This window comes from Perognathus longimembris, chromosome 6 (genome assembly GCF_023159225.1).
Source record: "Perognathus longimembris pacificus isolate PPM17 chromosome 6, ASM2315922v1, whole genome shotgun sequence".
NCBI classification, from domain to species: domain Eukaryota; kingdom Metazoa; phylum Chordata; class Mammalia; order Rodentia; family Heteromyidae; genus Perognathus; species Perognathus longimembris.
Genome location: NC_063166.1, coordinates 82,962,449 through 83,104,551, shown reverse-complemented (window position 1 = coordinate 83,104,551; position 142,103 = coordinate 82,962,449). Strand labels below are relative to the sequence as shown.

The 142,103-nt window shown below is 53.8% G+C and overlaps 2 protein-coding genes and 1 long non-coding RNA gene across 3 annotated transcripts; 1 reads left to right on the top strand and 2 right to left on the bottom strand.

Moving 5' to 3' along the window:
* Window positions 1-71,773: 71,773 nt before the first annotated feature.
* On the bottom strand, window positions 71,774-85,796 carry LOC125353766 (protein TsetseEP-like). The gene is made up of 5 exons (XM_048349421.1): window positions 85,745-85,796; window positions 80,248-80,362; window positions 77,587-77,653; window positions 77,175-77,252; window positions 71,774-72,253 (listed from the first exon to the last, which is right to left on the bottom strand). The coding sequence occupies exons 1-5, from the start codon at window positions 85,794-85,796 to the stop codon at window positions 71,774-71,776; spliced, it is 792 nt and encodes a 263-aa protein (XP_048205378.1).
* A 1,922-nt stretch (window positions 85,797-87,718) lies between these two features.
* On the bottom strand, window positions 87,719-134,745 carry Vapb (VAMP associated protein B and C). The gene is made up of 6 exons (XM_048349661.1): window positions 134,589-134,745; window positions 108,610-108,762; window positions 98,358-98,461; window positions 93,196-93,276; window positions 91,276-91,452; window positions 87,719-88,974 (listed from the first exon to the last, which is right to left on the bottom strand). Exons 1-6 carry the CDS (start codon window positions 134,644-134,646, stop codon window positions 88,819-88,821), a joined length of 729 nt encoding a protein of 242 aa, XP_048205618.1. The 5' UTR covers window positions 134,647-134,745; the 3' UTR covers window positions 87,719-88,818.
* Window positions 109,857-132,758, top strand: LOC125353919. Its single transcript, XR_007211376.1, has 3 exons — window positions 109,857-109,867; window positions 118,209-118,213; window positions 132,133-132,758. It is a non-coding gene; the product is annotated as an uncharacterized LOC125353919 (long non-coding RNA).
* Window positions 134,746-142,103: the final 7,358 nt, after the last annotated feature.

The window sequence follows — 142,103 nt, the reverse complement described above, 5'->3', positions numbered from 1 at the left end:
CAGTGAGACGGGGCATGCCCCCCCTGCACCTGAGCAAAGGCAAGCTTGGAAAACACTGGGGACTATTCATGTAACCTACTGTACATAGCTCTATACCTGGATCCACTCACCCATTCACTCGTTCATTCATTTTCACATTCCTTCACTACCACGTCATCCTAATTCTGAGGTCGTTTTTCACCTTGCAGCATGTTTAAAACCAGTATGTCTTATAACACATGACATCCAATGGCATATGGCAAAGCCATAAATGAAGGTCCATACAACAAATCCCACCTGCCAGTTTATAAAGTATGCTCAGAACATAGCCGTGCCGGGTCACCCATGACCCAGGTGTGAAGACACACGAGAGACTGCGACAGGCAGTGAGGCCCACGAAGCACAGGGACCTACTGGCCGGCCACTTACCCCCCCCGCCCCCGGGGCTTATGCAGATCTGCCATGGGGCGGGTGGGGAGGGCTAGGCCCTGTGTGGCGGCTCTCAGGGATGGCCAGACCTGGAGCCTCTCATGAGCTCTCTACCCTCTGACAAGCTCCTCCCTAGCACATGGGGACCTGTGGCAACGGAAGGAGACCCCCAAGAAGCGCTCAGCGGGGCGCCGGGCACCAGAGCACCCCATCGGGCGGGCAGTGGCAGTCCGGCCTTGCCGGGGTGACCAGTACTCGCGCAGTCCCGGTGCGGGGGCTGGGGGAAGAACCACAGACTAGGCCAGCCCCCGGACCCAAAGGAGCGAAGAGGAAACCGGGGCACAGAGAGGACGCCGGGGTCGGGGAGTGCTGCGGTCCCGGAGGAGGCCCGGCGGGCAAGGCCCCTGGGCGCCCCAGGAATGCGCGGTGACGGAGCCCGCCTGCGGGGCCACCCCAGAGAGACACGATCGATCGTGAGGGTCCTCCCGGGCCTGGGAGACTCGATGGACCGGCCGATCCATTCCCGGGAGCTACATGGAAACGAGACCTGGGGTCCGCTCTCCCAAGGCCCCGCCCACACGAGAGCACGCGCGTACCTAGACCCCGCCCACACGAGAGCATGTATTGCCTAAGCCCCGCCCACGCGAGCGCACTGCGCGCCTAGGCCCCGCCCACATGAGTGCACTGCGTACCTAGGCCCCGCCCACTCGAGAGCACTGCGTGCCTGGCCCCGCCCACACGAGAGCACTACGTGCCTAGGTCCACCCGTGTGGGAGCACATGCGTTCCTAGGCCCTGCTCCCGTGGGAGCACAGCATGCCTAGGCCCCGCCCACAAAAGAGAACTGCGTACCTATGCACTGCCCACATGAGAGCGTGCGTACCTAGGCCCCGCCCACACAAGAGCACGGTGTGTCTGGCCCCGCCCACACAAGAGCACTACGTGCCTAGGCCCGCCCACGTGGGAGCACATGCGCGCCTAGGCCCCGCCCGCGTGGGAGCACATGTGTTCCTAGGCCCCGCCCACATGAGAGCACTGCGTGCCTGGCCCCGCCCACACGAGAACACTGCGTGTCTAGGCCCCGCCCACACGAGAGCATGTATGTGCCTAGGCCCCGCCCACGCAAGAGCACTGCGTACCTAGTCCCGCCCACATGAGAGCACGTGCGTACCTAGGCCCCGCCCACACGGGAGCGTGTATGTGCCTAGGCCCCGCCCCCACGAGAGCACGGCGTGCCTGGCCCCCGCCCCCACGAGAGCACCACGTGCCTAGGCCTGCCCGCGTGGGAGCACATGCGTGCCTAGGCCCCGCCCACACGAAGGCACGTGCGTACCTAGGCCCCGCCCACGGGTGAGCTCTTGCACATGAACCCTGCCCCGCCCACGTGCGCCGGCCAGGTCTCCACCCTCTAGGAAGGTCACAGGCCACAGGCCCACGTGCCGCTGGCGTGGTCGCCTGTGCGTGGAAACACAGGAGGGGTTCTGTTCTGCTTACCTCGGAACCCACACAGTGCTTCGGACACAGTAACCACAAAACGCATCTATGGTAGGTGGGTGGGTGGGTGGGAGGATGGATGGATGGTGGGAGGAAGGGACCAGTGTTGGGATGATGGATGAGTGGATGGATGAACAGATGTACAGATGGATGGATGGACTCATGGGGGTGGGGTTAGTAAGGATTTCTTCAAGCCCTCCAGGTGTGGCAAAGCAGCCCCGCCCCCCACAGTCATCAAAGGTTAAATGGGAAGTCGGGGGCACACAGAACAGGGGCAAAGTAGGAGAAGGGGGCAGTGATGAACATTTTTTGACATGACTGAAGGAGAAAACACAATATCAAAACTCCTGGCAGAACACTGTGTTACTATTTTTATCACCACCAAGCTGACAGGGAGCTGTAGTTCACCACATGACCGTGCTCCCATCCACCATCTCCAGAGAAGATTGTATTGCATATCACTAGCCTGGAAAAAGAGTTAAAATTCTAAATTTGAAATATGATTTCCGTTGCATGCACTCTGCTTTTGCATCATTATAAAGTCAAAGAATCACAAGTAGAACATATTAAATAAGTCGGAGCTTCTCTGGGGAATACACTGACTCTGAGCACAGATGTGATTTTCTGCAGGACGAGTCCGCGCGGGGATGGGCGGTTGGTTGAAAGGCACGCGTAGCCTGCACACCAGTGCCGGGGCTGCTTAGGGGTCGTTCCGGGGAAATAGCCGTGGCTAAAGCGGGAGCAAATGAGTGTGACTGTCCCGATAAAACTTTCTTTATAAAGACAGGCCAGGCTAACCTCTACCCTCAGATAGAAAACAAATGGGAGGGGTTTTTTGTTGTTTAATTTTTTTTTTTTTCTGGGCCTGGGACTTGAGCTCAGGGCCTGGGTGCTGTCCCTGAGCCCCTTTGTGCTCAAGGTTAGCGCTCTACCACTTGAGCCACGGCGCCACTTCTGGCATTTTCTAAGTACTTTATTGGAGGTAAGAGTCTCATGGACTGTTCTGCTTGGGCTGGCTTTGAACCATGATCCTCAGATCTCCGCCTCCTGAGTAGCGAGGATGACAGGTGTGAGCCACCGGCTCCTGGCTAGGAATGGTCTCTGGGTACACATTCTACCCCCCAACACCAGTTCTGAGATTTGTATAGGTTCAAGGGTTAGACATGTACCGTTATAGTAACCCACGTGGGGCCCCCCTCCCCCAGGGCTTCTTTGAGGGAGCCCGTAACCTCACCAACTGCCGTGCCCGTGGACAGGAGCTCCCCGATCTTCTAGGCAAAGCCCAGAGCGCTTAGCATGTGGGTGAAGAGAAGGGGCAGGTGGCGTTCGGAGCCGGCTTTTCTCGGAGCTGCTGGCCGGCCGCCATCTGGGGCTGCGCTTCTCCAAGGAAAACCTTGACTCGGGGGGGAAAGTGGGCTTTTCCGTGAAAACGAGGCTCGGATGTGTTCTTTCAACGTGTACGTTGTTGGCCAACGCCAGTGCTGAGGGTGTAGGAATCTTCTAGAAGGTGGGGTCGAGGGCTGGTGAGGCCCTCCTTACCCATCCTCGGGTCTCTCTGCCCCCTCTCCCGGTGGCTTCCAAAGCCGTCATTCATAGAGAGCAGAAAGGAACCCAGAAGAGAGAGACTTTGCTTCTTCTCCGAACAGCGGCCACATCTATAACAGAATGGTAACTGTACAATGTCCTGGTGTGTCTGAGCTGACATGTCCACTTTGGGGTGTTTGTAACTACCATAAATCAAGGGGGCCACCGTGCCAGGGCAGCAACCACACGTATACATCCAAGGAAAATGTATAAAATACAGAAAACACTCACCCGGCATCCACATTCCATTCCCGGCTAGAACACGGAAAATAAAGCAGCCCTTGTGCAAACACAGGGGCCTGGAAATGAGCTTGCCGGGCGGGGGATAGGAGCGCCGGGCCCGCCTTGCTAGTTCCCAGTAACGACCCCCCGCGTAAGAAGACCGCCAAGCCGCTAAGAACAAACCCGCCGCCCCCGGCTCCGCAGGGCCTCCCGTCCCGGCCTTGCTCATGACAATCCACTGGTGATAAAGCTGATTTCTAGTCTGCGTTGACCCATGCTGGTGTCCGGATTTGTCATTTTCCCATTCATGACTTCTACCCCATTTACATTATCTAAAGAAAAATAAAGATTTGCTGTCCCTGAGCCGTAAAATTCTATGGATTTACAAACTGCTCGATTTCTGCCCTCAGTGATTTTCCTCGGGCTTAAACTACTTTTATACCTTGGCCAGTGGCTTGTAAAATACACATCAAAATGAATTCTAGCTACATAAACATCTGGTCATTAAAAGTCTCCGGGTCTTTGGTTGGAAGCGGTGACTGTGTAATTCTCTGGGTAGCTTGCTTTGCGCACAGCCACCTTCTGCTTCACCGCCAAGGGAGAGCAATGAATCCTAAAAGCATAGGATTGGGGTTGGTTTGTTTTTGTTTTAAGTGTGTGCAAAACTCTGTGGAGCCATCTTTCTATTCTCCAGCCATTCCGAGCAGAAGGAACAGGTGTGGGTAATAAAAATCATCCCCCAAATTTAAAATGTATGCTAGGCACCAGTGGCTCACGCCTGTAACCCTAGTTACTCAAGAGGCTGAGATCTGGGGATCAGGGTTCAAAGCCAGCCAGGGCAGGAAAGTCTGTGAGACTCTTATCTCCAGTGAACCACCCAAAAGCTGGACGTGGAGCTATGGCTCAGGTGGTAGAACACCAGACTTCAGTGAAAAAGCTCAGGGACAGCACCCGGGTCCTGAGGTCAAGCCCCAGTACCGGCACAACTGATTAAATGAACTACCACCAAGGGTTAACCACATCTGGGGGGATTTTGAGGCTGTTTTTCTTTTCCCAAGGGTAGAGGGATGTTTTCTTTTCTTTTTTTTCCCTCCAGCGTTGGAGGAAAATGTTCAGGTCATTTCCCCAAAACTGCTTGAGATGGTTTTGAGGGGTTTGTCTTTTAAAAAATCAACGAAACAGAACAAAACCATTCTGCTTTCTGGTTTGTTTGGTGTGGTGTTTTTTGGTTTTTTTTTTGAGTTCGATTTTTTGTTTCTTTGTTCATCATCGGTAACACAGATAGACTTTGAATTTTCCACAGCGTGGATTTAGGAGTCAAGTGTATGGGGGACAGAAAATGCATTTCCCCTTTGCTATCCTGAAAAGGATTTTTTAAGTGTTGTTGTTGTTGTTGTGTGTGTGTGTGTGTTTTTTTAAGCCTGCAAACACACAGGGAAGAGAAGAGCTTTTGCAAAGAGCTGGCGAGAACAAAGGAGGAGTTGGGGAGGCGGGGGGGGGGGGGGGGGCCTGGGTTTCCTTTCCCTGAACCTTCATTCCAGAAGAAAAAATAAATCTTCCAGCTCATGGCTGAGAATTCCAGGAGAGAAACGCAGAAGTACAAATACTTGGCCACATCTGGCTTCTTTCTCGGTGTTCCGCACACCAGGTGTGGTTGGAGGAGAATGTTTTCCAGGCTCCTCGGGTGGGGGCTTGGCGGGGGTGGGGGGCAGGGGCGCCTCTCAAGGACGGCGGAGGGCGCGGGCAGGCGCCCCCCCCCCCCCAGATCCCAGAGGCCTCCCTCGCGGCCGTGACCGGAGTGAAGAACACGCCACTTCTACACGGAGCAGCCAGGGCCTTGGACTGCGGAATTCCAGATGTTGGTATTTGTATTATTGGATCATAATTACATTTCGGAAAAATTACTGCCAAAAAAAAAAAAAAAGATGACTGCTCCCTGGAAGTTAGATTTACTGGCCCTTCTTTGTCCTTTGTCTGCCCCTTCCCGTGGCCTCTTCTCTCAGCGCCCCCCTCTCCGTGATTTATGGTTCCGGGGACCCCAGAAGGGGCCGCCCTGCCTCTCTCTAGTGGGTGTGTGGTTCACGGGGACGGGAGCCGGTTAGGAGTTGAGGGGAACTTCCACGAAGTGAATCAAGAGCTGACCATGCCGGTCAGCGTGGGGAGCGTGGACGGCCTCCTGGAAAGGCAATTTCAGCACACATCCCCCGCCCCCTCCTGCACCCCAGAAGAAATCTGTGTTCTCAGCACATGGGACGTGCGGATGGATCCTCGTTCCAGATGGGAGCCTGGACATTCATTCGCACACAATGACCCCGTTTAAGACCTCCGCGGGGGCTCGGGGACCCCGAGTGAAAGCCAACGGGTCTGCTCCAACCGCCCCCCCTAACGGCCACGAGCAGCGCGTGGGGCGTGTGGAGGAGACGGGGGCACACCTGCCCCGTTTACGCAGCCTTGGAGGAGGGAAGCTTGTCCCGCCAGCATGGCCCCGGTCCCTGGAGGATGGCGTCCGGAATGAAGGGGCCCCGGCCCCCGCTGGGCCATCTCGGTTCCGCTAGAAGCACTGAGCAGGGCACGCCTCGTGGGGACGGGCTGAGCGCGGGACCCACAGCCACGACGCCGCAGAAAGAAGGGAAGAGAGCCAAGCGCAACCATAATGGAGACACAGGGACAGGAAGACGGCACCCAGCAGGATCGAGGGTGACAATAACACGGGAATAGAAAGACACGCGTGTGCGAGCCCCGTGGCCTGCACTTCCTCCCGTCCGGGACAGTTTACGAGTGGCCAGCAGCCAGGGGGTGGCCAGCGTCTGGAGCAAGGGGGTCACGGCCGGCACTTGCGGGGGGGTGGGGGTGGCTTCGAACACCAGACACTGTGGGCCGAGGAAGAAGCTGAGTCCTGTGGACATTATAGAACACATAACCCAGAACGGCCTCCTGGTCCCAAGTCCGACAAACCGCCATCTTCTCAGCCCCGTGACCAGTGGGAGAGGCCCAGTGGGGCTGTAGAGGGTAAGAGAGGAGTTCACCGGGAACCACAGTGAAGGGGCGTGATGGCGCCCAGGCTCAGGCTCAGAGAGCCCAGTTGCCTCAACGGAGGGATGCACGCTGAGAGAGCGCTTGTTGCCAAAAGGGGAAGGGAACGTTCCAGGCCAGGGGGCTGTCCTCTCCAGACCCACAGGCCAGCCCTGAGTGCCACCCTGAGAGGGGCCCTGGGGCCATCTGAGGAGGGGTGGGGGGGAGTGGGGGGCGGGGTGGGCATCTGAAGGGGGCGGGGGTGCCTCTGCGGTGTGGACAGCTAGGAGCCCTCCTCCGCCGTCCGCAGGGGCTGGGGACTCGCCCAAGGTCACCACGTGCGGGCGGCGGGAACCTGCAGCCCCGGCTGGTCCCTCGCGAGCAGAATCCTATAAAAAAGAAGAAAGTGGCTCTGGGGGTTTGAACAAAGAAGCCAGGCCATAAATCTCCTCCCGGAACAGCTGCAGCTAGCTTCCTAAAATGCAAATTGGATGTTGAGGCGGCTCGCGATGCCCTTCAGAGCCGCCCAGCGCCCTCCGGAAAGGCGCCCCCCACCCCCACCCCACCCCCCCCGGCACTCCAGGGCCGGCTGTCCCGGCCCCAGACCGCGGGCTCATGGCCAGCCCTGCACCCCCCCCCAGGCCTCCTGCACCCCCCCCAGGCCTCCTGGGAGTCCTCTGTCTGTCTCTCTCCCTGTCTGTCTGTCTCTGCCTCCCTCCCTCCCTCCCTCCCTCCCTCCCTCTCTCTTCGTTGACCCCTGCTGAGCAGGCAGGACTCGGGGCTTCCCCTGGAGAGTCGAACCCTAGGCTGCTGCACCAGCACAGGGGAGCGGAGGGAGGGAGGGAGGGAGGGAGGGAGGGAGGGAGGGAGGGAGGGAGGGAGGGAGGGGAGGGGTTAGGAAGGGATCCTTCCAGGAGAAAAACCGAGAGCCTTCTCCCCTCGGGGGGGCACAGGGCGGTGACCCCCAAGGCAGGAGGAGGCAGGGGACTCAGCCCGGGGCTGTGGAGGGGGAGGGCGCGGTCCAAGGTGGCTGAGCGGCAAGCGGGCGGCCGGATCCGGGGCTCCGGGGCCCCTCACCGGCCTCCTCCATACTCGGGGTGCACGGCCAGGTGGGTGGGCCCAGACGTCGCAGGCGCGCCGCGATTGGCCGGTTCACCCATCCATCCCTGCTGGGCAGCCTACCGCCCTCCCGCACCCCCGTCATTCTCTCCACCCGCCCCCGGGGGCGGGCACTGGGGAAACTGAGGCCAGAGCTGGCTGGACCCAGGGTAGTTGGAAGGCTTTCCTACACACCGGCGCCCACCGGTTCCACGTGGGAGGAAAGGAGAAGCAGCTGGGTGCAGACTGCTGGTTCACCCTTGTCTGGGTGCCACTGGGCCTTGGCATAGGTCGTAGCTCATGTCCCCACCCAGACAGAGTCCAGGAATGGGCGGAAGGACACGAGGTGTGTCTCGGCTCTAGAAAGGTCCACACCGTCACCACCGGCCCTGCCACGCCGCCGCGTCGCAGCGGGGCCCGGAAGCCTGAGCACCCTCTGTCAGAGAGTGTGGAACCGCGACGGGGACCCAAAGCGTCACCCCGAAACCACCAAACGCACGTGGGCCGGTCTCCCCTGGAGAGCCTGGCTGGAGAGAAGCGGCCTGTTAAGATCATAAATCTGCAAAGAGAGCTGCCAAACAGGGAGGGGGAGCCCCCCCCCCCGGGCCCCTTCAACAGCAAAGCCAGCTGGTGCACAGACCAGGCACCAGGCCAGAGATCCCCGGTCCATGACACCAGGGCCCGGGCAGCCACGGCGGGGCAGGGCGGGGGGCTGCTGTGTCATCCCCTTGACGTGGGGGGCTTTGGAGAATGCGGGGGCCAGGCCGAGGGTGAGCGGGGACGGCAGGGCGGGGAGCAGAGGGGCCAGAGAGGAGACCCCAGGCCTCAGAGGGCCCCGATCCCCGAGAACACAGAGGCCCCCAAGAGTACCTGGCCCTGCCTGAGGCCCAGCCCTCCTCTGTCCCTGCCACAGGCACTGGGGGGGGGGGGAGGGCGGGGGGGGGGGGGGGGCATGGCTTCCCACCGAGCAGCCTCTGCGGGGTGTCCCCCCATGTGTGCACTTCAGCTCCCCTGGGAGGCTCCCTTGAGTGTGTCCTGCTGGGCTTGTGGCCTTGCTAAGAGAGACTCAGAGCTGGCTGCCCCCCTCCGGGAACCGCACCCCCCCTCCTCGTTCCTGTCATCTGTGTGCGGCCTGGCGCTGACTTTGGGGCTCTTGGTCCGTGCTGGTGGCTTTGTTTAAGAACATACTGGAAGTGGGCACCAGTGGCTCACGCCTGTAAGCTTAGCCAGTCAGGAGGCTGAGGTCTGAGGTTGGCAGTTCACAGCCAGCCAGGGCAGGAAGGGGCTGTTAGACGCTTCTCTCCAACCGACCAGAAAGACGCCAAAAATGGAGGTGTGGCTCACGTGGTAGAGCCAGCTAACAAGTGCACGCGTCCCTGAGTTCAAGCACCAGGACAGGCAGAAAGAGAAAAAGGAAAAGAAAGGAAAAACCACACCGCAGCCCGGACTCCTTGGGTGATGCCGAAGCTGGGCTTCCGGGGAAGTCGCGGTGACCATCTCCGCGCCGCGCGCGCGATGCAGAACCGCGTGACAACGGCATAAAGAAAAGACGCCGGGGCCGAGCGCGGCGTGGGCTCCCCACCCCTCGGGAGGCCGGGGTTGGAGGATCACAGTTCAGAGCGCAGCCTGGCACCGAGTCCTTGGCCACAGCGGCAGAAGCGCGGCGCGGTGGTGTCCGCCTGTCATGGCGGCGGTGCAGAAACAGGAGGCTCGCGGTCCAGGTCAGCTGCCCCACCAGACAGACGGCAGGGGCCCCTCGCGCACAGTTGACTTAGGGCGCAGTTTCCAGCCCGGGGGGGACCGCGGAGGTTCTCTCCCTCCGTGGGTTTGCGTCCACACCCCCGAGGCCCGCTTCTGCTCCGTCCCGTGCCGAGCCCGGCGTGCCCCGAGACGGCGCGGTCCACACTGCCTGCCCTAAGGATCCGTCGTGTGCTTCCCGCTTGTTGAATTGATCACAGACGTACGTAACCGCCAGCCGGGGCTGTTCCTCCGTGCGCGGTGGGGGAGGGGGGGTGACGCGCTGTCACAGCCAGCCGCGGGCTGGGCCCTCCCCCCTCCACCCTCATCTGCCCTCAAACAACCCAAGCCAGGACAGGAAGGGACACGGAAGACCGCCATCTTTCCCAAGGCCACGCAGCAGCCAGAGGCAAAGCCGGCTGGGACCGGCTCTTGGGGGGTACCCAATGGCTGAGTACCCTCTTCCCACCCTTGAGTAGCCCCCCACCCCCACTATGTGTCTCCCTACTGGCCCGGGTGTGATCTCATTCCAAACCAAGGGGAGCAAGAGGCACTGTAGTTCGCTGAGATACTACAACACTGCCCCCCCAACCCACCCATGTGGGGTTACGACTCCTCCCTCCATTTGCAGAGGGGAGCCGTAACGGACTTGGGAAAGCCAAAGAGGCCTGGAAGCTGGCCGGCTCCTAAGGTGGGTAAGCTTCAGGCATGGCTGGATCCAGGAGAGCAAAGTGGTGCCTCCTCTCCCCCGCTGCTTCCCTTTGTCCTCGTTCCCGCTGCCTCCTGCTCCCAGTTTGCTCCACTAACACGAAGAAACCCCAGGCCTGGGTCCCCTACCTTCTGTAGCCACTCAAGCCCCCCGTGCGTGGCCATTCCTCACCCCGACCCTCGCCCACGGCCGGCCCGTCTACAGAGCCCACGGCCGCGTCCTCCGCGGCCCCCCGGGGTTCTGCCCTCTGCCCTCCCCCGGGCGCTCTGTGGCTCGGTTGCCCCGGGGTGGCACCAGCCCCCCCCCTTCCAAGAGCGAGCGTGCAGAGCGAGCGGGATCGCTTGCCCGCTGCCGCAGCCCGCCTGCCTTCCCCCGCAAGGAGAGTGACATGAACCCTTGCCCGCGGCCCAGGGCCTTGTGCCGCGGGCCCGGTCAGCCTTGGGTACGTTTCAACACCGCAGTGACCGTTCTGACTCCAAGATGGTGCCAACTCCATCCGCCCCGGGGCCTTTGCACTGGCTGCCCTTCCACGAACCCTTCCTCCCTCGTGTCTCAGCTCAAATGCCGCGTTCCTGCAGCGCGCCCCCGGCCGTCCCGTCGAAACACCGTGGCTCCCGGAAGCTACGTGTGCGTGCCTGGCCCCCATGGTTTCTCTTGAGTTTGGGTCACGGCCTGTAGTTGTCTGGTCGGTGATTGAGTGGCTTAGTGTCTAGCTTGCTTGATTGATTAGAATGGCGCTCCAGGGTCTGGGTGCCTGGCTACCTAGCCACGCCCGGTACCACAAGCTAAGCAGGCTCCTACCACACAACCTGCAACTACGTTGTGCTTTCACCCCAAGCTATGGAAACTCTCATCTTCCCCAGGTACGTCTAAGGATCTCAAAAACTCCCTTGCTCCAGGGTAGAATGTTCTGGAAACCTCAGCATCTGGGAGCCCCGGTGAAAAGTACATGACACTAGCTAGGAGTCTACTCGACCCCCAGTGCAGCTGAAGATTCCCGGTCTGCAGGCGCTGTGATTACAAATACATCCCAGCCTTTGACTGTAAATGGAGCTGTCTCCGACGCCAGCGCCAAAGGAAAGGCATTCAGCGGGAGAATTAGGCCTCGTTAGCGACGTTCTTCCCTGTAATGAGACAGCGGGGCAGCGGCTCTTTATCCTGCCTCAGTCACCGCAGCCAAGCCCGCCCGAGGAAGGAGGAGGCGGCAGGATGGCTCCCGTAGCGAACCTCAGCCCCGTCCCCAGCTCTCCAAGCCCAAGCCTTCCCCTCGGGAGGAAATGCTACCCGCTCCAAAAGGGCCCTGGGGTCCCTCTGAGCTTTCTTTCTAAGCTTCTAGAACCGTCGCTCCGACATTGAGGTGTCTCATGACACCATTAGCTCCCTAGCGACATTGCCAAAGGTCTACCAAAGTCCTAGTACTGTGCCCAAGGCTGAGATTCTCCGTGGATGGATGGATGGATGGATGGATGGATGGATGGACGGACGGACAGGGCTGGCTGGCTGTTTGAGTGGATGGATGGATACATGGATAGATGGGTGGGCGGGTGGGTAGATGTGAGGGTGGATGGAAGGATAGGTTGATGATGGGTACGTGAGTAGATGTATGGGTGGTGGGATGTGGGTTGATCACTAATTGGATGAATGGACAAATGGCTGAACTCGGGGTTGGATGGACAGTCGGGTAAAGGAATAGCTGGTTGTTACTGTTACTTTTTTTGTCTTGTCTTTGTGTTGGTCCCAGGGCTTGAACTCAAAGCCTGGGTACTCTCTCTGAGCCTCTCTTGCTCTAGGATAGCACTCTGCCGCTTCAGCCACAGCTTCCCTTCCAGCTCTTTGGTAGTTTTTATTGGAGGTAAGAGTCTTAATGGACTTTCTGCTTGGGCTGGTTTCAAACCACGATTCTCAGATCTCGGCCTTCTGAGCAGCTAGGATGGCAGGTGTGAGCCCCTAGCACTGCAGGTTTTTAAAGGCTTGGGTTTCTTTCCAGGGTGACAGGGTTCTTCACCGGGTATTAAGCGACAGATAAAATCACTGCATCCCAAACTGAGTTCCTCAGAATCCTCAGCCTGTATGGATAACTGAGAAGAAGGCCCTGGGGCTGCGCCCGGGCTGGGGGGTGGGGGGTGGGGGGAGGAGGGGGAGGGGAAGGAGGCGCTGGCTGTCTCTGCCCAGCCTTTCACGACCCAGGTCTGAGTCATCCCACTTTGTCTTCCTTTTGTTCCCGGGGCGAGCGTGCTGCTGGGCGGGGCCGGCGCTGATGAAATGCGGCTCTCCTCCTCGGAACAGGAGGTCCTGAGGAAGCCCATCATTTCTCCCCAAGAAACCATCTCGCGTTTCAAAGCACAGCCTCTCCAGCCTCTTCAGCGGCTTCGGAGTACAAAATCCCACGATGCCAAACTTAGACACCGAGAGCGAAGCCTGCCTGTCTGCGCGCCCCCCTTCCACGTAGCGGGGGAGGCCGAGTGGGGGTGGGGGCTGGCTCTGCCCGCTGCTGCCCTCCCTCCTCAGAGCCCCTCCTGCCCCCTCCCTGTTCCTGCAGCCCCCGGGGCTCCCAGACGCCCCACCCCCTGCCGGCCTTCTAGCCGGGACCCCCCTTTCCAGCCCTTCCTTCCCCCCTGCGGTGTGCCTCCGTCTGGAGTTGGTGGCTCTGCCCGCCGCGTCCCCCCTTGCTGGTGACACCCGGCCCTGTCTACACTCCTGAATACTGTCCTCCCCCACCCTTAAAACAGGGTCTGGGGCCTGCGACGGTGGCCTTTCCAGGTGTGCTGGGGCCTGCGACAGTGGCCTTTCCAGGTGTGCTGGGGAGCTGTGTTTCCAAGATGGCGCCACCACCTCCTTCCAAAACCCCACAGGCGGTCACAGTCGCACACCGTACAGTCACCTTGCCGCGTGGTCACACTCGTACAGTTGTCGCACGGTCACCTAGCACCCCTTTCCTCTCCAGGCTCCTCGTGGGCTGTCCCTCTGTCCCTCTGTCCCTTCTCTTTCCCTACACGTGGCCCACTATGAAGCTGAGGGAGCAGAACTGCCATTCTGGAAGGATTCTCACTTGCTCCTGGAAGAGACAAAGCTCACGAAGCCAGGCTAGAGAGGGGTGCCCGGCTCCAAGACACCCGCCTCCCAGAAGGGACGCCTCCGACGCCAGAAGGAGAGAGGCCACGCCACGTGGTCTCCGCCTGGGGCCTCCCAGCCCCCCGCACGGCATGGTCCCAGCGGGCCGTGGTGACCTCCCGCTGCAGGACCCCGATCTGTAATTAGGGCCCCCTGGCAGGCCCCAGGAGACCCAACAGAGCCCTCCAGTGCTTCAGCCTGTCCCTGACCCCACGACAGCAAAGACTTTCCCGCATGTGGCCTCGGGCTTCGCTCCTCAGAGCAGCCCTTTTTAGCTTCGGAAGGGTGGGGTAGTGGGAAGTGCGGAGAGTTGAGCATCAAGGAGCAGCCAGGCGCTGGTGACTCACGCCTGTAAACCCAGCCACTCACGAGGCTGGCGCCTGAGGCTCGAGGTTCAGAGCCAGCCTACGCAGGAAACTACGGGACTCTGACACCCAAGAAACCCACCAGAAAAGCCAGAAGTAGAGCCATGGCTCAAGGGGTAGAGGGGTAGATTGCTAGTCTTATGCAAAAGCTCATGAACAACCACCTGGGCCCTGAGTTCAAACCCCAGGACTGGCACACAAAAGAAAAAAAAAAGCACAAAAGACCTTCAAAGTAACTCCCGGGTCCCTGAGCCCAGCAAGGGCTGCCCGGGACAAGGCTTCTTGCTGGCTCCCTCCCAGGGCGGGGGCAGTGGGATGCTCTTCCTAGCCTTCCTCCGTTCCCCCGTAGTTGTCCACCACACCCAGCTCCTCTTCACGTTCCCCGGCTGCCTAGACCCCCGCCCCAGCTCCGAGCCTAACACGCGCAGTGTCTATTCCCAGAGCAAATCTTCACCTTCCTCACACTCCAGGGCTCCTACACAGCCGCCCAAACCCATCCTCCCCCTACCCCATCTGAGAGGCCTCTCCTGGCTGTCCCTCGGAGCCCGGTGCCTTTCTCCCTCCTGTAGCCCAGATTATGTGGCCAGATCAATTGCACAATGCCGCAGACCCCCCCCCCCCCAGCCAACCAATGTATGGGGCCCGATTCACATGGGTCACCACTTCACACTGCCTTTGTTCCGCCCGTGAGGCCTGGCATGGCCTCCTCCAGCCAAGGCCGGGCTGGAGTTGCAGGCTGGCCACGTTGGCGACGCTCCCTCTGTAAAACGTCCTGCAACGGCAAACCCGCAGGCAGCCCTACCTGGGGGCAAAGAAAGGCTTCCCTGTCCCCCCGCTAGCCACAGGGCCTTGCTGGCCACAGCTGTGGGGGTCTCTTGGCTCCTGGAGCCCAAGGAAGCTGGGGGTTGGAGGCAAATGTTCTCAGCACATTGCTTCTTGACCCCAGAGACACTGGGCAGTTTGCTTTTCTCTCCGGGCCTCAGTGTCCTCACCTGGTAAGTGGGGTTCAGGGTTCTCTGCAGATTTAAGCAAGTGGCGTCACTGTCACTAAGACAACAACGCAACCTGGTGCTCTACCTGGGGACCGTGGTCCCCAAGCAGAGAGTGAAGCCATCTTGTTCTGCGGGACGAAGGGGGTGACCGCCCGTCATTGGCACCGCAGGAAGGATTCAAGAGCTACGGCGGCGCTGGCCCTTCCCGGGGGATTGACACCGCTCAGCCCCCCTAAGAACCCCATTGCAGGGACCACAAGGGTCCCAGAGCCCACGAGCCCCTGCCCCAAAGGGGCAGCCCCCCCTCTCCCCCAGCAGCATGAACACCGGGGGAAGCAGCCACACGGAAGGCCAGGCAGCCCTGCACCCCATCCCGAGGGACCTCAGTCCCAGCACAGGCAAGCCCCTGGGGGAGAGGTCTCCTGGGGCTAGTCGGGGGCGGGGGGAGGAGGAGATAGCTAAAGCACATGGTGGCACACATTGTAATCCTAGCACCGGAGAGGCTGAGCCAAAAGGATGGCGAGTTCAAGGCCATCCTGAGCGACATCGCAAGAGCTCGTCTTTGAGAACAACAACAACAACAAAAACTATGGGGCTTCTCTTTGAAAAGATAAAAGTGTTCTAAGGTGGACGGTGGCGGTCTCTGGACATCTGAGCGGAAGAAGACCAAGCAAGGTCTGCAATTCAGTGGACACGGGGCGGAGAGGGAGGGAGGGAGGGAGGGGGGGAGGGAGGCCGGAGTGGAATGAAGCCTCGGAGGCTGCTGTTCGGCCTTCCCGCCTGCCGCTGGGCCCCGTGCTGTTCCCTGCACCGGGCTCAAGGAGCTGTGGGGTCTCGGTTCTTGGGGACACCTGGGGGTGACACCCCCACTTCCTCTCTCCTCCACCCCTCACCCCACGGCCACCGTACCGGCCCTCTCCACAAGTGTGGGCCAGCGATCATCGTCTTCCTGACCACGCCACGAGTCTGGGGCTGTTTGTGCCGCAGCCGGATGGTACTTTCTGGAAGCCCCCACCCCCACACACCCCTCCACAGCCCTGCACAGTCCTGTGTGGAGAAGCAGTTCCTGCCCACCCCGCCTGCATGGGCATCTCACAGACTTCATTAAAACAACTACCCAAACCCAGCTCCAACCCAACTCAGTGTTCACACCCACGGCGGCGTGCTTAGGCCTAATGGCCAGGAAGGGCTCCGCCACGCTTCCACGGGAGAAGCATGGATTCGAGGTGCCCCCCACCCCCCGGCTTTCTTCAACCAGCAAGTAGGCTGTTCAGGCGGGAGGCTGCTGCAAATGTCAAGACAGACCCAGTATAGGTGCTTTGTTGTTGTACACAGATGCCCTTGACACTCCTGGGTTCAAGGTCAGGGGCTGGTGCCCTCCTCCACCAGTCCCATCCGCGGCCCTCGGAGGGACTTTTTGCCTCCTCTTCATGGTCCACAGCCAACTATTCACCCATCGTTTCTCAGACTGCACCAAAGCCATGACGGGGGTGGGGGGGGGGGGGGTGGGGGGTGGGGAGACGCCCTCTGCTCACCGTGCCCGTCCCCATCAGACCATTTGCATCACCGCAGCCTTAGGGGGTCTGTTTAGCTTTGGCTTGTCTATTCGTTTTTGTGCGGGTCCTAGGGTTTGAACTCAGGGCCCGGGCTCTGTCTCTGAACTGTTCTGTTCAAGGCGAGCACTCTACCACACGAGCCCACTCCCAGCTTTGTGGGAATTTAGAGCAGCTAAGAGTGTCACACACACAGTCTTGTCCTGCACAGGCTGGCTTCGAACTAGGATCCTCAGAGCTCAGCTTGCAGAGTAGCTTCCAGGTCTACAGTCATGAGCCACCAGCACCTGTTCCCCCCCCGCCCCCCCCCCCCACAGCTTTTCAGAAGCTCAGACACAGCAAGAGGCGGAGACCCAGAGCAAGCTTGGCACCTCCGTATGGTGGGGGGGGGGGGGCGGGCGGGTGAAGAGGCGAACATTTCCCAGCCTCCATTCCTTCCTCTCCAGGATGGCGGGCGAGGGGTGAGGTGGGGGGCTACCCACCCCCAAGCTTGGCTCAGCAGCCGCGTGAAAAGGCTCACGATAATTAATGTGTTTCCAAGTTAGCACATGAATATTGAGTATCTTTTCAACTCTTTTTTTTTTCAATCATTATTTAATAATTTGCAATTCACTTTCAAATTTGTGAAGAGGGTAGATCTCAGGGTAAGTGTTCTTACCACAATAAAAAAAAAAATACATTTTTAAAACATAGAACTCACTTGCTCAAGTTGGAAGCTATTTCTTGGGAGCCTTCTGTTGATCCGATCCTCTCTCTCATCTGTCTCCTACAGCTCCTGGGTTTGAATACATGCATATCCATTTAATAAATAGTCCCAGGGACCTACTGTGGTTCCAAACCCTGCCAGAAAAGGGGAAATTCAAATGAGCGGGAAGCAGACCGTGCCTGGGGCCTGGCATCTCCTTGAGGAGAAAAAAGACACAAACGCCGGCAATGAGCCCTGGATCGGGTGGAGGACAGGAATCCCGTCCGGCTGCGGGTCCTGAGGGGGAGAGGCTGGGGCCCGGCAGAAGGAGGGAATGCCTAGGCCACAGAGCCAGCCGCCCCTGAGGACAGATGCACCGCGAGGGAAATGCCCACACAAGTCCAGGGGATGGGCCTTGGCCCCCAAGAAACAGACAAAACTGGAGTTGGAGTTCTGGGGCCCCCACGGCCTGCAAACCATGAGCAAGTTGTTCACAGGGAAGAGTAGGCAGGGGAAGAGCTCGCCTGGTGACCATTCCCACATTCCTTGCTCACTTTTCCTTCCTTCCTTCCTTCCTTCCTGCCTGCCTTCCTTCTTTCCTTTCTTCCTTCCTTCCCTCCCTCCCTCCCTCCTTCCCCTTCCCTCCCTCCCTCCCTCCTTCCCCCTTCCCTCCCTCCCTCCCTCCCTTCCTTTCTTCCTTCCTTCCTTCCTTCCTTCCTTCCCTCCCTCCCTCCCTCCCTCCCTCCCTCCCTCCCTTCCCTCCCTTCCCTCCCTCCCTCCCTCCCTCCCTCCCTCCCTCCCTCCCTTCCTTCCTTCTCTTCCTCCCTCCCTCCCTCCCTTCCTCCCTTCTTGTTTTGGTGGTAGCATAGGGTTTGAACTCAGGGCATCACTGAGTGACCACTGTACTGCTCAGTCATGCCTCTAGTTATTTTTTTTTGCGCTGGTTATTTTCATTTTTAGATAAAAATGCTTGAATATGCACCTGGGCCTCCATCCCCCTATCTCTGTTTCCCACAAAGCCAGCACGACAGGGGCCCACCACTGTGTGTAACTACTGGTAAAGATGAGGTCTCACTGTCTTGTACCCACATGTTGAATTGAAAACCCTACAACTAAAGAGAATGAAAACTTACTTGATTATTTTTTTTAAAGAGATCTCATGAACCTTCTGGTCAGACTGGGCTCAAACGGCCATCCTCCCTCCCTCAGCCCCCCCGACGGCTAGGATACAGGTGTAAGCCACAGAGCTCGGCTGACTTTGCCCTTTTGAAGGTGGCTTGCAGTGGTCTTGACCTCTCTCTCTCTCCAGGGAGCTCTCCCCTCTTCCTGGGTGGCCTCGCGCCTTCCGGTCACCTGGAGGACTCGCAGTGCCTCTCCCGGAGCCGCTTCCTCGGAAAGAGCGGCCTCTGGACGTCCGTGTTTGTGGGGAAAACCACTCACTACTTAAAAAATGAAAACCCTCGGCCTTGGGGCTGAAATAAAACTGTTGCCTCTGCCAGTGGCCTCAAAGCAGAGATTGGAGACCGGCCCTCCGTCTTAAAAGCACCATGCGGACGGCATGGATGGGGGTCCCCTCATTTCTGCAGAATTCATCGTAGCCTCAGTCCTCCAACCCGGTTAGAACAACAGGACTCACCAGAGGCACGCTATGTACTAAGGATGATAAAGTGGATGAAAATAGCTTATTTCCGTCCCTAAATTCACTAACACAGAGCAGTTAGCCAGGGCAGGCCATGGGTAATGGAGCTCGGTTGTCTGAGAATTAATTCCTGCGTGGTTCTGCCAGGCGCTAATGCATTTTTCAGCGAGGAGGAGCATGGAGATTTTCTGGGTGCCAGCGTGGATTGGTTAATCAGGGTATTTACAGCGTCTCGGCGGGGTGAGGGGCCAGCTGGAGCATCCTCCGGGGTTAATGGACGTTTTGGAAGAACTGGGAAGGAACACGGGGTTGGCAGGGGAAGCTCGAGCTGTTCATTTCTACCCAGGGGGGCCGGGGGGGGGGGGAGCTCAGCAAACCTGCTTGTCTGAGGATTTCTGAATTAAAGATGCATCTGCTTTCTGATGAGCCAAGTTCAGCCCTTTTGGTGAAACTTCTCAGACGGTTTTATGCCCTGGCTGCATCCACATTTATTCTGCAATCTGTCCTCCGTGGGAGAGGTTGATGTCAGAGCGGAATCGATCCAGCGGCTTAGTGTGAAGGCGGTTTATCGATAGCTGGCTGAGATAGTATACAAATTTGGCTTATCGTTTTAATGTATTGGCCATACCTCACGGTAAGGTATGCATTATGATAAAAATAGACGCACCGTGCTTCCCGCAGCCTCGCGCCCCTTTCCTTGTTGACACCCAGCACTCCTGCGAAATGATTAATAAGATGTTTCGTGTAAGTACCAAGTAATCCAGACAGCAAGCGGGAGTGGCGGCACCCGGATGCAGGAAAGCTTGAAATTAACACACAGCCATAGAAAGAAGAAGATTAATTTCATTTTCCTTTCTTCTTCTCTTATGCTTTCTTTTTTTTTTTTTAAATGTCTTTCCCAAAGCAAAAGGGAGATTAATTAATCCGGGAGCGTTCTTTTGCTTGGCAATTGTGTATCGTGTGTGACTACTTAATAGAAACGGGAGCCGTGGCGAGCAGCGACACGGGAGGGAAAGTCCCCAGAGAGGCCACCGGGCTTTCATTCATTCACCACCTCACTTCTTCATCCATCCATCCCCTCGACATTTCCTGACAAGGCCCCACGGAGCCAGGCTGAGGGGGCCTCCGTGCCCCTCCGCATCCTTAGGGGGGCGGGGGGCGGGGGCGGGGGCGGGGGCGGGGGCGTGCTGCACCTGGTCAGGTTTTTTTTTTTTTTTTCCAGATGATCTGGAACCAAAATGAAATTCAGTTCAATTCAGTAAATATTTACTGATCCGCAGCGCCATATGCCCGCCACCAGCCTGCCCGCGCGGGGAATTCCAAGAGGGGGCGCGAAGAGGTGACTGCCATCGCGGGCCCCGCCTCTAATTGGGGAGACGAGACACAGACACACAAAACACGGCAATTATGGTAATGGCGCACATTGAAATCCCTCTCCGGTTGAACCCCGTTTTCACAGCGCGCTCTCCCACATGGGTGGAGGCTCCGGGCCACCCGGGGAGGGGGACGGGGTGGAGACGGTAAGCTTCATTTTGCACATGGAGAAGCGAGGCTCACCGCTGTGGAGATTTTCACCTGGCCGGGCACCGGCGGGAGCCACGGACGCACGGTCGGGGGTGGGTTTCGTCGGCGGGGCCGCGGGCATCGGAACCGGCAGGTGCGGGCTCACGCCCGTCGGCCTAGCTATTCCAGATGCTGAGAGCTGAGGATCACGGTTCAAAGCCAGCCCCAGGAAGAAAGTCCACGAGACCCTCATCTCCAATTAAGGTTGCAGAAGCACAGGCGGCGGGCTTAGCAGTCTCCAGGGAGCCCCATCCTGTGGGCCGGGGGGGCTCGGGTGGGCTTTGCCCTCAAGGGCCCTGGCAGCAGGGTTAAGGGGGGCCCTGCTCCTGTCCCCGTGACACCGACGGCCCCTCCGTCCCGTGGGCTGCAGAGCGGCCCTTCCCGGCTCAGCCCGCCGATGCCGGCTTCCCTCCCCCCCCCCCCGCCTCCCGTTCTAAGCGAAGAGGATGGATGAAATCATTCCTGCTCAGGCCCATTAAGCACATGGATCGATGACAAGAAATAAAGTTGAGATTTTTCAAAAATCTTCGCAGCAGATGGCCCCCGGAGACCAATTGCAGGCTCAAATATGACAAGATTTCTAATTAAATATAATTAAATAAGCATTAAGAGGGAAGCCAACGTGCTTTTCCATATCACACTACCATGTGCTGGCTCACCAAACCAACAATGTCACCCCACCCCAACCCCCGGAGAGAGCCCGCCACCCGAACCCCCAGGGCCAAGGCAGGGAGACTGAGGAACAGGGGGGCTCGGAAGGTGGCTGGGGTATGAAGGAACGCGGGGTCAAAGGCCACGCTAGCGGAGAAGAGTGGACTCCCTTTGGGCCTGCGCATCCACCAGGCCCTGCCCGCCGCACTCCGTGTGACCTTGAACCAGTGGCTCTGCCTCTCTGTGCTTCCTTTCCTTCCTCTAGACCAGGGTCCTCTCACGCAAACCCGAGGCAAGCCGTACCGGCCAATCCAATGCGCGCACAGAAATGCTTTGGAAGTTAAAAGCAAAGTACAAAGTAGAAAGAATATGATTTTCACCCCGGGTGCCAGTGGCTCACACCCGGCATCCCAGCTAACTCCGAAGCTGAGCCCTGACAGGATCGTCATTTGAAACCGTCCCCGACAGGAACGTCCGTGACACGCTTGCCTCTAATAAACCACAGCAGCAGCCTAGAGTGAAAAAGCTAAGCCAGAGGGTGAGGCCCTGAGTTCAAGCCCTAACGCTGGCACCAGATGTGGGTGGGGGAGAGGGGGGAGGGGGGGAGGCCCTGAGTTCAAGCCGTAGTGCTAGCACCAAAGATGTGTGCATGAGTGATAACTTAATGATAATAGTTTGTGGAGTCCAATAGGTACAAAGTGTCCTCATTCCAAAATGCATTCGAGATGGAAACGTCCGTCGCACTGGTGACACGCTTGGGTGTGAGTGTTTGTCTCAGCGCTCAGTGTGCGCCCCCAAACCACGCGTCGTCCTTTGTGCAGCCGGAAGCCGCCTTCGCATCAGGCTGGTGTGGAGGCCGCGAGCCAGGCCTCGGACCAGAATCTAAAATAAACAGGAGGCGTGGGCCCCGCAGATCCCCGCGCAAGCGTGAGCGGCAATTGTGAGCACGCAGGTCACCCAGAGAGCAGTATGATCCACGGCTCCTGGGGTGAAAGCGTTCACTTGCCAGTGCTTTCCACAGAAGCCCCCTGAACAGAGCGGTGGGGGAGGGGGGCGGGGCGGGGCGGGGGGGGGGCGGTGGTGAGGACTCCTTCCTGTCTGGATAGAGCTCTGGGAACAAAGGCCAGCTCCCCAAGCCTGCCCATAAAGCAATCGGTGGATCTCAAGATTAAAATCCAGCCGCCGCCAAGTTCTGTTATAAACGGCCCTGCTCCAGCTGGGGCCCGGAAGCAGGCAGATGCAGGCTTCTCCCCGGGGTATTCACGGATGGAGACCCCGCCTCCTTCCCGCATCCGAAGCCTTTAAATCAGCCGTGATTTCCCGCCTGACACCGGAGTTACGGTGGGGTTTACGGCCCCTCTGTAGAGCGCTCTAAATTTTGTGGCCGCAGCTTGTTCTCACCCAGCAATCCAAATAAAAATAGTGCTATTGATCACCCAGGCATCAATAACGTCAGCCCTACAGCTAGTCCTGCACATTTTTAATTGTCTTGTCCCATTTTATATCTTTAACTATTACCATGAGTGTCCGGGAGCTGGCGACCTCAGGTGGGAAGGAGATGTTGTCAGAAAGCGCAGGGAGAGGCACTCTGGCCCTTTTCGGGAGAAAAACAGGAAATAAAATGCTCCTTGATCCCATTTAGGGCTCCATTTTATAACTGGTCGGAAAATGCCACCCAATTACGCCTAATGTCTCATTGTTTTCCTGACCGTTTTGCATCTCGGCAATTACGCTTCGTTTGCTCTAACAGAGGAAAGGAACGGTGCCCAGCTGTAAGCCGATCTGAAAGCCGCCTTCCAATAAATTAATCAAGAAATAAGGAGGGAGCGCCGCGTTTGATGTTCACAAATCGCACATGTGGGTCTCCAGATGTTTGGGCTTCATTTTTTTTTTTTTTTGCCGCCGTAAAAACTAAGAAAGAGGGAGCTGGGAGCGACTCCAACTGCCAGGCAAACCCTCCCAAGCAGACAAGAGACTTCACGGAAGCCTCTGGAATCCTCCTCACACCTCCATGCCGCCAAAAACACAGAGCCAGGGCGTTCCCGGGGGAGCCTTCCAGGGCCTTTGCAACCACGGCTGGTGCAGAAGGAAATGATCGGCTCCGAAATTCGACGAGAAAGCCACAGAATCAAAATTAATAAACGCTTCGTTAAACGCCCGCCGCGCTCGGCAGCCCAGCCCCCTCGCCACGCTGCGGGTGCAGCGATCACGGTGCAGGAGTCATAAAAACTCCATCACGTTCCAGAAAACAGGTGCGAGCATTCCGGCAGATACCTGCTCGCGGTGGGTCCAATCACAGGTGACTGTGACTATGATGAATTACCCACGGCCAGACAATTTAAGAAGCAAAAATCATTAAAATCCTTTCAAATATCTTTACTACAAATAAATTAGAGTTCAAGGAAGGCGTGGGTGTGTTTTAATTTGCTGCCTATGTTGGCGAATGAGGCTGTCAATAAAAGCCTGTTTGGCTCTAACAAGGTACACAAAATAAAGTTGAAGTTTGCATCCTGCCCATGTCCCCTCCCCCCGTCCCCCCCTCCTCCCCAGGCTGTGGAGACCCCATTCGCTCACTAGAAAACCCAGGTAGCCTTCCCCACCTGCCAGGATCTGCGGGCCGTAGCCCACCTCCAGCCCGTGAAAGGAACCACACTGAGCCCTTGCTATTCCAGGCACGCTCCGGAGGTCAGGGGCTCCGGCTCACCCCGTGGCAAGATGAACTCCCGTCTCCGCCGTCCCCCTGCCTGCCTGCCCACGACGCCGAGGGTGCAAGCTGGTAATTACATGCTCGCTTAGGCAGTGACACTTGCAAGCAACACTGGAGAGCTGATTAACCACCGGCCTGCGGATGCAATTCAAAGGGGCACCTGGAAGGCAGGCCGCAACGACGCCTGGCACGGTCACCCTGGTGGACCATGGACTTCTCGAGTCACAAGGGGAGCTCCATCTGTGCTGGCCCCGCCCGCGGGTGCACGGCTCCCTATGGCTCCTGGGGTGATTTGATCCCCCGCCCCCCCCCACTCCACCCTCAGGCAGTAGGACAATGAAGAACAGGGTGCGACTTGGTTGTCACCCTTAGGGGGAGAAATGGCTGCTACCTGCCTAGAGGGGGAGGCCAGGGATCGTGGCCAGCCATCCCGGCTAACTGACGTCCCCACCGCGGGTGAACCCACTCCAGACAGCAGCACAGGCCCTGCCCCGGAGAGCCCGCCGCCTGCGGGAGGGGCGGAGAACTCAAGTCAAAGGACCTCACGAGCCCCGGGAAACCATCGACCAAGGGGCCTCGGGAGGGAGGGAAGAAAGGCCGCAGGTCCCCGGGGTGGGGGGGTGTGGGGAATCCACGAGGGGATGGACTTGGGAGCTGCCAGAACTGGCCCTGGTGTTGAGGGGAGTCGGATCTCAGGAGGGACTGGCTAGACACCGCCAGGGTCCCCACAACAGCCCGGGCAGCATCCTTGTGACCGAGGCGCTGGGTGCCGACCGGGGAAGCTTTCAGATTATTCTCTCAGATAAAATGACACCAGACAAGATTAATCGTAGCCTGAAATTGAAAGGGGAGGAGCCCATCCCATCCTGGCCATCTAATTGCCATGGTGACTGCCTGCCTTGCTTTTGCACACGGGGGCTGGCGGGGGCAGCGGGGTGGGGGGGGAGTGTTCAAAGTGGCCCTCACGCCATCCTCGCCCGTTGCCAGACTATGACAGCTTCTTGGATTTATGAATTAAGTGATGACCTTATAGGTACTGGTTTGGAACTTCGTGATGGATAGAAATTGTGATAATAAGCTCTGCTCATTAGAGATAATTTGGAGGCCCGTCCACTGAATTGCTTTGTGCTGGTGAAGAACAAACATGCTACAAAACAATGACGAATTCCTGTCTCTCCACCAGCAGAGAAGACATTACCTCGACACTCAGCAGACGAAATGAGCCCCTGGTCCTCAGGGGTGGTAGGGGTGAGGGTGGGACCCAGAGCCACCCCACCCCCTCAACGTCGTCAGCACCGAGAGAGAGATAAACCCTTCCTCCACCTGATAAATGACGGTTTGGAGACTCCCTGCATCAGTGCTCAGGCCTGAGCGCGCGAGGGGACGGGGAGGGCGGAGAGAGCCAGGCAGCCGCGGAGAAGGGGGGGCCGACCCGAGGCGCGGCCCGAGTCCTCCACCCCCTCCTCATCCCAAGCACCTGCCTCACCCATGGGACACCGGGAGGCTTGGAAGCGAAGCTCCCGGGCGTGAGGAAGCCAAGACGGGTCAGCTCCTGAGGGATAAAGCCCCGCGCTGACAGTCCATGCCACGAGCCTGGTCCGGGTGGACTCGGCGGGCAGGGACTGGACAGCCCGGAGGGTGGGGGGTCTGTGGAGAGGATGGAGCACTCAGCCGGGTGCTGGGGGCTCACGGCTGTCATCCCAGCCACTCGGGAGATTGAGGTCTGAGGATCATGGTGCAAAACCGTCCTAGGCAGGAAACTCTGTGAGACTTATATCTCCAATTCACCACCAAAAAGCCAAAAGTGAAGCTGTGGTCCAAGGGCTAGAGCTCCAGCCTTGAGGGGAACAGCTGTGAGACAGCGCCCAGGCCCCGAGTTCAAGCCCCAGGGCTACAAAAAAAAAAAAATGGAACCCAACCCAGAGAAGTGGGGTCAGCAGCTGAGTCAGCTGGTGGGTTCATTGCCCGGAATCCCTTCATTCTTTTCCAGTCATAGAAGAAGAAGACCCCTTCGTCTAAGGAGTTGGCTGTAGGCCGAGGACTAGGAAAAGAATTCCTGAGCTGGCCCCCTCCCCCTCCCTAGCCTGTGCCCGTGGGGAGAAAGGAATGGTTCAGGTCCCAGACAGGAGAAAGGCCAACACTTCAGGACTTCACTACAGGACTCCCAATGGCACACAATTCCAAATGTACGAATGGTTTAATTCTGGAAATTTCCATATCATACGGCAGCTCACAGTTGACCATAGGTAATCGGAATGGAGGCCGACAAAGGAAGACAGCTCCACTGTAGCACAGACAACAGCGCGAGGGAAGGCGGAAGTGGTTCTTCTCAGGTCCTGCAAGAAAAGGCCTAGCGAATCAAAGAGGTATCGCTCGCCATGTTTGTAGAATATGGTCATATGGATGTACACGTTAGTGGGCCAAAAAACACCACAAGGAAATCTTAATTTTAGGAATAATCATGTTGTTAAGAATGCTATTGGTAAAAAAAAAATGCTATTGGTATTTTGAAATATAGGCATATAGTCAAGTCAGCAATTATTTGAAGTATTGTCAGCTTAGGAGAAAGATGCAAATATAAAGTCAAAACCACATCATTCTCCTAAATGTGAAATGGAAGTATTTGTATCAAGCTCACACAGCTTTCCCTGCTCGATCCTCGGGGTGGCTTAGAAGCCAGCACTGGCCAGTCTAGGTCCTCCGCTCACAAACACCACCACCGCGGCCGTCCCTAAACACAGAATCCCACCTGAAGAACCGGGACTCGGCGAGGAGTGCTCAACACATCTGGAACCCAGCGCTCAGGAGGCTGAGGTAGGAAGACCAAGAGTCCCAGGCCGGCCTCGGCTTCCTCGTGAGACCCTGTCTCACGACAAACGAGCGAGCACCCAAGAGGAATCGTGGCTCGTTGGAGAAGCATCAGGTTCCAAATCTAGCGCTCAAAACCTATGAAGTTAGCCTGGAACTCCCTGTCACACGGAAGGCACGGGAGGAAGCCATCGGCACTGCGGGGGCCAGCCGACGAGGCCCAAAGGGCACAAACACCATCTGGAGGGGCTCCCACTGGCCGGTTTGCACCCCAGCACCATCACAGCAACGGATTCGAACACATCCGCTATGTCAAGCGTGACGACTTCACCGTCTGTCCCCCTCAGAGGTCACTGGGCACCTAACTCACTATTCTGAAGTCTAGTCCGGAAAGAGAAAGACCTCACTAGCACCCTGCCTCTCCTCTGCCAGCTCTCGAAAGATCACCAAGTTGCAACCTGCTCCTCCGTGGGAAAATCCCCACTAGAGAGTGCAGCAGGAAGAACGGCACCCTGAGATGCCCATTTTGCAATTCCGGAGATACAACGGTCTGGGCCCTGAGCGCCCTGAGCTGACAAAGCCATGACATCGGAAGCCGCCGAGGCGCCGGGCCGCCGACGGGTCAGGCTGACGTCGCGCAAGGCGCCCGGCCGAGCTTAGCCTCGGAGACAGATAACCAGCTACCACGCGCGTCACGGCACCACGCTGGAGGATGACGGCCAGGAAGAAACCAGATGTGGATCTCGTCGCACTTACCGGTCCGAGGAAGAGCCAGCGACGGGTCTGCAGAACCTCGGGAACAGAGAAGCGTGCCCGGTGTGACACCATGTGTGTACCGAGGGGGCATTAGAAATCCCCAAAGACAAGCCGGAGGCTCTCGCTCAAAGCCAGCCTGGCGGGAAAGTCTGTGAGACTCTTCTCTCCAATTAACCACCCAAAAGCTGGACGTGGAGTGTGGCCCAAGTAGCAGAGGCTAGCCTTGCGTATAAGAAGCTGAGGGATACCACCCAGACCCTGGGTGCAAGCCCTCAGAACAGCAACAAACATTGCGTTTAAAAAAGATCTCCAAAGATGAATCCATCTGGGGTCACCTGAGGCCCTTCCGTGGCCTTCATTCAGCTCCAGTGCCGACGCGGGGGACCCGGCACGGGCGTCAGTGCCTTGCAAACACCCATGGCCAGGCGACGCCAGACAGATGACCCCCAACCACTTTGGGGGGGGGGGCCGGGCTTCAAGAGCAAAACAGAAGATGCATTCTTACCCAGTTCCAGGCCTTTGGCCTGCCAGCCCGACAAGCCTACTGTGTAGATTTCAGACTTCCTGAGCAAACCCCACAGTCCTGGGCGGAATTCCCTCTAAATCAACCTCTTAGCACGTAGGTCCAGTGAGTATGTTCCTCCTCTACAGCTCTTACCAAGGCGCCCTCTAAACGTATTCAGGGGAAACTGAGGCAGGAGCAGGTTTCTGTAGCAGGCAGGCTCAAGGTCAGTATGCTGGAGCTGAGACTCACCCCATATCACTCAATACCTCTTACCCACCCATCCCTGTTTCTCTACAGAGAGAGGAAAAGGCACTATCCTCCACAGCTAAAGTCGGGTGGGAAACTCCTGCCCCAGTTGGCTCTGGGTTGAGGTGGGTCAAGATTCACAAAGCATGGCTTCACTTTCCATTCCTCCCGCGATGATGGATGGAGCCTTTGGAGCCGCTGGCAGAAGGTCTCACCCGGAGGACGGGAGGAAGATTTGTGATCACATTTAGATGAAGGATCTCCTCCTGGCTCCCACGAGTGTTTAAGTTGACTCGCTTCAAAGCCAGATCAAAGAACAGGCTGGAAGGATTGTTCCTCCGATTTGTATAAATCAGCCGGACCCGCCGTGGCGTCCACAGGACTGGCGCCCCTCCGCTTGGAGGGAACTTGCGAGGGGAACGCGTCCGCGAGCCAGGACTCCACGTCGCTCCCTGGAAAGGAAACGGGGCGGGGAGCCGATGGCTCGCGGCCCGCCCCGCCCCGCCGTGGCCCTGTGGGAAGCTGTGGATGAGGAGGCCCCGGGTCCCGTCTCTCAGATCCTTCAGCCTTTCAGAGCCAGCGCGGGCGAACGCTCCTAACACCGTGCCCTGCGTGTCCGTAGAGCTTCGAAACTGCCACCGATCGGGTCTTGTTCGAACTCCATAGAATAATCATAATGCAGGATGACCAGGGCGGCAGCCACGATGCCACCATCTTGCTGCCGAGACTTGGGGCAGTCAAACGGGGGGACTTCGTCCCAGGTCCCCCAGACACTCGGCTGACAGCGGGGAGACCAGGCTGAGGATTGTGTGGAGCCTCTGCCCCCTCCTCCCTCGGAGCCGGCCTGCTCCTGGTCCTGCCTGGCTGTCCCTGAGGTCTAGCTTCCCAGGCACTTGTCTTCTTTAAATATTTCCTCATCTCCACCTCTTCTTTTGTCTTAGGACATGTTTCAGATGTGCGGGGAAAATGGCAGAATTGCATCAGTGAGCTTCACACAAGAGAGCACATGAATATATTCTCTCTCTCTCTCTCTCTCTCTCTCTCTCTCTCTCTCTCTCTCTCTCTCTCTCTCTCTCTCTCTCTGAGGCCAGGAGGAGAGAATCACACAGGAAAAAAAAAAAAAAGCAAAACCACTCATTTCTCATCTGTGTGCATCTGGGCCGCTTCCTACCCTGCAAAGGTCTTCAGATCTGCATAAATAAATCACCTCCATTTATTGAACCTCTAAATCAGCCGCGGGCTTTCAGAGAGGAGTGCTTCCACCCTCGGAGCCAGTCACGTGGGGTCTCGGTGGCGCGGGCGGGAAGCAGAGGCTCAGAGAGGTCAGCGCTCCCTCCAAGGTCACACAGAAAGAGCCGGAGATGGACGGCTGATTCCAGAGCCTCCCCCAGCTCAGCGCCCCCTGAAATCACACCTCACCCCTCCCCTGCCCGCCCGCCCGCCCGCCCGCCCGCCCGCCCGCCCGAGAGGGAGCTGCCCAGGGCTAAACGCTTTCTGGGGTTTGCTCGGCTCCGTGTCCTCAGCTTACCGAAGGACGTGCCTTGTGTTGGGTAGATTTTATGTGTTGTGTGTGTGCTAGTCCTGGGGCTTGAACTCGGGGCCTGGACACTGTCCCTGAGCTTTGTCCACTCGAGACTAGCATTCTACCACGTGAGCCACAGCTCGTCTTCCAGCGCTGTTGCTGTTCAGTTGGAGAGGAGAATCCCACAGGCTTTCCTACCTGGGCTGGTTTCAAGCCGGGATCCTCACATCTCAGCCTCCTGAGGAGCTGGGCTGACAAGGTGTGAACCCTGTGCCCAGCTTGGGAAAAAAAAACAATTGTGAATTCTTTTCAAAGGGGCTGGGAATGGGGCCTGGTGGTAAAGGGCTCGCCTCGCATACATGAAGCCCTGGGTTCGATTCCCCAGCACCACATATATATATAGAAAAAGCCAGAAGTGGCGCTGTGGCTCAAGAGGTAGAGCGCTAGCCTTGAGCAAAAAGAAGCCAGGGACAGTGCTCAGGCCCTGAGTTCAAGCCCCAGGACTGGCAACAAAAACAAAACAAACCTGGCTCCCGGGAAGATGCCACTGAAACCCTGCAGCAAGCAACGCAGCCGCGGTCAGCAAGTCTCCCTAGGCGGAGGGGGGCGGAGCCAGGGCTCAGGAGGAATTCAGTCCATGGCTCACCTGGGGCTTTCTGGGAAGTCAGGGAGGGCAGGGGTGAGTCCCCAGGGAGCACTACCCCCCCACCCCCCACCCCAGGCCAGAGTCCCACTGGTCAGGAAAGGCGATGGCAGGAGTCCCATGGGGCCCAGCGCAGATCCCTGAAGCCACCTGAAGGATGGGCACAGCCCCTGCCTGGCCCAGCGCGGGAGCTAGAAGGTTCCACCGGGCTCAATAGGGGCGAGCACCCCCACACCCCACATGGGTGACAACTGGGGTGCCCCAGGGCAAGAGGAGATGCATTCTCCAACAAAGTGCAGCAGAGGCTTTGAGCTGAAGCTAGCTGAGCTAGCTGAAGCGGCTCGGCCTGCGCCGCCCAACCCCACCCAGGCTCTTCCAGGGGTCCACCGGGCCCCCCAACTCGGGGGCTCCGGACGGGGCTCCCAGACACCAGCGCACACCGCAGCCCCATGGCCTTACACAAGTGGGACTCGGGGCGGAAGCCCAGGCAGAAGGTCGGGGCTGGCGGGGACAGACCCAACCGTCCTTCCACACGCCAGGAAGAATCCGCGAGCTTGAAGCAGATCTGTGAAACGGACTCACGTGGAAAGTCCCGGAGGAACGGGGTTTAGAAGAGAAGACAGAAGCAGAGCATCCGGGAGTAGAACCAAGGGCCTCACGGGCGCAGAAGTGGGGCCCGAGAAGAACAAGAGAGAAGGATTTGATATAGCCTTAAAGCCAAGCGTCTGACTGGGCTAAACACTTAGGTCACCCTTGTCGTCAGAGGTCCATCAAGCCAGAGGACAGTGGAACACGACATCCGAAATGCACTGAAGGAGAAACCTCTCAGCCCAAACCTCCACGCGCTCCGGAGGCCCAGCCCGGCCCACCGGCTGCTTTCACAAGGAAGGCCTTGTTGTTCGGTTTGGGTTTGAGATAGCGTCTCCCAAGGTAGCTCAGGCCCGCCTAGAAGCTTCTACCCAGCCTGGGCTGGCCTCCACCTCCCCAGACTCCTCCCCGGTTACAGGGACGCACCACCACATCGGATTCGACAAACGTTTTCTTGCCCCGAAGCCACCCAAGTTACTTCGTGTATTGTTCACGCCTGCCTCCACCCTCAAGGATTATTACACTCAACAACCCCCCCCCCCCAAATTCGACGTGACAGGTAAAATGGAGCCGTTCCGAAGCTTCCGGTGCTCGCTTGGAAGACGCGGCTTGACTCACCTGCACCTATGAGGAAATCAAATCTGTAAGGAAAACTTTCAGAACACCCCAGGCCCAGGTGGCTTCACGGTGGAGTTCTACAGAATAGTTAAGAAAGAATACCCATTTCCCACATTTCCTCCCAGAATACAATAAAGGAGGAAAACCTTCCCAATTCATCCCGAGACCAGCATAATTCTGACAACATGATAGTGTGATTGGAGATACAGAGACCAAGAGCCTTCACAAATATAGACAACATTCTGCTTATGTTTTTGATTTTTGAGGGTTTTTTTCTTGGTAGGCCCTGGTGCTTGAACTCAGGGCCAAGGCGCTGTCCCTGAGCTTCTTTTTGCTCAAGGCTGGCACTCTACCACTTGAGCCATAGCGCCACTTCTGGCTTTTTCTGAATAGCTCACTGGAGATAAGAGTCTCACAGATTTTTTTCCTGCCTGGGCTGGCTTCATACCACCATCCTGAGATCTCAGCCTCCTGAGTAGCTAGGACTACAGACATGAGCCACTGGTACCCAGCTTAGACAGCATTCTTAACAAACTGCAGACAAATGAAACCCAACAACACAGGAGAAGAGGGATTCCACCACAGGCAGTGGGGGGCTAACCCAAGAATGCAAGGCTAGTCCAACAGCAACCAATATAATTCACCGGATCAGCAGACTAACAACAACAACAACAAAATCACACTCACAAGTAGCTCAAAGAAAACACTTTATAAACATGTATGCCTTCTTGACAAAAAAAACTCTCAGAAAACGAGCCAGAGAAGTGGCACTGTGCCTCAAAGTGGTAGAGCACTAGCCTTGCATGCAAAAGCTCAGGGATGGGCCCTGAGTTCAAGCCCACGACTGACAGGGAAAAAAAAAGTATATTTCTTTCTTATACTAAATGGGGAAAAACTAAAACCGTTTCCCCTAAAATCAGGAACAAGGTAAGGATGCCCACTCTCTCCGCTCCTCTTCAATATAATTCTAGAGGGGCTGGGAATATGGCCTAGTGGCAAGAGCGCTTGCCTTCTACACATGAAGTTCGATTCCCCAGCACCACATATATGGAAAAGGGCCAGAAGCGGTGCTGTGGCTCAGGTGGCAGAGTGCTAGCCTTGAGCAAGAAGAAGCCAGGGACAGTGCTCAGGCCCTGAGTCCAAGGCCCAGGACTGGCCAAAAAAAAAAAAATATATATATATATATATATATATACACATATATATATTTCTAGAATTCTTAGGCAGAGTAATAAGGCAAAGGGGACATTTAAAAAATCCACATAGGCAAAAAAAAAAAAAAAGAATACTCTAAGACCAGTTAAGCTTTGAAAAAAAAAAAAAAGTAAGAAAGAAACCCACATAGGGAAAGAAGAAACTAAATGATTTCTATTTGCAGATGATATAATCTTATATCTAAAAGACCAAAAATCTCCACCCCCAAACTCCTAGAGCTGATCCACCACTTCGACAAGGTAATAGGATACAAAACTAACCCACAAAAATCAGAAGCATTTCTGTATGCCAACAATGTACAAGCAGAAAGGAAAATCATGAAACAACCCCATTTTCAATAGCCTCAAAAATATGCAATACCTAGGAATTAACCTCACCAAAGATGTAAGCAATCTTTATAGTAAAAACTATAAAAATCTAAAGACAGCAATCAAAGACCTTCCAGCTTCATGGATAGATGGAATCAATATTGTGAAAATGGCCATACTGCTAAAAATGATATACAAATTCAATGCAATCCCCATCAAAATCCCAATGACATTCTTTATGATAGAGAAAAACAATCCAAAAATGTATAGGAACAACAAAAGACCTAGAATATCTAAAGCAATTCTAGGCAAAAAAAAAAAGAAAGAAAGAAAGAAAGAAAAAGGAATACAAGCAGTATCAAAATACCAGATTTCGAACTCTACTACAGAGCCATAATAACAAAAAAAAAAATTGGTGTTAGCACAATAGTAGACCCAAAGATCAATGGAACAGATTAGAAGACCCAGAAATAAAACCACATACTTACAGTCAGCTGATATTCGACAAAGAAGCCAAAGACACACAGTGAACAAAACATAGCCTCTTCAACAACTGATGTTGGAAAAACTGGGCAGCCATATGCAGAAAATTAAAAGTGGATTCCTGGTTGTCACCATGCACCAACATCAACTCAAAGTGGATCAATGACCTCAACGTCAGCCTGGAAACTCTGAAACCACTGCAAGAGAAAGTAAGAGAAACATTAGCATTTATAGGTACAGGCAGGAACTTCCTGAATAGGGTCCCAGAGGCACAACAGATAGGAGAGAGACTCAACAAGTGGGACTACATTAAAATAAATGTTTCTGCACAGCTAAGGACATAGTTACTAAACTAGAAGGGCAGCCAAAAATTGGGAAAAGATCTTTACCAATAATACAGCAAAGGGCCTTATATCCAATATATACAAGGAGCTCAAGAACTTAACCCCTCCCAAAGCTAATAAGCCAATCACTAAATGGGCAAGGGCGCTAAGGGGAGACCTCTCAGAAGACGAGGCAAGAATGGCAAAGAAACACGCGAGGAAATGCTCAACATCCCTGGCCATAAAGGGAATGCAAATCAAAACAACCCATCTCTCTCCGGTTAGAGTGGCCAACATTTTGGATTCTAACAACAAATGCTAGTAGGAATGTGGGGGGGAAAAGGAACTCTGCTGCGCTGCTGGTGAGAATGTAAACTAGTACCACCACTCTAGAAAGCAGTCTGGAGGTTCCTCAAGAAACTAAACACAGACATACCCTACAACCCAGTCATACCACCCCTCAGCATCTACTCGGAACATCACGAGCCAGGATATGATAAGGACACCTGTATGTTCATGTGTGTTGCCACGCTGTTCACAATAAGGCAAGATACCAAAAGAATCCAGATGTCCCACAATAGATGAGTGGATCCAACAAATGGGGTACATCAGGGAGCTCCTCCCAAACCTCATAAACCAATCACTAACCGGGCAAGGGAGCTAAAGAGAGACTTCTCAGAAGAAGAAAGAAAAATGGCAAGGAAACACATGAGGAAATGTTCAGCACCCCTGGCAGTAAAGGAAGTGCAAATGAAAGCACCCTGAGATACCGCCTTACCCCAGTCAGAATGGCCTAGACTCTGAACTCAGGCAACAACAAACGCTGGAGGGGATGTGGAGAAAGAGGAACCCTATTGCATTGCTGGTGGGAGTGTAAACTAGTACAACCACTCTGGAAAGCAGTCTGGAGGGTCCTCAAAAACCTCAACATAGACATACCCTATGACCCAACCATATTGCTCCTAGGCATCTATCCTGAGCAACTGGATCCAGGATACAGCAAGGACACCTACACCTCCATGTTCATCGCTGCACTGTTCACAATAGTCAAGATATGGAAACGACCCAGAGACCCCACTACAGATGAATGGATCCAAAAAAATATGGTACCCATAATGCAATGGAATTCTACATAGCTATTATAAATTATAAAATAATCGCATTCACAGGGAAATGGACCAGACTAGAACAAATCATGTTGAGTGAGACAAGCCAAGAACAGAGAGACAAAGGATGCATGGTCTCCCTGATATGCGGGTGTTAGAATCAAATTGCAAAGAGACATGGCAAAGCAAACAAGACCCAAGACACCAATTCAATTCACAGTGAGACCTAAAAAGGACATAGTGGAAGAAAAGCACCAAATAGTAAGACCCACACGCTACTTAATATGTACTTAAAATAATATCCAGACTGAAAAGAACTCCAAAGATAAGGAAACAAAAGACCGCTTCCTAATTAGTCTTGTAGTATTTAGGGGACTATATTCTTTACCTCACATATGGTGTCTACACGGGCACATCTGAGGGAAGATGGGAGGAGGACGCAGAAGGAGTAGAAAGTGGGTGGAAAAAAATACAGTAGCGCGGGCCCAACCGCTGCAATGGACACTGATGAAAGTGAACTAAGCAGCAAGGGCAGCAGGGAGAGGGAAGAAATAAGAAAAGAGGGAACGATTACACTAAGCAAAAGGAAAGAAACGTACACATCACCCGACCTGGAAGAAATTGTTTTATTGTTAATGTTCATAGAGCTCATAAGCTTTGTAGATTAGAAGATGTCCATCATTGGGAAAGTAAAAAGAAAAAAAATGATGAAAGCAGGGAGGGGGTGAGCTAAAGGGGAGGGAAGGTGGAAGAAAAATGAGGAAGGGGGTAACAAGTAAAACGAGGAATGTACTCACTACCCTAAGTATGTAACTGTAACCCCTCTGTGCATCAGCTTGACAATTAAAAAAACAACCAAAACTGTGGTATCTGTACACAATCTATACACAGCCATTAGAAAGAACAAAACAATGTCATCTGCAGGGAAATAGACGGAGCTAGAACAAACTATGTTGAGTGAGGTAAGCCGAGCTCAGACAGATAAACGGCACACGTTCTCACTGGCACGCAGAAGTAAGATCGACAAGGCGCTGGGAGTGACAATTACACAGAACGCCAGCTTCTCACATGCCACGAGCCCCAAAGAGGAGAGGCTCAGAAGAGAATCCCGAGCGCCTCTTCAGAGGTATGTAAAGCCATCGACATACCCAAATGAACTCCCGAGAGACGGGAACAAAGCACTTGCTTCTTCATTCTTTTCCTTACTCTGGTGAGTCCTCTACCTTATCTACCATGCGCTCACTTGCACCTCTGTGGGAGGGCGGGGGAGGGCACGGAAGCCGAGGAGGAAGGATGAAGAAGTGCAGCCTTGGGCACGGATGAGCGTGAACCGGGCAATCGTGGGTGGCGATGGGAGGGAGGGACTGGGAGAGAACGAGGGAACCGATGACGCTACTTGAAGGGAAATGCACTTCCTGCCCAACATACATCAAGGTAAGCCTGCTGTCTATCACCTCTAAAACAACAAAGTAAATTAGGAAAAGGAAACCAAGCCGAGTGGCTCCTGTCTGTCAGCCATGCTGTCATCCTGGGAGGCGGATAAACAGGAGGAATACGGCTCCAGGTTGCATGGGAAGAAAAGTCTGTGAAACTCCATCTCAAGGAGGAATCTTGGTGTATGTGCTATACACCAGTTTGGCCATAATGGGGAGCATAAAATAAGCAGATTGTGGTTCTGGTACAAACACTCGGAGCACTGAGTTCAAATCCTAGCACTGTCCCAAAAAAAGAAAAAGCACCTCTCAGAAGACAAGCACTAGAAGAGAAGATGCACAACCTGATAAAGGCCTGCAGCCCAAACCCAGAGCTGCCCTTCAATCTCTGGAGGAAAGACCTAGTGCTTGCCCCTAAATCCAGAACCAGGCAGGAGGGGCTTTACTGCCCTGCTATTTGCCACTGCACTGGTCAATTAAGGCAAGAGGGGGGGAAAGCATTCAGACTAGAAATTAAAAAAAATAATAAATGCCTGTATGCAAACATGACATGATTATCTACATTTACATTCCAAGGAATCTGTTAAAAAGCTATTGGAACTAGAGAGTAAGCCTAGCAAGGTCACAGAAATTAATTTTACTTCCTCATATTGACAACAAACGGTTAGAAATTGAATTGCTTTGCAGTAAAGCTTCTGAAATACTCGGGTAGGAATCTTGCAGCCGACCGGCAAGTTCAGGATACTAAGAGCCAAAATGATCAAGAAATCAAAGACCTAAAAAACTGGAGAGATGCTTCCTTTCATACATCAAAAGCAACATTGTGAAGAGTTCGACTCTTCCAAACTGATTTCCAAGGTCAACCAAAGTCAGCACAATTGCAATCTCCTCCCAGGGAGGACTTTCTTAAACGTTATTATCTTTACGTAGTTGTACAAAGGAGTTGCCATTTAACAAAGCGATTTGTAGATACAATCTATCTTGCTCAATGTCTCCCCCTACAACATTCTCACCCACCCCTCCCCTAAGGCCCCACTCCTTCATTCATCCCAATTTGATAGGATTTACATTGGATTCTGGATGGCATCCCCCTCTCCTCTTCATTTGTCCATCTTCCCCCTTACCCCCCACCCCTGCTTTCCAGCACTCCCTTCCTGGTATTGTGTCCTGCTGAACTCTGACTTCGCCTTTCTAAGGAATTACACTATCTGAGTTCTCCAGGAGGATGTTTTGTATAAATCAACAAGCTGATTTGAAAAGTGATAGGAAAACGCAAAGGAAGACCAACCATAACGAGTCTGAAAAAGAGCAGTCAAATTAGAACCAAAGAATCGGTTTCAAGGAATAGAATGGCGCTACATGATTTCCAGGCTTGCTAACATGGTAAGATAACTAAAGACAATGTGATTTTGGATAAAGAACAAACATAGGGCCGATGGAATAGAATAGAATCCATGTAGAAAATCAATCCCTCACAAAGCAGCCAGGGCTGCTTACACCGAGGAAGGATTTCTTTCCAAAGGATGGTGCTAGAATAATTAGGTATCCATAAAAAAAAAAAAAACAACTAACCTCAATCTGTATCTTTCTACCATATCCAAAACTTAGCTCAAAATAGATCACAGTCTGAAAGAAAACCTAAGACTATAAACCTTCCAGAGGAAACAGAAGAAAATCTTAGTGACTTTGGATCATGCAAGTATTTATTAGATATGGCCCCAAAGGTATAATCCACACAAAAAAAACTGGTAAGTTATGCTTCTTCAAAATGAACAATTTATGATCTCCAAGGGACTCCATTAAGGAAATCAATAAGCAAGCTCCCAGCTGGGAGAAAGAATTAATAACATAGCAGTTGAAGAACTTGTATCCAGAATATGGAAAGAACACTCAAAGGTTAACCTTTGGAAAAACAAGCAAAGCAGATACAAAATGGGCAAGAGGTTTGAACACACACCCCACCAAAGAAAACACAGGTTGAATAGGGACTGTAAATACTCCCGAGAGAAGTGGCTATACATCACTAGTCATTAGGGAAATACAAATTAAATACACCCTGTGGTAGCCTTCCATGCCCATGAGACTAGTGGACACCCCACCACCCCCCAAACGCCTGCCAGTACTGGTTGAGGACAGGAACAGCCATGACGACAGCTCGGCGGTGTCGCATACAGTTCTGTGGACTTTCGTCATCTAATGCAGCCATCTCAGGCATAAGTGCTTACCCTACAGAGGTGAAGCCATTTTCCTACAGAGCCCGAATTGCCCTCACTCCTGACCACCATCTAGAAACAACCCTAACCCCCCCACCACTACAAGAGTGAACCACACTCAACACTGATGGGTGTCAGGCTCCCGGCAGGGAGAAAGGAGCAGACACGAAGCGAGACACGGTGTTGTTCTAGGTATGGGGTCTGTTGCAGAAGGGGAGGGGTAGGCCCAGAACACAGCTCACTCTGTCAGGGACGAGAGCGCGGAGCTGGTCGCGCGCAAGGGGACGGTGCCGAGTCCTGACCCCTTGCTGTTCTTCCGTCACACGCTCCACGCTTCATCAAGACTCATAGAGCTCTCGATTAAAAAGGTTAACGTGGCTGTATGCAGATGATACCTGAAAGGAAGACAGAGGCCGGGGAGAGAGAACGCAAAGCAGTCTCTCTGGGCAAGCGCGAGACACACACCCTTTGTGAGGGGTGTGGACACAAAGACAGGAAACCATCTGCCCACACGTGCGTGGTTCTGGGAGGAAAGCCTGCCTTCAGACATTCCTGGGGGGCCTCATCCCGCCCCCCCGCGACTGCCTGGAGGCTTACCCCTGACCCCGCCTTGCAGGCAAATGCTGCTGAAAAGCCAAGCAATTCACTCCTGAGTGTGCAATCCTTTCCTGCACCGTAATTGTAGGCCCACTGTAATTGATGAAAAGATGGGAGTTCACACTCAAGAGACCCTACCTGGTGGGGTCAGCAGCCCCCTCCCCCACCCACCCCCTCCCCCCTCCAGGGGGCTCCAGGGAGGGAGAGACGGAGGGCACGCTGGGTAGCATGGTGTGGATGGGGCTAGGACTCCTGGTACCCCACTCCCCACCTCTTCAGCCCTGGGCACCAGAGCCCCCCAGGGCTCCTCCACTGGGCACCAGAGCCCCCCAGGGCTCCTCCACTGGGCACCAGAGCCCCCCAGGGCTCCTCCACGGGGCACCAGAGCCCCCCAGGGCTCCTCCACGGGGCACCAGAGCCCCCCAGGGCTCCTCCACTGGGCACCAGAGCCCCCCAGGGCTCCTCCACGGGGCACCAGAGCCCCCCAGGGCTCCTCCACTGGGCACCAGAGCCCCCCAGGGCTCCTCCACGGGGCACCAGAGCCCCCCAGGGCTCCTCCACTGGGCACCAGAGCCCCCCAGGGCTCCTTCACGGGGCACCAGAGCCCCCCAGGGCTCCCCACTGGGCACCAGAGCCCCCCAGGGCTCCCCACTGGGCACCAGAGCCCCCCAGGGCTCCTCCACTGGGCACCAGAGACCCCCCCCAGGGCTCTTCCACGGGCACCAGAGCCTCCCAGGGCACCAGAGCCCCCCAGGGCTTCTCCACTGGCACCAGAGCCCCCCAGGGCTCCTCCACTGGGCACCAGAGCCTCCCAGGGCACCAGAGCCCCCCAGGGCTCCTCCACTGGGCACCAGAGCCCCTCAGGGATCCCCCACTGGGCACCAGAGCCCCCCAGGGCTCCTCCACTGGGCACCAGAGCCCCTCAGGGATCCCCCACTGGGCACCAGAGCCCCCAGGGCTCCTCCACGGGGCACCAGTGCCACGCAAGGCTCCTTCCGCAGACCCCGACTGCACTCACACGCGCATTTACGCAGCATCGTCATCTGAGCCTGCCTAGTGCGGTCCAACACGCATACATCTGCACACCCAAATGCCGCGGAACGGGTGCCACCCCCGGCTCAGGCCCCGGCCCGCCGTTCCACAGGGAACAGCAGGGCAGTGACTGGCTCCGTCCACACGAGGCGCAGGACCACCGGCTCTATGTCCTCGTGTCCCTTCCCACCCTTACTTTTCTTTCTGTTGGCAGCTCTGGGGAGTGAACTCAGGACCTTGCACTTGCTAGACAGGTTCTCTACCACGGGTGTCATGGCCCCAGTCCTTGGGCTTGTAGCATGTTTCAGATAGCTCGTGTCTTACACCATGATCTTCCTACCTCCACCTCCTAGAAGCTGGGATTACGGGTGTGTACACCGTGCCTGGCCCTCTTGCATTCTTGTAAAGAGCGGAATTGAAACCTCTCCCGTACTCTACCTCCCCGCAACCCATCCTGCCCTCGAGTCTCCCTCCGCAAGGCCCTGTAGGTTGTGATGGGAATAGGCCACCCAAAGCCACCCTGGCGACCGGCCTCCACTGGAGGCCCACTGGAGCCTGTGAGCGCAAAGACAGACCCCACCCCTGCCCAGGGCAGGCCTGGGAACCCTCTCTGGCCCCCTTCTGCGGGAGCCACCAGGCCACAAACAGCCCCCCTGGGTCACCCACCGGTATCTTCAGATCCCGGGCCTTAAGCTCACCGTGCCCAGAGGCGGGGCCAGGACCCCCAAATCAGCCCTTGCATCTTCTACTCCAGTGATGGAGAGGTCTGATTGTCGTCGGTTTAAATACTTTGCTAAAGCGGATGGCACATTTCTTAATTTCCTGGAGCTTTGAGAAAACAAAGCAGACCCCCTTCCAAAAATATATTCAACTTCCAATTCCTTTTCTTCCCACCTTCCACAAAGGAAAAGAGGGCAAAGCCGCTTGGCTCCTGGCGGAGGGATGGGACCGCCCGCCCCCAGGGAGCCGGCGCTTTCCAACAGGTTTCAGAGCTCCCAGCACCCGGAGGCTGGGCAGGTCGGGGTGGGAGGGGGGGGGCAAGGTCTCCCCACTTATTTCTTAGGGTCAGCCTGTACCCGCATCGCACCCCAGCTTGCATTTTGCCTGGCCTTGCAGAACTGGGACATGTTCGAAATCTTGTTTTTTAAGCCAGCAGGAGCCACAGGTCGCTGGTAGCTGCCCGGACCTGCTTCCAAAGAATCAACCCCAGCCGAGTGCAGAAATGACACCCACCGGGCTTTATCACTCACGGGGCCAGAGAGCGCACACCGTGGAGACCTGGGCACACGCGCCCACCGCTCCCTCCTTACAGCCATTAAGTAAGTGGGAGCGCCACGTCTTCACAGCCCGGGTCTGGTTTAAGCTACCAGGGCACAGATGAGAGCTAATGAATGCCGGGCACTGCCCTGGAGACTTCTCCACGGAGCCCAGGTTCATGCCTGTCACAGATGTGAGCTCAGAAAGCTTGAGTGGACACCGCAGGCCCCTCCAGCCACACACACCCCCCCCCCACGCCGCCCTCCCCGGACGGCTAAGCTGCAGCTTGTGCATCTGGATCAAGAGATAAACCCGCACCTTGGAGACGGAAGCCGGTGGGCTTCGAGCAGAAACTCCGCCAAGGTCTCTTGCTCCGGCTCCGGAAATTGCCAGGGGTTCCAGGCCACGGGGTACACCCGCTTATCAATTATTCATGCCGCTGGATAGACAGGGATTTTATCTTGTAGGACGAATCAAGAGATAAAAATTCCATTTCAAGAGGAAGGGTGGAGACTAAACCCTGAATGTTAATTGTAAAACTAAAGATGAAGAAGCGAGAAGTCGGCTCTTCGGCTTAGGTTGCGCTGCGAGCAGTTGGAAAACACTCCTGCCCCCCAATTCTCTGTCTACCATTCCCAAGAGACACACACACACACACACACACACACACACACACACGTTGCAAAAAAAAAAATCAGGCAGCCAGGGGAAAGGGAAATGGCTCTGTCTCCATCTGAAATATAATCCACCTCTTGCCGGTGGGTTTGCTGCATAAGCCCCCAAACACCAGCACCTGCAAGGTATTTTTACTTAAGATCAATGTGTTGCTCCCAAATGGAAACCCTAACCAGAGGGAAGTTTGCGCACAGATGCAGCGGGAGGCTCAGAGCAAGGCAGGACCAACCCACAAGGTATTTGGGCAGAAAAAGAATCATGTGTGTCCTTCTCTGTCTCCACCCTGCCCAGAGCCTTGTACCTGCCAATTCCTCAAGGGCTGAGCTATGAACCCCAAAGATGAAATTGAGGACATTGAGCGGCTTATTTAGATATGAAGTTGAACCATAACTTGGGTGGGTGAGTGGGTGAATGTAGGGAAAATTGTACAACCCACTGCCAGCTTCGGGAGAGGGGTCTTGTCCAGGTAGGAGCAGAGCTTGTACGATTTCCCTTTTTCCTCATTCTACTTGGTCTGTATTTTCCCCATAGTACACTGAGGGCATTGTTCATTTCATAATAGGAGAGAAATAATAAACTTTGTGCTTTTATGACACTGTACTAGGGGCATGTGTTTATTTTGGCTCAAGCAGATAACACTATATTTTATAATTGGGCCTAATCTGAAGCCACACAGACAGACTTTTATGTTTCCTCTCCGGTAAGACAGAAGAGTCCATCTCAGTCAGTTTGCCCTTGCTTGGCAGCAGCTGATGGGCAGAAAGGAGGCGGGCCCTGCCCGGTCCAGCACTTCTGCAAACACGTGCTCCCGCTCATGCCGGGGGGCCAGGCCCACTAACATGGAGGAGAGAAGGCGGGGCAGGATTCCCAGCTCTGTCCAGACAGTGTCCCCATCTCACACTTCCCTGTGATGCCACAGCTTCCCAGAACTGGGGAGAGGGCTCGAGGGGTTGCTTTCGACTTTTACTTACCTTATTTGGGGGTTCGAATCTGAAAGGGGCATCGGCAATCAGTCCTCCCGAGTGCAGGCCTTGCTGCTGGCCTCCGTCTGTGTTAGGAGCCTTGTTGGTCTGACGTCTTCATCTGTGGCGGCCCTCCCGGTCCCCAGCTCCTTGCCTTGTCTCTCGGTGCCCTGAGGCTCCATCCCCTGCCCCCCGAGTCCCAGGGAGGTCGATTCCCTGAGGAGCTCTTCTGACCCCAATTCTTTCCCAGGATGCCACACTTCCAACATCTCTCCCCAGTCCTGTCCCTCTCCCTGGCTGCCCAACAACTGAGAGTATCTCTTCAAAGTCCTCTCGTGTTGTGGGCAGTGGTGAACACCATGATGACCCCAAAACCTGGCACCGGAGCTGCTCGGGCCGGAGAGGAGCAGAGGCCGGAAGACTGGCCCCTCCCTTCCCTGTGCCCGCTCCCGGGCCTCCTCCTGTGAGAGGCCCGGCCTCCCCTGCCGCACCCTAATGTCCAGCAAAGGGGCTTGGGCACACGGCGGTCATACGCCTACAAATAATTGACATCCCTGCATCTTCCCATGGACCCAAGTCCTGGGGTCCCCTCACCGGGTCCTCCCCGAGCCCTCAGAGGCCTTCCAGATCAACAGTGCCAGGCTCAGAGTGGGGACCCGAGCTATACCCCTCCCTAGTGGCTCCCTGGGTCAGCCCGGCCCTCGGGCAGAGCAGCCCCTCGCTCCTCAGCCCCAGCACCGAAAGAAGCCCCGTGGCTCACCAGATTTTCCAGCTTCTCCACCTGTTCAACCATCCAGACACCCATCCCTCCAGACACCCATCCATCCACCAATCCGCCCATCTACCTGGCCACCCATCCAGCCATCCAGCCAACCATCCGTCCACCCAGCCACTCATCCATCCATCATCTCTCCATCCACCCTAGCCACGCATTCAGTCCTCCAGGCACCCATCCACCCACCCATCCCTTAGCCATGCACTTGCCCATCCATTTAGCCTTCCAGGTGTCCATCCAACTATCCATCCACCCACAAATCCAGCCATCCAGCCATCATCTCTCTCTCCACCCTAGCCATCCACTCAGCCGTGCAAGCACCCATCCATCCATTCGTCATCTCGATAGCCACTCTGCCCACCCATTCAACCACCCGAGCACCCATCCATCCATTCATTCATCCATGCGTGCATCCATCCACTTATGCATCCATCATCCCTCTATCTACCCTTCCCACCCATTCAAGCATCCAGGCACCATCTATCCATTCATCCGCTCATTTATCTATCTGTCCCATACACCCAGATCCAATCTGTCTATCCACTCGTCCACCTGCCTACCCGCTCTTCCACCCAGATGCTCTCCATCTATCTACCCATTCATTCAACATGTTCACGTAGGTGCCAGGCTCTACATTAATCCCTCCAGTGTCATCTCCCCATCCATACAACACCACATGGAGAGAGAAGGCCGGGGGGGGGGGGGAGGGCTCCCAGCGGGAGATCTGAGGCAGCCTGAGGGATTCCCGCAGCCGGCGCCATGGAGCAGGTGGACCAGGAGCCGGTCACGGTGCCAGGCGGTTTAGGGGAACGCAGAGGGGTCCGACTTCCAAGCCCTGGGCTCGCTTCTCATCAAGGCTCCACAGCTCACCAGCCAAGTGACCTTCAACTTCAGGACCTGAGCAGACTGGATCCAGCTCTGCCTGGCCCAGGATTTACCCAGGCAGCCCGGGTTGGGGGGCCTGGACGTTTGTCCTGCTGTTAGGTAACCAGGCATGGCGGTGTTTCTTTGATCAGACAACCCTGACGCGGAGCAGAGGACGCAGGCTGTTTAATACATTCGGGGTGGAACTATCCACCATACCTGCCATCCTTCACCGGCAATCCCTCCTGATCATAGTGCAGCAAATTCTGAAAGAACCAAATTATGTCCCTACCCAGAACTTCAACATCATAACCCCCTTTTCCACACAAAAAAAGCCCATTAATATTTGAACCCCAGTTTGTGCCCAGGCATTAGCAATGCTTGCAATCAGAAAGCCCAGAAAGGGCAGTTTCCGACGGTCATGGTCAGAATAGTGTGTCCTTTTTAAACTATCAGTAATTATGAATTATGCAAATTTAAAGACACATAATTGCCACAAATCATGACAATTATGCAATTATAAATAATCACCCTGTGCGGCTCCCCTCTGGCCATAAAGCCATCCCTCCCCTGCAAATTTCCTGTGGCCCGAGCCACCGCCTGCCGTGGGGGTTCAGCCTCACCTCGCCCTCGGGACGGCCACCAGGACGCTCCTGCTGTTCTCAGTGAGCCACCGAAGCCACAAGGAAATGGGGGCTCGGGAAGGAGGCGGGCGTCTCCCCCACGCTCCCCACTGACATGGGGCAGGAAAACCCATGGAATCTTCCGGAGGACCGTGGGGTTCCAGGGGCGGCAGAGCTGCCTGGAAGGGGGTTCAGCGCGGGGAGGACCCCCGGCCCTTTGGGGAAGGCCCGGCTGGCACTGTGCCGTGGTGCTGTGGATATGAGTTTGGAGAGGCCTCGGTGTCCACTGCACGGACACTGGGGAAGGGACGTGGGGGCCCCCAAGGGGCACAGGACCCTCGCAGGACCAGCCTAGCCGCCCCAGAGCCCACAGCCTCCGCCCATGCCCAGATGCCAGCCGCCCCTAGGCTTCCGACATGTAAGTGCCGCCCCCCCCCGCCCCCGCCCTCGGGGACCCGGGCCCGGGCCTGCGCTCTCCGCAGCCCGTCCCCAGCCTTACCTGGCAGCACCGGTGACACCCCCGGGTCCTCCTGGGTCCTGGGCTCGGTGCCCCGAGGCCTGGCCCCCTCCGAGGGCGGTGCGGGAGCGGCCTGGGGTCGCGGGGTCCCCAGCCCCAGGGCCAGGCCCAGGGCACACGGGCTCCTGCTGAGCTGGCCGTGCTGGCGGAAGTCTGGGCCTGTGGGCACGCGGGCCGTGTCGGGGGGGGGGGATGGAGAGAACGGGGGGGGGGCACAGCTCCCTTCGCAGGTCAGCGCCCAGCAGCCTGACCATGGGGACCCGAGGGACCCTAGTTCCTGCTGCAGGATGAGTGAATTGGGGAGGGGGGACCCCAAATGCTGACTTGCAAATGTGGGGACGTGGGCCCCGGGCACCAGCGGCAAACGTGATGACAGCCCGAGTCTTCCAGTGCCTCCCCCCAGCGCCTTCCCGCGGGGGAGGGCTACGCACGCTGGCCCCGCCCCGGTCAGGGGCTGGGAGGCCCCAACCCCCTCCCTCCCTGCCGGCCGCACCCCTCGGGGCGCATCGGCTCCGCTCCCTGGGCCCTCCACAGCGGCTTGGTTCACCACGGGCACCCCGACACCATCCCCCGGCAAGGGTGCGCTTCAGCTTCAACACGGCCTCGTCGACCTGGTCCCAGTTTTGATGCCACGAGTTTGGAGAAAAGATAAAGGGGCCTGCATGAATGCATCCACGGTGCACCCACTGGGGGGCTGCACCCCCGGCCTTGCACAGGGGGGACTTACACGCAGCCAGCCCTTGCCGGTCCCCACGCAGGCTGAACTAAGCCAGGTCGCCCTCTTGGCTTGCTAGCCAGGAAGAACGAGTGAGGTCCAGGGCGGCCAGGGATGAGGTAATGCTGGGGGCCCACACTGTGAGAATGGGGGGCCGTGTACCCAGCTTTGAGCCTCCAGCTCCACCCCAAGCTCTTGCGTCTAGTGGGAGCAAGGCACACCAGAGCAGTGGGGCATACAATCCTAACACCTACCGTCTGGGCCACGGCACGAGGCTAATGTCTTTGGCAGGCCCCGAGATCCTTGGCACAGGAGAAATCACGAATGCTTGGTCCTCGGGCGTCGAGCCTGGCCTTCGGGGGGGGGGGGTCTTTCTGCTCTGCTCCCTACGACCCTCTGTCGCGGCAAGCCAGCCCGATCTCGTAGGGAAGCTGGAAGTGCCCCGGGGGCTGGCACGGCCAGGGAATTGCTCCTGAGCTCCGTGCTTCTCAGTTCCGACTCCGAGGCCAGGCAGGACCACGGTTCTGCTACCCTGGCAGCCCTCGTGGATCACAGTTCCGCCCTGGGCCCCGTGTTCCGTGGGATGCTTCGGTCTTCATGCTCCGCTTTGCTCTAGAAGAAAGCAAAACATTGTTAAGCGTTCAGCTAGCTGTGTCATTCAGGCAGCTGAGCCTCATCTCCAGGTGCTGGGAAGTGGGTGAAACGGCATACCAACCCTCCAACCAGGGGGATCCAGATACACACACACACGCACACACACACGCACACACACACGCACACACACACTTCCTCAACCTCAATGCTATGCAGTTAACATTTGGTACAGGTCTCTTCGTTGGGGGAGGAGCTGTCCCACGCATAGCGGGTCAGGTGCCAATCATACCCCTCCTAGTCATCATGGCCCAAAATGTCTCCAGACATTGCTAGATGTCCCGTGGGGGCGAAATTGAGACCCGCAGGTCTGCATAGATCAGCCCTAATGGGTGGCTTTTCACACGAATCTTTGTCCAAATCACCCAGGTGTTATTCTTGCTCTGAACAATCAGAAAAATCAAAGGCACAGTAGGAGCCCACAGAAAAACAACCCAGCCTTGGAGGCTGAGTCACGGGGGGCTGTGATTCTACCCTCCCCCCATGTGCTCTCCCCTTGGTCTATAGTTGAAAACGTCCTCAGCCGAGGATGTCAGGAACGAGGCGATGGCCCTTCCAATCGGGGCCACAGCGGGCCCTCTCCCAGCTCTTCGCTGGATGTGCCCAGTCCACCCGCCCGCCGCCAGCTCTGCCTCTCTCCCTGGTAATTTTCAGGCTTACCAAAAAAAAAAAAAAAAAAAAATCTCCTATTCAACAACTTGTTAATGCTTGGGAGAGGGGGCCAGATAAGAAGCCTCATTTCCCCCCCCTAATTCTGGTCCTATTTTTATCTCTACTATACATTTTGTCTCGGCAAGTTATCATTGAGAGACAGATTAGCGAGGACAAATATCACAGACTGGGCCACAGTACATGAATCATTGGTACCGAGCTCTGTTTCCAAACCCAGGATAAAAAGGAGGAAGAAAATTAATTTCAATACACTCACCCAAAACTCACACGTGAACAGAGATGGGTAATTGTACTAATTACTTTAAACAAAGAAAATTATCAACAGAAACTTCCTGGTGCCCTTGGCAAGTGGCAAGCAAATCATGGCGCCCAGCTGTTGTCACCCATCTTCGGACCGGGGCTGTAATGTGGAAATTCAAAACAACCAGCTCAAGGCAAATGGAGCAGCTTCCTTGATTTAGAAGCCATCTGGATGGCTTACCAGTTAGGAGCTACATGGGAAGAAATATTTATGTAATATATTGGAAGTTAACTGTGCTCAGGAAAGCTTGAAGCCAGAATGAGCCCCTGACAAGCCTTCCAAGATTCAGAGGTTCACTGCCAAAGTCAGCCTGTGAAATGAAGATCAATAGCCCGGTGCAGAGGGGAGGGGCCGCCATTACCATCCGATCCGCTTGGGCCGGAGTCGGGGGGCGGGGGGGGGGGGGCTCCGGGGAAGGGACTAAAGGAAGGAGGCACAGGGCGGTTGTGATTACTGCTGGGGTTTGGGTGCCGTTGCTCCGTGCAGGATGACGGCTTGCAGGAGCTTTGTGTGCAAAGCGACCCCAGCCACTCTGGAGTGTTTGCATCATTCCCCAAAGAACCCCGAAATCTGAACCACGCGGCAACAGGTACCATGAAACACCCAGGTCCCAGAGGAACCCCGGAGAGCAGGTGGAGGGAGGGCTGGAGCCCACCACCACGCCGCCCTTCACAGATGAGCTGTGCTCCCCTAGGCGGAGGCGGGCGCCTGGGGCGGGGGGGGGCGGGGGGGGTCAGAGGAGGAGGACACTGTCCCTGGAGCAGGAGAGCAGGGCTGGGCGGGAGCCGGGCTGGGTTCTCACGGCCTCGCTGCGGTGGCCGCCATGTTACAGTGAGGGCAGGAGTGTGGGCCACCGAGGGCCCCACCCCAGCAGCCCCCCCTCCCTGGACACCGCCCCCCCCGCCCCCGCCGTGGCCTGCGTGCAAAGCCTGGGCTTAAAGCGAGGCGGGCGCTGGCCCAGCATCTCGCGGGGCGCAGGGCTGCCTGCTTACATAACCTGGCTTAATGGGGGTGGGGGAGGGGGGCCAGGCGTGCTAACAAGCACGGCTTCTAAAAGCCCTAATTAAATGTTAATCTGAGAGCTACTGGAGAGAGAAAGCTCCTAATTGTCCATCTGCACAGACTGCCCGGCGGACTGCTCAGGAATTACGCCTCGCAGGTTCAAATTCCAGCTGCTCCCCATCGGGGCCTCCTCCCGTGCCTCAGTTTCCTCCTCTGAGGAATCGCAGCTACCCATGCTGGGAAGGGGTGAGGCTGACTGTCCCAGGAGAAGGTGAGCCCACCGGGCCAGGCCGGGCCCCGCGGCTGGGCACAGGGCACGCCCGTCATCTGTGAAGAACGCGGGACCGTGCTGCGCTGCTTCGTGGCTAGCCTACCCGGCGTTCCGGGCCATCGTGGCGGGGGGGGGGGGGGGTCAGAGACGGACGGACGGACGGACGGACGGATGGGAAGGCAGGGTGTGAGACACAAACCCAAGTTCCTGCTGGGAAAGCCTGGGCCTCGGGCTGCCTTTGCCCGACATGTATCCCAAGGGCCCCCCTGGTCGGTGGGCGCAGCAGGGGCTTCTGGGAAGTGGGCGTCGGAGGAGTCACGTTGTCATCCAAGAGCTGGGACGAGGCCCGGCCACCCCCGGGGAGCCAGGGAGAGAAGGGGGCCAGCGAGCCCGCGCCAAGCAGGCAGACTTCGTGAAGTCTGAGGGAACCGAGGCTACGCGACCGCGCTAGACTAATTTGGGAATACATTTATGATGATTGAATGGTAGAGTGCGAAGCTCCACCTGGGCATTTGGTTCCAATTATGTATTCATTTTTAAAAAGCTAGAAGGAACGTAGGAAGCAAGCAGTTATCGCTGGGAGATGAGATTATTCCGACCGCATTGGCTCCGTTTTCCTCTCCTAGCGAATCAGTTCCACAGGGGCTTGCGGGGGGATGAGAGGAGATGTCAAAAATGTCCAGGGGGCGGCCTGGTGGACACGGCTTCAGCACAGGGCGACGGAGACCCTAGAGGGCGGTCCCGGTGAGCCTCTAGCTCTGGGTGCACCGCTGCCACAACACCTTACCTCCAGAGCCACCTGCTCTTTGCGTGTGCGTGGGTGCCGGTACTGGGGCTCGAACTCAGGGCCTTACGCTCTTGCTTGGTTTTGGGCACGCAAGGCTGGGCGTTCGACGACTTGGTCTTCAGATCTCCGCGTCCTGAGTGGCTAAGACCGTGGGTGTGAGCCGCGGCCCGGGCGGAGGGAGGGCTCCCCGCGTAGCGCCTAGCGGTGGGAGCTGTGGTCGGAAGCCAGGTCGGGTCGGCGCAGGCGCCTGCGAGCCGCTGACTCCGGCGCACGCGCCTTAGCGGGTGCCCCGCCCGGCTGTGGGAGGTGAGGAGCCCCGGGAGCCAGGCTGGTGAGCCAAGGGGCCAGGGACGGCACTGGGGCCTCCGGGAGAGCACGTGGCCCTGGGAGAGAGGTGCCGGGCCCGGGGGCGGGGGGGGACGGGGGGGGGGACGGGGAGAGCCGTAGTGGGGGCTGGAGATGAGGTCCAAGAGGAGGAGGGGCCGCTGCCGTGGCACAAGGGAGTGGGGCCCAGCCCAGAGCAGCTCTCACTTAATCCCTGCAGCCGAGAAGGCTGGGGTGCAGGTGGAGGGCAGCTTCCCCGATGGGGGGGGGGGGTCTCAGGCCACTTCAGAGCACCTTCCCCCCCTTCCTGCCCCGGTGGCCCCCCTGGGGCTGAGCACAAGGGCCAGTGGGGGAGGAGCGAGGGTCAGCACAGACGCCTTTCTTTGGCTTCTTGGCCACACCCTGCTCTCGCCTGTCATCCCAGCTACTCAGGGGGCTGAGATCCGAGGATCGGGGTTCCAAGCCAGCCTGCGCAGAAACCCCCGTGAGACCCTCATCTCCCATGAGCGCCTCAGAAAAAGCCAGACGTGGCGCTGTGGCCCAAGCGGTAGAGCGCCGGCCTTGCGCACACAGGGGCTCAGGGACGGCGCCCAGGCCCGGGGTTTAAGCCCCGGGACAAGGGGGGGATCATACTGTGGTTCCTCCAGCGGGGGGCCCCCTGGTGTGGACGCTGAGGCTCCTCCGCGGGCCCTCGGTGGCCCGAGGGGCCGATCCGGGAGGCCGGCGAGCCGGCACGGCCTTCAGCAGCCCGAGCGCCCCGCTGCCCCTGAGCGCGGCTCGCGTGGACCGAGCCAGCCGCGGCGGGAGCGGCGTCGCGGCGTCGGTGCGCGGCCGACCGCGCGGGCCGCTGAATTGGGCAGCGTGGTTTGCGCTGGGAGGCCTCTTAAGAATGCGTTTTCTTTGAAAACAAGGGACGTTCCATTGCAAACGTGACACTCGCGCTGTCGTCAGCACGACCAGCCGCACCCCATCTCGAAGCTTCGTTTTCATTAGCCAGATTTCTTCACCGTAACAGAGATTCAAATTGTATTTTAGAAACAGCCTGCCAACCTCTGCACGCCCCCCCCCTCCATTTATGTAAATTCCTACCTAGAAACCTGTCTGGAAAGAGTCACAAACCAGAGCGGCTGCGGTGGAGGGTGATGGGGGAGGGGCAGAAAAGGAGGCTGTACCTCCTGGCCTGGCCTTAGGGTACTGTGTGTGTGTGTGTGTGTGTGTGTGTGTGTGTGTGTGTGTGCGTGCGTGTGTGTACATGCACCACTACTGGAGCTTGAACTCAGGGCCTGGGCATGTCCCTTAGCTTTTATGCTCAAGGCTGGCCACTTGAGCCAGGCTTCTACTTCTGGCTTCTTGCGGGTTCTCGGAGGTAAGCGTCTCCCAGACTCTCCTGCCCGTGCCGGCTTCCAACTGCGATCCTCCCATCTCAGCCTCGGGAGCAGCTGGGATGCCAGGCACGAGCCGCACCCGCGACCGGCCGGCAGATGCTCACTTTGGAAAGCAACACACAGAGGGGCACGTGAGTCTGCCTCCAACCCCGGAGCCCTGGCCCGGCTCCATCCCACCCACCGGGGAGACTGACTTCCTGAAGTCTCTTCCAGATGTGTTTCTCCTTCCCCAGCTTTTCTGTCTGGATGGAGGGTGCTCCCTACATGCCGGGTTGCAGCCCAGCCTGGCTGTTGGCTTGGTAAAGTGACAGCTCTGTGCCTGCTTTCCCTAGCTTGCTTTTTGTCTGAGGTGGGAGCCAGTATTGGGCATGGCTGAATCATCATCCCCTTTTCACTGCTGGGTAATATTCCAGTGTGTGGAGATGCCTGGTGTTTGTTGTTCTCCCTCCCAAGTTACCGTCTGGTTAGAAGCGAGAGTGTCAGGAGCCCATGAGCAAAGCACCTGAACTGCGGTCGTTCTGTACGAAGGCGTCGGGAAATCCCCTTAGCAGGCCCAGGCGCTGCCTTTCTGGACAAGAAGCGGGGCATGGGAGGGAGGGCGCCCAGCGGGACAGCGTGAGCTCTGGAAAGATCCCTGTCCATCCTGTGCCTGTGTGTGCATGCCCTTCGTGTTCGTGTGTGGACGTGTAGGCTTGCCCCTATGGCTGCACGTGCATGCGTGTGGACACGTGTCTGTGCACGTGTGTGCGTGGCTCGTGAGCCTGTGCATTCTGTGGGTGTGAGCATGTGTGCACCGGTGAACGTCTGTGTTGTGGCACACGTGTACACGTGTGTGCGTGCGCGCGCACACACGAGTGCAGATCAGGGGACATCCGGCGCGTTTCTACCTGTGAGCCGCAGAGAATGTTTGCAAACCGCTGATCTCAGGCTGGAAATTTCCACGGAGGTAATTTACAAAAGTTGTTTTCCAAAGTAATCACCCCAACGTCTGCTCCCCGCGCGGGGTTTGCGCTCCTCCTCACCTGCACCTGCTATTCTGGGACTTGGTGACTGGTGCTCGCCCTCCCCCGGTCTCCCAGCTCCTGGCTCTTGCCTTACCCTCCCCCTCCGCCTGCTCCCCCCCCCCCGTGGAGAGGGAAGGGGGAGCCTCTGCAGGCTCTGGGGGGCTTTCCATGTGTCCTGCAGATGATCAGTCCTTGCTCCTCCGCCCGGAGGCCTGGCTCGTGTCGTCGAGAGACGGTCCCGCGTGACCGTGCGAATGCCATGCTCAGTCTCGGGGCTGGCACGCGTCAAACGACGCCGGAGGACTCCATCCTCGCTCCGCAGGAGCGTCCAGGGAGCCTTCCGGGCGGCGGCGCTTCTTCCTGCGGGCATCTCAAGCTGCTTTTTACCGGCTGCCAGCCGGCGCGTCCTGCCCGGGCGCAGGTTCAAGGGCGCGTGTCCGCCATGGGGAGGCCGCTCCTTCCCGAGCTTCTCCTCGCTGGAGACGGATCTGGGTGGGAGGAAGGAATCTGCCTTCCCCCTCCTCCGTGGCTTTGCCACATGGACCACCGATTGCCTGCCCCCCCCTTCCTCCTTGGCCAGGCCCCCCCCCCACACTTCCCCACCAATCAGCAGCTCCCCGAATCTTCCAGTCATCATCTGAGCTCGGTGCTCTCCTCCTTTGATCCATTTTCTTATCTCTTGGCAGAACAGACAAGGTTAGAATGGCTCCAGTTTCTACAACCAATAGAACTGTGGTAGAACACAGCCCTGCGCCTCATTTTCCAATTTCTCTATGATTTCGGAAACTCCGTGCCAGGGTTTGGCAAGCATTCTTCCCCCTAAGCCACGGGCCAAGGGCTGGGGGGGTGGGGAGGGGTGGCGGTCATCTTTCAGGCAAGGTCAATCTTTCTACCAGCCTCCAAATAGCTGGAATTACAGGTGTGAACCACTGTGTCAGGCCCGCCTTTGTGCATCCATGCTTTATAAGCACCTTGTCAAAATCCAAATAAAAGAAGTCAACCTTGTGGAATTTTTGACTGGAATTCATTATATCTGTGGATCAATTTAGAGAGAGCAGACATCTCTTAATATTTTCTATTCATGAATATATCTCACTTCATTTATTTATATCTTCTTAATGTCTTCCAATAAATTTTTATATTCCCCTTCAAGTATTTCTTGCATATTTCTGTGAAATGCATTTCTTGGTACCTGATGCTTTTTACTGCCGTTGTAAATGGCATTTTCTTCTATTTTTGCTGTTACGGAATGTAATTGAGTTTTTCACATTGATTTCTTTCCTCCAGCCTCTCGCTAAACAGTCTTCTTATTTCTAATAACTTGTCCATTGATGCTGCGTTTTTACACAGACAATCCTATCACCTGCAAATAGCGACGATTTTATTTCTTTTCTAATCCGTATGCTTCTGATTCCTTGTTCTTACTTTGCCGCGACGGCGTGGCGAGGAGCTGCCATGTACTGTCACGATGAGGACCTCGTCACACGCCAGACCCCCGAACTCCAGCATGTCACCATCCAATTGCTTTTTAAAGCATTTAGCGCGGAGATGTCTCCATAATGCCCTTAATCAGCCTTAGGACACAGCCAAGTGTTTTCTCTTCTGACAAGGGCCTTTGATTGTGATGGGGCTGGGGTTTTGTCGAGTGCTCTTCCCGCGCTGGGACTGGGGCCCGCGCACCCCGCCGCTCGGCCCTGCGTGCGGACGCCCCGCGCTGTCGACGCTCAGACCCGGCTGATCCCGCGCTGAGGACTTGGCAGAGCACTCCCTTTATTTCCCTTTGTCACATTGCTTCCCCATGGCTTCCTGGCCCCTTTCTTCCAAGGCTCCTGTCCAAAGCTCACGGGGAAAGTTCTAGAGACTCTAGGCATGCCTGCGCGGGGTTATGAGGTTTCAGGCACAGAGGAAACCCAGCGTCGACGCACCTCCCCCTCTGTCCGCGCTCCCCCCCTCCCCTCTTCCTGCGGCTCTGAGCTCTGGTTTCTTCGGGTCACACTTGGCCAGTTGCTATGAACATGGGGTGACCGGGCGCTGTTGAGGGGTCCGTGGATGTGGTGGAAGGTGGGTGTGGCCTTGCTGTAGCTCCAGGTTCTCGAGCTGCGGCTGGGGGGGAGGGGGAGGGGGCGCCAGGGCCCCTCGGTCTCCTGGCTCCCGCGGTGGGGGGGGGGCAGATAGAAGCCTCCGGCATCTGATAGCAGCGCTACATGTTTACAGGGGCCGAAGGAGGCGATTTGGAGAGCTAAAAGCAACTCTAAATTACAGATGACAAGTGTTCTCTAGCTGAGCCTGGAGGTGCACGCCTGTAGTCCCAGCGCTCAGGAGACAGGCAGCAGACCCACCTGGGGCAAAACCTCTGATAAAAGGACTTTTTAAACAGGACAGAATAGCCTCTCTCAGCACAGGAAATAAAAAGACAGGCTTTGTCGTGAAGGACTCGGATGTAATCTCTGCAGGGGTCCCGGGCGAAAGCCCCACGCGGTTTTCCTAGGCTTGGTTGCGCGCGTGGTTTGGGCTGTGAGACTCGACGTTTATTGTGATTGTCTTCCTTGCTCCCAGTAGCTATGGGGGCTGGGATGAGCCCGAGCCACGGGGCTGGATGCCCAGCTTCCCACAGACAAGGGCGGCGAGCCACGTCCCAGGAAGCGAGTAGACCAGGACCGCCGCCTCCAAGGGCTTCCAGAAACGTGCCCTCCTGTCCTATAAGGTGTAGGGAGCAGCCCTCCCCCCCACCCCCGCCCCAAGTTGACTTCGGGCTCCTCAACACCTGGCCTGGCGTGGCAGTGAGCCCCCCCCCTCGTGCTCTGCTCTGTTGCAGGGCCGATGTGCATTGGGGCTCCCCCCGCCAGCCTCGGGGCCCCCCGGGGCTTTTTCTGTTTGGGTTTGTGGCATCGTAGGAAGCTCCAGTCCACTTCCTCCATTTCAGACAAGCTTTGTGGGTTTGACCCATTTGGAGTCCCACAGTATTACTTTCTCTCTCTCCTCTCTTCCCATCCATCCAGCGCCCCTAAAGGTAGCCAGCGGACCCGACCCCCTCCTCCTCCCTCAGTTTCCATTTTAGTCCCATTTGCTTCTGTCCCGATCTTTGGCCTTCTACTTTATCTGGGCTCACTCTACTCTTCCTCTTAGAACTTCTGATGCTGATCCTTAGTGTCAGATTTTCTTTCTTTAAATACAACCAAGTAAGCCATGAGACTTACTGCAAAGTATTGCTCTGATTTCTCGGCATTGCATGTCCTTTTTGTTTGTTTTCCTTTGTGTATTTGTTTACTTGCTTATTTTCTAGATACGTAGGAGTGAACTCAGGGCCTCCTACTTGGAAGGCAGGCACTCAACACTGCCAGCCACACTCGCAGTGCTTTTGCTCTTTGTTTTTCTGACAGGGTCTGGTGCTTTTGCTGAAGCCATCCTGGGACTGCAAGAGTAAAGACTACTCTTTGGTTTGGGTTGGGGTTGGGGTTTTTTTTTTTGTCTGTCTTGAAGCTTGGACTCCTGGCTTGGGCTATGCTCTTCAGCTTAAGGCTAGCACTCTACCACTTGGAGCCACAGGGCCACTTCTGGTTTTCTGGTGGTTAACCAGAGATAAGCGTCTCATGGACTTTCCTGCCTGGGCTGGCTTTGAACCTCGATCCTCAAATCTCAGCCTCCTGAGTAGCTAGGATTATAGGCATGAGCCACCAGCACCTGGCTTTTTAAAAATTGGATATATTTTTGTTATTATAAAAGTGATATGCATTTCATAAGTCAGACAATGGGTACATTTCTTTTTGGACAGTGTCATCCCTTCTTAGCTCTCTCCCCATTTTTCCCTCCTACCCCCGCTCACAAGTTGTATAGTTCGTTTTTAATCTAGTGTCTGGTGAAGACATGTTCTTTTTCTGATTTCCAAACACCAGAATGTTTGGAACTACTTTTATTACTGGATTTTGGTGGGGAGGATGGGAGGGTCCTGGGGTTTGAACTCAGGACTCTACCACTTGAGCCACAATTCTACTTAGGACTTTTTTGGTGCTTAACTGGAGATAAGAGTCTCACAGACTTTTCTGCCCAGGCTGGCTTCAAACTAAGATCTTCAGATCTCAGTCTCCTGAGTAGCTGGGATTACAGGCGTGAGCCACTAGCGCCCAGCTTTATTATTGGCTTTTAATTTGGTTGTAGTGTGATTAAGATTTAATTTATGGCGTCTATGGGCCTGCTTTTATAAATGTTGCATGCACTCAAATGTCTGCAGAGAATGTGCATGGTCTAATTACTGAACAGCTCTGTGTATGTGCATGTGTGTGCATGTGTGTGCGTGTACACGTATGTGCGTGTGTGTGTGCATGTGTGCTTGTGTGTGCATGTCTGTGTGTGTATGGGTGTGCGTACACCTACTAATCCCTGATTACTGTGCGGAAACTAGAACATTACCCTTCCCTCTTTCATATTCTTTGTTGACCCCACAAAATTAAAGCTATTTTTTTATTCCCTTCTCTTTTCTTATATTTACAACATTTTAAAATACTTTACTCATTAGTCTATCTTTAAAAAAAAAATCCAGGCCTTCCTTCAGTAAACTTTCCTTCCTCAAAAATTCCCTTGTTACGAAGGGCCCCTGACCGGGATAGTCAAAACCCTGCTCCTTATGTTGCTGTTTATCTAAAGTTTACCTTGGCTTTTTTCCCTTGTCCTTGGGAAATGGTTTCTGCAGACCCATAAGGCAAGTGAAAGCTGAGCTCTGTTCTTGTCTTCCATGTTCTTTAGGTTCAAGTGCAGATTTCTTTCTAGTACCCCTACTTTCTACTCTGTGCTTTCTGGTACTGGTATCTTTTAGCATTTCTAAGACACTACCACACAATTGTCTTCTCTTCTACCTTTCTTTTGTCTTTCCTCTGGAAAATATTAGTTACCCTTTCTTATTATAGTTCCTATGTCTCTTTACCCTTTTCTCCCTACTTTTCTCTCCCTGTCTTTCTTTTCTGACTTTAGGTAATTCCTTTACCTCTACCTTCCAATTCCCTGATCTCCTCTTCAGCTGTGTCTAATCGGCTCCATGATGTCCCCACAATCGTTTTATTCTAACCATTGTATTTTTATTTTTTCAAGTTCTATTTGTTTTCAAATCTGCTTAATGCCGTTATAGTCTTTTGCTTGTCTCCCTTTAAAATTTCATATCTAGGAAATGGAAACAAGAGGATTTTTTTTCTTTTTTGTTGTATTTGGTCTCTATTTTTGTCCTGTTTGTTCATTTATTTGTCTTTGGGATGGTAAGGGGAGGCACAGAAATGGGGGGACAAAGGGTGAACAAATGCAGCAGTGGTGCTCACTGGACACTATGTTGCAAATGAACTCTACAACTTATGCCAGGGGATGGGGGGAGGGGGAACTGGGAGAGAGGGAAGGAAGGGGTAACATTGTCCAAAAGAAATACACTCTTTACCTGACTTATGTAACTGTAACCTCTCTGTGTGTTACCTTTATGGTAACAGTAAAATAAACTGAATCCTATTTTATTTCATTAAATATCCCATCCACGGTCCACATTCTATATTCTATACCAGTCACTGCGGGTTGTGTGGGCCCGGCCTCGGCGGGTCTGGCTCTACCCTGGACTGCTTGCTTGTGTGGTCTTTGCTCAGTCTTACTCTGTCGAAATCTTGGAGTCTGAAATGCTTTATTCAAGATTATTCATATTTGTTTCTCCCAAGTCTCCCGGGGCGGCCTCTGGCCCCCGCCCCCGCTGCCCACGCACACACCTGCCCTCGGAAGGGCTTGCTGAACACAGGGCCTCCTGCTCGCTGGGTTTGCACAGTTCTCCGGGGCCATGCCTCCAGACCGCTGGTTCGCTGTTTGTTTTGAGGCTAGAGCCCCACTTCCTCCCTGGACTTGCACCTGCGCCCCAACTCTGCCTACTTTAGACTTCCTGTCTTCAGTGGGATGACAAGAGCCTGACACCGCACCCCGCCCCTCTCCAGAAATGGAGTCTCGGACCTGCCCCCCCCCCACCTCAGCCGCCTGTGTAGCTAAGCGTGGACCACCGCAGCCGGCTGTGGGTTGGGAAGAGGGTCTCAACAACTTCTCTGCCAGGGCTGGCCTTGAACTGTGAGCCTCTCCTTCTCGGCCTCCCAAGTGCATGGGAGGGAGACGGCAAGCTGAGACGTGATAGCAGGGAAAGCCACAGGAAGAGCAGCACCCTGGGAGCGGACACAGCTGCGACGAACTCGCACCCTCGCTCATCTGTTGGCCTCAAGAAACATGCTGCTAAGCACAAGCCTTCCTTAACACACATCACTGCTGTCCCAGTGCTCATCACTGAGGCGTGGGCAAACCAGGATAGCCTTTGTATAGCTGCTAATATGCGGTGTAGCCTTTGTATAGCTGCTAATATGCGGTGTAGCCTTTGTATAGCTGTTAATATGCGGTGTAGCCTTTGTATAGCTGCTAATATGCGGTATAGCCTTTGTATAGCTGCTAATATGTGGTATACAAGGACACAGGAGCTCTTGTACATCACTGGTGGAGGGCAAATGGAAGCAGTATTTTCTGGTGGACATTTTTGTGGACCATTTGGTCACACCTATTGACGTGTGAAATGCAGTTCCTCTGTTGGAAATTGTTCCATAGAACACAGACAACATTTATATCAAGGTATGTTAAAAAGAAGTCCAATGGGCTGCGGATTTTGATAATAGCAAAAAGGAAGGGAAAAGAGGGAGGAAGCAGGAGGAAAGGAGGAAGAAGAAGAAGAGAAAGAGGAAACAGAGATCCCAACCTAAACAGAAGAATGGCCAAGTTCAAAGTTCCCCAGCAGGATGAAATACTGTTCTTCATCTTCCACAGAAGGAAGCCTAAGATAGAGGTAGATAGATAGATGATAATTGAAGTGCAAAAGCAAAATGCAGAATGGTGTGTATAGAAAGATTGCACTCATAAAAAAAATACTTGAATAGCCAAATAAAAAAATCCTCTCTGTGCATTTATACGCAGTGATGGGTGCAAAGCCATTCTCAGGGAGGCCGTGCCAGTCAGGGTTCGAGCCTCGGGGAGCGCAGGAGCTCCAGAGGGAAACGCCACTGGCGTTCTCATTTTCTATCTTCTTATGCGGCCTGAAAATTCCTCTGCAAGCCATGGATGGCTTTTGATTGAAGAGTTCAACTCAATTTCATTGCACTCCTCCCGGTGGGAGCTGCTTCCCTCGAACGAGCTGCCTCTTCTCCCCCCCACCCCCCCACAGAGAGCATTCATGGGTCCCTCTAGTCTTTAAAAACAAAGAAAACCTCCAGCATGAAAACAATTGATTTCAAGTAATACATACCCAGCGATCCCATTTTTGTAAAAAATGTATGATGTACATATACAAAGAAACACCCAGATAGATCGAGTCACTCGTTGAACCAAAGTGGATCTCCGGCTCCTAACAAGAGGGCCTTGTTGCAGAGACAAAGATCAGAGATAAGAGAGGCCCCGAGTCCTCCAGCTGGGCTTCGCTGAGTCTGCCGGGCCTCCCGTTCTAGAATATTCAGGGACTGTGTCTCAGTGGGTGGGTGGCAGTTCACCCCAGGGGAGCTGGCCGCAGGTAGCTTGCGCTTCTGTATTTTCTGGTTCCTCCCCGCACCTCCCCATAGGGCATAAAAGAACTTAGACTGGCCAGGTACCCACGGCTCATGCCTGTAATCCCAGCTACCCAGAAGGCCGAGGTCTGAGAATCACAATCCAAAAGCAGTCCAGACAGAAAAGCGTGTGAGACACTGATCTCCAATAAACCCCCCAAAAGCCGGAAGTGGAGCTGTGGCTCAAGCGGTAGAGCGCTAGCTCTGAGCACAAAAGCTCAGGGACAGCGCCCAGGCCCCGAGTTCAAGGCTTGGTACCAACACCCATGAGAAAGAACTTAGATAAAAGTGACAGTTCCTCCGTCGATCTGCCTCTCCCCTCCCTGGGGTTCAGCGTGTCCTCTGGGCCCCCCCCCCCGCAGTGCTGACACTGAGGGGCTTCTGTGCGTATCCACAGGCCGCTGTCTTGTCTACGGCTCTGTGGGGTGCGCAGCCAGCCCGCCCCCCAGCCCCGACGCCACCCTGCCTCTGCGCCTGTCCTCGGCCCTCCCCCGCCATGAGGGGCCCCAACAGCACCCCAAGACAGAGCTCTTCAACTCATCCTGTCCCCAAGGGACAAGGCTTGCACCCCACGTTCCCAACGTCCCCCCAAAGCAGGCTTTTCTTACCTGCAACCGCAATCCCTCCACCTCCTCCTCCCCGCCCCCCCCCAGGCCGCCCGGGGCCCCACGGCCTCCTCCCCGCCCCCCCCCCCCAGCCACCCACGCTCCTGGTCATGGCCGTCAGCACCGCTGGCCCGGGCCGCGGCCCCTTCCCGGCCCCCCCCCGCCGCTCACCTCTGCGCACCCCCGGCCTCGCGGTGACTCCCGCGTTCTCTCCAAATCTACCGGCTCGTTGTCGCATAACCGACTTCAAAAATAATCCCCGCTCCGTGCCTCTCCTGCCTGCGGCGTCACGGACCGGATGGAGTGACCCAGAGGTGGGCGCCCCCTCCCGGCCCCCCAGGACAGCAGGCAGGCCCCTGTGGCGGGCAGAGTCCTCCGAGCACCCCGCTTCTGAGAACACAGGGACCTAAGAACTACAGCCCGCCCCTCTGCCCCCCCCCCCCCGCCGGCCTGGGGCCTGGTCACCCCCTCGGCCCTGTCGCCATGCCACACGCCTCCCTCCGTCCAGCCCGTCCTCCTCTGCCAGGGCCCCTGTCTTGTAGGCTCGAAAGCCCCCTGGGGGCCCCCGCTTCTCCTGTGGATAAACCGGGCCGGCACTGGGCCCAAGGGGCCTGGTTCCCCCTCCAGGCTGGGCACAGAACGTGGCAACCTCATGGCCCAGTGCACCGTCCGCACCCACACATACCCAGCCAACATGGTGGCCGCAAGAGCGGCTGCGAAGAGGCCCGGAGAGATCTGGCTCTTCGGGTCTTCTCACCCTGAAGAGAAGCCCACAGCCGGGCTCCCCTCTGCGCCCGCGTGTGCCCTGTAGCCAGCGGAAACACCAGCACATCCTCCCAGCAGCTCTAAACATGGGGGCTAGGTGGACTAGAACTTTCCAGAAACATGTGTCTTCCTGACATAAGACATGCTTCCCCAAAGACTGATCTCCTGGGGTGCTTGGGGGGCGGGGGGGTCTGGGAGCCATGTCTCCCTGGTCCCGGATCGGAGAGCTCGGAAAGCAACAGGACACTGATTTTGCCTTTTGGAACCCAACACGCTAAAGCTAATATTTGCGTCTTTAGGATTCTATTTGTATGGTAATTTAAAATTGAGAGTTTGGACGTACAACCAGCCCTTCGCTTGAAACTCTGAAAAGCGCATTAACTTTCGAGATGGTAAAACATGATGGCATAATTAAATATTACTATTTCTCTTAAAAATAAAATCGGAGCGCTCCTAATGAAATGGGCTGTCTGGAAATGCGATGTAAGTCCCCCCACGAAGTCATACACACACAGTCCAGGGAAATTCTTGATTTTGAATGTATGAAAGAGACCACGAACTTAATCTCAAGACAAAGCAAGGAAAATTGATTCGTTAAATTACAATAATCTTCTTGCATTTGAAATCCCTGTGCTTCCTGTCTGGGCCAATCCTCAGGGGCCCCCTCCCCGCCAATGCACGTCTTGGGGGGTGTGGAGATGTTTTTGTGTCGCTGTTGATGATCTTCCCAGCTGCCCATTCTTGGGGTTCTCTTGAAGACTTTCTGGTGTGGAGAATGCCCCTGATAGGAGCCAAGGCTACGTGCGACCTCGTTACCCTTTCCCTCGCAACGCAAAGCACGTTCTCGGGGTGAGTGTAGAGGAAGATCGCCCACCGGGGAGCACGTGCGAGCCCCGCAGCTGACCTTCGTTGACCTTGGTCTTCCCCAAGACCGGAGAGGACCGAGGGAGGCTCCAGTGGCCCCGGGGCCCTCGGCCAACCCTGGGAGAGGGGAGCCGGGTGTCACTGGGCTCCACCGAGGCTCCCAATAGCCCCAACCAAAGTTCAAGAGGGCCCCCTTGTGGAGACTCCCCGGAACAGCCCAGCAAGTGGTGTGCTTACCCCAAGGCTGGGGTAGTTCTCCAGCAACCCCCAAGTCTCCCGAGTTCTCACACCCTGACACACCCCACGGAGACCTCCAGTCCCCACCTTTCCGTGCACACGCCCAACGTCCATCCTTCCCCCGTCCAAAGCGACGTCTCGCTGGTGGATGACACCATGGCGGGTCCCTTCGGGCGAGACCTGGGGCGCAGAGCTCAGCTCCTCAAGACGCTGCCCAGGACGCCTTCCCCGCCCCCTTTCCCCACGCCGCTCGCGCTCTCCCTCGCCGTCCACACCCACGTCTTCTTTCCCCCCGGAACCAGTCAAAACCGTGTCATCACCCCGCCCAGCGCCTGCTCTACGGACCCGTGGACGCGCCCGTCGGGGGCGGGGAGAGCCGCGGGCCGCGTGGACACGGGGTCTATTGACGCCTTGGGGCGGGACCAGGCGCCCGGGTGGCGGGGTGCTCCCGCGCTCCCCTCCCCGGCACCCCCACGCCGGGGTGGGGCGCCTTGCGGTGGCGTGCGGGTGTGTAGATGCCTACGAGGCGGAGCTGGCGAGGCCTGCCCCGCAGGACACCAGGACCCCCGTGTGGAGAGGGGGGCACCTGCCCATCGCCCGCCCGCCCGGGCCAGCCCTGCGCGGCTGGGATTCCCCCGCTCTCCTCGGGAGGGGAAGCCCAGCCAGAAGAAGCCACGCGCATCACCATGGGGCCCAGGGAGAACGGTGATGGGAACCATGTTCGGACTGGAACATTCCTACACAAACAAACAGAAAAACTTGGCTGACGAGCTGACCTCATGCCCCCCCCACCCCCGCCCCCCACCCCCACCCCCTTGAGCTGTGTGTCTCTCCTTCCCCTCGCAGGAAATGCTAAACATAGGCCGAGGGAAGATGTCCCTGGGCCATCCCAGCCTTTGATGACACGCTTCCCGTGGCCTGAGGCGACTCTGGACAAGGCTCATGTCCACCATGGCCGTCTTAGTCTGGATGGACCTAGGACTGTGTCAACAGTAAGCCGGTACCCCCGTGAGCACCCTGCACCCCCTCCGGAGCGGCTCTCCTGCCTCTCCCGTCCAGTTGGAAAGCTACCATGTCAGGATCTGGTTCTCCCTGAACCCCTCAGGACAACTGTCCATTGGGGGGTCACCAGACACACGCGCGCACAACCCTCAAGCCTGGGAAGTGGCCGGGGACGGGGGGCGGGGGGGGCAAGGGAGCTGCCCCCTGAAGAAGGAGCAGGCGGTGTCTCGGTTCCCACGCGCCCTCCTCCCGCCGCCCTGAACAAAAAGACCCCTAGGTCAGACAGATGGCCAGACCCAACCGCAGCCACGGGAGAGCCACGCGGGCCGCGGGCCACGGGCCGTCATCGTCCTGCGATCCGCGCGAAGGCCAAGGCGGCCTCCATCCGCGGCGCCGCCCCTAACCCGCGAGCTGCTGTGCGGGCGGGGTCCCCGGCTGGAATTCGAGCTTCAAGTGAGCGTTCTCCTCCAGCCCCAGCATTCCAGCCGGGCTGCGGCTTCAGCGAGGCCGTCTCCCCCGGGCAGATCTGGAGGAGGATTCCCGTGCATCCCCCCCCCCCCGCCCCCCGGCGAGGGCGGGGCCCAGCACCCACCACCGCCCCCAGCAGGAAAACCCCGCCGCCCCTCCCCGCCAGCGCAGGGACACCAGGTGACACAGCCTGCCGCACACACGGCCCCTGTGCGCGTCTGGCAGTGTGCGTGTTGGGGAACAGTGGGGGGGGGGGGGCTGGCCCGCAGCTGGGGCGTGTGCTCTCGGGGTGAGCCCCGTGTCTACCACACCACATGGCGGAGTGCGCTTGGGCCGGTGGAGGAGTCCCCTCCCCCCCACCCCCCCATGTGCAGGAACCTAAAACCAAGCTGTTGGCATTGGGGCTGCAGGGGGGCGCCAGCCTGCCGACCCCTTGACGAGGCTGGAGGCTCTCCCCCCCTCCCCCATTCCTCCTTCCTCTCGCAGGCCCGGCCGGCCCACGCCCAGGGGCTCCGTTCTAAGCCAGCCGGGTCATCCTGACCGCTGCAGCCCGTCCCTCGTCCCTGTCGCTTTAAGCCTGGCCCCCGTGGTCTCATCCTGCTGACCAGAAGGAACCCAAGGGCGCCGACGGAGCATGAGTCACTGTCCATTCCTAGGCATGGGCATCACTCTAGAACTTTCCAAGACTTAACAACTACTTAGGGAGCAACAGTCAAGCACTGGGCTGGAAACTTCCATATCAAGCCATGGTTCTTAGGGGGTTGGCAGGGATGGTAGGAAGATGGTGAGGAGAGGAGGATGGAAAGGAGTCGCTGAAAGAGGAAAGAAGAGAGAGAGAAAGAAAGGAAGGAAGGAAGAGCAGGGCTGGGAATATGGCCTAGTGGTGGAGTGCTCGCCTGGTATACATGAAGCCCTGGGTTCGATTCCCCAGCACCACACATATAGAAAAAGCCAGAAGTGGCGCTGTGGCTCAAGAGGTAGAGTGCTAGCCTTGAGCAAAAAGAAGCCAGGGACAGTGCTCAGCCCAGGGCTGGCAAAAAAAAAATGGGGGGGGAGAAAAAGGAGAGAAAGAGAGAATGAGAGAGGAAAGAGGAGAGAAAGGGGGAGAAAGAGAGAAAGAAAAGAAGACAAAGAAGGAAAGAGAAAGAAAAAAGGGAGAGAAGAGAATGGATAAGGAGAGAAATAAACGGGAGAAAGAGAGAGGAGAAGAAAAATGAAAGATAGATAAAGAAGGAAAGAAGAGCAAGAGGGAGAAAGGAAGGAAGGAAGGAAGGAAGGAAGGAAGGAAGGAAGGAAGGAAGGAAGGAAGGAAGGAAGGAAGGCAATGGCGCTAAATTGGAGGTGCTCATGATGGCCAAATGAGGGACCCTTGGAGCAAGAAGATGTTCAAAAGAATGGGTTATAGCCTATAACCTGTGATCACACCCAGCTCACACCCATCGGAACACAACTGCGTCACCAGCTCAGTGGGGAGGGAGCACTTCCTGAAGCCCAGCTCAGTGGGGAGGGAGCACTTCCTGAAGCCCAGCTCAGTGGGGAGGGAGCACTTCCTGGAGCCCAGCTGAGTGGGGAGGGAGCACTTCCTGAGGCCCAGCTCCAGTGGGCTAGCTGGGAAGCCATACGAGAGGCTGGGAGGCTCCCCACGGCTGTGGACCAGTGTCACCAGTGGGTGCCAGCTGGGCTGAACTCAGAGCTGTGTCCAGATTCCCGAAGAATCGGCCCATAAGGTGATTGCTGACTAGGAAGGGAAATGTAGTAACTTGGCCCCAAGCAAATCGAACCCCACAGTAATGGGTGGATTGACCCAGGAGACCTCCTGGGACCATGATGTGAGGACACGTGCCCCTTCCAGAACATTCTCCCCCGGCCGAGTACACAGTAAACGCATCCCAAGTAAAGGCCATGCTGAGAAATCACCAGTGTTATTCACAAGTGCCAAGACTGCCAGGCTCCCGTGGCTCACACCTGGCTGAGTTCTGAGGATGGCAGTTCAAAACCAGGCAGGACCAGCACAACAATGTTCATCGCAGCACAGTTTGTCATAGCTAGAATCTGGAACCAACCCAGATGCCTCTCAGTAGACGAATGGATCAGGAAAATGTGGTACATATACACAATGGAATTTTATGCCTCTATCAGAAAGAATGATATTGTCCCATTAGTAAGAAAATGGAAGGACTTGGAAAAAATTATACTAAGTGAAGTGAGCCAGACCCAAAGAAACATGGACTCTATGGTCTCCCTTATTGTGAATAATTAGTACAGGTTTAGGCAAGTCATAGCAGAGCATCACAAGGCCCAATAGCTATACCCTTATGAACACATAAGATGATGGTAAGTGAAATGAACTCCATGTTATGGAAACGACTGTTATATCGCTGTTGTAACTACTTTCAACATGTGTTGTGAAACCGTAGCTTCTATTGTTGATGATCCTCTTGTATCCCCTTCCTGTGGTTGTACCTTCACTATCTCTGTATCTTATCTGAGTACATTGGAAACCGCGTATACTGGGATTAGAACTAGGAATCTGAAAGGGAATACCAAAATCGAGAGACACGGGGTAAAGAAGACAAACGACTCCAAAAGCAATACTTGCAAAACTGTTTGGTGTAAAGAGCAAAAAAGCTAAGGGATCACGTCCAGGCACACGCACGCACATGCACACACACGCATGCACACGCACACACGTGCACACACGCGCACACACACTCAAGGTGAAGAAAGACAAAGGCCGGGAGCCATCTCAGATCGCGGTAAGCCGACAGCTACGTGCAGTGAAGGATCCCGGAGTGGCGCCCAGCCCGGGAGGGCCGTGGCTGGCTCCGTGGTGAGCCGGGGGGCAGGGGGCGGGGGGCGGGGGGCGGGGGGCGCGGTAGGGCGCTGGGTCCCGGGTCTGCTGGCTGCCCGGGGGGCCTGGCCGGGTCGCCAGGAGCACTGGGCTTCGGCGTCGTCTTTGTCAGGTCAGCAATTACTTCAAAATGAGGAGTTGAGAAGTCAAAGCAAACGAAACACGGGGCGGAGACAAATCCCTGGCAGCCGGGGGGCCGTGGGGAGGCGGGCAGGCGGGGCGTGGGGTGCGGGGCGCGGGGTGTGGGGTGCGGGGCGTGGGGCGCGGGGTGCAGGGCGTGGCCAGCGCTGCCCTCCCCAGGGTGGCTCAGATCCCTGCCGTGGATCCGCAGGTGATGGAGAAAAAGGACCAGGAAAGCTCCCCCCCCCCCCCGGCTCCACGCGGGAACGCTCCCCCCCCGCCCCCCGCTGCACGCGGGAACGCTCCCCCCCGCCCCCCGCTGCACGCGGGAACGCTCCCCCCCCCCCCCCCGGCTGCACGCGGGGCGGCATGAAGTTTCCTTGGAGGCCTTCGGTCGGGGCCTGCCCAGGCACCGCACACATGCGCACACACAGTCCGGCTTTGCCCAGATGGGTGGCAGGTGGCCCTGGATGGGTGGCAGGTGGCCCTGGATGGGGGGCAGGTGGCCAGAAGGACCCGGCTCTGGTGGCCCTTGGCACTGGCTATGGCCGTCACGGCCACCCAGCTCTGCGATGGTGACTGTGTTTGGAGTAAGCAAGCAGGACGGTCGCCGTCCATGGAGGAAGGCCGGGAGCCCATCCCAGCCCGTCCCCAGCCCCCCCAGCCCCCTCAGCCGGTCCCCAGCCCCCCCCAGCCCGTCCCCAGCCCCCCCAGCCCGTCCCCAGCCACCCCCCAGCCCGTCCCCAGCCCCAGGCCACGCCCGCTGCTCTGGGGGAGCGCCGCTCGCCTGCGGCTTTCATTCTTGAAGCTGAAGTTGCCTTCCAGCCCCCCTTCAAGCTCCGTCCCCAGCAAAAGGGCTGCTTCCTGCCGCCCCTACGAAACCAGGGGCCATCTGGGTGGAGCGTGCTCCCAGGTGGACCCCAAACCCCTGCACCCCTCCCTTGACGAGCCTCCCGCCCGAGGGAGCCGCGGAGGAGAGGGAAACGGTGCTTTCCTCCCCCATTCGGGCCCCAAGGGCAGCAAGCCGCATCTTCCTCCCTCCAGACTCCTTCTCCCCGCAGCATCTTCAAGAAAACGCTGGTGGTGGACGTGGGCGTGAAGCCCCACCTGGCCACGCCCGGGGCCACGCCCGGGGCCACGCCCGGGGCCACGCCTGGGGCCACCGCCCGCCACCACCGGAAGCTGGCAAGACTGGTGAGAAGTGGAGGACAGGGGGCCTGGGTCACAGGGCCACAGGGCGCTGTTCACATGCAGTCTTGGGAGGAGGCAGACAGAATGCAGACGTGACAGGGCCTACATCACCGGCTGCTGGGCGGGGGGGGGGGGGAGACACGGACTGTTCTGGAATCAGGTGAGGGGATGGGCTCAGGACTGGGACGAAAGTCACTGAATCACAGCCATACGACAGTTAAAGAGGTGAGTCTGAGGTTGCGTATATCTTACTGTCTAAGCGGGGCATGGTAGATCATACCTGTAACCACAGCTACTCTGAAGGTTCAAGGCCAGCCCAGGCAAAAGCAAGAGACCCTACCTGGAAGAAAAAAAAAAAAAGACTAAAGCAGAAAGGAGTAGGGCAGGGCTCAAGTGGTAGAGCTCCTAACATAGTGAGCATAGGACCCCAAGTTCAAATCCCCAGTACTAAAAATTAAATAAATACGCCAAGCACCAGTGGTTCACACCTATAATCCTAGCTACTCAGGAAGCTGAGATCTGAGGATCTCAGTTCAAAGCCAGCCCAGGCAGGAAAGTCCACGAGACTCTTATCTCCAAGTAACCACCAAAAGCCAGAAGTAGAGCTGTGACTCAAGTGGTAGAGCGCTAGCCTGGAGCTCAGGGAGAGGACCCAGGAATTCAAGCCCCAGGCCCGGCATGCTCACGCACACGCACGCACGCACACACACACACACGCACACGCATACACACTCAATAATAATGGTAAATCACGTGGGCCCCTCCACCCCGCCGAGCCTCAGTTTCCTCATCTGCAGAAGCAGGTGGCTGTGGGAATTACACTGCTGGCCCTTGGCCGTGGCAGGCGGGGAAGCTGTTTCTCCGGCGTTACAGGCGGGGCGCATAAGACCGCTGGCCAAGGGGCCCCTGAGCCCCCCGTGGGGTGGCCGGAGGCTGGCGCGGCCTTAGCCAGGCGCTGGGACGCCACGGGGCCCGGCGAGCCCCACGCCGCCCCCCTCGGGGTCCCGGCTGCTCGGGGCGTTGGTGGTGCGCGCAGCCCGGTCCCCAGCGGGACTCGGGTAACACACGGGCCACGGAAGATCCTATTTTCAGCTCTGAGAGCCTGTGCTGAGCAATTGGGCACTCTAGATTTAATTCTGCAGGTAATTTGAACGATGCTATCTAATTTCAAATGTCCCTGCTCTTAGGAGTGCAAAAGCAGCATAATTTTTAATTAGTGGGTAAACAGTAAATAATGGATGGCAAAGAGTGGACACTACTGTTAATTAAAAATCCATGGTTGATAAAAATCAATTTGGTCCCGCGTTTAACTCTGTCTAAAAGCCTCCCCCCTCCCTCCCCAAAAAGTTGTCCAAAGGGCCCTGGCCATCTGTCTCGTTGTTGATGAACCGCGGACTTTTCTGGAGGGAAAAGAAAATCAAAGTCTGCCTCCAACGCGTCCGTGAAGCAACGGTGACGGAATCGTCTCTCACTGATGGGGAGGTTTGCACTTTTGCAAGCTTCAGAAGCTTCTGGAATGGCCGCGAGGCAGCGCGGTCTCAGGTCCCCGACGTGACTGTGTGTGTGCAGACCAGGTCTCCCTCCCTCGCAGACGCCTTGCGTCATTAAACGCTCATTTCCCGTGGGAACACACGGTGCACTGAACTCGGCCGGGCCGGAGGCAGACGGAACACACTTCCTCGAGAAATGCATTTGGCGGGCACGCCGTGTTCAGGGCCACGTACTATTCCACTGGGCAGTGTGGGCTTGCCGTCCTCCAGCTCACCCCTGGGCGACAGGTCTTAACCACAGCACTGAGCCCACGAGGCCCACGGCTGGCTGGCGCCCGCCATCCCGGCTACTCGGGAGGCTGAGATCTGAGGACTGCAGTTCAAAGCCAGCCTCGGCACGAAAGTCCACGCCACCGTTACCTCCGAGAACCACCCGGTCACAGGGAGAGAGGCCGTGGCTCCACGTGGCACAGTGCCAGCCCCGCGGCTGGGGTGGGGACACAGGCAAGCAGCAGGGCTGCCTCGGGGCTGGGGGGGGCGCGGCGACCCGGCCCCCACCCACCCCGCGGAGCTGAGGCCGCCGGCTGAGCCCATCCCCCTCCTTAGGGGGAGCCGCGGAGCCGGCGCCCGGACGAGGCCCGGGGATCAGACACGGGGGGCCGGTCCGAGGCCCCGGGGTCCTGCCTCCTGGCCACCGGGGACCCCGGGGGCTGCTGGATGGGACTCCTGCCCCCCAGGGAGGGGAGGGCCATTCCGGCGCGTCGCCACCGGGCCGGGTTCCCACGTCAGTCAGGCTGCGCGAGGGGCAGCCCCCCGCTTCCCCTGAGCCCCCCACAGGAAAGCGGAGCTCTGGGGGGGAGGGGACTTCCCAGGACCCTCGCTGGCCCTGCCCTCCCCCCGCTGTCCTCCCTGGACCCCAGCCGGAAGACTCGGGCCCTCCCCATCCACCGTGGTGGCCAGGAGCGGGGGTGGGGGCCCCGTGCTGGCCCGGGTGCCCCCCCACAGCGACGGGAGACCGCAGGGCGGGGCCGGCAGGGAGGGCCAGGCGGAGGGCGCAGAGCCTGCGGGGCTTCACCCCTGGGTGGGGGGGTCGCCGGTGGGACCGGACGTGCACGGAAAGCCGGTGGATCTCCGACCCAGGTCTGTGCTGCCAACAGCCTGCACCCCAAAGCCTGCTGGTCACCCACGTGCAGCCCCCTCCCCTGCCTCGATGGGCCTGAGGTCTCCACCAGGCCCTCCAGCCGTGGCCACGGAGCTGGGAGCCGCTGACCCCGGGGGAGCGGCCTGGGTGGGCGGTGGGGAAATCAGGGGGCCTCCAGCCGGGGCTGACGGGGGGCCTTAAGGAAACACACGGCAGGGTGGGCAGCAAGTGTCCCGTGGGGGGGGGCGCTGTGTGTGTGTGTGTGTGTGTGTGTGTGTGTGTGTGTGTGTGTAACTGGCACAGGGGGTTCCAGGTGCTGTTGGGAAGGCCTCCCTGAGGGGGGAACAGTCTGAGCAGTGGGCACAGCGAGGGCAAAGGCCCTGGGGCAGGAAGCGTCGGGCCAGAGCGAGCCTCAGCCCTCCCAACTCTCCTGCTACCCGGTGGGCCCCCGGCTCTCGCAGGCGGGCACTGGAGCCCAGGCAGCCAGCCGGACCCCCTTCGCCCCACTCCCAGGACCTGGGGGAAGAGAGAAGCCCCGGCCCCGCCCCTTCCTCCTGCGGACAGCCCCGGGGCCAGGGCCAGCCAGGGCTGGGGTTCAGGGCTGGGGTCCAGGGCTGGGGTCCAGGGCCGGGGCTGGGGTTCAGGGCTGGGGTCCAGGGCTGGGGTCCAGGGCCGGGGCTGGGGCTGTGGTTGGGGTCTAGGGCTGGGGTCCAGGGCCGGGGCTGGGGGCTGTGGTTGGGGGTCTAGGGCTGGGGTCCAGGGCCGGGGCTGGGGGCTGGGGTTGGGGTCCGGGGTTGGGGTTCAGGGCTGGGGTCCAGGGCCGGGGCTGGGGTCCGGGGTTGGGGTTCAGGGCTGGGGTCCAGGGCCGGGGCTGGGGGCCGGGGTTGGGGTTCAGGGCCGGGGTCCAGGGCCGGGGCTGGGGGCCGGGGTTGGGGTCCAGGGCCGGGGCTGGGGGCCGGGGTTGGGGTCCAGGGCCGGGGCTGGGGGCCGGGGTCGGGGTCCAGGGCTGGGGTCCAGGGCCGGGGCTGGGGGCTGGGGTTGGGGTCCGGGGTTGGGGTCCAGGGCCGGGGCTGGGGGCTGGGGTTGGGGTCCGGGGTTGGGGTCCAGGGCCGGGGCTGGGGGCTGGGGTTGGGGTCCGGGGTTGGGGTCCAGGGCCGGGGCTGGGGGCTGGGGTCGGGGTCCAGGGCCGGGGACCGGGTCCGGGTGAGCTCACTGAGCTCCCACTGCCAAACATCTGCTGGAGCTCTGGGGGAGGGGAGCCGCGCCGCCGCTCTGACCCGCCCCCGGGCTGTGGGCTAGCCCCCCCGAGTCTAGGTGGGACCCCACCCCCGGACCAGGAAGGCGGAACGGGGGTGGGGGGGGCCTCTGGATCAGGCTGCTTCTGCACCCAAGCCACGGCACTCTACACAGTGCTAAGAAACTTCCGGAACTTTCTTCCCAGGCAGCTCCCCCCCTCCCCCCAGGCTCCAGGCAGCCCGGTGCTTGCTGGGCGGGGTGGGAGGGTCGCGGGTGGGGTGGGGTGGGGTGGGGTGGGGTCTGGCACCGGGGCCTGGGCCCGGCCTTGCTGTCTATTGTTCTCCATCCATCCTGCGCGTGTGAAGCGCGTGTGAACACGAGCAGGCGTTCCGCCTCCATTCCCAGGCCGCCGGGCACGTCCGCATCACCCGAACCCGGCACCGGCGGCGCACAGCCTGCCGTCCCCCGCTACCCAGGAGGCTGCGAGCTGAGGATCGCGGTTCCAAGCCGGCCCGGACAGGAAAGCCCTTGAGACTCCTATCTCCAGTGAACCCCCAGAAAACGGGAAATGGCGCTGTGGCTCAGAGAGGTAGAGCGCTAGGCTTGAGCGAAACAGCTCAGGGACGGCGCCCAGGCCCCGAGTTCAAGCCCCACGACCGACGAAATACAGAACATAAGAAAGCACGGAGCCTGGGGGGCAGGGCCGGCCCCCGCCCGCTGGGGGTGAGCAAAGTCTGAGTGGCGGCCGGCGGGCGCGGCCTCGGCCGTCTGGACCCCTCAAGCCCCGTCCCCCCCCTCCCCCCACCCCCCCCTGCACTGCGCACAGCGCACTCCAGGCCCTCGGCCTCCGGGAGCACAGGGTTAGCCTGTGCCGGCCCCCGGGCAGCCGTGAAGACGACACCGACCCCAAGCTTGTCCGCGGTCCCCCCCTCCCCCCGCCCCCCCTCCCCCCCTCCCCCACCCCCGCCTGCACTGCGCACGCGCACGCCAGGCCCTCGGCCTCCGGGAGCACAGGGTTAGCCTGTGCCGGCCCCCGGGCAGCCGTGAAGACGACACCGACCCCCAAGCTTGTCCGCGGTCCCCCCCTCCCTCCCGCCCCCCTCCCCCCCGCCCCCCCCCGCCCCCCCTCCCCCACCCCCGCCTGCACTGCGCACGCGCACGCCAGGCCCTCGGGCCTCCGGGAGCACAGGGTTAGCCTGTGCCGGCCCCCGGGCAGCCGTGAAGACGACACCGACCCCAAGCTTGTCCGCGGTCCCCCCCTCCCCCCCGCCCCCCCCCTCCGCCCCCCCCCCCCGAGGAGCGGAAGAGGATGGCGACGAGGCCCCTCGTAATCAGGAAATCAGCGCGGGCTCTCAGTGCCCTCCGTCTCGCGTCTGATTTGGGCGGGCGACGTTCCGGGCTGCGGGGCCTGAGTGGCCGTGGGGCGGCCGGGCGCTGTGTCTGATTGCCGCCCCCCCCCCCCCGCACTGCGTCCTCTCTGGGTGGGGAGGGCGGAGGGGCGGCGGCTCGCCCGGGGCCCGGGCTCCGCCGGCCGCGGCCCGGAGCCATTTCGGTGATTGAGAGGCAGGACGCCGGCGGCCGGGCCAGGCGTGCGCGCCGTCGGGGAGATGTCCTCCCCGGGGGGGGGGGGGGGCGGGGGGGGGGCATGGAAGAAGCCGCCGTCAATCCCCAGAAACAATGGTCTACCCCAGCAATAAAGAAGAACAGCTTCCAGAAGGCGGACACGCGACACCCAACAAACAAAACCCACCGCCTCTCCCCCCGGCCCCGAGGCTCCCGCCCGTCAGCCCGGCCCCTCGGGAGGCTGAGAGCTGAGGACGGCGGTTCAAAGCCAGCCCGGGCACGAAAGCCCGTGAGACTCTGATCCCCCACGGACCACCGGAACAACGGACGTGGCGCTGTGGCTCAAGGCCGAAGAGCTCGGGGACGGTGCCCAGCCCCGGAGTTCAAGCCCCGTGACTGACCAATCAGTCAAAACGCCTGAACCGATTCCACAGCTCACCCTCGACGTTTCCCCCTCTCCCTCCTGCCCTGCGTGGAGCCCCGGTAAGAGCAAAGCGTGTGGGGGGCTGGGAATGTGGCCCAGTGGTAGAACGCTCGCCTCGTACACGGGAAGCCCTGGGTTCGATTCCCCAGCACCGCATATACAGAAAACGCCAGAAGTGCGCCGTGGCTCAAGTGGCAGAGTGCTAGCCTTGAGCAAAAGGAAGCCAGGGACAGTGCTCAGGCCCTGAGTTCAAGGCCCAGGACTGGCCAAAAAACAAAACAAATAAACAAGAGCAAAGGGTGTGTGTGGAACCGCGGGTACGCTCTCCTCGCCCCCGGGCCTCTGCCCGCACCTGCCTGTGCTTCCGCGAGTCTGACCTCGGGCCGGCCACGCTGCGGAGCTGGGCCTGTGTGCACACGGAGAGGCCTCCGTCCAGCGAAGAGGCTCAGTCCCCCCCCCCCCCCACACACACACAGTGGCCTCGAAGCCTCACCCGCCCTGCAGCCCCCCCCCCCCAGCTGCGGGGGACAGGTCTGTGGGAAGGCGGGGGGGGGGGGGGCACTCGGGCTTGGAAAATAATCAATCCTAATGATAGCATCAGGCCGCGCCCCGTCATCAGCCCACCTGCCTCCTTGCTCCCCCGGGGGGGGGGCGCGGGGGCTCCGTGCGGCCCCCCTTCCGCCCCGTGAGAACCGGGATGCTTGGCCCGGCGCCCCGCTCGCCCTGTCCCGGGCAGCTGCTGGGGAGAGGCGGGCGCCGTTCCAGCCAGGACGCGGGGGCGGGGGGGGGGGGACGGGGGCGGAGGGGGCCTCTCGGGGGCCTTCATTTGTGCACCACAAGATTAACTGGCATCCTGGGGCTCAAGGATTTGGGGGGCTGTGGACCCGGCCGCCGGCTCATCCGCCTCTGGCTCATGTGACAGGTCTCGAACAATCTTGTGCGACACTAATGATGCTTTCAGAGAAACCCTCGTCCTCCCGCGATTGTGTGGGGTTCAATCAGCCCACTGAAATTGCTCTAACTTATTACCCATTCTTCTAAAGAAAGAAAAAAACCACCACACCAACTTACTGCTCTCGGTGGGCCTCAAACGGCTACAAGTGTTCCTGGCATGTTTACCAAAGTGCAAGAAATAATGAGATTATTACAGCCTTAGATCTGCAGGGGGGGGTGTCTTCTGGTGGGGGTAACGGGGGTGTCAAGACTTGGCCCGTGGCTGAGCAAGTCTTGTGTGGCGGGCTTGAAGCAGCCAAGCCACCGTGTATCATCAAATTTGAATCTTTTAATAAAATTAAACAGCCTGAAAAATGTTCTCCGCTGGTTATTAAAAGTCAACCAAGGGGATTATGGATCTCCAGGAAGGGAGCGGAGGGGCTGCCCGGCAAGGTGTGAAGGAGAATAAAACCACTGGAGGGGAACTGTGAGCTGCGCCCCGCCCGCTCCCGGGCCTGTCCCCTCCCCCGCCCGTCCCCCTCCCCCGCCCCCCTCCCCCAGTCCCCTCCCCGACCCCTCCCCCCACCCCTCCCCCGGTCCCCTCCCCATCCCCTCCCCCAGTCCTAATCGCAGCCCTCCTGGGGACTGGCCCCAGGCTCAGAGGAAAACTCCAGCTCTAGCCCTCGTGCCCCTCCCTCCCCCCCGACCCCCCCTTCCTGAGCAGTTGCTGCCTTGGGGCCTTTGCACATGCCCCTCTCCCCCCACTCAGCTCCCCCCCACCAAGATGCCCACCATCAGGGTCCCCCAGAAAGCAGCCTCTTTTTCCTGTGCTGCCATCTAGCCCATGACTCCACTGTGTCACTGTTGGACAGGCCTGGGCCTCACAGAGACTGGGCGCAGCGGGGCTCTCTCTCTCCCTCTCTCTCTCTCTCTCTCCCCCCCCTCTCTCTCTCACACACACACACACACACACACGCACACATACACACACACAGAGGGCGGGAGCTGGCCTGGTAGAGCAGGGAGAATCTCGTGGTGGGGCTCTGGGGCAGAGGGGCGGGTGGGGGGTGGGGGCCGGGGGCAGAGCCGCTGCTGGTCTGGGCCTCGCCCCCTCCCGCCCTCTGACCAGAACCAGTGCACATAGGAAAAGGCCGAGGGCCAGGCGCCAGGCCCCTTCCTCCCGAGGAAGGGGGGGGCCAGAGCCCTTGCCCGTGTCCCAGCCGGGGGAGTTTGGGGGGGAGGGGGGCTCATCTCAGAGGCCGAGCTCCACCCTCACCCCGACCCTCATAGAAGCCTGGAGACAGCTTTGTCTACACAAAGGAACAGAGCCCCGAGTCCTCAGCCAGAGCAAAACCAAACAAAATTGATGTTCTCCATTGTGTGTGTGGTCACGTTCTGAAATGGGGGGGCGAGGGGGGGCAGCGGGTTGAAACTCCCAGGAGAGTAAATGAGCTTTAACAACAAAAAAAAGTTGAGGCCTCTTAACTAACAGATGCTGCTTATCAAAGAAGTTCTTCCCTCGCCTTTCTCCCCGGCGAGTCTGTCTAGCCTCCCCGCGGGTGCGGGCCGGGGTGACGCGGCGCCCCCCCCCCCGTCCCCCGGGAGCCAGTGACTCAGGCCAGGCTGCAGCCCGTGACGCACGAGGCACAATTGCGTTAGGGGCCCAGGCAGGGGCTGCGTGGTCGCCGTGAGCGGCACAGACCCCGTGGGGCGCGGCGGGGCCGTTCTCGCGTGGGGGGGCTGAGCACGGCCACCGCCTTGACTTCCCCGCCCACCCGCTCCCCACGGCCTGGGAGGGTGGGGGGCTGGCGGGCTGGCGGGTCTGCACCCCCGGGGCCCCCCTTGCGTGGGTGGATGGCTAGGAGCCAGCCGCACCTGCCCGCCCCCCCCCCCAGGCAGGCAGGCCTCTCGCCCCTGCTCGCTCCTCCGGGGTCCTGGCTGCGCCTCTCCTGCCCTCTCTCCTCTCCTCTTTGATTATTGCTCAGTACCTGCATCTTGCTCCCCTCCTCTAGACCGAGCTGCGGGCCAGGGGCAGTGGCCCCCTCTTCCTGTCCCCCCCGGGGGCCCTACAGGGTGCAGACGGGATCAGGATCAGTAAACACTGGTGGAGTGACTGAACGCCCCGAATCCAGCCACCAAGCTGACCTAACACCCAGCCAGCATCAGCTGAGAGTCAGCTCCTGCCGACTATCCTAACAAGAGACAGCCAAGCAGAGACTTATGGCCTCCAGAATTCCTATCTACTTCCAGGACTTGGAAGACAATAGCCCCTAAACAGGGGCCACAGGGCCTGGCACAGGTCCCTAGAGTCTCTCAAGCTTCTCATTCTACAAAGGCCAGAAGATGGGGCGGGGCACCTCAGCCCCCTGAGACAATGTCCCACCCTTTGCCCTGGCTCACCTTTGCCCGACCCCTCAGCTTCTCACTCATAAAACATCCAGATGGTTTCCTGGAGCAGTCCAGCCACCTGGGTCAGAGAAAGACCAAACTTGTAAAGGACAAAAATGGAATTCATTGGGGACTGTCTCTCCCTTGCTGCGGCATTTACTTGCACGGGTGATTAGAAGTCGATCGCTGTCAGTCCTACATTGGTTAGTTTTTGATCCTTAAGAAGGAAAAAGAAAAGCAACCCAACAGCCACTCCTGTTTAAATGGATGATGCCATTTTGGTACGACCTGCGTGTAATCACAAGCACGAAGCCCCAGAAGACCGTCTGGCTCCCAGCTGAGTGGGGGTGAGGGGTGTGGGGGGGACCTGCTTTCACCTCCCTGCCAAGGTCCCAGGGGAAGAACAGAACACAGAGCCACAGGCCCCAAGAAGAAGAGCAGAGCCCAGATGTCAGCCAGCTCTGGGGACCTAGAGGGCAGACTGAAGCTTATCACTGACCCTAGACCGAGAAAGCGGGGTGGGGGTGGGGATGGGGGTGGGGGCTCAGAGTCCTCCAGGACCTAGCTCCTTAGACGACAGGGGAGCAGCAGGCCTGGACACCAAGGGTTCAGCACAAAGATTTAGTGTTAAGTGGCAGGGGGCACCCACCCCTGGGACTGGCCCCCTAACCTCACCAGGAACCAAAAGTGGAACCCTGGCCTGGGCCTTTGGATTTGGCAAAGGCCAGGGTAAGGCTTCATGCCCAAAACACACAAGCAGTACACAGGACATTCCCAGTACAGGGTGTCAGTGAAGAACTCCCTCTCCACCTGGATCCCAAGAGGGAGCACACTGTGGCTGGCAGGAGGCTGAGGACCACCGTGGCCCAGGGTGGAGTTCACTGGAAAGACACAGGGAACTTGGTTGGGGGCCCAGCAAATGGAGGGGGGGAAAGGAGGGAAAAGGAAAGGAAAGTCGTTCCACGTAGAACGACTATAAACAACATACACAATAAAGAATTACAGGGCTGGGAATATGGCCTGGTGGTAAAGTGCTCGCCTTGTATACATGAAGCCCTGGGTTCGATGCCCCAGCACCACATATATAGAAAAGAGCCGGAAGTGGCGCTGTGGCTCAAGAAGTGGAGTGCTAGCCTTGAGCAAAAAGAAGCAGGGACAGTGCCCAGGCCCTGAGTCCATGCCCCAGGACTGACAATAAAAAAATAAATAAACAAACAAAGCTCTCTCAAGCTAGGCCAAACTTCCCTGCAGGGAATGTGGCTTAGTGGTAGAGTGCTTGCCCAGCATGCATAAGGCCCTGGGTTCAATTCCTTGGTACCATATAAACACAAAAAAATTAAAGAAAAATTGAAATAACTTTGGGGCTGGGAATATGGCCTAGTGGCAAGAGTGCTTGACTCCTATACATGAAGCCCTGAGTTCGATTCCCCAGCACCACATATATAGAAAATGGCCAGAAGTGGCGCTGTGGCTCAAGTGGCAGAGTGCTAGCCTTGAGCAAAAAAGAAGCTGGGGACAGTGCTCAGGCCCTGAGTTCAAAGTCTAGGACTAGCAAAAAAACAAAAAAAAAAAAGAATTGCAGGGCAGGGGTGTGTGGCTCAGGGACTGAGTGGGCGAACCCTTGCCTAGCAAGGACCAGGTTACAAGGTCTGGGTTCAATTCCCAGCACTGTTTAAAACAACCACCACCACCTTCTACTGTGGCCAGTGGAAATGATAAGGATCTAACAATAAAACATCACCAGAAAAGAACAAACTCTTAAAAACTGCAAGTATACTAGCAGAAAGAGTGCTTGAAGATTCAAGTTGTTTCCTCCAGAAATCAAAAAGGAGGAAGAACGGGATGGCATTAGATATTCGGGAACAGTGTCAGAAGCTCGAAACCAGCGGAACAAGGATTTTCAACCTTTTTCTTTATACCCAGCGCAACTGTCTGGTCTAGCAAGAAGGCAGAACGGGGCATTTTCAGATATGCAAATTCACAGAAAAATTATGTCCTTTCTCCGAGATCTGATAAAGGATATACAACACAAGAATGAGGGTTGCAAGGAGGCAACTAGGGGAATTTTTAAAAAGGGAATTCAACCAAAAGACACACACACACACACAAAGGTCTCACAAGAATACTTAAGTGTACTGTAGCCAGTCCAGACAGCAGTCAGCCCACAGGAGAACAAAGAACACGGGATTTCTCTGAGAAACTTCCTGATAGACAGGTTTTGAGATTTTTTTTTCAATCAGGGATTGTTACTGAATTCATTATACATAGGAAAGGAAAACTCTTGAGGTATTTATTAAGTCCAAGGAAAACAAGGATTATGCATAGAGGGTAAACACAATCACGAAACTGTAAACAGTGTTCTAGGCATTTTAGCCAGGCACAAGGATAGAGAAATAAGCAAAAATGATCTGACTCCTAAGAAAGGAGGGAAGAAGAAATGTGTGCTTGGGACAGGGTGGAGAGAAAGATGAAGAACCCATCCTGTATCTCTCCTGGAGAAAACCAATGAGAATATCTAGACGCGGAAAACCGAGACGAGACGCACATGAGTTTGGGAGATACAGGCGAACGCAGGGAAAGCAGTTCACCCTCGAGGGCCAGGGTCTCTCGGGGGTAAAGCCCCGGGTGACGTGGACTCCTGGTTTTCATCATCACCCTGTTAGGAATACTTGCCTCCAAGCAATCCAGCCAGCCCCGCACACGGCCGGGGGAGGGGTCTCGTGCTGGGGGTGCCGACCGTCTGCAGTCGCCGCCAGTGGGGTAACAAGATGCCGGAGAGCTCGCAAGTCTGAGCAAGAAGCACAGATGTGGAGGAGCAGGGGCCTGGCCGGGCTGCGCCCCTGCTCACCGCGCGCCCGGCGGGAGATTCTCGGTGTGGAGCAGAGTGGCCGAGGAAGGGGTTAACTCGGCGCCGCAGCTCTTGGCTTGGCTTTGAACAGCTTCCTGCCCCACACAATTTCTTAACATTTTTTGAAGTAGCATAAAGGTACAATTTTTCAAAAACATAAAAAAAAAAGTCCATAACATGCATTTTGTGTCTTCTCCAACTTTTTACTCTTTCTTTTCTTCTTTGAAGTGATTTTAGTGGTCAAACATTGCTGAGAAAACAGAAACAGGAGTTCTACTTGAAGACAGAAAGCCTGGGCTTTAAGTGCAGGCTTGGAGGGTGTTTTCAGTGGTTGAGGGGGCTATCACCCCATTACAAGACCTGACAGATCCGGAGCAGCAGGCTGCTTTCTAATGCACGAACAAAGAGCAGCTGCTGCTCCCCAACTCCTTTTGTTGTTGTGCCCCACACCCCTTGCCCTTGTCTTAGCTCTCCTGTCCTCCCAGCGCCTGGTGGGGGGTGTGGTCAGGGACGTGACCTCTGTGAACGCCAGCCCTGCCACCCCCACCCCCCACCCCCAATCCCGGCACCCCATAGCTCTGGACGGTTCCGTCCTAAGGCTGGGTGGGTGCTGTGTCCCGGGCTCGGGCCTGGCTCCTCACGCCGAGATCGCAGGTTTTGCAGTTTCAAACCAGCCGGGGCAGGAGAGCCCAGGAGACGTTCAGCTCTGGAACAGGCAGAAGGCTGGCAGCGGAGCTGTGGCTCAAGGGGTAGAGTGCCAGCCTTGAGAAGAGAACGTAAGCAACAGTGCCCAGGCCCTGAGTTTCAAACCCTGCTACTGACTGGTACCCAGGAAAAAAAAAAAGTTGGCTGCGGTGTGATGGGCGGAGCAGTGGAGTAAGGCACGCTTGCATCCCCCCCCCCCCCGCCTCTCCTCCCCGGGTTCGGCTCCAGCCCCTCTAGCTGCAGGCCTTTCCCCCTCGCCCTGCAGCCCCGCGCAGGTCAGCATGGGGCTTCCTAACGGCTCGATGCCCACTCAACCCAAGGCACCACCGCGTGAACGTGCACGAGAGGGAAGACGAGCTGAGGGCGACGCGGCACGCAGGGGTCTAGACGGGAGGCCCAGCCCTCCCCCTCTCCTCCCTGACCGACCCGACGTGGTCTCGAGCTGTGCAGGGCTGCTCTCTGCGGCTGTGTGCAGAAGCAAGGCGAGGAACCGCAACGAACGCGCCGCGGTGGCCGCAGTGAATCACCCGCAACGCCACCCGAGGAAGCGCCACGGGAGGGAGTGACAGCAACGCCGGGCGTGCTGGCGCGAAGAGGGGCCCCAAGACGGGTTTCAAAGCCAAGAGGGCGCCAAGCGTGACAGGGCCGGCAGCACGCCGCTGCTTGTGATGACGAAAACACAGGACCGGGGCACACGTGGAAAAGACATGGCAAGTCCTGCCTGTCTCTGGAGGGAGGACGCTGCCTTGATGCGTGGATCCGGATTCCCTCGTGTCTCAGCACCTGCCGGGGCGACGGCTAGGAACAGCTTGATGTTTCCACTGGCTTTCACCAGGTCCCTCTGAACTAAGGAACCACTGGCCACGTGTCGCAGCCAGCAGCCAGCCCACCTTTCAAAGGCGCAGACACAGACCTCCCCACCAGATGCCTCCCCTCCCCGTCTCCAGCCCCCCCCCCCACCGGCCTCCCCGCCAGATGCCCTCCCCCTCCCCGTCTCCAGCCCCCCCCCCCCGGCCTCCCCGCCAGATGCCCTCCCCTCCCCGTCTCCAGCCCCCCCCCCCGGCCTCCCCGCCAGATGCCCTCCCCTCCCGTCTCCAGCCCCCCCCCCCGGCCTCCCCGCCAGATGCCCTCCCCTCCCCATCTCCAGCCCCCCCCCGGCCTCCCCGCCAGATGCCCTCCCCTCCCCGTCTCCAGCCCCCCCCCCCGGCCTCCCCGCCAGATGCCCTCCCCTCCCCGTCTCCAGCCCCCCGGCCTCCCCGCCAGATGCCCTCCCCTCCCCGTCTCCAGTCCCCCCCCCCCCCCCCGGCCTCCCCGCCAGATGCCCTCCCCTCCCCGTCTCCAGCCCCGGGCAGCAGCTTCATCGTCAAGCTGACCTCAATGAGCTCTTAAATCCGTTTTCTGGTACAGAATATCTGTGATTTTCTCTCATTTAATCTGATTTCATGTTCCCAAGAAGAGGTGAGAGTAGAACTGCAATGAGCTCCGTCAGAACATTCTCCAGAGCTTCTCTAAATGTGCTTAAGCCACCAACTCAAAATCATTTCACACGGAAGCATCCTTTAAATAGATTCAGGGCACCGAATTTATTGAACATAATCCGGAGGCAGCGCGCGCCGAAGTTGCTGCGGCAGCAGGGCGGATTGCACCAGGCCCACGCGGGCCGTGCGGGGAGCAGGGCTCCAGCCGGACACCGCAGACATACGTCTCCTTCCCGCCAGGAAACATAAAGTCAGCCGCACACCCAGGAATTTACGACCATCAGATAACCAAAACGCGCGGTGATAAAGAGTCCTTTCCTGCACCGACTCTGTAAACGAGTTCCATGTCAAAACAGGAAATACAACTTAAACACATAAAGGAAAATTATGAAAAGGAAGACATCCTAAGACATCTCTTAAAATACTCAAATCCTAACATGTTAACGTACACTGCTGTCAGAATAAACATCCACATCACAAGCTACAGAGATCTTTTACAAGACAGGAAAAAAGATGTAAAGGTAGGCCGGAAACAGCATACGTTACTGAAATTACTTCTTCACTCAAAAAAGGAAAAAGGAGGTAAAAGGGACATTCAAATAGATGAATTTTGAGCTTCTTACAGTAATTTCCATGGCAGCAGTTTATAAGCTATTAGTAATGAGACAGAGAAGAGAGGCAGGCAGAGAGGGTGAGAGAGAGAGAGAGAGAGAAAGAAAGAGGAAGAAATGCTTGTGGTAAAAATGGGAACCAATTTTTTTTTTGATGAGGTTGAATGCCACATTAGTCTGCTTCTGAATAAAAAATTAAAAGAAAAAACAAATCGCTTCCACTGATTAATTTCTCATCCCTTCACAGGAGTAGCTAACATAGAGAAGGAACTTATTGTATGTTTGCTAAACGTATAATGATGAAAAGCACAAAAGCAGTTTGTACACAAGGCCTCAGTATTATAGACAATATTCTGACCTCTGAATCCACAGAAACGATTCAGTGGAGGAAAAAAGCTGTATTGAATGATGTGCTAGAGGGTTAAGAGCTGAATTTGTTTACTTCTTACAAAGGGGAAAAACACACACACACACAAAAGAAAGATAGGAATGCGTGCAGCCCGTTCATAAAAAGAACGAAGTCTGTGTATAAAGAAAACCAGCGAGAATGTGTGAGACATGTCCACTAATTTCTCATCTTCCTAAGTCATAAAAGGTTTAGCATTCTTGTTGGCAATAAGCTTTAATGAGACTGTGTGAGGAGGTCCGACTTGGTCTCCCCGTTAGCCAGTGTTTTCTGCAGGGAAACACTATAAAGTAACAGGTTTCCTGTTTATTTGGTGATGGGGAAAGCAAACTAGCTGCAGAGGCCGGGGCTGGGCTCCTGGTCCACCTCATCAGAATGCAAGCGGGGCACAAGACGGGGAGCTAGCACCGGGCACCCACATCCATTAGCCAAATGATTAAATCCCCATCAGCCTGGTGGTGTAATAAAGCAACTGTAATAGGGCATTGTTACAGGATCAATGTTTCCTGGTTTAAAAATAAACCTCCGCATTTATCTACCAGCGGCAAATGACGTTTTCTCAACACTGTTTTATTCAACTGACATCTTTTAATCAGAACAATCCATATCGTGGCTACATTCCAAAGGTATCATAATTGCAAATATTTATGGCGTCAGATAATAGCTATATTTTCATTGCTAATCTTTTCCTTCCCTTTTCTACAGATTGGATGCAGACATCTTTTAATGAATTAATTCCATTAAGAAGAAAAATCTGAAGTAATTACCTTCACCAAAACAACCTCTCCTCCACCTTCTTCTGTTTTCGCTTTTAACTAGAATACATAGCTGTGTGCGCGTGTTCGTGTCTTTAATTTGCCCACATACCTCTGTAATGGAATAATAAAGCAAAATGAAAAACTGTCCTCTTTTCAAGGCTGCACAAGTGGCGTGACCCCACCCTCCACCCCACGGACACGTGGTCTCCCGCACCCCCATTGTTCTTGGTGGCCGAGCCTTGTGCTGAACACGTGCGGGCTGGAGCCAGAGCCGGAGCCGGAGCTGGAGCCGGAGCGCTGGGAGCCTGCCGGTCGGGTCACTGGGCTCCTACCCCTGCCTCTCGCCTGAGCCGTGGCTGCTTCCTGCCCTGCCGCCCCTCCCCTGCCCCTCGCTGCCCCCCCCCCCCCCGCCCCTCGCCGCCCTCCTTCAGGGAGAAGCCGGAGAGACCAAGAGCTCGCCCATTTCCAAACCTTGTCACTTCTCGAAGGCTCACTTTAATGAGCAGGGACGCAGGGCCTTCCCAGTGTCACCTGGCGGAGACAGATGGGCCATTTCCTCTCTAAAGCCCCCAAATTTGGGCCCGAGGTGCATCGGGCAGTGGGGAAATGGAGGCAGCTCATTTCATTTCTTTCTTTTTTTTTTTTTGCCAGTCCTGGGTCTTGAACTCAGGGCCTGAGCACCGTCCCTGGCTTCCTTTTGCTCAAGGCTAGCACTCTGCCACTTGAGCCACAGCGCCACTTCTGGCCATTTTCTGCATATGTGGTGCTGAGGAATCGAACCCAGGGCTTCTTGTATTCGAGGCACGCACTCTACCACTAAGCCACGTTCCCAGCCCCTCATTTCATTTCTTCCATTGCAGTGCAACCCTTCCCAACAGAAAAGGAACATCAGAACCGGAGTCTTGTTTATCTCCTTTCCAGCGGGGTGCAGGTGGTCCAGGAGGGGGGCTTGTCTGGGCCGCTGAGGCTGTCTCCGCACACAGGGCTTCGGGGGAGGACAGACAGAGCTCTAGCATTCCGCAGGACACGGGCAGCCGACCCGGACACGCTCTGCAGACGGGGTGGCAGTGACATCCTCTGGAAGGTTCCTTCCCATCACAGGAGCTGGTGGGGGAGGGGAAAAAGTCCTCCCCAATCCAAGCCGGCCAGGGAACCCAGATGGGGCCCACGACCCTTTGTGTTCCCAGAGTGACGGCTGGCCTCGCCGGACTGCACGCCGGCCACTGGCCCCGTCCATTGCGCTGTACAGGGGACAGTCCACCCACGATTCTGCTCCTGCCAGGGGACAGTCCACCCACGATTCTGCTCCTGCCAGGGGACAGTCCACCCACGATTCTGCTCCTGCCAGGGGACAGTCCACCCACGATTCTGCTCCTGCACGGCCCTGAGACATTCCTCCTCAGCAACAGCCAACATGGCCCCGAGTGTCATTAAGATCAGTCTCCTCCTAGAGAAACCTTTCCATGAACCCCCAAGTTCTACCCACTCCCCCTCCACTCCCGGGACACGCAGGGCTCCGCAGCAGGAGGCAGGAGTGTCGGGGGAACACCTTGCCCACCAAGGTCCCAGAGGTCAAATGCCGCTCCGGAGGGAGGGGTGACCTCAATGACCTGAAAGCCAAATGGCCCCTCCTCGGGATTTTTTTTTCCTTCTTTTAAACCAAGGATTTTTATGGAACACAACCAGAATTCTGTACGCGGGCCAATTATTTTTGAGAAGGAGCTGCAAGTGACAAATGGCAGTGCATTTTGGCATGGATTGAGTTTGCAAACAGAAAGATTTGTGTGCACAAAAATAAAGGCACCGCTTGAAAACTGTCAGGCTCCTTACATATGGTCCTTACACTGCGCACACACCCGAGTGCACACACAGGAGCTTGTTTTCAAATTAATTTGAAGGGCTATTTAGTTGTGAGCGCTTGCCGCACTCGGTGCTATCCGACTCGGATTCTGCAAGCGGGCCGCTGATACCTTTCGATAGCAATTCCGTTCCTAGGGTTTGTCTGAAAGCACTTAGGTTTTCACGGATCGTTGGAGAGCCTTCATTTTTCCCCCTTCTGTGTTATGTAGGTATAAGCCATCTCTCTGGGCATAAACTGTCCAATGGTAAAAAATCCCTTTTGATTTTATCAGTATTTATTGCTGCCGGTGCCAGCGGTTTAGGACTAGAGAGGGGAACATGCAAACCAGGGGGAGAACGAAATTAAAGCCAGGTCTGCACACCTGCAAATAAAACAGGCGGCTCTCTTCAAGAGGGAGCTGTGTCATTCCAAGCTTAGATTATCAATTTAAAAATTCAATCAATAACCATTTACAGGACTCTGCTATGGCCTCCATGTCTGGGTGAGCACCGTGGCTGGAATTCCTAAGCCAGGAGGGTCGGCAGAGGGGCTGCAGGATCTGTAACAAGGGACCCTGCCCGACCGCCTCCCGAGGGGCCCCCGATGGCCTCCCGGGAGCCTGGCACCGCAGTCACCCTGTCCTTCCTCGCACAGACAACCCAAGCCGTGTGTGTGCCCCTGGCATGGGAGGGAGCTGCCTGGCCCAGGGGGACTGGGAGGAGCCCCCCCCCCCCAGCTGCCTTCCCCCGGGTCAGCCAGCACGAGCCTCCGTGGGGAAGGACACTTCTACAAGGCTGCTCCCAAGACCCCACAGACACATGTGCATCCCGAGCCCCGGGCCGCCTGACACACCTGCAGCACACCTCGGCCATCTGTCACGGCCACGCCGCTCGAGAACGAGCCTGCAGACCCCCCAGTCCAGTCTCCCGGCTCCGGAAGCCTGGTGGCCCGTGGGTGACAAGCTCCCGAGCTCACGCCTTCCGCACACCCACCGGGCGCCCCGGGCAGCTCGCGCGGGGGCCTGGCGCAGGGTGGCTCGGGTCCTCCTTTTGAGGGGAAGAGTGGGTCTGGGGGCGTGGGGGGGGCGTGATGAGATCAAGATGCATTGTGTTTATAAGCTGATTTGTTCAATGCGAACTCCTTTGTACAGCTACTTAAAATTAAAGGGAAAGCAGCAGCTTCCTCTTGGAAGGGTCTGTGCTCACAGCCCGGGGCCTGTCACTGTCGGGGGGCAGCTCTCCTTGACGGGGGGTGGGGGGCAGGGGGGCCTGCGCGTGCCCCTGGGGGCCAGGGAGGCGGGAGGGCAGGGGCAGCAGACCAGCAGCTGGGGCACCCCCTAATCTTAGCTACACACACATGCGTGTGTACGGTCCTATCATTAAACTCATATTTCTCACTGACAGAGCTCATTTTAAAATCAGCCTTCCAATGGCAAACTAATGATGATAAAATAATAATAATTCCCCACACACAGCAAATGTGACAAAATGACAAAAGAAACTCTTAATTTTGGGGCTTTATTTTAATTTTTTTCTTTTAAGATGCTACATAGTCAAACAGAATTGGATTGGTCTTTTATGGCATAAAATTAATTCACAGTCAGACTTCCATTAGCAGTAGATGGATCAGCTAGGAGCCTCCCCCCCCCCCACCCGCTCCACTCCGCCGGGCCCTCCCCCCCCTCTGCCGGCCAGGGCCACAGGCTGTCAGGACAGCTCCGGGCCTGCACTGGAAATCAGAGTGGTGGCTGAGGGCGGTGGAAGAACATTCCGGAAGAATGGCCGCTCTTCTCCATTTCAAGTGGGTGACCCGGAGTGGAGCGTCACCCCTGGGGCTCTCCCCCCCCCCCCCCGAGGGCTGCTGCTGGCGGAGGGGGGACCCTGCAGCCGGGGACCCTGCCCGCTGGCGCTCGGTACCTAGCTGCACTGGCGACAGCAAGCACACACGAGATGAGACACGTTCAGTAAGTGACAGAGGCCTGCGTCCCAGAGGCCAGCTCGCTTCCCCGCGAGCCGGCAGCCCCGCGCGCTCGGTCCCTGTCCCGGGACAAAGCGCTGACTTTCCTCTCGCGTGTCGGCTCCGGCGCCGCGGGGCGGGGGCCCTCTGTGGCGGCCGGGACACCGGGCTTTTCGTCGGCGTCTGCGGCGCCGCGTGGGTCCCACGGACGGGTGTGCAGGCGCAGGACCGCGCCCTGGGCCAGCGCGGGCAGCCGGGCCGCGGTGCCTCCCGCGCCCACGGGCCAGCGCCCGCCGCGAGGAAGAGCGTCCCGCGTCACGAGAGGGCACCCGGCGGCGGGAACCCGGGCCGACCGGCTCGGAGCGCGGCCCAGCCCGCGCCGCAGGCGCTCGTCAGCTTCCCGGCACGGAGAGCGCGGCCCGTCCCCCATCGCTGACTAGACACGGTAACCCTCTACGAGATCGTTAACTTATGTGATACTGGTGTGTGCGTGTGTGTGTGTGCATGGGGAGGGGAAATTTAAAGGCAAGACCTGTGAGATGTCATCATACATGAACTTCTTTTTACACATGGTTATGATAAATTTAAATCCCATGATACGGCAGCTCCATCCATCCCATCTGCCTCCTCCGCATGCGACCTCTACAAGGCGATCTTCCCGATGATGACGCCCACGATGAAGAACAGCACCACCAGCGCCAGTAGCCGGGTGCTCAGGCCCTCCTCCTTCCCGGCGGCGGCCCGCGCCGACATGGGGCTCTGCGCAGCCGTCTTCCTCATCCGCAGCCCGTCTTCCTCCTAGGGAGCAAGCACACATTGCAGAGCCCATTCAGCCCACGCCCCGCAGGGGAAGGGCCGGGCCGGGGCCCTGGGACGCGCGGCCGCCAGCCCGTGGGGGAAGCCCGCTGGGCCACCGCGCCCTTCCCTGGTGGCTTCTCTTCCTGCCCAGCCTCAACCCTTTGCTCTTCCTGACTCTCAAAGCCTCGCGGGAATCACTTTTTCACATCACGGGCACTCCCCAAGTCACAAGGACACAAATGGCCAGGAACTACACGGGGGGGGGGGGGGGGGGGGCTGCGGCTCGTGCAGAGCGCGGCCTCGGCGGGTGCCTGGCGAGTTCCTGCAGACAGGGGGATCAAGGGACGTGTGGAGCCCTGACGGTGGCAGACCTGCAGCCGCCCAATCTCCAGTGGGCTTTCCCCGAGGCATCCATTTCTCACTAAAGCTGCGGCATCCGCTCACGCAAACGGGGCTATGCCGTCATTTATCACCAGCTCCCCGGATGGGGGTCAGGGAAACTCTTCACCGCCACCACCCCCAGCTGCCATGTCCCGGAGGACCTGCAGGTCACTCTGCAGACGCACAGGCCATGGCTCTGCTCCCCAGGTCTCATGCTAACTACTCTACATGCTCATTCCAGCTCCCCAACCACAAGGGCTTCCTGCCCCCCTCCCCCATTCTTTTCACACCCACTGGGCACCAAGGCACCCTGAAACTACAGACAACGGGCCCGCAGGGTGCAATCCTTCATGTGGATAGGGAGCGCCTTAGGGTGGGGAGGGCTCCTTCCTGTCTGGGCCCGGTGCTGGGCATCTCGTAGAATCTCACTGCACTCGCTGGCCAAAGACAGATGAATCAACACAAGAATCCGTATTTTGCAGGGTAAAGTATAGTCTAATGCCAAGATGGATCTGGTGATAGGGGAAAGGAATTCTGCCTGTGGGCACGGCCGATACCACAGCAAGGTGATGAATGACTGGCAACATGGGATTAACTCCCCCATGATAGGCATAACAAAACACAGTGTTTATTTTTATTGGGTCTGTGTATAAGCTACTTCTACCTATTCATCACCTTAAGTGGCATACAACTCTATTTCTGAAGAGAAATACACTCTAAAAGATGCTTTAGGCATATCTTAGATTTTTAGCTAAAAGTGTCAGCTTCATGCTTTGCTCGGTATTAAAAGAAGGTACTAAAGGAGGCAATGAAGACCACACAGAGCAGGGGAGCAGTCCACCAGTGGTTGCCTCCAGGTTAGAATGAAGGAAAGGCGCCCCCAGGGGAATGGGGCTATGGGCACTGGCGTGTCAGGAAAGAAAGTCTACCATGTGCGCCCGTGGCCCTCCCCAATGAATGCCCCAAATACTGTCCTGATTACCGTCTGGAAGGAGCAGGCAGGGACAACGCACAGGCCTGAGAACTGCTGCAGCTAGAGGAGTGCCAGAGGTAGCTCCAGTGCGTGAGCTAGCCTCATCCCCACAGGGATCCTCACAGGCCCCCACGCCAAAGAAGTGCCTGTCCTGCCACGCGAGGCCGCGCCGAGCCACCGGTCTCCTTCTCCACTTCCACTGAGTTTTGTGTCTAACCTCACCACCGTGCGAGCAGATCTACGAGCACACTGCTTGAAAAGTCAGGTGCCTGGCTGCATCCCAACGGCCCAGCTCCTTTTTTTTTGGGCCAGTCCTGGGCCTTGAACTCAGGGCCTGAGCGCTGACCCTGGTTTCTTTTTGTTCAAGGCTAGCACTCTACCACTCGAGCCACAGTGCCACTACTGGCGTTTTCTATACATGTGGTGCTGAGGAATCGAACCTAGGGCTTCATGTATAGGAGGCAAGCGCTCTACCACTAGGCCATATTCCCAGCTCCCAGTTCCATTTTTACCCAATTCAAGGGGTTTCTTCTACCCAAGGAAGTAGGAGCAGCAGGGTTTGAAAATGCCCATAGAAAATATGCAGTCACGGTCTTAAGTGAATGGAGGTGGATGGTGTTTGTTTTTGTCTATCGGTGGACAAGAGTTTAAATAGTTGAACCATTTCAAGAACAACAGTTCTCAATGCTGGGGTACAATGTGCTCTGGAGAGCTACTGAGAACTGCAAGCTTCTCCCTAAGGAGAAAAGCGAGCAAATCCCAACCTAGAAGAAGAGCAGCCCGAGTGACCGCTGCGGGCTCACCCCTCCTGCTGCCCGGGCAGGCGCGGTGAAGGGCGGGTGGGCGGGGCGAATGCTCGTTCTCCTCCCTGGGGCCCACCCACCCCCCTACTGCCCGGGCAGGCGCGGTGAAGGGCGGGTGGGGGGCGGGGCGGGGCGGGCACGCACCTTGAAGTGCTTGTTCTCCTCCCGCAGCCTCTGGACCTCGCCTTGCAGCCGCTTACACTCCTCCATCACCTTCCTGACTTCCGTGTCGTCCAGAGACGAAGTCAGAGACTTGGACACTGACGGCACTTCGGCCTTTGATGCACTTGTGGATATAATTTTATTTATTTCTACATCATGCTGTTCAGAAATAAATGAAAGTTCAAATGTCAAAACTATGTAAGAAAGGACCTTTTTTTTCAAATGCAAAACCAAGTCGTTTTGGGCACACACCACATGTGGCGGCACTTCATCCACACTGGAAAATGTCACATTTGTTTTAAAAATGGATCACTTTATCTAGCACCTTGATAATCGAAAGCAACTGGGCCCTGGAAGTTATGAACAAGGGCAGATAATGAAGTTGGGCTGAGGCTAATACTTCAAAGAGAAAGAGTGCTGTGTGTAGAGCACCATCAAATCCCTGCCATGCAGAATTAGCATACTGTAATGGTTCAAGCTCAGAAATCATTAGCCACAAATTACTGTCGCCACTGGAGGCTGAGCATCCTAGAAGTGGCTGGCGCGGGGTGGGATGAGCGATGTGGAAGCCGGGATGGGGGCGGAGGAGTTCAGCCTGCAGAGGCCGCCTGCCCAGCGCCGGCAGGACGGCGCCCGGACACACTGGAGGCCAATGCGAGTCCTGCCAGGGGAAGCAGGACACTGGGGTGCGCAGGTGCCGGGACGAAGGCCCGAGGGCTCCGGGAGCACAAGAAAGAGAAGGCGTGTAGCTCTACCCTCCACTCCCCACCCAAGGGAGCCCGGGACCCAGGCTGTGCTCAGCCCTTCAGAACGGTGACAGTGCCAGCCCTTCCTTTCAAAGAGCAGGAAGATGGCAGTGGTCAGTTACAGAAGAAGACACACACTGCGCGCTGACGCAGGCCAGTGCCCCCCCCCCCCCATCACCTCGGCTCCCGCGAAGGAAAAGCCCTCAGAGCGTTCACTCCCAACTCCAGCCGCGGACTGAGTGCCCGGCTGCTTCCCAGGCCGCATGGCTGTGAATGCCACTTAAAAGTGACCAGGGTGAAGGACACAGTCCTCTCTCCCACTGGCCACGGAGGACTCAGACAAGCAGGACGGCAGGGCTGCACTCCCTCCTCCCCTCGCAAGCAGAGGAGACAGATGCTTCTCGGGGGAGGGGCTCTCCCCAGGCCCGTCCCCACACAAACGAAGCCAGGTCTGGAGGCACTCTGGGTTGTCCTGTACTCTTGGTATCTAGGGGGAGGAGGCCAGGGACACCGCACGATACCAAACATTACACACAACAGCCCCACTAGAAAGAACGATCTAGCCCACTGACCCAAATGTCAGTGGCAACGAGGAGAAGGCCTTATCGAAAGGCACTCTGGAGGCTGAGGGCGCGGTTCAGGTGGTAGGGCACCTGCCTAGCAGCACAAGGCCTCAAACGCCAGTACTGAAAAAGGAATGGACGAAGGAGGACGGCCTGGAAAGGAAAGGGTCCTGTAGAGACAAGGGAGTAGAGAAGGATGGTGCTGAGGGAAGGGCAGAAAGGCACTTTGAGAGCAAGAGTGCACATGCTTACCTGCACAAGCACCAAGACAAAGGGCAAGTCATCCTCCAAGGCCGCTACTTCGAGGCAGCAGCCGCGCCTGCCCACGCCCAAGGCCCGCACAAGCCAGCAGGCTGCGCTTGGGGGGGGGGGGAGGGGGGGGAAACTGTGTCCATTACTTAGCTGTCTTTCTGTAAGACTTTCAAAGGTTGATTTCATAAAGGCCCATTTATTTGTTGACTTCAGCTTTTTTTTTTCATACATTAGAGGAGGGAAAATAATTTGCCAACTTAAATCTTGGTTTTGCAGGAGATGGTATGCAAATAAGTATCAGCTTGCAACATTCAATTACTGTTAACTATAAACATACTTACTGGTTTATCATTTTCTGCTGGCAATTCAAACACACATCTAAGTTTTGAATCCATAAGGTCTTCTGGTTTTGCCTCCTTCCACTAAAACAATTTAAATTTAATAATCAGGATATTATAAAGCTGCTGGAAGAATAATTTTTTCCCCTATAACTGACAATTTCAGAAAAATACTCTTAATGAGAAAGCCCTGATGTATATCAAATAAAGAACTTAAGTCTGCTGGGATTTCAATATTTTGAACATGACAAGATTAAATACAATGGCTTTCCTGAATATTTATTACCTTCGCAAATCCTGATGCCTTGCTGCCTGTTCTAGAAACCCACCCAGCTCCTCTGCTGCTGGCCTATGGTGGCCTTGGCCCAGGTGGCATGCTCAAAAGAAGGGTCACACCTCCCCCCCCCATTACATCTGCGTAAGCAGAGGTGACACTGGCTCTCTTTAAGAAAATGGACGCATGCTCACTGCGCAGTCCATCATTTGGGAGCAGTTTTAATACCCAACCACTAGTGACCAATGGGGCACATGACTAGCAGGCCGCTCTCCACCACTGTGGCTGTCCGGGCTTGACCCTGAGCCTCCTGCCTCCAGCCTGTCAAGGAGAGCAGCTCTCTGGCTAAGCCCGTATGTTCTGTGATGGGGCAGGAGTCCAGGGTGTTTCAAGAATGACAGCAGCAAGCTTAAAACACAGAAAGGAAGGCATGTCCCCTTCTCCTCCCCCAGCCATGCAGGAGGCAGCTGGAACAAGGAGGTACCCAAGAGCAAGAAACAATCTATGTCTGACAGCAAGGGACTGCCAGACACATTATGGCAGACTCAGGCAATGGAGTAATAGCAGGCTGCCACGAAATGCTACTTGAGAGCATGCGATTACATGGGGGGAAGCCACAGCATAGTAAATCAGGAAACCATAAACAATACTCAAGGCTGCTCTTCTACTCATATGCCCCATGGGTGTGTACAGTGTGTGCCATAGGAAGACCAGGAAAAGTCACCAACAGTGTTAAAGCCACCTGTCAACATTGCTGGCCAGCAGGACGGCCATGATGACTTGGAGTGCACCCCAACATCTGCCCTATTAACTCCAGGGAAGATACACTTTGGCAGCCAGGAGAACTCGCAGTCACCTTCTGAGCTAAGTGACAAAACTACAGCACCAAGATGCAGTGGCCCTGATGCAGTGCACACGTGACCTCGCCTGAGAATAATCTAAATGTACACGTGACCTCGCCTGAGAAGAACCCAAGTGCACACGTGACCTCACCTGAGAAGAACCTAAGTGCACACGTGACCTCGCCTAAGAACCTAAATGCACACGTGACCTCGCCTGAGAAGAACCCAAGTGCACACGTGATCTCACCTGAGAAGAATCTAAGTGCACACATGACCTCGCCTGAGAAGAATCTAAGTGCACACATGACCTCACCTGAGAAGAACCTAAATGCACACGTGACCTCGCCTGAGAAGAATCTAAATGTACACGTGACCTCGCCTGAGAAGAATCTAAATGTACACGTGATCTTGCCTGAGAAGAACCCAAGTGCACACATGACCTCGCCTGAGAAGAACCTAAGTGCACACGTGACCTCGCCTGAGAAGAACCCAAGTGCACACGTGATCTCACCTGAGAAGAATCTAAGTGCACACATGACCTCGCCTGAGAAGAATCTAAGTGCACACGTGACCTCGCCTGAGAAGAATCTAAATGTACACGTGACCTCGCCTGCGAAGAACCTAAATGCACACGTGACCTCGCCTAAGAAGAATCTAAGTGCACACGTGACCTCGCCTGAGAAGAATCTAAATGTACGCATGATCTTGCCTGAGAAGAACCCAAGTGCACACGTGACCTCGCCTGAGAAGAACCCAAGTGCACACGTGATCTCACCTGAGAAGAATCTAAGTGCACACATGACCTCGCCTGAGAAGAATCTAAGTGCACACATGACCTCACCTGAGAAGAACCTAAATGCACACATGACCTCGCCTGAGAAGAATCTAAATGTACACGTGACCTCGCCTGAGAAGAATCTAAATGTACACGTGACCTCGCCTGAGAAGAATCTAAATGTACACGTGATCTTGCCTGAGAAGAACCCAAGTGCACACATGACCTCGCCTGAGAAGAACCTAAGTGCACACGTGACCTCGCCTGAGAAGAACCCAAGTGCACACGTGATCTCACCTGAGAAGAATCTAAGTGCACACATGACCTCGCCTGAGAAGAATCTAAGTGCACACGTGACCTCGCCTGAGAAGAATCTAAATGTACACGTGACCTCGCCTGCGAAGAACCTAAATGCACACGTGACCTCGCCTAAGAAGAATCTAAGTGCACACGTGACCTCGCCTGAGAAGAATCTAAATGTACGCATGATCTTGCCTGAGAAGAACCCAAGTGCACACGTGATCTCGCCTGAGAAGAATCTAAATGCACACGTGACCTCGCTTGAGAACCTAAATGCACACGTGACCTCGCCTGAGAAGAACCTAAATGCACACGTGACCTCGCCTGAGAAGAATCTAAATGCACACGTGACCTCTCCTGAGAAGAACCCAATTGCACGCGTGATCTCGCCTGAGAAGAATCTAAATGCACACATGATCTTGCCTGAGAACCCAAGTGCACGCGTGATCTTGCCTGAGAAGAATCTAAATGCACACGTGACCTCACCTGAGAAGACTCTAGATGCACATGTGACCTCGCCTGAGAAGAACCTAAGTACACACGTGACCTCGCCTAAGAACCTAAATGCACGCGTGATCTCACCTGAGAAGCTAAGTGCACACGTGACCTCGTCTGAGGACCTACATGCACACGTGTCCTTGCATGTGAAGAACCTAAGTGCATGTAACTGTGCATGTGAAGAATCTAGACACACGTGTCCTCGCCTGTGAAGAGCCTAAATGCGCTTGTGACCTCACCTATGAAGTATCTAAATGTGCACATGTCCTCGTGTGTGAAAAACCTAAATGCACACGTGTCCTCACCTATGAAGAACTTAAATGTGCACGTCCTCATGTGTGAAAAACCTAAATGCACACGTGTCACCTGTGAAGAACTTAAATGTGCACGTGTCCTCACATGAAGAACCTAAATGCACACGTGTCCTCGCGTGTGAAGAGCCTAAATGCACAGGTAACACCTTGGCGGTGAAGAACCTAGGCAACATGCGTCCGCGCCTATGGAGAAGCAACCTGAATTTCACCATAAGGGTACAAGTGGATGGATCCAGACTGCGAGGCCTTCTACAAAGCAACTGGCCTGAACTGTACTAAAAAATCAAAACCACGACAAACAAGAGGTGTGGGAGGGCTGGGGGAGGTCCTCGACTAGAGAACAATTGAAGGGCAATTATGAAATGTTCAGAAATTCTTGAGCATGGATCATTTTCTTGGTTGTGCCTACATTACCAAGAGCTTGCCCTTGCTCTGCAGTACTCAGGGCAAGGCATCACTCTGCCCAATGGAAATGTCGGGCTCAGCAAAAAAGAAGCTCGTTAAAGAAAGAAAATGTGGCAAAATGTTCACCAATGCAAGTCTGCGTAGAAGTGAGTGGTCATTACTCTACATTTAATACTTGGTTGGTAAAGCTAAGAAAGAAATATGTAAAACAAAGGGAAGCACAAGGTCCCTGGCAAATCAGGTCTAATCATCAGGTCTACTAGGTAGAAGAAGTACCAGTTACTTTTGCTCACTTGTGTATTCCCAAAATTTCCTTCAGTGTCCATTTGCATAGCACTTCTCTCAGTGTTACAAAACCATCCTGCTCAGAAGTGAAATGACCCTCTATGGTCCAGGCACTGTCTGGCTTCTAGCAATTGGATGAACAGGCATCAGAAACTGAGCCAGGTGTGTGCAATGAGCACACTTACCTCACACCTGTCACACAGGTGACCAAACCTCAGGAGACTCTGGAACAAGCTCATGACTACAACATTATCAGAAGGCAGAACTTAGCCTCCAAGCTGAGATGGCCTCACCCTTGTCCTGCTGTGCTAAGCAGAGGGCCAGACAGAACATACTCTCGGATGCTGGACATTCTGTAGGAAGCGTATTTCTTTCTTAACCACACAAATTAACATGAGCTGATGTGACATGTTCCAGGAAACCAAAGTGTCATTCTGAAGCCAACAGTGTGCTAGCGCTGATCCCTCTCAAACTCACAAATACCCGACTAACCCTTCCTTTTCTGCCCCCAAGTGAGGCGGTGTAGAGATGGCCACTGATCTTTTCAAGGCTAAAACCAAAGGCTGAGGGCGACAGAGGCAAGGAGATGCGTTCTGCACGACACTGCTCTTGGGAAAGCAACGGTGCAGTGTCAGCTGCTGACACGAGGATCCCCTCTGAGGCCCTTGCTCTCTGGGCGGGCAGGCAGGAGGTGGTCAGAGGCAACCCACACCACTACGCCAGCAAGGCTCGTCTGCAGGCTTGCAGATTCACATGTACATTCCCCCTCACACATGTACATCCAACCCCTGCTTGCGGGGGGGGGGGGCGGGGGCTTCTATTATAATGCTTCTTTTTGTAAAAACACACATAATAATTTTGCTTACCTATAAAAGCAAAGCCATCTTAATTTTACCAAAACTAGAGACAAGCTAAACATGTATTTCTGCAAAGGGGTAGGGGGAAATGAAGGGAACTTTAGGTTAAAAAGCAAAGAATCAAGTTGAGAGTGTAGCTCAGATCATATGGCATGCACAGACATTGAGTTGGATACCAGTAACATACACAAAGATAGACGGACACACAGATACCCAAACACACCCAAGAACCATGCTTACCCAGAACCAAGGAAAGAAAGAGGAAGTGGAAAGTGACACTGAGCACCCCATACCCCCCTGCCGTGTTCTGGAAACAAGGCAGGAACTGCATTGTGAGGGGTCAGGAGGGAAAAGGCACCTTCCCCAGTGTTCCAGAATCAATTCACCAGAACACAGCACTGCTGAAGCAAACTGAGTTTATAAAGATAGGAAAGAAAGCACATTCTAGAAAGCTGTGTAAGTGTTCAAATTATTGAGTTTTAGTCAAAAGAACAAACCTCTTCAGAAATAGTTCCTCTATAAACAACTTGACACATTTTGAAATGCATGCACCCAGAATTCTATACCTAATTGCGCTGTTATTGCTAAAAAGAATAAGAAGTGTTCGGTACTTACTACTGCCTCCATATCAGAAGTGTCAGTTGGAGCAAACATAGACTGAACCATAAACTTGTGTTTACTTTTCTCATTGGGATCATAATCGAAAGGCTGTAACATCACTGAGAAAGAAAATATTTCATTAGGAGAGTCAGAACTTGGTTATCAGAGCCATTCGTCATGCTAGTGCTTGGGCTCTGATGGAATTCTCTCATTTCACCCTAGTACACCCCCCAGACAAGAAGGCCAGAAGCCAGGACCAGAATCTCTACCTGTAAGTGAGGTCACCAGCCCATAGTCTGAGGGGTCTCATGGGGAAGGTACTGGGAGTAGGGCTGGGACTCCGGCCTCCTGATGTCTAGTCCTGTCATGCACTCCCACCAGCCCACCCAACACCACCACCCACCCCTCACCACAGGGAGGCTGGAGACACACCATATGCCTGCTGTGCTCAAGAAAACACATAAAAATGATCTTTTTACAAACTAAAATGGAATAATCCAAGCTGCTTAAGGAATGCCTTTAGCTTCTCTCCACCCCATTTCCCATGAAGCTCATCAAGGTAATGCTTGAAATAGGGTTCTGCCAACAGAATGCTAGACATCTCACCAGTAGGTAACAAACAATCCCAACTCACCCACTTTCTTCCTAAGAATCCCGAGGACCTGTGGATGGATGGGTCATGTGACACACCATGGGTGGAGCCTTCCCTCTGACTGGCCTCCTTAGGCCTACCTCTGTTAAATGACAGTTGCTTCAGAATACACTACATGCTGTAAGGCTCTGGCTAACCTGCAAGTTGAGCTTCGCGCCCTGAAACAGAGCCTCACACGCAAGGAAAGCTGAATATGGCCCTGTGTGTGTCCATGTTGCACACACTGGCTTCTAGATTCTAGTGTCTCATTTAACTGCTAAGAGGTAGTACCATGGTGTGAGTGTAGGGGTGGGGGTGGTATTATTTGCACATCTACTTTTCAGATGAAAAAACTGAAGCTGGGAGAGTCAAACTTGTCATACACCATGGAGGAACACACACCCAGGCAGACAAGCTCACACCCAGACGGACAGCTCACATCTAGGCAGACAGCTCACACACACCCATGCAGAGACGGCTCACACCCAGACAGACAGCTCACACCCGCAACCACTGCAGGCCCAGCAGCCTGCCCTCCTGACACATGCAATGACCAGCTTCTTCACTGCTGGGCATTCATCAATGTTCTTCTTCTGCCTTGGACTTCCATCTCTGGGATTCCCATAGGCCCCACAGAACCGCTCTGCCAGAGAGAAAGGGCAGGTGTCATCCCAAGTCTGCAAGCAGAGTGTGGGCTCCACAGAGCCAGTGCTCGCTCAGGTCATGACGCCAGGAAGTAGGGAGCCAAGACCTAGACCCCCACCATGAGCCATGTCACATCCAAGCCCCACAGCAGAGCTGTGGCAGGAAACAGAGACAGCTCCTCAGAGCAGTGCACAGAACAGCCAAGCGGCAACCCCCAGGGACCAAGGTCCTAGGTTCACCCCGTTGTGAGGGCCTTTCTTTTTCATCTTCCATGGCTTGCTCATAACTTCACCATACCCCAAGATAGAAAGGAGGAAAAGTCTCCTTTCCTGGCACCAACTGAGGATGAGCTAACAGAGGACAGTGTATTCTCCTTGTCTTGCTGTCACACCTCCCAACAAGCAGCCCATCACAGGACAGAGGCTTGGAGGGCTGTAGCCAGTCCAGCGTGGGTCCCATGGCTAGCACACGTAACAGTGGAGCCAGGGCCATATGCTGCACTTCTCCAAGCATGATCCCTGAACCCTCAGATCTACTGCCACACCAGGAGGCCATGAAGCAGCCTACGGTGTCGGCAGCACTGTGGGGTCGGCTGACACTTGTGTGATGAAGCCAAACCATGGCACGGCCACAGCTTGTGCAGAATGGTGGGGCACCAAGGTACAGACAGGGCTGCACTCAGAGCCCTAAGTGTTGGCCCTCTGCCTCCATTTTACTGCCTAGGCACCAGCACTACACACCTGTTGGGAACAATTGCTGTGGCCTGCTAGAGTGTGAATTCTGGGGACAGTCTGTGTGCAGGTGGACATGCGCCCGTCCCCTCAACTGTTTGCTACCAATGCCTGGCTTCTGCTCTTGGGCTCCATGGCCATCAGACTGTGTGACTATAGATAACCTCACACACCTCAGTTCTGGGTCCATGGCACAGGCCCAACTCTTGCCAAAACGTTTAGATTTCAGCTGAGCATCATGGCAAACACCTATAATCCCAGCACTCTGTATGTAGAGACAAGAGGATTTCGAGTTCAAGGCCAGATTGTGCTACCCGGTGAATCTGAGGCTAGCCAGGACTCTGAAATAAGGTCCCACCTCAAAGCCAAAGCAAAATAGAAAAGTTATGTGCGAATCAGCTACCATCAAGTCAAATTTGCCATACTTTACAGAACATGACAGGAGAAATGTTGTCCATCTTTTGTTCTTCTAGATCCACACATGCAAATTGTGACAGAAATTGGGTACCTTTTTCCCTGGCAAGCTATAAAAGAGCCTCCCATTAACTTAATTTATTTCACTTGAATATCAAAGACATGGGTGATAAAGCCCACTTAAAGGAGCCATTGAGCCTGCGTTGAGAATTATCTGCTGATACTGGGTTAAAAGAAGCCCGTGACCAGGAGATGGCTGCGGCCTGGGCACTCCCCACTCACTCACTCCATACTCGGGCACGGCGTCTGCTAGACCTCGAGCCTGCCCGCGTGAGGTCCTACTAAGGCGGGGCCCTCAGCATCATGAACCACTGCGTCCATAGGACCAGACTTCCATGCAAAGAGGGGAACTCAGACTACATGAGATGTAAAACATACACTGCCTGAGAGAAACAACTTGACAAATGCAGCAGAAGAGTGCCAGGAGAGAGAACCCAGGGAAGTCACCCATGGGGCCACCTGCACCTGGCCGTTACCACACAGACAAAGGCCAATCTGACAAGCACCGCCGCACATACATCTTCCCAAGGCTCAGAATCAGATCTTGGAAGCGTCTCCACATTTTACGTGGCTGCAACTGGCTCAGGCGCCAGTGGCTCACATCTAGGAGAGTCCCACCCAAAGCTTCTTCCAACCTTCTCCTCGCTTCTTTCCCTCTGTGAGTTCCGACATCCCAGTCCTCACCACTAACTCCTCAGATCAAATCCTCCCATAACAAAAGACTCCAACAGTAGACAGATATCTGGCTAGCTCCCAGAGACACGGCTCCCTTCTGGTCCAACCAAGTCCCTCCATCCCTCCATCCACCCCTCCTTCTGGAGTCGAGGGTTCATCCTGCTGGTGGCAGTCTCTACCCTGCTCACACCTCAGTGCACCACCTATCCTTGGTGCTTCCTCCAAGCACAGAGCCCTCTAAGAGGTTGTCCACTTCAGCATGTATGGAACCTGTAAAAACAAGCTGCTTGAGCTGGAAGCGTGGCTGAAGAGGTAGAACTCAAGGTCCCAATCCAGTACACTATGTATCTCCAGTACTATCAAAACTAAAAGCAGGAACGGCTCAACCCCACTCCAGGGGATCCCCCTTCCCTCTGGGGCACCTTGTTCCCTGGGAGCTCCTTTCCCCTGATAGGCCCTGGGCTCCTCCTTGGGCTTTCAGTTAGATGGAGGTAGGACTGGCTGTCTGGAGAGCTCACAGGTACGCTGGTCTTTTCCCACTGGCTGGAAGAGTGCACCATCCTCCCTTCCCACATTCAAGCGCTCCTGAGTCAGATGCTCCTGGAAAGCCTCTGGTACAGCCCCAGGGAGAAGCGCTCCTACCCTCCCTTGCCCAGCTAGCTTCTCTTCTATCTACTCTCTCTCTCCCATGTGGCCCAAACCCAGCTGCCCATCCCCTCAGCCTGGCTCTGGTGCACTCTCCTCTCACACGGCCTGTACAGCAAAAGACCATTCTCCACGAAAATGCATTTGTGACTGTCAATGAAGTCACTACTCTCCACTTTAGAAATAAATCACAAAAACCTAAAGGCCAAGGACAACTGCTTATCACTTGATGCTGACCAGTGCTCCCACAGTGAGAAGACATAATTCTAGCACAAAGCTTGACCCTCTGAGTTACAACTATGAGTCCTGGCCACATAAAATTTATTACTGCCCCTAGGATTCTCAAAATGTTGAAATCATGTCTACCTTGGGCAGTCTAGCAAGTAAATAATTAATTTTACCTATTTATAAATAAATGGCTTTTTTTTTGTCCTCTCAGCCTGCTTAATTTATTTGTGCAGACTAGTACAAATACCTAAGCCAAGATCAAAAGAAGATGAGATGTGCGACAGAAGGCATAGGCCAAATAGCAGGGCTCCCTGGCTGCTTCTTCTTTTTTTTTTTTTTTTTTGCCAGTCCTGGGCCTTGAACTCAGGGCCTGAGCACTGTCCTTGGCTACGTTTTGCTCAAGGCTAGCACTCTGCCACTTGAGCCACAGCGCCACTTCTGGCCTTTTCTATACATGTGGTGCTGAGGATTCGAACCTAGGGCTTCGTGTATACGAGGCAAGCACTCTTGCCACTAAGGCCGTATTCCCAGCCCTCCCTGGCTTCTTTTTGATAAATATGCTCTCCCGTTTCCTACAACTTCTTTCTGATGCTCTCTGTGCTATGTGGGGTACCCCGCAGTGCTCTCTGTCTTGGTAGACAGAGCAGAGCCTCCGAGGCTGACTCCTGGGATCCCAGGTCCTGCTCTTGCAGGTGCGCTCCTTGGGGCACTGCTGGCAGTTCTTCACCACTAGCTGAGCACCACCACAACTGCTCTTTCCCTTCCTTCTGTGACGAGCAAGAAAGCAGACTAGGTCTATGTGAGACTGGCAGGCAAGAGTCAAGGCGGGCTCAGGAGACCACAGCATGGGAGGCTCACTGACAGAGCTCACGGTGGGCGGTCCTGCCGCCCGGCTCTCAGGGCTGCCGGGTCAGGCTGCAGAGGCCTGAGGAGACGTTCAGCTAAGTGAGGCGACTGCCTGTACTTGACCATCTCTTGATCATAACCTTTCCAAGTATAAAGAACAAACATGAAAAACGAAAAGAACTCTTCTGAAGAAACCTAAATATTACAGTAAACTTTGAAAACCTTTAAAAGCACTATCAAGTGGAATTTTTGTTGGTAATTTTTTAAACCATAATCTAATCTGATGAAAAAGATTAAAGACAACTTTTAAGTATGACTGTGAGTTGTCCCTATCTGAGAGTAATAAGCCCAGTTCATGGAAACCATTTGTAGGAAGGTTCCACTTACCAGAGACTTCCAAAACAAAGATCAAACATGAAGAACATTACTGCTAAAAACAGAGAGGTGCTGTGGCTCAGGCCTGTAATCCTAGCTCTTCAAGAGGCTGAGCTCTGAGAACTGGAGTTACAAACCAGTCTGGGCAAACAAGTCCTAGAGATTCTTATCTTTTAATTAACCAACAAAAAAGCCAGCGTTAGAGGCATGGCTCAAGTGGTACAGTACAAGCCCCAATTAAAAAACAAACAAACTGACTATACAGCCTGTGGGTGGGAAACAGGAAGGAGAAACTGTAAGAGTGCGAGGGAAGGGGTGACACTGTCCAAAAAGAAATGCACTCATGACCTGACATGGAACTGTAACCTCTCTGGTACATCACCTTTGTAATAATTACAATAAAAACAACAACAACACTGGACCGGAGAGGCTCTGAGCTCAATCCCAGTACTGATGAACACACTCACCTGCACACACAGGCTCAGCCCAAACCCCCATTTAGCTTCAGCACTTCATAGGCAGATGCTGGCTTCTTTTCAGCAAGCATTTACATTCTACCGCTAGCCACCTGAGAGCTGCGGCCAGGGCCGACAGGTCCAGGGCCACCAAACAGCAACATTAAACTCAGTCAGCAAAATCTGACAAGATTATCAATTGCAATACTACCCAATTACATTAATTGACCCATGTTTCCATCCAAGAAGAATTACTGATATTAATTCTGTCCTCAGGATTTTATTGGAAGAAACATCATGCTTTAAATGTGATTGTAAAGAGCAGTGAAAGGCTGGCTGTATGTCAGGAATGAATACTGCTCCTTAATACTCGGGATGAGAATTCAGAACACAGATTCAGATATTGGGTGATTGTGTTTGTCTTTAATCCATTTTAAATTCCCAGGGTACACTTAGGAAAGTCTATCTGCACCCTAAATATTGGGATCTTTAATGATTCTTTCCGAAGCCCCCACCGTCGATAGTTTGCATTCCTAATTTGCGTAGTACACAGGCAACCAATGTGTATAACTGAACTGCAAATGGAAGCGTGCTTGCTACTTAGTGAAATTAGAATTCAGTGAAGGTTATAAAAATATTAAACTTAATATCATATTACAGGAAGCGTAAGTATTTTTGATGGGCCCATAATTTTACCACTTCACCTGCTGTATCCGCTGGCAAACATGGTTTGGAATATTAATGGAAAACGCCCTCATTATTAAACTGCAGTATTAACAAAATCCACAACCACTAATAGCTCACCACAAAGACATTTTCAGAAATTAGCTGCGTTAAAAATATTTTCCCATCATACAGTTCAGAAAACAGACTTAATTTTACAAAGCTAGAACAGAAGGGAAGAGCCCCACTGCTGCAAACAATTCATTAACTCACAAAGTTCTATACTCCTTGCATAAGCGACTTCCGGATGATCCTGCCATGCCTCCTGAGAACCTTCTTTCTGCAGGCGCCCGTGCTGCTGAGGCCCAGACCCGGAGGAGGCACAGCTAGATCAAGTAACAGTGTGCAAGAAGAGCAAGAGCCCAACAGTGGCATTTGGGGCCACTTGGCACGAACTGAGCACGCACACCAATACCCTCTTGCCCACTGCCTTTCATGGAAATAGACATGATCCAGAAGGGGCAACTACAGGAATAAGACTGAGATGAGACAGATAAAGAGAAGGCCTTAAGCCACAGACTAGAGCAACCAGAGTATCTCTTTGGAACAGTTCACACGTTCTACTCTACTGACACACCAAAAAAACCTTTGGTTATGCCTCTGTCTGACTGTGACTACCACTTGAGCTTATAAAAGGGGCAGATGGGTTTTTTGTTTTGTTTTAAGGACCAAATAAATAAATGATTTGCTGTGTTCTGAAGAAAACAGCACAACAGGTCGGAACCTGAACTTACGGTCTCTTGAATATCAGGAGCTTACAGGGTGTGGCTGGAAGGTACCTGGCTCTGGTCACAGCCCAACACCGGGGACCCCTCAGAAACTCAGCCTCCGTAGCCAGCTCCCTAGGTGGCACCATCACCGTCTTTTCCTCCTTCGCATCCTCCTTTCCCATCCTCTCTCCTTCTCTCTTAAAAGGAATGAGGTCTAACCTTCCCTAGTGACCAGCGCTTCCCACGGGTTTTCGGAGATGGGGAAGTACACTAGTCCTGTCCTTTTCAGGCACGCAGTGACGTTCTGTGCAGTAAGCAGGGCAACGCCAACAGTACTTGAAGTGGATTTGACGGCTACCGTTTTATCAATTATATCCAAAAATTCCCTTAGTAGCCTTTTACCATAAAACAAATACATATGAAACAAAGAAGCGGAAAAAACATGCGTTTCTTCTGGAAATTAAGGGAAGTCTATGAATTACTAGGCTGTATGAGACCGGTTCACTCTTAAAAGGCAATTCAGATCTTGAAGGACTCTCGCCAGGTTCACCGAGCGAGTGCAAGAGCAGTGCGGCCCCACAGGCACGGCCCACTCCGTCGATGCGGTCAGAGCACGTCTGGGAGGTGAATGGCCCTCCCCATCCGCCACAGAAGCGCCACAGCCTCCAGAGTGCTCAGCCAGCTGACTCAAGACTCGGGCTCCTGATCTCCACCTGGGGAGATTTGAGCAGTGTATCAAGTCACACTCCACCAAGCGGTGTGCCTGGGACGGAGGCGGGCCTTGGACTCCCTCGCATTGCCTGCCAACTGCCTCCGCCCCTCCCCCCTCAGAGCCCTGCGCCATGAGGACATCTGTCAAGGACAGTGCGTCTTATCCCAAGGTGTGCATATCTAATAAAATGGACGTGTGACACTGCAGCCCCTCGGGCTGGGGTCCGTTCCCCAGTCCCAAGGCTGCCCTGAGGTGTACTGACAGCAGCTTCACCAGGGCCCCCTCTAGCACGGAGATAAACACCAAGTAAATACAATCTTGTCCTGTCTAGGGGTAGGCCTGCTGATACAAGGGTGTTTCACTATCCAACTGCTCTCTTCCCCCACATAAACTACCTATAGACTCATTTGTAAGTGGGTCATCCTCTAATTCTGTTGAGGCAGAACTGTAACCTAGAAAGTGACTGGATTGGGAGCCAAGACATTTGGCTTCAAATACCAGCTCCATCACTAAACAGACATGTATGTGATCCTCCTATCCACGTGATCACATTCATGTTCCGTAACCCTACTTTTCTATCTGCAAAGAGAAGGCCATAATCATTAAAACCTCGGCCTTCATTAAGCAGACAAGATAAATCAAGAAAAGTGCTTGGAGGTATTATTACTTTTAAAACATTCCATGATTCATAGCTTGGATTGGAAAAAGAAAAAAAGATAAATCCCTAAATTCAGAAGATTAAATGTAATAATCCTCCAAAGGTGATTTTAGAGTCTGGGGGGTGGGGTTGGGCAGCAGAACGCCTGCCCAGCAAGCAGGAGACTCCAAGTCCAAACCCTAGCACCACTCCTAAAATACAGTGAAAAATTAAAAAAAAAAAATCTTGCCGAAAGACAGATGGACATATACAATAAACTTAAGGCCGGAAAGCACATACCTACACTATGCAATTATCTACTCAGATCATTTTATTTGGAAAACCATGCTATTTTCCGCACCCGCATTCACTTTGAAAATTTGTAGGTTTCCTCTACCAGCAACTTAAATTTCCTCAAATTTGATATGGACAGGGAAACTAAGGAGAGAAAAGGTGGTTACAAATAGAAGGGAATAAAAGATTTCAACAGGAAGCCAGAGGCGCCTGGACCCTCGGCACCTGTACGTGCCGACATTCCGTCTCCCTGCCTCAGCACACGGGGCTGGGGCCAGGCGGAACGCTGCGGCTGCCGCACCGTCTCAAGCCACCTTCATGACTGGGAAAACACCAATCTCCATCCCTGTAAAAATCCGCCTAGGCCACGTGTCAGAAATGACACAGGCAGAATATGCGCAGGCTTAGCACAAGGAGGGTCTCAGTCAATGCTAGCTAGCCCCACCCTCCCAGCTGCGCCTGGGCCCAGCCCCGGCCTTCTAAGTGCTGAGAGAATTACTCTGGGAGCTGGTGTGGGTGCCCCATAATGAGAGACACCAGAAGATGCAGGGAATGAGAGCTTGCAGGAATGATTAGATAATGAAACACCTTGTATCTTTCCAAAGAGGTGAATCATTTTCTTCTAGGTGTCAAATGAATAGCCAAATGTATCACGATCAAAATCTATCATGGAAAAAGCCAGACAGATACTCACTTCAAATGAAAAGTCGCCCCTAATGATGCCAAAGACTTGAATACCGAGTTACTGGTATTAAGAGGATAAACACATTCCCCTATAGCACCCTGGGCTCCACAAGTTCTAATGAGCTGAAAGTTATTCCATTTCTCAAATACATTGAAACCCTAACCCATTGCTCACACCTCCTTAATTCTGACATCCAATTCTCAATTTGGGCCCGTCCCCAGCATCTTTTTCAAAAGTTGGGCTTTGGAAAATATATGCACTCTCAGACAAAAGGGGGGAGAAACCCATCAGACAGCACGAAACTTATACCCTTGAACATATTCCAATTTCTCCAGCCCTCTTCTCCCTTAGCGTTTCACAATCAGTAAAGTGCAGTTACCCATCATTGGAAATGACACGAGCTTAATGTCAGAAATCGTTTAGCTTAAATAAGAAAATAACTCCATTTAGCTTTCTCCCACAAAGTAAAATTAAGTTTGTTTAGCCCTTTTTTATTTATTGCCAAAGGGCAGATTTAATTTCAAAAGAGTGAAAGCCAAACTCATTCTGAAGTAAAGTCTAAAGTCGCCACTTTAAATGTGCTTTAATATTGAGGCTCCAAGGCTGCAAACACTGAAACAAAGAGACATTAATTATGGAGGCAGAAGTGAGGGGACCACCGGGCTTTCCAGCCAGAGGCAGAGAAGAGGGCATGGGAGGGAAGCCTGACACCTCGCTACACTAAACCCACGCCAGCCTGAGGAAAGCCCCCTGGCTCCGGGACCTTCAGGGCCTGCCCTTGCCTGGAGTCTCAAGACTTACCAGATACATTGACCGAGGCCCCAGCATCAATGATCCCGCTGTTGGGCCGAACACAGTACCTACGCGGTGCGGTGGTCTTCACTTTAAAACACACATTCCGGTCTGTTGGGTTGCCAAGCTTTAAGTTGGTGGTGACAACATCAGTGAATGGACCTGGGGGTGAGAGAGACAGTGATTGGATCTAGTGAGTGACGCGTAGGGGACTCGCTTGTTTGGGGGGGGAGGGCTATGGACGAGAAGGGTGAAGGGAGGGCGCCATAGTTTCTGGCTAGCAGCACCAGCTCACACTCACCATGGAGTACGCTCCTGTCAGGTGCCCAGCAAACCTCCAACCCACAGCACCTCAGACCTCTAAACTCTGAGGACAATTCTTTATAGAGGCTCAGGAAGACAGGCTCCCTGTCCAAGCTTCCAAGTCAGTTAACCCTAGTTAGAATCTGTAACTAGATGGCCTGAACCCAAGGCTAGCTCTTAACTTACATTATTACTTACTCACTTCCACAGTAAGCAGATAAAATCAGGCCGTGAGCACTTCATCGACTAAACCTGGATGCCAAAGAGTTATCAAGAGCAGAAGAGGCAAGAAAGACTTTGGGGTGCTTATGGCCTACAACACAGGAACTGAAGTACCTTCACAGGCTCAACGCCAGACCCGGCTGGGCAGCTCACACTTCAAAACAGCACATCCAGCTTCAACTATCCAGGCTACAGAAGACTGAAACAAAGCTCTGTGCCTTGAGGATATTTTTTATTACTATTATTTATTCATTTCCTACTTTATTAGATTTTTAATTAAAAAAGTAAAGCATGCGTCTTAAAACAAACCAAACAATGAAATATGTATAAAGAGGGCCTTAATAAGCTTTCCTTTGTCCCTGGAGGTAACCAGCACTCGCTGTTTGGGAGATTGTTCTCCTGGCCCACATTACCCACAATGCACACACACGCATACACCTGTGCTGAGGGACGGGGCGAAGAGGGAATGATACAACAATTCACACATGTGCACACAGTATGCGGGGGAAGGGGCGCAAGAGGGGTTTGAGACAAACAAGATTGTGCTTCTCACTGGCCTATCTACAGTGGACACCTGATCACTGGGTGCACTGCAAAGTCAGGTGGGAGAAGATGAATTAGGAGACTTCTTGGTTTTGTTTTCAAGTTGTCCAACAGATGAGCCACACTGGTTTTCTCCAGCCTTTCCCTTTCAGGGAAGGAGGCGGGGTAGGGAGTCCTGCATGCTGCCACAAAGAAATGTGTTCCTAGCCCCTGCTGCAGAAGACCCTGGCAAGTTTTCAGGGAGACACCCAGGATCAGGACCAGTCCTTACCCACCTCTGTATCCCCGGAGCTGTGCCTCTCCAGCAAAATTAAAATCTCAGCCTCATTTCCTCTAGAGGGGCTCAAAGTATGAAAAATCAATCTAATAAGGGCATAACTTAAATATGAATTAAGAAATCAATAACAGTGGACAGGAAGAAAGGAAAAGGGACTCAATTCCAAAATCAAATAAACTACTGTCGGTTCTGCTACAAAGAAAACACAAATTTGTCCAAATTGATTGACATGCATATTAGGAGGGCAATTTGAGCATAAAATGATTTTCACATTTGCTTATGCCTAATTTCATCTGCAAGAAAACCTGGGTGAAAACCGCACCCAGCTGAGCCTAGCTGCGCCAACACAATAAACATACCACACTCAACCACCTCAGTTCACTCCTCTTCCTCTCGGTCAGGGCAGCTCATGGTTTGCAGGCGAACTCAGCCCTTTTCTGGGTAGAGTGCCTACCTGCTGCGGCACCGGCTGGCTTTACTAGGTCCCCCGTCTGTGTGCGTGCATTGCCGGCAGGGCATTTGGGGTAGTGCACACTGCTTTCCTCTTAGGCCTGCAGCGCTGCCGTGCTATTCTGCGTGGCGCAGGAATGCACCACAGGAGTACGTTCTCCCGGTACGGGAGAAGTGACTGACTGCCACGGGGTCGGCGGTGGTTTGGGGACTACCAACACTGAAAACACTTCTCTGATGGCAGCGCCTCTAAGAATTAAATGTCCCAGGAGAATTTCTCCACGTGCTGATCTTTCCGAGAAGCCTTTGTTTTTGGAATGGTCTGGAAATGGAGTTCTACCCAGAAGTGAGAAAAGGTCAAGTCCTCGGTCTTTTCTCTAGCTACCGTCTCCATCACAAACCACCCTCTCTCCACCCTGTCAGTGCTCCACCACAGCAGAGCAGGCAGACGCACTGCAGCGAGGGAGAGCTGAGTGCAGATGACATTCCATCCTTGGCCTCCAGAGAGAAACGGGACACTTGGTGCTGAGACAGTGTCCCGGGGGATTACGGAAGCAGCCCTCTGGAACTCTCCCCAGCCCACCCTCCAATAATGTGGGCCGACTCAGATGACAGGCAAAGTCTAATCCCAACCAAGTCTCTCTCCGCCTGCTGCAGGTGGGGATCACTTCAGTAAGCAGAGGCTAAAAAAAGACAGCTAAAAACAGCGCTGGCTTTCTAGGGCCAAAGAAAGCAGACACTAACCTACATGGGCACCCACAGATCCATAAACCAGCCAGCCAACTAGGGCTCCAGGGGGCACACCTCCAACTCTAGTAGCCCCGGTGTTAGGAAGGAGGCAGGTGGACAAGGGACTCTGAGGGGTGACCTGGAAAAGGAAATCAACCATCAGGCCTCAAAGCTTCCTAGATATAAGCTTAAGGTTAACAGTTTCAACAAAACTCTGCGTCAAGAACATGGACACATGTTCAGATCAGAAGGCTGAGAGTATATAATGGTCCGTCACACCCCAAAGCGTACAGACATCTCACTGTGGTGAAACCAAGCTGAGTAACCGGCTTGTAGTGTCTCTTCCTCTTCCTCCCTTCTTAAGTGGAAGGAGAAAGGAGAACCTACAAAATAAGCCAAATTTAACTGCCAACACCTAGCTTTTTGTGGAAATTTCCCCAGGTTCACGTAGTATATAGCAACCTATATGAATTACATGAATCACATTTTTAAAAAGTAGTCTAAACTATTAAAAGACAAGCAGTATTTGTAGCAATGAGAATAAACTAAGGACACTATACTTCTCTTTAACCCTCCATCCTGGGTCTTCACATACTGGGATTTCTTGGACTTTGATAGCTTTTATTTGTGAAAATTGGATACAGCTATGCTGTAATTACATACAATGAAACCATCATGGGCAAAACAGTCAAGTCCCACAGGGAAAAATGAAGACATTTCATAAAAACAGGCCAATCCTCCTCCTCTCCCCACTCTGAGCAATTTTCTCTAAGAATTTTATTGAAAATAAATTCTATTCAATTTGAGTAATTATAGGAGATAAACCATGTTAGCGTTCTCCTTTTCCCCTGTATTAATGAATTAGAATACACAAAACCTCAATAAAAATGATGGAAAGGCTTATGAACATCATTCAGAATTTTACTAGTCACTTCCATTTCATAAAACTGCCATTTCCATTAAAGCATTATGTAAAAAAATGGGATTGTACTATACAAACATGCATATTTATCACCAATGAATTTAAACATTGCTTATAAAGTACAGTCAATTTTACAAATGAAATCTTCAAAAGTTGGATTTTTTTCTTCTAAGAGATAATAAAATGATTTCTGTCTCTAGATACATGACAGATACTTTTAATCATTTTTCTTTCAAATCTTCTATTTTCAGGTAGATATCTGAGTAATGTTCTTCATGCTCGCTTTATGTTCATGTCCACCAGTGAAAATTTATGTAAGTTTGGTAAAGATGCTCAAGCATTAACTAAATGCACACCAACTCCTTGACAAGCTCTAGAAGGTTCTAGGTATAGCAAAACACAATATGATTTCCTCTATCCTCCCCAGTCCCAAATATTTGTCTTTTTGAGTTATGTTTCTTAAGAAAGTAAGAAGACTTGGGCTTGACCTATTCTAGAAAGCAAATTACATGGAACCAACAGAAACATGTATATCATTAAAACTCAATGAAGGTTTGATATTTTTGGCTGTTAAGTTACAAAAACGGAACATTAAATTTATGAAGTGTTAGCCTCAACGTCAAGGAATAAAGCTGACCCTCAAAGGGTCAAATTCCATGTGCTGAATATTCTTCAAAACTGGCCGGCTAAATTTATCAATCAGAACATGTAAGTTCACTTGGTGACCCTCTTACAACGAAATGATGGTAATAAAGATGCGGGAAAAACATAATTTTGTGGAAAAGAATTATGTTAAATATTTTAAACACTCTCCTAATCTACGCATGGCTCTAACATTTTTCTGTAATATTCAGAGACTCATGATTAACATAAAACTTCTCTTTCCAGGACACGTAAGTAGTATGTTTACAAAAGAATAACTTAAGAGCTCATCTCCCACCAATTGTAAAAGGTAACAGTGAAAACCCCCAATGAACTCAAAATTCTCCCTTGCCTCATGAACCCTGTAACATCTTGACAGCCGATTTACTATCAAATGGCAGCTATAATGTTTTGAAGGGTAAATATGTAATTGTATTTTAACTAAGCAAACTCAATCCTACCAGAATATGAAAATTAAAATACAATGCACTTTTAATACCAAACTATAAAATTCCTAGAACACAGAATAAAATCTAAATGACCTTGGATTTGGGGGTGACCTTTAGAAACAATGGCCGAGGCACAATACATGGAAGAAGTAAATGATGAGCTGGACTCCCTTAAAAACAAAAACATCTGCTCTGCAAAAAGATACTTTCGAGAGAATGGAAGGACAAGCCAGCCACAGACTGGGAGAAAATTATCTGACAAAGAGAGCCAAAAAAGGACCATCATCCACCAAAATATACAAAGTACTCTTAAAAGTCAAAAGAAGAAAATTAACAACTTGATTTCAAATGAGCAAAACTCTGCACAGACACGCATCAAAGTTATGCACAGGGCAAATAGGCACATGAAAAGACACTTCCCATCACATCACTGGAGAGCCTGCAAGATCAAAGAACTTGAAACAGCACTCTGCTATCCAACCCCACAACACTGAGCAAGTGCTGAAGAGCTGGGCAGCAAAGCACCAGCACTGCTGGTGGGAATAAGGAACTAAACACATTCTCCACACACAACCCATCTATCACTGTCCTTGGTACTCCCCCAAGAAAGGCAAAAACATATGGTCACCCCCAAACCTGCACAGATGTTTAAAGCAGCTTTATTCCTACGTGGCAGACCCTTAGAAGCAAACCAAATGCCTTTCAGTAGGTGGATAAATTAAACTGTGGTATATCCAGACCATGGAATACTACTTAGTGCGAAAAAGAAACACGCTAGCAAGACATGCTCCTAAGGGACAGTCACTGATTTTAACATATTAGAAACTAACATTTTAGAAAAAGAAAAACTATGGAACCAGAGGTGGGGGGGGGAGCGTGAGGCTAATTAAGGGAGAGTGACAGGACTGCGGAAGGAGGTGACAGGACACAGAGAGGGGAGATGGGGGGGACACACATTATTACAGGAGACATTATTTTCAGGGGGAAGAAAATACTGGTACTCCAGTGGTAGATCCAAGACAGTCTACCTTTGTCCAACCCACAGAAGCCATGATACCTGATGTACCTGAATGCAAGCAAGGGACTATGGGAGACGATGTGCTGATGTGGGTTCCCTACCAAAATCAGTGAGGCACTCTGGTAGGGACAGGCAGTGACATGAGCTATCCATGCGTGGGCAGCGGTGACGGGACTTCTACCTTCTGTGCAGTTTCGCTGTGAACTTAGAACTACTCTAGAAAATACTTTATAGTTTTTAAAAAGGGGGGAAACCATGTTTTACATTAATTCACTTCTAATAGCCCCCTCATATTTCTAAACTACTGATATTTTGAAAGTTTATAAGAATACATATGTGTTTGTGCAAATGCGGACAGATGGGAAAGAATAAGGATGCTCTGATTTGCAAAGAGAATGCTTCTGTGTCCTTTTTGGAGTTCATGAAATTCTACAGTTGCAAATGCATACATACTCTTCCCTTGTAATTTATCTCCTAATGTAGCTACAGTACTTTCAAAATTCATACTATGTGTGGTACCAAATACGTTATATACCAATTTGATATATAATCCATCAGGTCTCAGCCTTCCAGATACAAGCTTAAAGTTATTAGCCTCACAACAGCTTTTGCCTCCTGCATAAAAAGGGCTGCATTATTTTATAGTCTTGCAAACACACAATCTCTCTCCTTTTCACAACCCCTCCAAAAAAAAAAAAAAAAAACCAAGTTACCATATTTTACTTCAACTCTAAAAAGATTACCTTCTGGGAAGGTAATAATCTGACTCTGGAAGCCTATGACTTTTGATGGATTTTGTATGGGCAATAAAATTGTGCTTGAGGTTTCAATACAATAGACTATGTACATGGGGAAAGTATATTAAAATCGGGGGACATGAGCCCTTGAAAGTAAAACCCAGTGTTCCTCTGACAGGCATCTCCAAATCCTACTCCTTGGTAATCTGTTTTCATTGCAAGAACCCTCTCCCTTCTGCCCTCCTACCCATCTGCACCGCAGCACACCAGTCTCAGGAGCTTTCTTTTCTTCCCAGAACGGAAAGAAATTCCGCAGACACAAGCATTTTGGTTTCTCTTGCCCACAACTGATCACTGACACCTAGAAGAGTTCTAGGCATAGCACAGAAGTTTTATAAACTCACTGAATGAATACTCAGCCAGCCAAGATTCTGTCCACTCCACCCAGAGCTGTGTTCTCCCCAAGGCACTGCCTGGTAGGCATCCCCAGACTCTCTCTGTGACTGCTTACTGTCCTCTCTCCTGGATACATTGGGTATACTGCACTAATGGGGGGAGGGGAGGAGGAAGGAATCTCTTCCTACCCTATTCTTCATCACATTCCAGCCTACAGCAGAGCAGAAGGGCCCCTCCCTATGTGTGAGCTGTAGAATACCAGACACTGCTGACTGGTCCAGGAATGCCAGGGATGCCAGATCAAACCCTGCCTCTGAAGTGTTTTGTTTTACCTTCATGCTGACACCTACGAGTGGGAGCTGCGTAAATTCGCTGCTGTCAATAACGCTTACATCATAATGAGTCGATTATTGTCCCAAACTGTTAATTTGAGAGAGTCTGTAAGCAAGCAAGAGAAGGAGAGAACTCTTAAGCAGGAATTCAAGAACAAGGACACTGGGAAAGTTAGTTGTTTTCTTACTGTCTATTTCCTTGATTGGAGGTTAGCACACACATTAAATCAATCCACTGTGAACAACAGTAAAGCTTTGCAACCAATGTATTTTAATGGTGCATGCTGTGTTGCAGAACGTTACCTGAAAACCCAATGGTAAGCTTATTTTGAAGTAACCCCATATGTAGATAAAAAATGTTCTGAAAACATCTTAGAATGCAAATTGTTCTAAATTAATAAAACGTACTCTCTTATGTCCTCATGAGACATCAAATGAGAAACACCACATCCCTATTACAGCAAGAGATACTAATGCCATCAGTCGGTCTGGGCTACACAGTGGGAGGGAAAAGTGAAAAAGACAATCCATTCAATAGGGAAATATTTGTTCAAACTGGATATGTCTATTAGAAGAGATATAAAAATAACTCTGAGATGGGCAGACATTTCAGCAAAGATGCACACACGGCCAATACAAACATGAATATGTTCAACATTATTATTCACTAAGCAAATGCAAAACAAAACCTCAATGAGAGCCCCTTCACTTCCCCTGGGATCACTCAACACCAAGCGCCAACAAGTGCTAGAGAGGCATGGAGAGCGTCAAGTGCTCACACACTGCCAGTGGGAATCTAAAATACACAGCCGCCTCAGAAAACAATCCAGCAGCTTCTTGAAAAGTTACAGTTGCCACTTGAGCCAGCATCTCCACTCCTGTGGATGGGCCCAGGAGAAGTGAGAACATCTACGCACCAAGGAATTAGTACACAACGCTCACAGCAGCAGAGGACACAACCCAAATGGTCACTACCTGATGGGTGAACAAGCAAAACATGGCATGATCATCCAAGGGAATACCATTTGGCCCCAAGGAGGAATGAAGTGCTGTCATATACTACAGGGATGAACCCTGAAAGACTGATGATGGCTACCATTATATGATTCCTCTTAGGGGGAGCATCCAGATAGGTACAGCTATAGAGATAGAGTGTGAAGTGCCTGCCAGGACTGGGCAGGGGGTAGAAAGCAGACTCACAAGTAATGTACTCATTTTGTTTGGAACTGGTGGTGAGGGCTAAAAATACTGAGTTTTTGTATCCTAAAAGTTTCAGTATCTCGGGCTGGGAATATGGCCTAGTGGCAAGAGTGCTTGCCTCCTACACATGAAGCTCTCGGTTCGATTCCCCAGCACCACATATATGGAAAACGGCCAGAAGGGGCGCTGTGGCTCAGGTGGCAGAGTGCTAGCCTTGAGTGGGAAGAGGCCAGGGACAGTGCTCAGGCCCTGAGTCCAAGGCCCAGGACTGGCCAGAAAAAAAAAAAAAAAAGTTTCAGTATCTCTAAAAGGGGTGAATTTCGTGGCAAGCAAATTATAACTCACTAAAGTAAGTCAGCAGTCACAAAGCAGATAGGAACCAACATCAAGAGCTCTCACTGACAACATGGAAGGAACCCCAAAGTCAGTGTGGCAGAGGCGGCCGGTGCCAACCCTGCCCACAGGCTGCTGACTCTTCACTTGACGTCCTAGCCCTTCAGAACAGAAATGTTCACCCTGCCACCAAGTCCACAAAAGGCAGTCACATGGCTCTTCTGCAGTGGAAAAATTCAGCAGATCAAAGACCCAGGAGAGAAGTCGGGCATGGATCAAGTAGTACAGCACATTCCTAGCAAGTGCAAAGCCCTGCGTTCAAACCTCAGGTTACACCCACTCCACCCAAAAAAAAATTCAGCCAAGAAAAGCCCAAGCTCAAAGTCAGGAAAACACCGTGCCAGAGACAGGACAAGAACAGACTGGGGAGCAAAAGATTTGTAGCTTATTTAACAGATGAGCAACTGGTATTCAAAATATATAAAGAACACTTAAAAAAAAAAAAAAAAGAAGATGGCCAGGCAGTGGTGGCTTACCCCTGCAATCCTGGCTACTCAGGAGACTGAGAGCTGAGGATCACAGTTCGAAGCCAGCCCAGGCAGGAAAACACATGAGACTCTTATTTCTACCAAAAAACTGGGAGTGGTGCTGTGGCTCAAAGGGGTACAGTGCTAGCCTTGAGCAAAAGGAGCTCAATGACAGTGCCTAGGCCCCGGGTTCAAGCCCCAGGACTGGCAAAATAAATAAGTAAATAAAAGCAACCATCTTTTGAAGGGGTGACTACGATCAAGATGCATTGTATACATAAGTGGACATGTACAACTTAACTGGTGCTGATATAAATTAATAAATGACACTACAAGGGAAGTCTTAAAAAATAAATGTGCTAACATCTTCAAGAAACATCACACAGCAATATTAAAATGAACAGGATTTTTATCTCCAAAACCAGTGAGCTATAGAAGCTCAATGATACTTACAATCTGAGATGATAAAGGAAAAACAAACAAACAAAAACCAGAAAAACTTCACACTAAATTCCTCTGGGGAGTAAGGAGGTGTGAATGGGAAGATAAGAAGTGTTACTTATTCACTAAAGAAATACTTAAAAAAATAATGGGGCTGGGAATATGGCCTAGTGGCAAGAGTGCTTGCCTCCTATACCTAGGTTTGATTCCCCAGCACCACGTATATAGAAAAGGTCAGAGGTGGCGCTGTGGCTCAAGTGGCAGAGTGCTAGCCTTGAGCAAAAAAAGGCCAGGGACAGTGCTCAGGCTCTGAGTCCAAGACCCAGGACTGGCCAAAAAATAAAAAATAAAAAAATAAGGCTAATATATGATTATTAGTTACCCCATACTTGGGTATTCCTTACATAATTCTGTATTATATCTTCCTGTAATTTTCCCTACAAAGCTACATGTAGTGTGAGATCCATATGATACTCTTCTGAACAAATTTTCTTCTCACCTAAAATGCCGTCTATACAAAAACCCTGGCACTCTGACTTGCATACTGCTGAAAACTAGTAAGCCTACAATGGGAGCCATTTCAAAAGCCCACTTATCACGTAAAACACATTTAGCATAGTAGTGGTCTTGAGATGGACCCATACCTGCCAACTATTTTGTGACTAGAAGCTTTCACTCATCTAAAGAAAAATATTGTCTTTAAGGCATTAGATTTTTAGGTAGAAAAATGGCTAAGCATATGTAAGAACAGAAGCTTCATACAGTCTAACCATATCCAGTACTAAGAGACTGTAGCCTACAACTGAAGACAATACACAAATGAATTTTCACTTATCAGTTCCAAAAGTATTTCAAATGAAACTGAATTTTTTCTAAGCATAATCTTTAAGCTAGCCAACATCTAGTAGGTTTTTTGTTCCCATTTAAAAGTCCAAGATCTGTGACTGTGATTAAAAAAATGAACAAAAAGATATTCTCCTAAATACAGGAGGCCCAAACATGACGCCAGTGTGTGTGTGTGTGTGTGTGTGTGTGTGTGTTTGTGCGCGCACACACGCGCGCCCATGTTAGTACTGGGGCTTGAGCTCAGGGCCACTGGCTCTTTCAGGCTTTTTGGATCATGGCTGGTGCTTTACCACTCCAGCCACACGTCTAGTCCAGCTTCTGCACTGATTAATTGGAGGTAAGAGTCTCTTGGACTTTTTTGCTCAGCTGACTTTGAACTGAGATCCTCAGATCTCAACCCCCTACATAGTTAAGAATTACAAACTTGAGCCACTAGTGCCCAGCTAAACATGGTCCAATTTTACACCGAGTAGGAGGCTATCTGCCCAGTGTGGATGCAGAGGGATAAAAATAGTCAACGGTAGCCGTTGCTTTCTCTAACCTGCTACCGGTGAAGGGCTCAAGTGCACACCGCTGGCTCCCCAGCCAGTGCAGATGGCAGGCAGCAGGAGGACGCCCTCCACACAAGGAAACCAGCACAGCCTGACTCACATCCGCCTCAGACTCCAGAGAGCACACTTAGCATTCCGCAGCTCTCTGCTCCAACTGGACTTTTCAATTTGTGAACTGTGAGAAATCGCAGAATGTGGTTTATCAGCTAGAGCATAATCTGGCCTGGCTTCCTTTTCAATAGAGAACCTAAGTGGCCAGACCAGTGAAAAGAGATTATCAACCAGGTCAGCAGCTTCTTAAACAAATTCAACAAGAGGCCAGGGGAAAAGGCTATGATACTTGGATAAAAAATATTTTCTATTTTCCCCTCTCTCGGCCTTTGGAAATTGTGCTCATTCTTCAAAGTTTTGCTCAATGCCTTCTGTGTGGAAAGGCTTGCCTAATCTCTCCAGTTGGGTGAAATTACTCCTTCCTGTACTGTGTTCCAACAGTATGCTGCTGATGACTCCAAATTCCCATCTACCACATGGCCTCTCTCCTAGGCCCCATACTCCAATGGCCATCTCACACTTCCTCCTTATCACATCCACTCAGCACAGATGAGGGCCTCCCTCCTCCCAACCACCTGTCCTCTCAGTTCAAGATGTCACCATTCATTCGAGTGCTTGGGCCAAATACGGTTACCTTAGCATCCTCCCCTCAATCCATCAGCCAGTTCCCTTGGCCTTTAAAACACACTGGGAATCAGAACTCTCTCCTTTCTTCCCATTGCTGCTACCCTGGTGCAACCACAGCTCTGGATCTTCCTAGAAGCCATGTGGCTTCCCATAGACACCAAGCCCAACACATCTCCCACCACTACTCCCGTGCCAGACCCCTGCGACGAATCCTGCATGTTCCCCTCTCCCAGCACAACCCAAGTCCAAACTTCTCCCCTAGAGTTCCCTCCTCCTTTCCAGGGTACAAAAGAGGACCTGCTGCTCCCTACACACACTGAGCTCATGCATGTCTTGCCCTTGTCTTTCCTCAATCTGGAATGTTCTTCTCCCAAATAGCTGCCTGGTTTGCACACTTTTTATACACATGTCAGTCTTAGTTCAATGAGTACCTCAGAAAGGTGGCTTTCCAGGTCATCCCATTTAAAATAGACCCTAGGGAGGAGGATCTAGTGGTAGAGCCCTAGGCTCCATCCTCAGCACCACAACAGTAAATGCAGGGGTAGGGGGTGGGAGGAGACAACCAGGAAAGGAGGGACAAAAGAAGGGGTGGGGGAGAGAATGCTACTCCCAAGTCTATTTATCCCACATATTTATAACATGTTCTATCTTTATTTTGCATCTTAGTAAACCACTTTGGAGAACAGTATGGAGGTTTCTCAAAAAGCTCAATACAGACCTACCCTATGACCCGGCCATACCACTCCTAGGCATCTATCCTAAACAGCAAGCCCCAAGATATCAAAAAGACATTTGTACTTCCATGTTTATCGCAGCACAATTCACAATAGCCAAAATATGGAAACAACCCAGATGCCCCTCCACAGACGAATGGATCCAAAAAATATGGTACTTATACACAATGGAATACTACATAGCGATTAGGAATGGTGAAATATTGTTATCCGCAGGGAAATGGTCAGAACTCGAACAAATAATGTTGAGCGAGACAAGCCTAGAACACAGAAAACAAAGGGGCATGATCTCCCTGATATATGACTGTTAAGATGGGGTGACAGAGAGACAGTAGAGACCAAGTCTGTGAAACCAAAAACTGCTTGTCAAATAGTATTCCCCACAGGATTGGGACAGCGACCCAACAGTATGTAACTAAAACCAAACAATTACTCAACATATAAAGGTCAAAAATTGACCTCTCAGGGGAATACAATAGCTCAAAATCTATGTATGTATGTTCATATAAGACCACTGTCGACATATTGTCTAATATCGACATTACATTGAAAGCCCTAGGCGAACTCTCTCGGGCGTGGCCACGTGGCTACTGTATATGTCCTTGATACATTGTATATTGTATATATGTCTAACTGTCCTAGAGAAGGGATAGAAAAACAGGGCGTAAGATATCACAAGAAATGTACACACTGCCCTACTATGTAACTGTACCCTTTTTGCACAACACCTTGTCAAAAAAATTGGTGTTCAATAAATAAATTAATTAATTAAAAAAAGAAGGGGGGGAGAGAATGCTACTCCCAAGTCTATTTATCCCGCATATTTATAACATGTTCTATCTTTATTTAGCATCTTTCCCACTAGAAGATAAGATCCATAAACACAAAGGTTTCCACCTCTACCCCTCTAGTATCTGTAACTACAGGCATCATGAGCAAGATGATCTGAGTTCTGTACTAGGTTCTTAAGCTAAATATGACAGGTTCTGCTGCTTGCACCCAGAGCATGGGGAAGAGGGAACCATTCCTGGGCCCATCCAGAACAAATGAGACCATGACGCTGTGATGATCTATGTTTCAAAGTCAGATGCAGCCACAGCTAACCTGCCAGGGAAGAGCACGGAGAGGCCGAGCACCTCACCCGCGGTCACAGGACTTTGAGGTGGCAGATGTGGAACTCACACTCCTGGCTGGGAGGCTCTGCAGACCTCTCACTGCAGTGAACACTGCTGGAAAGCGCGGCAGAGGGCCATGTCAGCCCAGGGGGAATGCGCAGAAGCCTGACAAGCTGCACAGAGGAGAAGGGTACAAGCGCGGGAACAAAGCAGAGGCTGAAAGACATGGTTTGCCTCATGTGGAAGGGCTGCGATTGCGACTTAAGAACGGTGGATCTGAACCTGTAAGTTCTAGCACCAATGAATGTTTTCAAAAAGAGAAATAACCAGATCAAACTTCAATTTAAAAAAAAATTCTGGCTGGGCACCAGTGGCTCAATTTGTAATCCTAGCTACTCAGGAGGCTAAGACTTAAGGATGACAGTTTAAAGCCATCCATGGTAGGAAAGTCAGTGAGATTCTATCTCCAATTAGCCAGCACAAAAGCTTCACTGAAGGTACGGCTCGAGTGATGGAGTACCTGCCAGCATGATGGAAAGGCTGAGAAAGAATGTGAGGCCCTGAGTTTAAGCCCCAGCACTGGCACATGTGCACCCGCACACACCCACACGCATAAAAAAGTCTGGAAACTATATACATGACAGTTCAAGGGACTCTTTCAGTAATCTCAAACAAGGAGAACAGGGCTCAGCTACAGTGGGGGAGTAAGAACAGCAAAGGGTGCAAAAGATGTACTGCTAGAGGGAGCAGTCTGGGAAAGGGAAGTGGAAGGAACGTTTAGGATTTGGGACATGCCCAACTAGGCATGGAGGTGGCACCAATGGGTGAAATGAGAAGGCAAACAAACAGCAGAGTAGGGGCCAGATGTTTCCCTGGCAATGAGGTGGTCAGGGATGTCTAGCAGGCACTCAACTAGGGAACCCCAGATCTTCCTGGAGATGACCACTGGGAAGTGCGCAGTGTCCAGGGATGTTGAAGGTATTAGGAATGAACGATATTCCCAGGTCAGAATCCTGGGAGATATCCAGTAAGAGATGAGAGAGAGGTGAACAAGTCACCGACAAGAGTTTCAGAGAGAACCCTGTGAACCAAAGGCCTTGGGCGGAAGGCAAGGATGGCAAATAGAAAGCAATGAAAACACAAAGTGGTAATAGGCACTTACTGCTCCCCCAAAGTGGCCACAGGAGAAGACTGGGCATCTGCTTACGTGGGGAAAGGCAACCCGAATGTGTCTGTGGACAGAGGAAAAATCAAGTAAAGGGAAAATCACAGCATCAAGGATGGAGGCAGGAGCTGGGGATATGGCCTAGTAGCAAGAGTGCTTGCCTCGTATACATGAGGCCCTGGGTTCAATTCCCCAGCACTACATATACAGAAAATGGCCAGAAGTGGTGCTGTGGCTCAAGTGGCAGAAGAAGCCAGGGACAGTGCTCAGGCCTTGAGTCCAAGCCCCAGGACTGGCCAAAAAAAAAAAAAAAAAGGATGGAGGCAACTACAGCAGCAAGCTATAGGTGATAAGAAAGGAGGCCAGGTTGAGCTCTGGGACAGGAGAGGGCAAGTGAAAACGACCGTGGGGAAGAGGGAGTAGTCCCCAGCATTCACAGAAACGCTTCCTGAGCAATCACATGTGTCACCTGGCTACCCTGCAGGCCCAGCCCTGCTGAAGCAAGCCTCTATGGTCTTCTCGTGTTTTCTTAGACAACACCCCTGTGGCCAGTGTACCTACCTGCCACGTGCCATGTTCTGTGCAGGTGCGGGCACCTGGGGAAGCGATGCAGTCCAAAACTTGACAAAGCACTTGCTGACTAATGGGGAAGAAGTCAAATAATTGACTGCAACACATAGTGATAAGTGTGGAGCCCAGGAAACAACAGTGTAAGTGCAGAGTGTCAGGAAATGGCCCTGGAGTGGTGAAGTAGAAGCTAACTTTTAGCGAGAGAAATGCATATGCAAAAATCACGTGGTAGAGAGCTAAATGACAGAGCACAAGCATGAAGGGAGGTGTTGCTAGACACAATGTGGGCAACAGATACACACAACTTACTCCTTAGTACTCTTTGTTCTACTGGCCATAGGGAGACATTTTGTGATTTTTAAGCAAGCAACAGATGTGATCAAATGCACATTTTTGAAAGCTCCATCAGTGTGGAGACAAAGAAAAGACTCAGACAGGAAGTCCATTAGGAGGTTATTAGTCATCCAGGGAGAAAGAGGGAACAGGGTAGGTCTGAGTCACCAGCTCTGGGGACTGGTCAACTGTGTAAATACCATTCATTCAGTGAGTTAGCAGGAAGATATAGAGAAAATGGGAGGGAGTGGTGTGGTGTTAGTTTGGATCATGCTAAATTTACAGTACCCAAAGTTCTATATATGGGCTAGGGTGAGGTGGGGGGGGCGGTGAAGATGATCACGATGATGCTAGGGTGAGGCATGGGAGGAAGAGGAAGAGGAGGAGGAGGAGGAGCACCATTGCTGCAAAGAAACTGGCACAAGAGCACTCAAGAGGCAGACAGGACAGAAACAGAGAGGACGTGGGCAAATGGGCCCACAGCAACAGAACGGGGTGCCCAGGGAGGTAACGTGGCAAGTACTGGGGAGCACGCATTCACCGTGACCAAATACCACGCAGGGAAAGGGCAGCAAAGTCCTTGGGCCGGACATGGAGGGGGAGATGGTAGACAGGGACTCCCTCCCCCCTTGGGCTGTGGAATAAGGAAAGCGAAGGCAATCACAACTCAGGAAGCAGTTTCTCCTTTCCTAAAGTTGGAAGAGGGGCTGGGAATATGGCCTAGTGGTAGAGTGCTTGCCTCATATACATGAAGCCCTGGGTTCGATTCCTCAGCACCACATAGAAAAAAACAGAAGTGGCGCTATGGCTCAAGTGGTAGAGGGCTAGCCTTGAGCAAAAAGAAGCCAGGGACAGTGCTCAGGCCCTGAGTTCAAGCACCAGGACTGGCAAAAAACAAAACAAAACAATGGAAGCGACTACACACAGATGTCTGCTGCACGTATCTAAGTGCCAAGCCCCCTGTGCTCAGTGCTAGGTGGGCAAAGAAAGGAAAGAAGCAATCTTCCTTTGAAGAAGAAAGGCAACACTAATTTTAAAAGTAAAACTAAAGTATCCACAGGGGGCAGATCAGTTTCACTGGATGTCTCCAGAAGATGTGGATCTTCTACACCCAACACCTATGCTCTAGGAAAGCCAGACAGGAGCTAGATGGCAGGGCAAAATGGATCCTGCCCCAATGCATCTAACTCAGGTAGGGGGAGAGGGGCAGGAGTCAGCAGGATCCATCTAAATGGTGACATATCAATTCAACCACAGAAGAATTCAAGAAAGCCTCCACAAAGACAAGCCTCTGGTTTTACATATTCCTCTATCTCACATGTGCGTTCATGGTCATTTCAAATGCTAACAGATGACCCAGTCCAGGGTGCACTCAACTCTAGGGTTCTAGGAGAAGGAAAGAATACATTCTACCTAAGGCAAAACCCTACCAGAATTCCAAGCAACAAGTAACCAAAGCACAGAGAACCAAACAAAAAAATATACCAGAAATATACAGAAAATATACCAAAATATACGCAGAAGTGACATGGAAACGCGTCAGTGAGAATGTCTCCGAGAATGCCCAGGAAAGGTTTCTAATAGAAGTAGTGAACTCCTGGAAGAGAACAAGAGGGCCACCTGAGGTGCAGAAGATGTGGGAGCCTGCTAGTTAAAAGCACTGGAAATCTGAAGGAGCCTCAGGGACTTTCCATCCTTCTCCTTCAACTAACATAGACTGCAATCCACATTCTTGAGTATGGAGCTGGAAGGAGCAGTCCTACAGCCGTTGAGTGTGAGCCCCTCATGCTAACAAGGACACCACGGTGGAGGCTGGCTAAGCCACAGTAACAGCCAGCTAACACGGCTCCTATAGGGCAAGGGCACAGAGATTCTGAAATACCTGGGCATACTTGGCCAAGTCCTGGTCCTGGATGTGACAGCTTTCCCAGGAGAGCTGTCCCCTCTCTCTCCCCATCCTCTCCCCTTTCTACCCTGCTAGAACTGTGAATGGAGCAACCAAAATGTGGAAACAAAAAGCTGGCCACTGATGGCTTACACTCATAGTCCTTGCTCCTAGGTGGATAAGATCTGAGGATCACGGTTTGAAGCCAGCCTGGGCAAAAAAGTCCATGAGACTCTAATTAACCATCCAAAAGCTGGAAACAGCTGTGGCTCAAGTGGTAGAGCAAAAAAGTTAAATAATAGCACTCAGGTCTGAAGTCCAAGCCCTAGCAGGGACGCAAAATTTATTAAAACAAGATGCTGCAATAGTGGCCAATCAACCCAGAAATGCATTGTTTATGCAAGAGGGATTAGAAAATAAGTGACCTGAAGTAGGGGTGGCCAGGGAGAAATACATAGTTGGTCATTAGTACAATCACTGTATTTTCAACATTAATAATAAACGACGCATAATGAGAAGTGACCAAGTTAGGACACCAAATATGAGATTTTCTTTTCAAGTCACTTGCAATCACTCTAATGTCCACAGCAACTGTCCTTTAAGTAAGAGGTGCCAAAGAGACAATTACAATTTAACACCTTTGCTTTCTTTTCTATCCCATCTCTCTTTCAATGCCTTCTCTGTTCCCACTGTCCTGTTTCTTCCAGCCTTCCTGTCATCTCCTTAACAATGTAATAATTAAGAAAGCCAAGGGCAGTTGCACACCCAACCTATCTTTTACAAGAGAAAACTAGGCCAGCACAAGGACAGAAAACACAGCTTTGCAACCAGACAGATCTCTGTTCCAATCCCAGCTCCATTCCTGACTTCAGTTCATGACCTGGCTGACAGCCTGGGGGTCACAACAATACCCCAGTACCGAGGTGGCTGCAAGGATTCACTAAGTGAGTGCCTTCAAAAACACCCAACAACCTCACCTCTCTCACCTGTCATCTTCCCCGAGGGATCCAAAGCCCGGAGCAGAACTGGCAGAGCCTTTTCCAAGCTCCCATGAGAACTCATTCCTTACCTTCTCTCCTTGTCTCCCAATGCGTAGAGGCTAGAAACTCAAAAAGACTTTCTCACCAGTTCACAACCCAAACCAAATCCTGAGTCACAGGAAGCTTTTGGGACATGGCAAAGGACCCATATCTGGTTACAGTCTGGTAATATTTCCCGTAGAAGTTGTCTATAAAGAAAATCTCAAAGTGGTGGGGTGGGGTGTGGACAGAATCTCAGAAGCTCCACTCTTACAAAGATGATCATGACATAGATGGTTTCTAGTTCATACACTTAGATGTCATTTGGAACACAGTGTCATTCCAAGGTATGCTCATACAGAATAAAACAGCACTTCTGTTGTCACCTTAGGGTGACATACCACACTGAGAGAAGTCTCCAGTCATTAGTAACTCACCTATTTGTTTTTCTGCCCAAAGAAAAGCAATACTGAAGCACAAAGGACTAACAGTGCAGTTCTCTACTTCTTTACTGGCAGAGTTTAGAGAGGTACCTGGTAAGGCCACTTATAGACACCAAGAGCCTTCGGATAAACCGCTCGGTAAACCCGTAACCTACAAGTTCTCTATCAGACAAGCTTTGTCCTGCCTGCCAAAGAGCAGTCAAGCAGAATCGCATGAGTCAAAAAGTCAAGGCTTTCTAAATACAAAGAATCATGAATATCATCACCAAGATCTGACACAAAATGAACTAATACTTGCAAGGTCAATTTAAGCATTCTCTGTAGAAGTCATCAGGTCCCTCCAAAAATTTCAAAGGATAATCCTCAATGAACTGATATCTTAAAGAAATTATCTTGATTAGTACCTGCTTTCTTTACAGCTATAGGATGTGTGTGTGTGTGTGTGTGTGTGTGTGTGTGTGTGTACACACACAATCTGGGTTAAATTTCTGCATTGCCATTACTACTGCGATCTCCTTAGGGGCAAGTTCCCTGGTCATGGAGGACATCCCCTCAGGAGACTGTCTCACAGATGATAACAATTATACAGGAGGGTATGGACTAGAAAACACCCACCCACCAGTCTCTGGATCCTGTTATGATCTCGTGGAAACAAAGCACGTGCACTCCAGATACGTTCATCTTTCCCTTCCTTTATCTTTACTCTTGCATTAAAAAAAAAAAAAAGTGTGTGAGTGTGCTGTTGCGGGCACTGGGGGCTCACACCTATCATCCCAGCTACTCAGGAGGCTGAGATTTAAGGATTGAGGTTCAAAGCCAGCCTGGGCAGGAAAGTCTGTGAGACTATTATCTCCAATAACTACTCAAAAAAATCGGAAGTGGCGCTGTGGCTCAAGTGGTAGAGCACTAACCTTGAGCAAAAAGATTAGGGACAGTGCCTAGGCCCAGAGTTTTGAGCCCCAGGACTGGCCAAAAAAAAAGCATGTTGTCACAATTTTTCAACCCAGTGAAGATGAGGGAAGTCTACTACTTCATCCCTCTACAACCATGTCCTCTGCTATTAGCTTCCCCTTTATGCCCTTAAAGACAACCCAAGGACCTTAGGACCCTAAAATCGCAGTGCACACCACAAACAATTCAGCTCTAGGGAGGTGGTCCAGGTACATCCACCATCTCCAAGTACAATATAAAGAGTGCAGTTTCGATATACCCTCTTGTAAACAGTCACTCCCCAACCCCTCCCCAAATAGACAAAGGCGACAGGAGTCTGTTCAAATAATGAGTGTGTGAATTCAAACACCTTGAACACATCAGCAGAACGTATTCCCACCAGAAGGGTTTTGGGGCCTGTGTGAAATACACGCACAGGCATAAACAAAAAGCCTGGTGAAGAGATCATCTGGTAAAAGTGGAGAGAAATACTACCCTGCTAATCCAGAAAAAGATGGCAGAGCTCTGTCTAGCTAACATGAGGACTTGAGTTCCAACCCAAGTATTGCCTATTCCCCCCAAAAGACAGGAATACCCTTCCAAACACTGACGAAAAACCCGAGGAAAGTACTTCTACCTTTAGTTTTGTGCAATTAACATAAAATACTGGGCACAGGAAGTACATAGCTCAGCGGTAGATAGCATGTCAGCACGCTCAAGGCCTGGGAGCCAATCTCCAGCACCCACAACAAAACACATTAAACACACACGCACGCAAATATGCCTTTCAATGATTCAACATTTACCTTTAACATTTTATACACACGCTAACAAATTACACACATACACATGTTTTGCCATGGGGCTGTGCCATTTTATCAAGTCTTTTCCGGCTGCCACCCCATGCAAGATAGTAAACTCTGTCTTTTGGCATCAACAGTTTTTGTTAAACAGAGTATTTAGCATTTCAAACAGTGGATATTCTAGAGATACTATTTTACCATGTTTTTATTTTTTAAAGTAATCTTAAAATGAATGTCCACTTCAGTAACTTTGTTTCTCTAAAGAGCTCTTTAAACAAGTCTTGTTTTTGGAGAGCCAGCTGCGTGGGTCTGCCAGGTAAAAACTTCAAAGAATAAGCAAACCCACTGAGCCAAGGCCAAAGCAATTCAGAATATGATACATTGATGACAGCCTGAAAGGGGCCTAAAATGACAGAAAACAAGGAAGCCAGCTTAAAAACCATAATGCAACTTCGTTTCTCCCACAATCCTCTGTGCAAAATCACCACAGAAGGCTTTTATTTTATTAAAGAGGCTCTATGGCAACCCTGTCCTGACTAATGGAGCCCAGCACTCCTGTGCTCTTCTTCCTTGTCATCTTGCTGAAAGCTGAATGCATCTCTGGCGGTCCTGGTCGTTCTCGGGATGGCAAATTGTTCTACAGATGGAGATGGGTGAGGCAATCCTCATAGATCATATATATGGAGATAATTCTTTATGTAAAAATCCAAGTTTCAGGATCTAAAACTCCAGGCTGGGGGAAGTGTGTGAGTGATAGTCAATATAACTCACTCCTGTGACTCCTCCCTTCCTTTTCCAATACTCAGTGGTAATATTGCAGGGTCAAAGTGCCCAGGAGTTTGCCTTCAGCACTTGAAAGAAAGATGTTATATAATTCTAATAAATAAAAGATAACATTAATGTTTAAGAGCCCAATTCTTTAATAAGCATCAATTCAGACTAATTATTTTAATAAATCTACATTCAGATGAAAAGCCATTAGGTAATTATGATGCTAACGTGGCACAGGTTACAACCACTTACATCACAGGAACAGCACTGTTCCCCAAGCTGCTCCAAATGTGAGCTTGGGGCCGGGGCTACATGTTCCCCTGGGGCACTAACTGTGAAGAAAAGGAAGCAGAGATGCAGATAAAAGGAAGTTAACTTCCAGTTCACATTTTCCTTCCAGGGAAAAGTTTTTAATGTTTCCTCAGGGCTGAGGGCATGGCTCAAATTGTAGAAACAGAAAAAAAGACTTCAAAAGTAGAGTACTCTCTATGATAATTTAAGTTTGACTCTAGCTTAGTAAATTTAATACCACTTATTTTTGACAAGCAAGCTGGTTAATAATTAAATAAATGAGGATAATCTATTCAGAATAGATTGAAACCACTACCATAAAAAATCTTAAGCACACTTCTGACATTTTGTTGTGCTGTAAAACACAGTCTGCTCTATGCAATCACGAAATGTTAAGGAAATCAGTGCTATATTAAAGCTAAAGAATTAATGTTGTACTTAGCATCTGAAAGATAATTACTGCATTGAACAGACTAAATCCACAGGGTATTAGATTTTTCTTTATAACCTCTTAAACAATCCTAAATTATGCATCAACTTGAGAGGCTGAACTCATGATTCTGATAGGACTGTCTTCCTCACACAAAGACAGTGTCCCTAAACCAGCACTTACGGTGAGCACCTACTTCCCACAGTGGTAATAAACACCAGCCCACTGGTGCTGTTCCACCAACCAATTCAAGACCAATACATCCGGAAGGCTGCTGGCTTAGGCTCAGAACAAGGCAAGGTAGGTTTGAGCCTCAACCTAGCAAGAATGGTGTCCTAAGATGCAAAAAAGTCTTGGACAACAGCACAAAACATACAAGACATGCTACTTACCACAAATGGAATTTGATGGAAGAAGACATACAAGATTCTCTGAGAGTGACTTGTTCACAAAGCTCTCTCAGAGCTGGACCCAAGTAGACCTCAGGAGAAGGAGACAGCAGGAAAGGATTAGATCTGGGAAGAACTGGCACCAGCAAAAAGGTGACAATGAATGTCTCTTTTGTCTCTCAGGTTACCAAAACCCTTCACTCTCAGAAAGGTCCCTAGTCTAAAGTAGTAACTACTTACACTGATGTTTAAAGATGCAGTCAAAATGCACTAAGTCGAGACACACCCTATGTCATGGCAACCTGTGTCACATACCTTTCAGAAAACCACCAGTCTTTCTTTTTCCTTTGGAAACTTAACACAACACTTGCCATAAAACTGAACAAGGTTGTACACACTTGTGCTCTTTTTCTTCTGCATAATATTTAAACCCTAGCACACTATATAAGATTCCAAAGATCACAAAGAATCTGATGTTACATAATCTGATACCATCCTGTTAGGGTACACCTAATGGGGGGTTCTTTTTTAATTTCTGGATGATAGATATTTTAATTATTACCTTCTTAAAATCATATCAGTTGAGATCCTGAGTAAGCAGAAAAAGACCAATGAGATGTGCCAATTTTCACCCCCAAATTAACGATCTCTTAATACTCTGGTTAAAAAACAGAGTATTATGCCTCTATTCTAATTTTATCATCTTTGCCTTCAAACTTAAAGTAAGCACCTCATAAAGGGGTTCACACATGCCTACAGACAGATGCCTCTTCTAAAGTGAGATGCAATACCCTTCAACAATTTGATACCCCAACTTCTTCTGGACCACTTCCCTAACAAACATATCCAGTGATATTTTGGCCGTCATTCCTTTGGCCCATCTGGGGCCAGGAAGATTAGTATGCCAACCCTCTCAGGTAGACGAGCTACAGTAACAAAACAAGCTACCTACAGACAACCATCACCAGCCACTCTGACTGTGTTGTCCACAAAGCAGTGGGGCAAGGCCCCCCGACACCGGCTTCGGAAACAGCAGCAATCCTTCTACAAGAGGCAAGGAAACATGGTGTCAACTCAAACCCAAGGCTTTGGGGAGTGAAGCGGCAGCCCAAAGTCACACACTTTCAAGTGAAAACTTGAGACAAAAACCTGAGTTTTCTCAGGTTCGCGACTCATTTTCCATAGTAACACCTTAGAGGAGTGTTTGTACTGGGGTGGGGATGGGAGGTTGGGAGAGCCAGTGCCAGGGACATCTATTAAAGGAGAAGCAACACGATTTTAACTGGACACTGGTGCATCTGGCACAAAGTCAACTCAGGTGAGAGCCACAGGTCTTTCAGGAGCTGACCTCCACAGTGTTCCTGGAACACTCAGATTGCCTGGCCAGTTTTCCTGTCTGCCTCTTCCCTAGACATGAAGCACCAGGGAAGAAGGCAATGTAATCTAGGTGACTTAGCTTCTGGTATCGGACACACAAAGCAGGCAATCAATGTGCAGTTCCCATGAGGACCAAGCCCATCTTCTTGTATGAGAACTTCCCTCAACTCATGTGAACACCATGGCTGACCAGATTCACAGTAGCCTTTTGGATTCCTCTTCCCCTCAAACTACAGAGTACCAGACAAACTCAAGTACAGATATCCTTCAACTTACACTGAGGTTACATCCTCACAAACAGGTTGATTTTTTTTTTTTTTTTGCCAGTCCTGGGGCTTGAACTCAGGGCCTGAGACCTGTCTCTTCACTTTTTCACTCAAGACTAGCACTTTATCACTTCAGGCACAGCTCCACTTCTGGCTTGTGTGTGTGTGTGTGTGTGTGTGTGTGTGTGTGTGGTTAACTAGATGTAGAGAGTCTCACAGATTTTCCTGCTCAGGCTGGCTTCAAAGCACCATTCTCAAATCTCAGCTTCCTGCCACCTAGGATTACAGTAGTGAGCCTCTAGTGCCCCAATTGAAAGCTGCAAACATTCTAACCAAAAGATTCATTAAACACTTACCCTTCTTAGCTAACCAACACCGAGGGCTCAGGACTCTGGTCAACCTACAGTTGTACAAAATTATCTAATACAAAGCCTGTTGTATAATAATCTGTTACTTAAACTATGTGTTGAGGATCTCAGGTTCATATGCAGATAAAACGGTTTGCAAAGCCAAGAACCATGCTACTGAAAAAATCACAGAACATGGCAGCTTCTCCTGGCTTTCCTTATGGCGAGTTTGGGAGGGCGAAATCACGCATCGTTAACCTGGGAAAGACCCAAGAAAACGCAGAAGAACTTCCACCAAAGGCACATCGCTTCCATCACCAGGGCCTAGGGCAGCACCCTGCACTGTTTTGGATCTAGAGGTGTGTTTTGTTTTTCTGGGGGCGGGGGATTTGTTTCCATTTTAGCTGGAAAGCCTTTAACTCCACACACTAAGTCATTTTACACTGTTAAACGTGGGACACAGCGCGACAACAGTTTCAGAGCATGTCCCAGGGGACTGACGGTGCGATAGTTAAAGCGCGCGACGTGAGCTTGGAAGGCGGAGTTCCAGGGTACCGGGTGCCAACTGGGTAACTCGGGTAAGTTATTCCACACGACTTCCCAATAGCACATGGAAACTGGGGTGCTGTGACTACCATTCATTCCGCCGCAGGGGGCCACAGGCGGGGGACTCAGTCCTGACCGGGGCCATCCAACCTGAAAGTCACCCCGTCCCTTTAGTTTGTCTGAGTTCCCTCACCACGCTTCTCCACGTCCTTGACGGGTTCGTCCTCCCTCATCAGATAAGCTGGGCTCGGTCAACCCGGTGACTCGGCGGGCTGAGGTCTGAGGGTGGGGCTCCGAGGGCAACCAGGGCCAGAGCAGTCCCCCAGACTCGCACCCCAAACCCGCCAAGGGGAGCTGTGGTTCCAGAGAGTTCCGGCGCCGTTCCAGGCCCGGGGCCCCCTCCCTCCCCCGGGGCGCTCTCCGTCCGTCCCTCGGGGATCCCCGACGGTCTCGCGGCCCCTCCGTTTGGGTGGGGCGGGCGGAGACGGCAGGGAGGTGTGCGGGGATGGGCGCCGGGCGCGCGGGCCGCGGAGACGCAGCCGCACCGTCGGGGCGCCCGGGGTGGACGGGGCGCCCCTGCGCGCAGGACCGCGCCGGGCCCGCGGGGAGTTTCCTCTCCCCCGCGGGAAGGAGACGCGGTGACGGGCAGCGGCCGGCGGTGGCGCCCGCGGCGACGGGCGACGGGCTGACAGGTGTCCCGGCGGGCCTCGGGGCCGGACCGACGGCTGCGGCCCTGCGCGGCGTCGGAGGCGTCGGGGGGGGGGGCGCGGGGCGGAGGCGGGGGACGCGGGAGCCGCACGTGGCCCCGGGCCGCCGCCGCCGCCGGGCGCCGGGCGCGAGGCCCGGCCGCGCCGTCGGGAGGGGGCGGGGTGGCGACGTCACCCGCGCGCCGGGCTCCGCTCCGCTCCGGGTCCCGGGGCGCGGGCCGGGGCCGGGCCGGCGGGCGGGGCCGGGGCCGGCCGCCTCGGGTTCACTCACCTCGGAACTTGAGCTCGTGCTGCGGCTCCAGGCTCAGGACCTGCTCCACCTTCGCCATGTTCCTCGGCGGCGGGGCACCTTGGCGGGAGGCCCCGGGAGGTCACCTGGGCTGGGCGGGAGGCCGCGCCCCCTTTAAATTCTACCCGGAGGGGGCGGCGGCGCGGGCGGGGGTCGGCGGCGGGGCGCGCGAGGGGGAGGGGGGGCCTACGCGGTGCAGGCGCAGGGGCGGAGGGCGAGGCCGAGGCCGCGGTGCCGGCGAGCTCACGGCACGCACGCACGCACGCACGCACACACGCAAGGACGCACGCACGCGCGCGGCGGCGGCCGCTGGCTGGCTCCGGCAGGCCGCGGGAAGCGGCGCGCGCGCGCCGAGTCCCCGGGAGCGGTGCGCAGGCTCAGGCCGGGCCTCGGGGCGGGGCTTCCGGCCGCAGGGGGCGGGGCCTCGCGCTCTCCGGGGAAGGAGGGGCGGTCCCCGCGCGGCTCGGTCCTGAAAGGCCTCTGCTTGAGGGTCGAAGTTCACGACGGTGAACCCCCCTTCCCTCTCGCTCTCGGGGCTCCGTCAGGGACCCTGAGTCCTAAGGAGGGTGCCTGCTGGAAACCTGGCTCGCGGGTGAGCCCCGGGTGCCAGCTCCCGCGCCCGCTCCTGAACCGTGGGCTGCCCGTCGAGTCGGCCTCCTGGGTGCCCCTGCCGAGGGCCGGCCGCCCTCACCCTCCGCATGAGGCGGGTGCCGTGTGTTGAGGGGACCGGGCCGGAGACGTCGGGGGGCCTGCCAGCAAGGGCGGGCCGCTCGCACCTTTGGGGACCTGACACCCCAGTACACGTGTTGCGGGATCTTCAGAGGCCTAGGGTCCCGTGAGGGCCTGGCCCCGTGCTGTTAGCGCGTGGAACGGGGGCTCGGGGTCCCGGCCCAGACCCGGGGAGAAGGCGGCTCGCGCCGCTGACTCCACTGCGTATACCCGGGCTGTAGGGCTGGGTCTTTCGCACAATGCTGTTTTCTGTATTCTTGGATTTAAAAAAAAATAATAATAAACGTTGATTAAAGGATAATCTTTGTCTTTTCGCTGGAACATTTCGTCCGTTTATACTTATTATACCTACTGATATATTTGAATTTGTTATTGAGTTGCATTATTTTCATGTTGACCGCTTGGGTGGTGGTTCCTCCTCCTCCTCCTCCTCCTCTTTCCTTCCTCTCCTCCTCCTCCTCCTCTTTTCTTCCTCTCCTCCTCCTCCCTTCCTCTCCTCCTCCTCCTCCTCCACCTCCTCTTCCCTTCCTCTCCTCCTCCTCCTCCCTCTCCTCTCCTCTCCTCTCCTCCTCCTCCTCCCTCCTCCTCCTCCCTTCCTCTCCTCCTCCTCTCTCCTCCCCCTCCTCCTTCTTCTCCTCTCTCCTCCCTTCCTCTCCTGCTCCTCCTCCTCCTTTCCTTCCTCTCCTCCTCCTCCTTTTTCTTTTGTTTCTGTCGGATTTTTTCCTCCTACTGCTTTCTTCTTTGTCGATTCTTTTAACGATTTCCTTAAAATTTTGAACTGTGGGCTTATTTCTTATCTTTCTTCATTCACTCTTTTAATCTTTCTTTATCTTAAGGCCTCTGTACCTTGCCTTGTTAAACTGTAAGGATGGAGTGAATGGCTTATCTCCGTGGACACCCTCAAATATCTATCTGCGTCTGTGTGCTCACGTGGTGCACGCTTTCTTTTCCACCCGCCTCACAAGATAGCACTCAGCTGCCTTCTACAGTCAGCTCTGCACACGGTTCCCATTCCTTCGCTCCTCTTTTCTCTGGTCTTGTTTGGGGTTTGTCGGTGCAGGCGCTCCGAGTTGTTTGTCTGCAAACTTCTTTCTGTATTGGGATCTGATCTCATACCTTGATAGATGGTGCTCCGCGCGTGACCCACACCCTGGCCTGTTATTTATTTATTTATTGCCTAATTTTTTGGTTGGGTTCTCATGTCTGGGCTGGCTTGAACTGTGATCTTCCTACTTGCGGTGGTCCTCCCATGTGCTGGGATTCTAGACATGGACCACAACCATTTCCCGTGTGTGTGTGTGTGTGTGTGTGTGTGTGTGTGTGTGTGTGTTGAGATGGAGTCTCCCTACCTTTTCTTTTGCCCAGGCTGGCCCCACGCTGAGCTCTCTAGATGATGGTTGGGAGCCACTGTTGCCCTTGTACTCCACAGATGTGGCTCCTGTGCTGTGCGGTGAGCACACGCCGCTTCACGGAGCACCCGCTGGTTGCCATTCTCCCGCCAGGCAGTCAGCACCGGCCTTCACGGAACGCTGCATGTCCGTTCTGTTGTGCCCATCCATTTCCACGGTCAGTGCTTATCCTGCCTCGACGTCACCGGGCTTGGACTCGGCCTGAGCAGCTTGGCGAGCACTCTTCCACTAGGCCACATTCCCAGCCCCTCACTGGGCTGTTTGAATTTGTATGAGTGTCTGTCCTCACGGTCCAGACAGTATCTTTATTTCTTCTACATTTCTATTATGGTAAAGACACATCACACAGGATTTTCCACCTTTCATGTGCTAGGTTTTTAAAGTAGGTAGCCAGTAAAGGAGAACACCACGCGGTATTGAGGCAGGAAAGAAAGTTTATTACCGAACTGCTGGCCTGTGGCCAAGATGATCCATGGCCGGAGAGAAGGGAGAGAAGGAAGAGAGAGAGACCCCCACCCAGCCCTGCCTTATATCTAGGGCAGGGGCACGGGGTGTGGCCAGGTGGATTAGGAGGTGACCTCAGGGAAAGGGGAGGTAACTGCCTCCAGGTCTGCAGGTTACCCAGGTAACTGGGTGGAGACTTAATGAGGTGGGGGCATCTGCCTGGAGCCTCAGGGAGAGGACCAAACATCATGTATTTACTTTGCTTTTTGTTAAATTTTTATTTTTTGGCGATGCGGGTTTGAACTCAGAGACTCGTGCTTGCCAGGCAGACGCTTTACTTGGAATAAATCTCAAACCCTTTTGCTTTTTAGATACTTTTCAAGGGGGGTAGTAAACTCTCTTCTTTGACTACAATACTCCTACCTACACCTCCTACATAGCTGGAATTAACAAAAATACCCAGGATACTCAGCTTAAATGGTGTTTCGATAACTTTTTACCCAGGCTGGCCTCAAAGCACAATCTTCCTAATCTTCCTCCGGAGTAGCTATAATTACAGGCATGTGTGATTAAACTGGTCTATTAACCTTGTTTTGTTGTTTTAAATATTTTTACATTCATGTATGCATCTATCTATCTATCTATCTGAAGGATAGATTGCTGCCTCGTTCCCAAGGTCAAGCAAGACAACAAGTTTGATCACTGGCTGGTCCAAGGCAGTTCCCATCCAGGCTGGGCCAAGGTCACCACCCTTGGTCCCCAAGGGACAATAGCCCCTCACTCCAGGTGGAGCACTCCACTGTGGGGCTGGCCAAGGACATCACCCTGGGACCAGAACCCGTTTCCTATTTTCTATTTCCTCGTGAAGCCCTGCATAAGCCCACCCCAAAACCCGGTCAGCAGCACAACCGCCAACCCCACGGGAAGGTCTGTGCCCCTTGCTGTTCCTCAATAAGTAGTCCTCACCTGTGGAGGATCGAGTCCGGCCTGTTCCTTTTCCATTCTCCCAACACGATTTGGTCATGGGCCTTGAATTCAAGGCCTGGGCCGTGTCCCTGAGCTCCTTTGGCTTAGGGCCTGTACGGCTTGGAGCCACAGCTCACTTCCGCTTTCTCTGGTGATTAATTGGAGACGAGAGTGCCATCCATTTCCCTGCGCGCTGCGCTTCCTGCAGTGATGCTCAGATCTCAGCTTCTCGAGTAGCTAGGATGACAGGCGTGAGCCACCAGTGCCCTGCTACAATTTGTTTTTGTGTTATCTTTAGGTAGTGATACGAAGGGATTAACATGTCACGAGTACAACGCATCTCAGTCCACGTCACCCCTTCCCTCATTCTCCCCACCTCGTTACCTGGCTCCATTTTCACAAATGTACATGGAGTCTTACAAGGGTATCTGCCCACCCTCCCTCTCTCCATTCTTCCACCCGCCCTTCTCTCCAGCCCCACCCCAGGGCTGCGAGGGTGTTCCTGTTGCTATGCAACCATCATCCTCCATCTCCAAAACTACCTCTGAAATTGAAGCTCTGTACCTTTTAGTAACTCCCCACCTGGCCTTGGCTCAGCCCTGGCAACAACCATTCTGCTCTCTGTATGACTTTGACCATGCTAGAGACCTCATGCAAGTGGAACCATCCCACATTTATCTTTCATGACCTGCCATTTCACTTAGCATGGTGACCTGGGGGCTGGTGCATGGTTTTTGAATACTATCTCAACCCCATTCTCTGGGGACTTCTGATTAGTATTTTACTCAGCAAGTGTTCTTCAAACAGTAGTGGTTCCCCAAGGGAAGCTTATAAAATCAATTTAGTAGCTTACCGGTGTCGAGAAAGAAGGAAAATAAGAAATATTGGAATGCATTGTATTATTCATGAAACTTCTGCTTCAGTTATACTAATTAACATACTTATACACATCTATGTAGCCTGGCACAAATGAAATGCATTAGGAGGAAAAATAAAAAGAGGGAGGAAGGAGAGGAGGGAAGAAAGCATATAAAATTAGCTGGGTGCGGGCTGGGAAGGTGGCTTAGTGGTAGAGGGCTTGCCTAGCATGCATGAAGCCCTGGGTTTGCATTCCTCAGTACCACATACACAGAAAAGGCCAGGAGTGGTAGTGTTAACCTTCAGCAAAAGAAGCTCAGGGACAGTGCTCAAGCACTGAGTTCAAGCCCCAGGGCTGGCCAAAAAAAAAAAAAAAATTAGCTGGGTGTCTGTGGTTTATACCTGTAATCCTAGCTCCCTGAGAAGGCTGAGATCTGGAGAATCTTGGTTTAAAGTCAACAGGGGCAGGAAAGTCTGTGAGCCTTTTTCCAATGAGCCAACAAAAAGATAGGCTGGAGGCATGACTCAAGTGATAGAGCACTGGTTGTGAACAAGAAATCCAAGAGACAGTCTGAGGCCTTGAGTTCAAGCCCCAGTACCGACACAAAGGAATCTATAAAGCACTTCTTAAGCTGTTATATTTTTATTTTAACAATTCAATTGTTAATTTACAAATTTACATAATAATTGAAATCCCTTTCTTATATTTAATCATAATTTTAGAATCTTCTTTTATAGTTTGTTTGCCTTTCTCCATTTGACTTAGCAACAACAAATGACTCGCCTGGCTTTTCATCATTATAACATGGAATAAATATATACTAACCATGGTAAAGATAGAAGAAAAAACAGTATCAACTAAAGACCAAAGAGAGGCTGCATACTTTTTCATATAATTAAAATGGTTCCAAAGTGAATTTTTGCTGTGCCAAATTTGGTGTTCTGTTTGTTTCCTAAGGGATGAGGATAGAAACTAAGTATCCTGCTTGTTGGGCAAGTGCTCTACCACTGAGCTACATACTCCGACTTCTGCCCTCCTTAAACTCAATCTGTGTGTGTGTGTGTGTGTGTGTGTGTGTGTGTGTGTGTGTCCAGGGGCTTGAACTTGGGGCTTGGGCACTGTCCCTGACTGAGCTTCTGTTGCTTATAGCTAGTGCTCTACCACTTGAGCCACAGCTCTACTTCCAGCTGTGTGTGTGTGTGTGTGTGTGTGTGTGTGTGTGTGTGTGTGTGTGTGATTAATTGGAGTCTCACAGACTTTGCTGTCTGGGCTGACTTCAAACTGTAATCCTCAGATCTCGGCCTCCTGAGTAGCTAGAATTACAGGCACAAGCCACCTGCACCCAGTTTTAAACTCAATCTCAAATAAGATCAAACTATTATAACCTAACCTCTTATCCGAAGTCCCACATTCTTGGATATATCTTCAAACCTTCTGTTGGTCAGTAACTATCTCATGGCTGCTGTTATAGTGAGACAGATGAGGAGACAGGGACATTGAAGAAGAAATATTTTTTAAAAAGTCTGACTTAGACATTAGAACCAGGAAGTGAGCTGAAAAATGAGAGCGGCCTGCTCCCCCATTAGGCCCTCCACTGAGATGTCAATTTAGAAGAACAGGGAGCCTACCCAGGGCCATCCCCTGAGATGTTCAGCAGCTGTAAAGCCCCTTGACTGAGGAAAGAGGAAAGGGAAAGACAAGCCTGGCAAAGGGAAGTCCTGAAACTCAACCACTTATCTGTGTTCACGCCTCCATGTTTAGAGAAAGGAATAGTACCCGCTCAGATCTACTTTCTCATGATAGGGGATTGCTAGACAATATGGGCATGTTTTCCCCGTCTTAGAAAGCATGAAGATCCTACAGTATGTATGTATGTATATATATGTATATATGTATATATATATATATATTCCTTTCTCTATATATTTCTGAGACAGGGCGACACCAAGCAGTCCAGGCTAGCCTAGAACTCACAATCCTGTCTCAGCCTCCCACATGCTAGCATTAAAGGACCTTACCCACCTTACATAGCCTCATATACTCATTTGAATCATCTTGATTCTGTTGTTTCTGCTGGCTCTCACTCAAGGGGTCCTGTTTCCTCGTGTTTTATGATCTTTGACCTTGTCAGAGTTCTTGGGAGACTGGCACTGGAGTCAGTAGTACCAGGGAACCAACTCCCCCACCCCCAAACTGGGTATCTTCACACAGCAGCCATGGCCTGTGTCTCCCCGTCGCTGGTGGGTCTCAGGGGAACAGTGAGACAGTGGCTGAGGTGCTCTGGGGAGTTTTGGGCCAACTACAAGCTCAAGGTGAAATTCTTCTGACATCAAGAGTGGATTTGGCGGTTTCTTTTTCCCCTTTTTTCTTTTGTTGGCGGTGTCTGGTGGTGGGGCTTGAACTCTGGGCCTGGGCACTGTCCCTGAGCTCCTCAGCTCGGGCTCTAGCTCTACCACGTGAGCCTCAGCGCCACTTCCGGTTTTCTGGTGGTTCATTGGAGCTAAGAGTCTCAGGTACTTTCCTGCCTGGGCTGGCTTTGATCCTCCGCTCTCAGCCTTGGCTCCCAGCTGGTGGTTTCTTAAAGCTACCCTCCAGCCCGGTGAATCTGTAGGAGTCACAAAACTCTCTTTTCCACTAACTCTTACAGTTGATTGATAACAATTAAAAGCAGCCAAGGAAAGCAGAGCACAGGGCTCTGTGTTACAGGCTCCCCTGCCCGCGGCACTGCGATGACCTGGGAGTGCTGCTCCAAGTGGCTGTGTGACCGCACACAGGGGACTGACCCCCCCTCCGGCCCCCAACCCCACCCCAGGAGCACACCCGTGGCGCCGTGCCCAAAGTTCTCTTCAGGGCTTGGCTGTGTTGACGTGATCACCCATTGCCCATGACTGACTTCAGTCTCCAGGTCAAATGATCAGGACCCCAATCCCCATTCTGTTGGTCTTGGGAGCCAGGATCTTGCTCTACAGCCTAAGCCACGTGCACACACATGCGGACCATCCCTCGTGACAACAGAGAACACGTCCAGGCACCCAGGTTCCTTCCAGAAGCAGGCCCCAGGCCACGCCTCTCTCCAGGCTTTTCAAGGTC

Coding starts and splice junctions, on each gene's coding strand:
- LOC125353766 (XM_048349421.1), bottom strand. CDS start 85,796: ATGTTGGCTGTTGCTGAGGAGGAATGTCTCAGGGCCGTGCAGGAGCAG. Junction 80,363..85,744: donor GGCCGTGCAGGAGCAGAATC/GTGGGTGGACTG, acceptor CTTCTTGCTCAG/ACTTGCGAGCTCTCCGGCAT. Junction 72,254..77,174: donor AGGAGGGGAGCAAGATGCAG/GTACTGAGCAAT, acceptor GATGTTTGGCAG/TGGGAGCTCAGTGAGCTCAC.
- Vapb (XM_048349661.1), bottom strand. CDS start 134,646: ATGGCGAAGGTGGAGCAGGTCCTGAGCCTGGAGCCGCAGCACGAGCTC. Junction 108,763..134,588: donor GCACGAGCTCAAGTTCCGAG/GTGAGTGAACCC, acceptor TCTCACCCCCAG/GTCCATTCACTGATGTTGTC. Junction 98,462..108,609: donor GGCCTCGGTCAATGTATCTG/GTAAGTCTTGAG, acceptor TTTCTTTCTCAG/TGATGTTACAGCCTTTCGAT.